We start from the raw sequence: 144179 nt of genomic DNA on the forward strand, positions 1-144179 counted from the left end.
GCTAAAGAAGTATTACGAAATGGTCTTACGAGGTTAAGATAACGAAACCGAGATCAGAAGAGCGTAATGTGGTTTCAAGAAACGAAAATCATCATTTGACGAAGTTTTGCACGTAAGATGCCTGTGACTCACTCTACACGTGATACATGAATACTTGTCCAAACGATGGTTTGACTGAGTTAAGAGTTCAGCTGTTTGTTCGGTCTACCTTACCTTTTTAGTCCAGCTGTGCTACACTGTTGGAGGACTTCTGTTGTCGCTGTACAATGCACGGACACCACACAGGAGATAACCTACCGTCAGGGCTACTGTTCAACACCAGGCAAACCTGTGAGCAGGCTTTAGTAAGCTCATTGTATTTGTACTTGGATGTTAACATAAACCGCTGTGCATGTGGTTCACGCTCTCCAAATACGAAGAGAGTTTCATAAGCAACCCAACATTTTTGCTTCTCAGCATACATGGTTTCAAAAAAAATTTGGGTATTGTTTGCAGCTTCCTTAAATATTCCCGCCCGATCTTATATGCCTCCAGGAACACCCTATAACCAGCAGCGCTATAACCTAAAAAGTGGCGTCTGCAACTGAGGTGCGTACCAGGCAAAGAATACTTATTCTATTTGTTTTGGAGCTAAACTAGACCATCACAAATATCTACATGTGTTTTCGGTCTACCGACACCGATCAGACGGTAAGAGTACGATAAGTCGCTGGAAGAAGCATCAGAACGGTTAAAGGAAATCTGATCTCCAGCCGCAAAACATCAGACGCCAGCAATCTTGCAACATGCACTCACACTTACTGGAGTATAGAGCCGGAAAACTTGTCCATCCGTTAGCGCATTCAAGGGTTTGTACCCGCTGAGTTCCTCTAAGTCCAACTGGAGAGCATAAACAAGAAAGAAGGAACTTCCGTGCCTAATTGTTTGCTCGTTATGACGCTGATGCTGACGATGTCTTGTCCAACATTGTTCCAGGCAATGAAACATGGATTCAGCGCTTTAAACCTGAAACAAAACGCCAATCAATGGAGTGATACAACACAATGTCTACTTCAGAGAATGAAGTTCGCAATTGTAGTCTCACCAAGCTACAGCCTTTGGACTGTGAACGTGTTAAAACGATCAACCCTGAAGTCGATTATGAGACTTTTAGGAAACTGAAGAATTTATTAACGCATGTCGATGGGCACGAAAATCCTAACACAATTCTTCTTCTCTACGGTAACGTAGGACCATATGACAGCCTGCACATCGAGAGCATATCATAAACATAAAAATGCGCCCCGTTTTACCTCATCCACGCGACAACCCGTATCTCGCACCTTCTGAGATGCATCGCTTTGTCCAACTTACGGATGGATTCCGCAACAGTCGTTACAGCAATGATGGTGAAGTTAACGTCGTAGCGAGCACTTGACTGATGCACGGTTCAAGTAGTTCATAGAACAGAGGCTACACTGAAAAACAAGTTTCTCTAGAAAAAAATTTGGGAATATTATGATGCCTTTAAAACATAAGTAAAATAAATCTGCTTTGTGATAGAAATGTACTGCGTTACTTACTGAATGATTCTCTTAGATGTTTCTGTAGATCTACTACTTCACAAATTTTCTCTTTACTGGCTACATCAAGCGATCATTTTGACGGTTTAATGTGAGAAATGTACACTCGAAGTTAGTAACATTGTAAACAAGTGTTAAATGGTGATTATTTCGAGATAATTTATGTGCAGTTCCTCTATTTAAGTACAGAAGCCACACCTTATAAGCCATCATCTGAAATTATAGAGCCAGCACCCCGATAATTTACCGCTTGGCATTCCTTTTGCTTCAGAGGAATGCAATTGCCTAAGAGTTCTTCCCCGATACTTTCCATCTCAAATAGGAAACCATTGACGAAACAATGCAATGGTCTGATAATGAAATAAGTTACAGTATCGCAGAACGTAATGGCGTTTATCCCATTATATTTACTGCATTACAGTATTAATTATTACAGTACTTTACAATACCTAACGTCGCACACATACTTCTCCTTCTTTAATTACAGTTCCTTACAACGCATTCATTATTTCTAATTATTCAAGAAGAGCATATTTTAATGTTGCAACATTTAGATACAATAATATAATTCGGATGCTGAAATGTGCCAGTATGTATGTCATGCAGTTATATTGGCCTAATTAGTTAGTAACACGTTCTATGGATCATTTTGCACGATAGATCGTAATGATGTGAAACGAGTCATTATACATTCACAGGGAAAATTAATTTGTACATATGGTTACATTCTGTAAATTTTTAATTCCTTTAGTTACAAAGAGAAAAAACTGTACAGGTGTGATTTAGTAATTCCTACCCACCAACTTTTACACATTACAATGATAGAAATTCTTGTACGGAATAGGAGTTGTCAAGGAGAAACTTTCTCAGTTTGTTATCAAATTTTACTTTGCTCTCTGACATTTTGTATCACTGGGTAAACGTTGAAAAATTCTTGTTGCGATATTGTGCATCCCTTTTGTGCTAAAGACAACCTTAATGTGGAGTAATGAATGTTATTTTTTCTTCTGTTATTGTAATTATGTATCTCATTGTTTCTCTTGAACTGTAGTGGATTATTTACAACAATTTTCAGGAGAAAATAAATATACTGTCAAGCAGTAGTCAGAATGCCCAACTCAGTAAACAGATGGCTACAAGATGATCGTGAGTGAGCACCACTTATTATTCTCACAGCACGTTTTTGATGGATGAAGACTTTTTTCCCCAAGATCTGCAATGATTCTAAGCTCAAGTGTGGCTGAACTAAGTTGTTTTAGGAGTTAAATTCTGATAAACAAGGAAACCTAAGAATTTTAAAGTTTCCACCCTATTTGCTGTTGCCTCACCATGTGTTACACTTGTATTGGTGTAGTACCTCTAAGTGTGCTGAAGTGAATATGTCGGCTCTTTTTAAAATTGAGGGTGAAACCAGTCGCAGAAAATCAGTCAATAACACTCTTAAGAACTTTACTTACCATTTCTTCTGTTTCGGCATGTATGCTTGGACTTATTACAATACTAGTGTCATTTGCAAAAAGAAATAATTCTGCTTGTAGTATACTAGACGGAAGATCATTTACATGTATCAGGAACAGTAGTGGATCTAAGATTGAACCTTGGAGAACCCCATACGTGATTTCTTCCCAGTCAGAATTATATATATTATATAAGAAAAGATAATATGTCGAAAAAGAAGTGGAATGGCACAGAAGTTCTGCCAGTTGGAGAGTGCCTAAAGGGCAAGTGTGACCATTCACCTATATGGAATGAAATGAGAGGACCATGCATGATATGTATCAAGATGGTATGGCTCTGACCACTATGGGACTTACCGGAGGTCATCAGTCCCCTAGAACTTACGACGACTTAAACCTAACTAACCTAAGGACATCACACACATCCATGCCCGAAGCAGGATTGGAACCTGCGACCGTAGCAGTCGCGCGGCTCCGGACTGAAGTGCCTAGAGCCGCTCGTCCACCAAGGACGGCTCAAGATGGTATCATATGTCTGGTATGTCACAAATCAAAACTGACAAACTGAGTTGTCTAAAAGCTTCAGTTGCTTTTTTCTATTTCATTGTAAAAATGAATTAATAATTTCGTGTTGTGTACTGTCAATGAACCACCTAACAATGCAGAAATGATATATATGTGGCGATTTGCTATTGTATGATAATAATCAGTCATTTACTTCATTATTTCGTGTTGTGTACTGTCAATGAACCAGCTAACTATGCAGAAATGATATTGTATGATAATAATCAGTCATTTACTTTATTATATATCCAATAATTACAAATAAACACATGTAAACTTAAGCTTGAGTTCACATAAGTGGCTATTCCATATTGGGGATGGTGGACAGCTTCGACCAGTGTATAACCAGGTATTCGTTCTCTACGCTGAAGACGTTGCTCATCTTTGGTATATGTTTCTTGAATGTTGACAACATTGTCATAATCATGCAGTTGTTTCTGTAGATACATTTGGCAGAGCTTATGCCTTCAGTATTAAGCTGCATAATACGAACTAGGTGTTTCTCCCCTCTAGTTGGGTGATCCTGAAAAGGGCGGTTATTAGTTGTGTTTCCAGACATATTGAATGTAACCTATGACACTGTTGCTCGTTTAGCGCCACCCGGGTGTAACGTGTAGAGTAATTTAGATTATAACCACGGACGTGAGCAACGATCGACCCCCAACGTAAGCTGGTATTAATATATTCATTCTTCAACACAGTTTTTCATACAATTGAGAATAAAATAGATTTTGCAACTACTGCCTATAAATTAAATTACACTACTGCCCATTAAAATAGCTACACCACGAAGGTGACGTGCTACAGAATCGAAATTCAACCGACAGCAAGAAGATTCTGTGATATGCAAATGGTTAGCTTTCCAGACCATTCACACAAGGTTGGCGCCGGTGGCGACCCGTACAACGTGCTGACATGAGGAAAGTTTCCAATCGATTTCTCATACACAAACAGCAGTTGGCCGGCGTTGCCAGGTGAAACGTTGTTGTGATGCCTCCCGTAAGGAGGAGAAATTCGAACCATCCCGTTTCCGACATTGATAAAGGTCGGATTGTAGCCTGTCGCGATTGCGGTTTATCGTATCGCGACATTGCTGCTCGCGTTGGTCGAGATCCGACGACTGTTAGCAGAATATGGAATCGGTGAGATCACGAGGGTAATACGAAACGCCGTGCTGGATTCCAACAGCCTCTTATCACTATCAGTCGAGATGACAGGCATCTTATCCGCATGGCTGTAACGGATCGTGGAGCCACGTCTCGACTCCTGAGTCAACAGATGGGGACGTTTGCAAAACAACAACCATCGGCACGAACAGTTCAACGGCGTTGGCAGCAGCATGGACTATCAGCTCGGAGACCATGGCTGCGGTTAGCCTTGACGATGCTGACAGGAACGACTGCGATGGTGTACTCAACGACGAACCTGGGTGCACGAAGGCTAAACGACATTTTTTCAGATGAATCGAGGTTCTGTTTACAGCATGATGATAGTCGCATCAGTTTTTGGCGACATTGCGGTGAACGCACATTGGAAGCGTGTATCCGTCATCGCCATACTGGCGTATCACCCGGCGTGATGATAGGGTGTGCCATTGGTTACACGTCTGGGTCACCTCTTGTTCGCATTAACGGCACTTTGAACAGTGGACGTTACATTGTAGATGTGTTACGACCCGTGGCTCTACCCTTCATTCGATCCCTGCAAAACCCTACATTTCAGCAGGATAATGCACGACCGCATGTTGCAGGTCCTGTACGGGCCTTTCTAGATGCAGAAAATGTTCGACGGCTGCCCTGGCTAGCACATTCTCCAGATCTTTCACCAGCTGAAAACGTCTGGTCAATGGTGGCCGAGCAACTGGCTCGTCACGATACGCCAGTCACAACTCTAGATGAACTGTGGTATCGTGTTGAAGCTGAATGGGCAGCTGTACCTGTAAACACCATCCAAACACTGTTTGACTCAATGCCCAGACGTATCAAGGCCGTTATTACGGCCAGAGGTGGTTGTTCTGGGTACTGATTCCTCAGGATCTATGCACCCAAACTGCGTGAAAATGTAATCACATGTCAGTTCTAGTACAATATATTTGTCCAATGAATAACCGTTTTGTCATCTTCATTTCTTCTTGGTGTAGCAATTTCAATGACCACTAGTGTACATAAAAATCTTAACATCATATCTTGCCCTCTAGTGTTTTATACTGTCTATTGTCCGGCGTGACATGCACGTCACGTTAAAATTTTGGGTAGGAGAGTGTTGTAAGAGCTACAATTGCACATGAAGTAGTGAAAAGAGGCAGGTACAAGAGGTTTTGGTGAAAGAAAAAGTTTTGAGACTATGAGGAATGGTGTCGTGCCTTATAGGGTCAAGTGCCGCCTGCAATGTTCCTCGGCGCTCACCGGGTAGCCACCTAAAGGCGAGCTAGCGATCAGTGTCGCGGCCCAGTGCAGACACGCGCTTGGCACGTGTCGCGCGCCCTGCGCACGTGCGTCCTGTTTACGCGGTGCGTCGGCGCCCGCTGTGCCGGAAGGCGACGCCCACGGACCGCGCCAGACACTCAGGCCAGCCAGCCAGCCAGCCAGCCAGACTACACACAGCTGCGGGCGTCCGCGGCCACTCCTCCGACCGGCGACGGCTGTCTCTCCGCGAGCTGGCTGCCGACGTCTGCTGAGTGTCCGTCCGTGGACGCAGAAAATCATAAAGTGGAACCGGTTTCCGGACACACTTCCTACATGTATGAACGACAAGCAGAGGATCCAAAAACACCGTAAAACAAAAATAAACAAAAAAAGGAAATGGCGCACCACGAAGGAATTAGTCGAATGGGACGGAAATAGATGTGATGTAAATATACACACAAATAAATTATCACAATCCAGAATGTGATTTTCACTCTGCAGCGGAGTGTGCGCTGATATGAAACTTCCTGGCAGATTAAAACTGTGTGCCGGACCGACACTCGAACTCGGGACCTTTGCATTTCGCGGGCAAGTGCTCTACCGACTGAGCTACCCAAGCAAGTAAAGCTGTAATGACGGGGCGTGAGTCGTGCTTGGGTGGCTCAGTTGGTACAGCACTTGCCCGCGAAAAGCAAAGGTCCCGAGTTCGAGTCTCGGACCGGCACACAGTTTTAATCTGCCAGGAAGTTTCAAATGATCACAATTTCTGAAAAATTGTATGATTTGTTCAAGGAAAATATCTTCACAGATTGAAAACTCAATAACGTGTTGGTCTGCCTCTGGCCCTTATGCAAGCAATTATTCGTATTCACAGTATTTGACAGATTTGTTGGATGTCCTCTTGAGCGATATCGTGCCAAATTGTGTTCAACTGGCTTGTCAGACCGTCCAGAGCTGGTTGGAGGGCCTGCCCATAATGCTCCAAACCTTCTCAATTGGGAGAGATCTGGCGCACTTGCAGGCCAAACTACGGTTTGGCAAGTACTAAGACAAGCAGTAGAAACTATGTGCAAGCGGGCATTATCTTGCTGAAATGTGAGCGCAGGAAGGCTTACCATGAACTTGCACGGGCCCCACACTCGTTCTAAACCTCAAGAAACTTCTGTTCAGCAAGTGAGTGCGTAGTTGGTGTTATAAGGGGTGTAGAGTATAACTGACCATACTTTCACGTTCGAGTTTTGCGATAATTTGGCCAGTCCGTCCTTCAACTGACTTAGAGAGCCGCCGTATAGGAATTATTCCTACACTATGTGATAAAAAGTATCCGGACACCCCCCCCCCCAAAAAAAACAAAACTTTTTCACATTAGGTACATTGTGCTGCCACCTACTTCCAGGTACTCCATATCAGCGACCTCAGTAGTCATTAGACATGGTTATACAGCTGAATGCGGCGCACTACGTTTAACATTCTTCATGGTGTCTGTTTGTTCTAAGTCGTGTCTCCCTTCCACTTTCGCGCAACGACGCTCTGAGCGTGTTTTTTAGGGAATTGACTAGTTTCAACCTGGGACCTGTTGCTGGTAAGGAGATGCCAGACCACACATGACATGTAGAGTTCAGAAGAGTTCAGTGAGACTAGCGACGATATAATCATATACTTACTGATTTCATCTTCAGCTCCACTGCACTCCCTGTAAAAGAATCTTAATACTAACTAAATTTAGTGGAAGGGGTTCAAGGCTTTCGTATTTTTAGTTATCTTGTAAAATAACATCGGAAAACAGTTAAGTTTACCACTGGAATTTTTATTCTACTCACAAAACATTGTTTATAAATTGTACTATTGATAAAAGGAAATATTTTAATACAGGATGATAAAAACCAACTGCGTTCAACAAAAATATGACCGAATATTCCCTGAACGGGTTTCCAATTTCTATAATGGATCGAAAGATGACCTATGCCTTATTACATCTATAATCTAGGTTTAAATTAAGTTTCATAAACGAAAAGCTATCAAAAATGGTCTACAGTGACCGTCAGTTATCTTTAATTACTTGTTTAACTTGTCGTAAATTACAGTGGCTAATGTGGCTTCTCAGTAATTATATAACAGAAAAATCATGCGTTTAATATTTTAACTTCAAGTAGCAAATGTGAATACCACGAAGTTTAATTTACCATCGACACTAGTATTACGTAAAAAGGAGATGTAACAGATGAGACTTCTGCAGTTCTGAGTGAAGCCTTATGTGCTCTTATGCGGCATCATGTGCGTTCATTACCTTGTCAGTGGTTAGGCAGCGTCAGGGGCTGCGGGCGGTGCAGCTCCACACACCTCACCGTCTCGGTAGCAACTCTCACGAACTTATCCTTACTACTGTTTACCGGAGTTGGTTTAAGAAAAAGATATCTGGCTGTGTTTTCAACTGACCAATCAGCGTCTCAATGTTAACCTTCAGCTCTGCCTACAAAAATTCTGTCTATCCAATGAGAAACATTATACTTTTCGTGGTGGGGCAATGTTTTTAATGTTTGCTATGTAACAGAGACGCGTATAGTCTCACGCTAAAACTTGCAGCTGGTGTGGCCCTTTCAGTGTTATCGTAAGATCTATACTGTTCTTCTGGAGGTCTGTATCTTATAACATGGGCTGGGGGATGGACCTCTTGGCGGTCGGCTGGAAATGTGGGTGTCCCATTGTCTCGCTCTTACTGTAGGGCCTTCTAGCCTACACGGCTCTGCTCTCGGCTTCTGTTCTCGTTTCTCCCCTCGGAACTGCATCTGTTTCACTGTGGGAAGGAATGACATGCATTTAGGCATTCTTGTGTTAGTCTGTGGTATTCCATTTGCTCACTTGTTGATCGTATTACTTTGGTTGATTTAATGTCAGGAATTATTCTTAGCTATGAGACATATTGCAGGATTTGCTATCAAGTCAGGGTTTTCATAGAAGGTGTTGGATTTGCCTGGCACCTTACATGCAGAACTCATGAACTTCGAACGTGGTCAGGTGTCACTTGTGTCATACGCCTGTACGCGAGATTTCCACACTCCTAAACATCCCAAGGTCCACTGTTTCCTATGTGATAGTGAAGTGGAAACGTTAAAGGACACGTATAGCACAAAAGTGTACAGGCCGACCTCGTCTGTTGTCTGAAAGAGACCGCCGACAATTTAAGTGTAATAGGCAGACATGTATCCAGACCATCACAAAGGAATTCCTAAGTGCACCAAGATCCACTGCAAGTACTAAGACAGTTTGGCCGGAGGTGAGAAAATTTGGATTCCATGGTCGAGTGGTTGCTCATAAGCCGCATAATACGCCGGTAAATGCCAAACGTTGCTGCGCTTGGTGTAAGCAGCGTAAATGTTGGACGATTGAGCAGAGGTAAAACGTTGTCTGGAGTGACAAAACACGGTAGACAATGTGGCGATCCGATGTCAGGGCGTGGGTACGCCTAATGCCCGGTGAACGTCATCTCCCAGTGTGTATAGTGCCGACATAAATTTTTGAGGGGGTGGTGTTATGGTGTGGTCGTATTTTTCATGGAGGGAGCTTGCACCCCTTGTTTTTCGTGGCACTGTCACAGCACAGGCCTACATACATATTTTAAGCACCTTCTTGCTTCCCATTGTTGAAGAGCAATTCGGGGATGGCGATTGCATCTTTCAACATGATAGAGCAGCTGTTCATAATGCACAGCCTGTGGCCGAGTGGTTACACGTCAATAAAATCCCTGTAATGGACTGGTCTGCACAGAGTTCTGACCTGAATCCCATAGAATACCTTGGGGTTGTTTTGGAACGCCGACGTCGTGCCAGTCCTCACCGACCAACATCGATACCTCTCCTCAGTGCAGCACTCCGTGAAGAATAGGCTGTCATTCCCCAGGAAACCGTCCAGCACCTAACTGAACATTTGCCTGCGAGAGTGGTTCAAATGGTTCAGATGTCTCTGAGCACTATGGGACATAACTTCTGAGGTCATCAGTCCCCTGGAACTTAGAACTACTTAAATCTACCTAACCTAAGGACATTACACACATCCATGCCCGAGGCAGGATTCGAACCTGCGACCGTAGCGGTCGCGCGGTTCCAGACTGTAGCGCCTAGGACCGCTCGGCCACTCCGGCCGGCAAGGTGATGGGTGCTGCTGTTCGGATAACCGAGTATCTTTAAAATCATTCCGTCAGCTTGAGAGGTGGCATGAGCCCCCTCTCATATTTCTATCTTACGATTCTCCTCTCTAGTTGCATGCGGTGGAGGGTTGCTTTTCCTTAACACGCGTACTTCCCACGCAGCGTCTCTCGTCACCCGGGTGGGCCGGTGACAGGCGGGCTCTGTGGAACAGGAGAGAGTTAAGCCGACGTGTGTGAGGCAGTCGAGTGAATGCTTTTCAGACGCCGACATTGTCAAGAGACACGCCCGCTGGGGTGTGAAGTAGCGGCTGGGCTAGAGGTTCCGTTACTTCAGAGAAACTTTGCGAAAACACTTTCTGGCGGGCTACCAGCGAGGCGTGGGAATGACTTGTGTACCCACGCAGTTGTGGCGGGAAAATTCCCGCACTTTCTGCAAAATCAGCACAGAAATTGGCGCCAAGAATCTCCATTGGTGGAATGGTAGTGCTCCGGCAATGGAGTGGAATTTCCGCTGGTTTTCGAGTTGCTGATTGGAACGTAACCACGGCCACTGTCGTGGGGGCGGGAATGTTCGGTGTTCGGCCTGTGCGGGTGCTCTGGGAAGTCGGCAGTCGCCTTTCGGTCGTGGACGTCGAAGCAGCCAGCCCTCGCCTGCGGTACGCCAGATCGTGTTCTGGGAGATAAGAAGACTGTTGGTAATGTACGTCCACAGCACCGGCAGATAGGGATTTTTCCTAGGTGATAATCAGAGCTCAGCAGAGCGCGCCTGTTCATCCTTTTCTAACTGTGTTCAGTTTCGAGTAACAGCAATTACTATTGGGTTAGCTGTGTGTCTCTCTTGAGATTTGAGTGGAAAGGAATTGGCTCCACATACCACTTCGTCTTAAACCTCAGGATCTAAGTTAGGGACAACTTCACCTTTATAGTGTTTGTATGAATCTCCAATTTTAGCCAATTTGATGATTTATAAATTTCCTGTGTTTCTTTTACTATTCTGTGTTTAAGCTTAATAAATCATATTGTTATTTTGAACAGAACTTTCATTCTGTTAATCGATAGAGCAACCCTATCATTCCTCACTATGCTAATGAAACCTTTGTTTATTTAACTTATGTATCAAATTAAATTATTGCAGGTGCCAAACTCTCTTCTACTCCACTAGCAGGGTTGATTAGAGTCAGTTCGCGTATTTTTTTTTATCCTTGTGCAACAGCAAAAGTCGGAGTTAGAATAGGGGGGGCTTAGAGCATGATTTACACATGTGGATTCTAGTAGAATTTAGTGATAAATACACTACTAGCCCCGGCACCTCGCATAAAATGGCGACCCTTGGCCTCGGATCTTTCCTGTGAATCTCTGATAAACAAACAGGATTCTTAGTAGGAACATTCAATTTTTTTTCTCTCTATTTTTTTTAATGATTAATACCCAAGTTTTTTTTGTTTTGGTAGTTCCGCGTTTAGTTTTAAGTAGCGGCGCATGACTACAGTTTTGTTTTCAGTGTATATATTTTTTGTTCATTGTTTTTTTGTGTTTCGCTGATGTGGTGTCTGTACCGCATCGCACTTTGTCGGATTTGTGTGCGGTTTCTGTACCACATCAAATTGTGTTTGTGATTACAGCGTTGGAACAGCGTTGTTGAAATTTTATGTTTATGTGTAAAAAAAAATATATGGAGTAGATTAATTTTATTGTGCATTTTAGATGAATTTGTTTTTATGAATGATAACGAGAAGTAAGGCACGACTATTATCGGGCGAAGCTAAAACAAAAGAGGATAGCACAATGGATAAGGGGCAGTTTACTGACGGGAATAGGTTCGGAGATGAGATGGGCACATTTTTAGCAGGACAGGACGCCAGGGGCATTGATGAGGAAGGTGATTTGGACGCGATCTCAGAGCAGCGTTGCGGCCGTGATTATGATAGTGAAGTAGAGGATGAAACAGAGACAGGCACACAGGTCGAGACGGTAGCAGAAGTTTATAGTCAAACGAACGAGTGCAGACAGAGGCCAGCTCGGTCACGTCAGAGCTCTAGCGCCCAGGTGTCCAGAGTTACATCGCCCATGTTTGAAGAGGATCAAGAAGATGACGTAAACCCAATACTGAGCTTCCTACGATCAATGAAAGAAGAAGAGGAGAAACAACGTAAGAAGGAGAAGGAAGAAGCTGACGAACAGCGTAAGAGGGAGAAGGAAGAAGAGGAGAAACAACGTAAGAAGGAGAAGGAAGAAGCTGACGAACAGCGTAAGAAGGAGAAGGAAGAAGAGGAGAAACAACGTAAGAAGGAGAAAGAAGAAGAGGAGAAACAACGTAAGAAGGAGAAGGAAGAAGCTGACGAACAGCGTAAGAGGGAGAAGGAAGAAGAGGAGAAACAACGTAAGAAGGAGAAGGAAGAAGCTGACGAACAGCGTAAGAAGGAGAAGGAAGAAGAGGAGAAACAACGTAAGAAGGAGAAAGAAGAAGAGGAGAAACAACGTAAGAAGGAGAAGGAAGAAGCTGACGAACAGCGTAAGAAGGAGAAGGAAGAAGAGGAGAAACAACGTAAGAAGGAGAAAGAAGAAGAGGAGAAACAACGTAAGAAGGAGAAGGAAGAAGCTGACGAACAGCGTAAGAAGGACACGGAGGCAATAATTTCGCATATAGGGGAAATTCGTGGGGAATTATTAACAATAAAGAAAGAATGTGGAGAAGCAAAACAAATGTCAATGGTAGCACAAAAAGTAGCAGGCCTAGCCAAAACTGCAGCAACAGGGGCAATGAAAATCGCAAGAGTAACTCTTAAATTCGCAGGGCGCTTGCGACGTGCGACACAAGTCCACTCGAAATCCCTAGCGGCCTTAAAGACTCAAGGTAATATTGCGGTTACGAACATCACGAAACGAATGAAAGAAGTAGAGAGTCGGATAGCAAAACTAGAGCGAAATGGGCACACGAGCACTGCGCGTTCGGATACCAATGATGGAGCACACAGGATTGTGTCTCCGAGGAAAAGCCCGCCGTGCTCTAGCCCAGTGACAGCGTGCGGAACAAACAATGCACACGCAGAAACAGCGAGTAATAGCTCCAATAATTGCAGCCCACTTAGAAGAGTGAATGCTGAATGCCACTTCCACTGTGATACAGACGTAGCACATCACAGTTATCAGCAAGATAGATCAGGACACTCCGCAGACGTGCAAGTATCGGAAACGTCTGACAACACCAGTGCGAGGATCGGACAGAATTTTGATCACAATCACTTCCTGTCGATACTCAAATTCCAGAAGTTCAAAGATAATGGAGGGTCGATGCATCCGAAGAGCTGGGTGATGCAGTTTACAAATTCATTACCGGCATCATGGCCAACCCAGGCAAAATTAGAATTCATGTGTGGACACATCGAAGGCCAAGCCGCGGAAAAGATGCGGGGTGTGGTAGTGACGTGTCGGACTTATCAGGAATTTGTTGGTGCATTCCTGCGGACCTACTGGTCAAAGGAAACGCAAGATAGGATTAAAGAGGAAATAATATTTTGTCCTGAACTGGAAGTGTCCGGGCATAGGAGCGCAACCAAATTTCTTGATGATTTACTCAAGAAGAATCAATTTTTAGATAGTCCATATAGTAACGGAGAAATCATTAAATTTTGCTTTTCCAAATTGCCAGTTAGGTACCAACAGACACTTGTCGGCAAGTGTGGAGCTGACATAGAAGCATTCAAGATTCTATTGCGCGAACTCGAAGTAGTCTTTGATAAACAAGACGCAAAGGACAGGAAGAAGGGGCAAAGTAACAAATACCACCGGCCAGGAACAGAAGACGACAGCAGATTGCATAATCGCACTGGTCAGTTAGGAAACCAGGGTTACGGAAGTCAAGGTTACGCTATTCAAGGTTATGGAAACCAAAGACACGGAAACCAGAACGTCAGGGAGCAGGGTCAATCTAGACAAGGAATCTGGGATAGAAGGAATAACGAACGGCAAAGCGACCGTAATTGGAGAGAGCGAAACCAAGGACAACGGTGGAACCAGGAGATTGAAACCAGACCCGCAAATCCTAATGCACGTCAGAGGAGGGGGAGCCTAACTAGGGATTGACGCCAGACTAGTGCGAACACAGGCCGCCGGAATTTCGCACGTAATCTCGGACCTGGCCAACTACGGATGATACATTACGAAGATTTATCAGAAATCCTGCTCGAGGAACATAAAGCAACTCCTCGACATGATCGGCAGCCTCTTATCACAGTAGCAATAGCTGAAAAGAGTCTGAATGCGATAATAGATAGTGGAAGCTACATAACAGCAATATCTGAGGCAGCATACAAGAGGTGCTCTCAGGAGATGGACTGGCCTGTCCTATCGGTTAAGAAAACCAAAATAAAAGGGGCATTAGCGGGTAAATGTACGGAGGTCACCCAACAAACAAGACTGGAATTCTCCTGCCAAGGACACAAAATAGAGTCTAACTTCTGGATCGTGCCAAATCTGGCGATCGACATGATAATAGGAACGGACTTCCTAAATGAACATGAAGCGATAGTTGATCTAGGACGAGGTGAAGTGGTTTTGAGGAAAGGGAATCCCGTCCACATTAAGTTCGACGATCAGCTGATCCCAGCTCAACTACCGTCTAACTGTGTTCGGATAAACTATGCGTGTCTGAAAGACAGAAAGGAAGAACAGGACGACGTTGCGGATAGGGGAGAGGACACGGATGAGAATGAAGTCGGAATAATGGGAGAAATAAAGGAGAAAATAGGAGAAAAAGTTGAAGCAATAAAGAATATAAGGGGCGAACACCGCAAAGAACTTCATAAATTACTAGTAGAACATGCGGAGGTCTTCCTTCCCAAGACAGGATCAATAAAGAACTTCCAATATGAATTTCGTGTACGTCCGCACAACCAGTTTCGTGTGCCACCCTATCCAATCCCCTTGGCATATCGACAGAAAGTAGCAGCTGAAATTACGCGAATGCTGAGTGAAGGAATAATAGAACCTACGGCTTCAGCCTATAATAACCCGTTAAGAGTAGTCGAGAAGGCAGATGGTAGTATTCGTTTAGTCTTGGACTCGCGACAAATTAATACCATAATAGAACCCGAAACAGACAGACCGGAACGATTAGAGGAACTCTTACAAAACTTCCATGGAATATCAATCTTCTCATCAGTTGATCTAAAATCGAGTTTCTGGCAGATCGAGCTCCATCCAAATTGCAGACAGTACACAGCCTTTTTAGCATTTGGAAGATGTTACCGGTTTCGTCGTCTACCATTTGGTTTGAACGTTTCATCTGCCGCATTCATTCGGGGGCTGGACGGCATACTAAGCGATAATTTGAAACGTCATGTCACCAGCTATGTGGACGATTTGCTGATCGCGGAGAAATCTTGGGGAGAGCACAATGCGGTCCTCGGTGAACTCCTAGCGACATTCAAGGAATACGGTGTGACTATCAATATCGAAAAATCGAATTTTGGGACGTCCTCTGTGAAATTTCTAGGACATATCATCACGGGTGAGGGCATTGCGCCAAATCCCGAAAAGATCGAAGCGATTGAAAAGTTTCCCATTCCTACGACAAAGAAGCAGTTAAGGGGGTTCTTGGGGATCATAAATTTTTACAACCGCTTTATACATGTCAAAACTCAGAGCAGTCCTCGGTTGCATCAACTTACAGGAAAGAAGATTCCTTGGGAATGGGATGAGGCGGCCGAATCCGAATGGAAAACATTAAAATTCGCATTATTACAAGCACCCATCCTATCACACCCTAATTTAGCTGAAGAGCTTTGCATAGTAACGGACAGTTCATACTCCGGTCTGGGTGTCATGGTGTTCCAAGACTATGTACATGAAGGAAACAGGGTGTGGAAGACAATTGCGTTTGCTAGCAGAGTACTAGCCAAGAGTGAGAGGAATTACTCAGTAACCGAGTTAGAGGCGCTGGCTATTGTATGGGCGTTTGAAAAATTCAGATACCTTCTGTTTGGTCGCAAGACGAGGGTCTACACAGACCACAAGGCACTCGAGTTCTTGATGACTGCAAAGCTTAATCACAGGCGGCTCATTAGGTGGGCATCGTATCTACAGCAGTACAATTTTTCGATAGAATATATCCCCGGCAGTCAGAACATCATTGCAGACGCCTTATCACGGTCACCGATCGGATTTGAGCACAACATGGAAGAAGATCTGGAGGAAAATCACTACTGCCTTTACTATATGCAGAAAGTAGCCTTTGAAAATTTTATTACCTGTAGTATGCAGGACATCAAGGAGGAGCAAGACAAGGACCCTGCCCTAGTGTTATTGAAACAGAAATGGATAGACAGAAGACACGCCACCATCAGGCAGTTCTACCTCTTGCGGAAAGGCATAATTTTCCACCGAAATTATACCAATGACACTGAATGGGGGGTATGCATCCCTGAACACCTAATAAACAAGGTTATATGGCATACTCACCTCAGCTATGGACACTTCGGACCACGCAAGTGCAATCTCAAGCTAAGGACCATGTGTTACTTTCGAAACATGGAGCGTCGAATTCGGAGGGTACTGTCGGTGTGTAAAGACTGCCAAAAGGCTAAGCACACTACTGTGAGCATGCAGGCACCATTATACCCAATCGTACCGACCAAATTAAGACAATTAGCAGCAACAGATTTGATGGGACCTTTGCCAAGAACAAGAAGAGGATATACTTACGTATTAGTGTTTGTTGAACTAACGTCCAAATACGTTACCTTTACGCCACTGAAGAGGGCGACAGGACAAACTGTATCACGAGCCCTCATCCGGGATTTCCTACCACAGGTTGGTCATGTGAGTAGAATCATTTCTGATAACGGGCCACAGTTTAAGTCAAAAACATGGAAGGAGATGTTGCGTCGATGTAAAATTGATCCCATTTTTATATCTTCACACCATCCGAGCTCGAATGCTGCAGAACGGGTTATCAAAGAACTCGGAAACTTGTGCCGGTTGTACTGTAACAAACAGCACACGACATGGGACGTTTTCCTTAAAGACTTCCAGGAGGTGATCAATGAGGCACCCCATGGGATAACAAAATTGGCACCCATTACAGTACTGAAAAACCGGATTCCTAAGGACTTGATAACCAAGGTCGTAAACTTCCCACCAAGGGCGCGAACGCAGCACCAAGCCATAGTGGATTTGGCTCTCAAGAGGATACGGGCTGCAGCAGAGGTCAGGAAGAGACGTGCCGACAGGGGAGCTCGTCTACGACACTTCCAAATTGGACAAAAGGTGCTCGTTAAGTCTTTCCGACTTTCGAACAAACAAAAAATGAAATGCCAAAAATTCTATTCTGTTTACAACGGCCCGTACCGTATAAGGAGAGCAGCTCACCACAATGCTTATGAATTGGAGACGCTGAAAGGAAAGAAGTCCATAGGACTCCACCACATATCTCACATAAAGGAGTTCGTAGAATAGTAGTAGTGTAAGAAATGTACATAGTAGAATAGGCAAATATATGAACCTTTGTTCGGGGAACAATAATCGTTACATTAATAGATTAAGATTGCTAAAGTATTAACACGCTGCGTTGTCTTGCATAAGAATTTACTGCTGCTATCCTCTTTTTGTTTATGTTTGCGATCTCCAATGTCGATGGAGTAGGAGACACTACCTTTTCATGAGCAATGTTTTTGTCCTTTCCTATCTGGTGTCCATGTTAAGGGATAAGGATGAGTGACGAGACGTCGCACAAACGGGCGCATACAAGAACGTGCTCTTAGAAGCGTTCTGAGAGGTCGTGATACGCTCCATAGCGGCCACAACCAGTTCGTGAGACGTTCATACCAATGCTTGCAGGCACGCGTCAGTGCACTGCACGATTGTGGTATATTGCGCGATTTCGAGGGTGAAGATGGGCAGTATAGTTTTTGCAGAGCTGCGCCGGTATCGTTGTCTTGCAAGTCGGGGTGAACCTGTGAGCATTTGACTCTAATGGTGCCCTAGACGAGAGAAATGAGGGCATAAAAGCCTACCATGCTAATGTGCTGGTTGGGGATTTAGCGTGCTGCTCGTTTTTGTCACAGATGAATCACCAAGGAATTGTACTTGGATATTCGTGACATACTGTGTAGCTGGCGTGTGTTGGGTGTCTGAATCCTCAACAGGAACCAGTCCTGGCTTGGTCATATTACATTGCTTCTGGAAAGGTGTACTTCGATCGCGAAAACCGCTTCACATAGAGAAGGAAGTTGCAACTATAAATTTATTGTCGTGTATAGCCATGGCTAACCCAGTCTCTGGAGTTTCAGTGAGGCGTAATGAAAACTCGGAGGTCATGTCGTACGGCGCGCACATCACTGTCGTCAATAGCGGCGAGCAGCAAGACATCTCAGCGTAACAGGAACTATGTAAGGGTATTGTATAAGGTAAATAAAATAAATAAATAAATAAATAAATAAATAAATAAAATAAAATAAATAAATAAATAAAGGGAAAGTACGATACTAGGATAAGTTAAACTGTAGGATTTAACAATAACTAGATTAATATTGTGGGGGTTTTCTACCACAAGTGTGGCGCGCGCCTGTTGAGTTGCTATTTTTCAGGTCACCAAACCACAGACCCGAGATGGAGGGACGACGGGCGAGCGAAAGTAGCGTAGTTGCATGTTCTTTATAGCACAGTAAAACTTAGACCTGCATAACAACATAATTTAATTAAAAGACGTAGAATGTAGATCGTTGGGATATGGTAGTTAATTCTTGAAGCATGTCTACTGTCGATCTATATAATTAATAGTAATATTAGTGCGGGCCCGCACATTTAGTTGTTCATCCATTACAAAGCATCAGTTATCACACACCATGTACTTACTGAGATCGGTCTCTACACGTATATCAAAATAAATTATTTCCATGTCTAGATTAGATGTTATAATGATTGCCATAGATTAATAACTATAAAAGTAAAATAAGAGTGTCTGAAATGACAGACCATCAATGTTTCATTAGGTAAATTTATTATAACATAGAAGGTCATGGGAAAAAGTTAGGCATAAGACTTTTGTAAGAATTGTACAGATGACGAGGAACGTGGCAATGCAGAGGCCAGCCAGCGCAAAAACAAGAGGTCTTCGGCTACCTGCTAGAGGGCGAGCGTCCCGTCCTACACGCTGACAGTCACCCGGCTGCCTACCTGAGGGATTACACGGGACCCTTGCCCCGCCACAAGCGAAAGTGGGGCTGGCCGTTGACCCTGACACGCGACAGCCTGCTAGCTCTCCGGACGCGGCAGCCGCTTGGAGGGATTCCCTGCGGCAGACCACGTTGTCGTGAGTACACGAAGAAGATCACATATCGTGTCAGAACCTGCGCCTCATGTGCCTCAGGACAGAAAGGGACGCTCTATACTCACCTGTTTGGGTTTTTACAACTCACTAGCATTGGCCGATCTGCATACACAAAGCAGTATCGTGCCACACTAACAAATGTATGGTCTCATGTCTTACTTCTCCTCTCTATTAGAGAGCAGTTTTTAACAATAGTCGCTCCTAGTTCGATCCTGTATGGATGACCTCACACACTTGTGGAGTCACTCCACGTGCCATCATCCCTCGTCGAACTGCAATATTGGGAAACATAAAGTTCTGTCCAGCGAGAGAAGAGACCTAGACTAGTGATGTATCCCAACGAGTAGACCTCAGAGACAATTAATCGACGTGAGGAGAGCCTATCACTGTGTCTTCCTACCATACGGCCGTGATCATATGCGTGGGTCTGACTACAATCTCAACAGCGTACTGCAGACACTCCAGAACTCCCTATTGCTGTTGCCACAACGTAGCAACTACAACCGACGTTTAGCCTTATGTGATGTCAGTACAGTGGAATCAGTGAAGTGCCACGGATATTTCTAACAATGTGATTTAGTGCCTCATTCTCAGCACAGTCGTGAACTTTGTGCAATGTGCACGCACAATTTGATGCCCCATGAACCTTGTTTTTTTTGTTTTTCTTAAATTTCTTTCTCTTATGTTGTTTCTGTAATGTATGTTATACCTTGTATGCGTTTGTGTTTTACACTGTAATTCTTATTACAGATTACTGTATTGTTCTCCACATCATGTTTTTTTTGTATTTTGTGTTTATTGTTGTGTGTATGCTAACAGTGTGCCTGAAGTCCCCATAAACTGAAGCAGATACCACCACTGTCATTGTGAATGGACCATCAGTTCAGGGAACATTTTGTAAAGGTTATTCTTGCTGCAGGGAGACAGAATGAATCGGAGGTTGTAACTAGATTCTGAAAACTCACAAAGAGATTGTTAACTTAAATATTATCATGTGTGAGTGAGGTCAGGTTAGTTTAATGATTAAAATTGTTGTAACATCTTGGGCATTTAATTGCGGAGCACTCCAACTCTGATTGTAAAGAATAAACTGCTCCATATTTGGCTCAGATGCCCGGGCCATGTTTAGAGCGTGAATGTCTGCGTGAATCGGTGTTTGGAAGGGGCTCCCTGGGTATGGATGTGTGATGTGAGTGTTAGTGTTCCATATTAAGAAGGTGAAGTTGGCTACATCATAAATAATCCTCCCTCTATGAGTTGCATTTTTCAGTTGCAATGATCTTTTTTATAGAGTGCGGTATGTGGAGTCACTTTGTAAGATTGTTCTTGGGCGATTGACTCACTACCTTGCTCCTAAGTGAGCCAACCGCTCACCAATTACAATCTAAAATGGCGTAGGGGCAATGAGAGGTGGCATGAGCCCCCTCTCATATTTCTATCTTACGATTCTCCTCTCTAGTTGCATGCGGTGGAGGGTTGCTTTTCCTTAACACGCGTACTTCCCACGCAGCGTCTCTCGTCACCCGGGTGGGCCGGTGACAGGCGGGCTCTGTGGAACAGGAGAGAGTTAAGCCGACGTGTGTGAGGCAGTCGAGTGAATGCTTTTCAGACGCCGACATTGTCAAGAGACACGCCCGCTGGGGTGTGAAGTAGCGGCTGGGCTAGAGGTTCCGTTACTTCAGAGAAACTTTGCGAAAACACTTTCTGGCGGGCTACCAGCGAGGCGTGGGAATGACTTGTGTACCCACGCAGTTGTGGCGGGAAAATTCCCGCACTTTCTGCAAAATCAGCACAGAAATTGGCGCCAAGAATCTCCATTGGTGGAATGGTAGTGCTCCGGCAATGGAGTGGAATTTCCGCTGGTTTTCGAGTTGCTGATTGGAACGTAACCACGGCCACTGTCGTGGGGGCGGGAATGTTCGGTGTTCGGCCTGTGCGGGTGCTCTGGGAAGTCGGCAGTCGCCTTTCGGTCGTGGACGTCGAAGCAGCCAGCCCTCGCCTGCGGTACGCCAGATCGTGTTCTGGGAGATAAGAAGACTGTTGGTAATGTACGTCCACAGCACCGGCAGATAGGGATTTTTCCTAGGTGATAATCAGAGCTCAGCAGAGCGCGCCTGTTCATCCTTTTCTAACTGTGTTCAGTTTCGAGTAACAGCAATTACTATTGGGTTAGCTGTGTGTCTCTCTTGAGATTTGAGTGGAAAGGAATTGGCTCCACATACCACTTCGTCTTAAACCTCAGGATCTAAGTTAGGGACAACTTCACCTTTATAGTGTTTGTATGAATCTCCAATTTTAGCCAATTTGATGATTTATAAATTTCCTGTGTTTCTTTTACTATTCTGTGTTTAAGCTTAATAAATCATATTGTTATTTTGAACAGAACTTTCATTCTGTTAATCGATAGAGCAACCCTATCATTCCTCACTATGCTAATGAAACCTTTGTTTATTTAACTTATGTATCAAATTAAATTATTGCAGGTGCCAAACTCTCTTCTACTCCACTAGCAGGGTTGATTAGAGTCAGTTCGCGTATTTTTTTTTATCCTTGTGCAACAGCAAAAGTCGGAGTTAGAATAGGGGGGGCTTAGAGCATGATTTACACATGTGGATTCTAGTAGAATTTAGTGATAAATACACTACTAGCCCCGGCACCTCGCAAGCTTCGTGTGTTTTCCTGTTCAATATTTTACTCGCCCAGCGCAAACGAAGAACTATTTATTCACCTCCTTAAGTTAGCCTGACACCCTACGTTCATACATTTTTCTTCTTTTCATTTTTCTTCTTTTACCTTAGGTATATGATTTACGATTACGTTAATAATTTTATTGTTAACAATAATTTTCTGCCTTTCAAACAACCCTTTATGCAATATTTCCATCTTTGAGAAGTTAAGCTTCAACGATACACTTGTATAGATACCGCTTGGATCTGTCATCGTATTTTAAAACTCTACTGCAGCCAAAGCAAATACACACATTAAAAAATGTTTTGATCACCCTGGTTCCCAGAAAGTCTACAATGACGTTGGTTGTGAATATTGTATCACAGACAGTCCTTTTAACTGTTCGGATATGTCACTAAACTTGACCAGTGATGTAAACAACCATGTATGAGCAGCGCCTATTAGACGGAGCGGGTCCGACAGCCGATCAGTTCCAGTCATTCCACCAGGAAGGAGGTACATGGCTCGTGTTGTCTAGTTCAACCTTACCTAGACGGTCAATACAGCGGTTAGATCGTGCCCACATTGTCACTTTGTGCAAGGAAGGGCTCTCAACAAGGCGTCTCAGAGTGAACCAAAGCGATGTTGTTCAGTCATGGAGGGGATACAGAGACATAAACTGTCGATGAAATGCCTCGCTCAGGCCGCCCAAGGGCGGTGGATGACCGCTACCTACAGATTATGGCTCGCAGGAACCCTGACAGCAACATCACCATGTTGAATGATGCTTTTCGTGCAGTCACATTATGTCGTGTTACGACCCAAACTGTGCGCAATAGGCTGCATGATGCGCAACTTCACTCACGACGTCCATGGCGAGGTCCATCTCTGCAACTACGACACCACGCAGCGCGGAACAGATGGGCCCAACAGCATGCCGAATCGACCGCTCGCGATTGGCATCACGTCCTCTTCACCGATAAGTGTCGCATATGCCTGTTGTTGTTGTGGTCTTCAGTCCTGAGACTGGTTTGATGAAGCTCTCCATGCTACTCTATCCTGTGCAAGCTTCTTCATCTCCCATTACAATCGGCGGAGACGTGTTTGGAGGAATTTCGTCAGGCTGTACGCCTTAGACACACTGTCCAGCTAGTGCAGCAAGGTGGAGGTTCCCCACTGTTTTAGGATGGCATTATTTGGGGCCGAAGTACGCCGCTTGTGGTCATGGAAGGTGCCGTAACGGCTGTACGATACGTCAGTGCCATCTTCCGACCGATAGTGTAACCATATCGGCGACATATTGGCGAGGCATTCGTCTTCATGGACGACAATTCGCGCACCCATCGTGCACTTCTTGTGAATGACTTCCTTCGGGATAACTACATCACTCGACTACAGTGGCCAGCATGTTCTCCAGACATCAAACGTATCGAACATGCCTGGGATGGATTGAAAAGGGCTGTTTAAGGACGACGTGACCCTCAACCACTCAGACGGATCTACGCCGAATCACCGTTGAGGAGTGGGACAATCTGGACCAACAGCGCCTTGATGAACTTGTGGATAGTATGCCACGACGAATATAGGCATGCAACAATGCAAGAGGAGGTGCTACTTGGTATTAGACGTACCGGTATGTACAGCAATCTGGACCACCATCTCTGAAGGTCTCGCTGTATGGTGGTATTACGCACAATGTGTGGTTTTCATGACCCATAAAAAGGACGAATATGATGTTTATCTCTATTCCAATGTTCTGTACCGATCCCGGAACTCTCGGAACCGAGGTGATGGAAGACTTTTTTGATGTGTGTAAAAACATCTCCATTGCATATCAAAGGGAGTTCGGAAGAGATTAACGTTGCTTGACAGTTTCTTAAACCGAAGCGATAAACCTAGTGATAATCGTAAGAGCAACCGCTATGGAAAACCACATACATCCCACTGGTAGAGTTTGTTATTTGTATTTTGTTCCTACAGAACACGACAGCATTTGCAATTATCCTGTCGTTCATTGCACGGTTGTTATGCGTAAACGCAACTTTTTCCTTGTAGTGTCATTTACACTCCTGGAAATGGAAAAAAGAACACATTGACACCGGTGTGTCAGACCCACCATACTTGCTCCGGACACTGCGAGAGGGCTGTACAAGCAATGATCACACGCACGGCACAGCGGACACACCAGGAACCGCGGTGTTGGCCGTCGAATGGCGCTAGCTGCGCAGCATTTGTGCACCGCCGCCGTCAGTGTCAGCCAGTTTGCCGTGGCATACGGAGCTCCATCGCAGTCTTTAACATTGGTAGCATGCCGCGACAGCGTGGACGTGAACCGTATGTGCAGTTGACGGACTTTGAGCGAGGGCGTATAGTGGGCATGCGGGAGGCCGGGTGGACGTACCGCCGAATTGCTCAACACGTGGGGCGTGAGGTCTCCACAGTACATCGATGTTGTCGCCAGTGGTCGGCGGAAGGTGCACGTGCCCGTCGACCTGGGACCGGACCGCAGCGACGCACGGATGCACGCCAAGACCGTAGGATCCTAAGCAGTGCCGTAGGGGACCGCACCGCCACTTCCCAGCAAATTAGGGACACTGTTGCTCCTGGGGTATCGTCGAGGACCATTCGCAACCGTCTCCATGAAGCTGGGCTACGGTCCCGCACACCGTTAGGCTGTTTTCCGCTCACGCCCCAACATCGTGCAGCCCGCCTCCAGTGGTGTCGCGACAGGCGTGAATGGAGGGACGAATGGAGACGTGTCGTCTTCAGCGATGAGAGTCGCTTCTGCCTTGGTGCCAATGATGGTCGTATGCGTGTTTGGCGCCGTGCAGGTGAGCGCCACAATCAGGACTGCATACGACCGAGGCACACAGGGCCAACACCCGGCATCATGGTGTGGGGAGCGATCTCCTACACTGGCCGTACACCACTGGTGATCGTCGAGGGGACACTGAATAGTGCACGGTACATCCAAACCGTCATCGAACCCATCGTTCTACCATTCCTAGACCGGCAAGGGAACTTGCTGTTCCAACAGGACAATGCACGTCCGCATGTATCCCGTGCCACCCAACGTGCTCTAGAAGGTGTAAGTCAACTACCCTGGCCAGCAAGATCTCCGGATCTGTCCCCCATTGAGCATGTTTGGGACTGGATGAAGCGTCGTCTCACGCGGTCTGCACGTCCAGCACGAACGCTGGTCCAACTGAGGCGCCAGGTGGAAATGGCATGGCAAGCGGTTCCACAGGACTACATCCAGCATCTCTACGATCGTCTCCATGGGAGAATAGCAGCCTGCATTGCTGCGAAAGGTGGATGTACACTGTACTAGTGCCGACATTGTGCATGCTCTGTTGCCTGTGTCTATGTGCCTGTGGTTGTGTCAGTGTGATCATGTGATGTATCTGACCCCAGGAATGTGTCAATAAAGTTTCCCCTTCCTGGGACAATGAATTCACGGTGTTCTTATTTCAATTTCCAGGAGTGTATTACTAAAAAATAAAGAATGTTGTTAAATTTTTTTCAACGAAATTGTTTTCTACACTTGAGAAATATACACAGTGAACTGTTAAACCATGAGGCAACCCAAAAGTACATTGCTCTGACGGAAGACCTAAAGCAAGCCCAACCGAAGTGCATTACTTGATGTTCAGATATTGGCGTTATTTTATCGATAATTCTAAGAAGCTGGGGAATTTATTCAGGAGTGATCCGCTTTCTTAACAACACTCACGTAACAAATATATGCGTCGCTTAATCATTATTTCGATTCCACACTCTGTCAAAGTGGGAACGATTGGTGTCGCTGTTAGCCACTATTGTCACTATTTAATATTACTGCAAACGCAGGAGAGGAAATCACGCTTTCAGATAATTGCCATGCTCACTAAACATGTCCTTCCGAGATAAAATACTCTGCTCCATAATATACCAAATATAGCACATGGATTTTTTCTGAACGTACTTATAGTGAAAGCAAACATTTTCAAAACACTCAAGCAAGATGATTTCTTCTTAAGAAGAATATAAGGTAAATATGCTACTTATTTCCATCCTAAAGAAACAATGAAGAAATAAAATATCACACAGAGTATCAAGGCTGCTCAAGATCTAGACCACTATCGTACGTCGTTCACTCTTTTGTCACCAGCTCATTGGGACATTGTTTTCCTGTGACTGGTGTGCGTTAAGTGTGGAGTTGGTTCATGTGTGGTCTTTCATAGCACTAATGATGGGACAGTACACAGATAGTAAACTTGTTCAGAGTACGATCGCCCGCAGCTCGTGGTCGTGTGGTAGCGTTCTCGCTTCCCACGCCCGGGTTCCCGGGTTCGATTCCCGGCGGGGTCAGGGATTTTCTCTGCCTCGTGATGGCTGGGTGTTGTGTGATGTCCTTAGGTTAGTTAGGTTTAAGTAGTTGTAAGTTCTAGGGGACTGATGACCATAGCTGTTAAGTCCCATAGTGCTCAGAGCCATTTGAACCAGAGTACGATCTCTTCCTTTTCAAAAGCGCCGAAGGCACTTCCAGCATTCACACTTCAGTTTAAGTGCGCAGCTTATCGCGTGTGGCGTGTTGCCAGATATGTAAGCTGTACGAATATCAGGCACAACTGTGCAGTTCAGACAGGCAATTTCCCTGCGCTAAAGATTCTTTTGCGACGATAAAGTTGCAGTTCACATTGATAATCATCACATTTGGCGCGGTCCTGTTACGGAAATAAAAAGGCACCCTTGACCTCTATGGAAGGCCACCGGAATCTTACTGAACGTTAGGACATACAATGCTCTTCATATTCCACTGTGATTAAACAGAAACGGCCGCGAACGATGGTTTAACAGAAAACCAAAATTCTGGAGCCAGACACTAATCGTCAAAGTCTAGAGAAGAAAAACAAAAGGTTTCTTTTCCCTTTTCGGAAAAAAAGTAGAGAAGCAACACAGGTGCAACAAACAATGGTTCTCGTTTCCCTGTCGCCCACGGCCGCTTTGTCGTCACAAACACCGCACAGAACGACAGTGCTAAGAGAACTGTGGGGAAGTTTGAATATAGCCTAGACAATTTCTGTTTAGATCACTGTAGAGGTTCTGATTCTGACAGATAACTGCAGTGTTAACACGAATGAGCCGAAGCCCTGTAATGTTACCAAGCAACGTGTGTGTAACAACAGAATACAGAGGTATCTCGATATCAGTCAGGTAATTGGACTGCAACATCTCAAGCCATGAGTACTAAGGACGCAGACTCATACACACACATATATATGTTGTCACACAGACACGGAAATAACGGATGTGTTGCCTTTAGAATACCTTTTCGTAGCGACTATACTCAACAGTTTTAAATCAGCAGCAAAGGAAAGAGATCGTCCAAATGAAAATTGTCATATTCTGAGATCAAGGACTGCTATGGTGCCGCAACAGACATGGCACAAAGTGTCTGTTCTTGTGCTCTACTGCGTCGGTCCAAAAGGTTTCGAAACTAAATTAATAACAAATAAATAAGAAAGTAGAGAAAATGTAATGTTGAGATGTTCTACGTACGGAATCCAGTGAAAAGGCCATAAATTCAAGTAAATACGTAGGTATAACAATTACTAACAATTTAAATTGGAAGGAACACATAGAAATGTTGTGGCGAATGCTAACCAAACACTGCGTTTTATTGGCATGACACTTAGAAATATTAACATATCTATTATGCAAACTCCCTATACTACGCTTGTCCATCCTCTTCTGGAATACTGCTGCACGGTGTGGGATCCTTACCAGATAGGAGTTACGGAGTACATCGAAAACCTTCGAAGAAGGGCAGCACGTTTTGAATATCGCGAAATGGGGAGAGAGTGTCACTGAAATGATACAGGAATTGGGATGGACATCATTAAAACAAAGACGTTCTTCGTTGCGGAGGAAACTTCTCACGAAATTGCCATTACTAACTTTCTCTTCCGAATGCGAAAATATTTTGTTGAGACCGACGTAGATGCGTAGATGAAGAGAAACGATCACCATGACAAAATAAGGGAAATCATAGCTCGTACGGAAAGATGCATGTGTTTTTTTTCCCGCGTGCTATACAAGATTGGAGTAATAGAGAATTGTGAAGGTGGTTCGATGATCCCTCCGCCAGGCAATTAAATGTGATTTGCAGAATATCCATGTAGATGTAGATGTACCTGAGTACCATGCACAGAGAATTCACACAACCATGTGAAACTGTCAGAAAAGTCCTTTGAGATGTTGTGCAACTCGTGCGTCACAGTGGCTTGAATGTGTGTTGTCGTTGAAACGTTGACCCCTTGTAAGTAGGCTGTTTAGGTTTTTATATTGGTAACGCCATCGCCACGTAGCGCTCTGTGTGAAAATCACTGGCTGTGCTGTGTGCAGTCTGTGGCTGGTTTGCATTGTTGTTGGCTATTGTAGTATTGGGCAGTTGGCTGTTAATAGCGCGTAGCGTTGCGCAGTTGGAGGTGAGCCGCCAGCAGTGGTGGATGTGGGGAGAGAGATGGCGGAGTTTTGAAATTTGTAAGACTGGTTGTCATGAACTGCTATATATATTATGACTTTTGAACACTAGTAAGGTAAATACATTGTTTCATATGAAACGTCCCCTTAGAAAAATTATACATTACTGTGTTTAAACTGACAAACAATATTTTTAGCGCAACGCAATCTGACTTTCAAAAATCACTACAAAAGAATGGCCCTGACTAACATTAACCTATACCTTTCACAAATCACTTACCTCACAAAAATCTTCGTTACTCAAGCTACAGCAATAAAGCGAGCGCCACTACTGCCAGCTAAATAAAATATTCAAACTACTGAAGGCACTAACTACTGATAGGCATAGTTAGGAAATGAAAGATTTTGATAGAGAACAAACAATGTATTTACCTTACTAGTGTTCAAAAGTCATAATATATATAGCAGTTCATGACAACCAGTCTTACAAATTTCAAAACTCCGCCATCTCTCTCCCCACATCCACCACTGCTGGCGGCTCACCTCCAACTGCGCAACGCTACGCGCTGTTAACATCCAACTGCCCAATACTACAATAGCCAACAACAATGCAAACCAGCCACAGACTGCACACAGCACAGCCAGTGATTTTCATACAGAGCGCTACGTGGCGGTGGCGTTACCAATATAAAAACCTAAACAGGCTACTTGCACCCTCATGTCGATTCCTGCATTTTATCGTTTTGTGGTAGGTTCGGATTGATAACATTAAGTCTCGTACACAGTGACGATTACTTTCCAGAAAAGAACTGTCTGCGGTTTGCATTTCAGTCAAATCCCGGCTGGCGTCCACGCATCATTGGGTTTTGTTTGGGAGACAAGGTGCGCGGGACAAACTTCGCACACAGTTTTCTCTTCTTCAGGATAATCTGGAAAATGTCTTCAACTCTTGTTTTAGAGATACTACTGTATTGCGATTTGTGACCCAACAACGTTGATACCCCATGGCGGGGCGTCCACTGCTTAACGCTGCCCGCTCGCAGCCGACTGATGCAGATCTGTTGTTCATGGTTCTACGTTCAAACTGCCACCGTTGTTACCGCACTGACGTCGCTTTTACGCCAGGAATAAGATCAGTAGAAGCCTTTTTTTGGTCAGACTGTGTATTTCGAGTGCTTTCTTCGAAGACAAGTGATGAAGCATTCCCTATCGATACCTGGTGCTTAGAAGAGCAACTTCACATATGTTTGCACAAATACATGGAACGCAAAACATGTTTCATGTGTATCCGTCCTCTCTCGTCGTAAAACGAAGGAGAGCAAGAACGAGCTTAGTAGGTCCTCCTTTCGAAAAGCAGCACTCTGCGTTCTACGAGGTTGTTTTGATAAGTCTGGACGTCGTGTGGCTGGAGCCTCCCATCGGGTAGACCTGTCGCCTGGTGCACGTCTTTTGAGTTGACGCCACTTCAAAAATGGTTCAAATGGCTCTGAGGTCTATGGGACTTAACATCTGTGGTCATCAGTTCCCTAGAACTTAGAACTACTTAAACCTAACTAACCTAAGGACATCACACACATCCATGCCCGAGGCAGGATTCGAACCTGCGACCGTAGCAGTCGCGCGGTTCCGGACTGAGCGCCTAGAACCGCGAGACCACCGCGGCCGCCGACGCCACTTCGGCGACTTGCGTGTCTAATAAGTCTGGTAAAAAAGCAAGACAAATGTATATTTCGTTCGCCTTGGTAGCTGTGCGGTGAGCTCGGCTGACTGGTGCGCGAATGGTCTGTGTTCGATTCCTGGCTGAGTCAAAGATTTTCTCGGCTCGGAGACTAGGTGTTTTGTCGTCCTGAAATGAATGGTTGCGTCCATAAAGCTAATAAATTGAAAAAAACGTGTTAGTTTCGTACACAACTCACCTTACTCCTCTGCATAGCCTCCATTGAGCGATATACGCTTGGTGGATGTAAACTTGGAACGGGAATCCTCCAGATTTTTCATTTTATTTTCCTCAGAAAAGTAATCGACTGCACCTATCACTGCCTCGTTTCATGAAAATTTATTCCTAACTATCCAAGGTTTCAAGTTATGGACCAGAGAGAAGTCACTTGTGGCTAGTTCTGGTGATTAGGTTGGATGAGGAATAATTCAGATCCCAGTTCACGTACTTTCGTTATTGTTACCCTGATGTGTGGGATGGTACACCATCCTGGTGAAAGAGCACTTTGTTGCGCTCAAAGCTTGGCCTTTTTACAGCCAGTGCAAGTTTCAAACAATCCAACAATGAAGCACAATTGAGGCCAGTTATGATTCTATCTTTTTCGTTAGTAATCTCTCAGGAATACTCCTTGGAAATAACAAAGAACAGTGGCTACCACCTTACCAGCGGAGAAAATGGTCTTTGCCTACTGCAGTGAACTTACACCTGCTGTTGTCTATTGTTTTGACTGCCGTTTTTATTCTGGTATGTAATAATGCATCAAGGTTTCATAACAGTCAGAAATCGGCGTAAAAAGTCTTGCGGATTGCCATCAAACATCGCCAGACATTGTGTTAAAATGATGTGCCGAATGCGCTTTTGGTCGACTGTGAGCACTTGCAGCACACACCACGCACACAGCTTGTTCATAGCCAAGTTTCCCTACATATTATCTACTCGCTCAGTTGAGATGTCTACAGACTCAGCAACTTCGCGAATTGTTATTCAGCTGTCTTGCATTACCATGCCACGAATTTTGGCTTCCTTCAATGGCTTCCTGTGTGGCGATCTTAACTGAACGGCTGGAGCGCGCTTCGTCTTCGGAGCTAGTGCGAACACGTTTAAATACTTTAATCCAAAAATAATTGGTACTCTATTATGGTGCAGAGTCCACATGAACTTCATCCAATTCTGCTTCGATTTGTGCGACAGTCCAACCCTTGAGATGGAAATGTTTAATAACAGCACAAAACTCAGTTTCTCCATTTTCAATTACAGTCGACACACTGACCATTTCAGATGCTGTCCACAGTGTACGTTTTCCATTGTTGAAATTGTTTACACAGTCGTTGAAGTAATCAAGCTTAGCAACTATGAAGGCGTAAAAAAGTTTCATTCTATCATGGAAATTTGCCAAACATATAAACCAACCCCTCTCTCGTCGGAAGACGAACGAGTGCAAGTGCGCATTTGGTAGGTCCTCCTTCCATAATGCACTGCTCTGGGATCTCCTGACGTAACTCTGGCCTATTTCTGCTGTGACACTGGGCAGCCTTCAGCTGTGTTTACACCTGCGGAGCGCCGTCAGCACGTAGTAGGTGCGCTGCAGACGGCGTCTGCGGCTGGCGGTGTCTGGTGTGCCGTGGATGTGTGGGGGCTGGGGGGGGGGGGGGCGTACCGGGGCGCGGCGCTGCGCTGAGTCAGCCGGCCCGCCCACGCCGCTGCGTCACGACGCACCAGACACTGTCAGCCGCGCCAGACACTCGCGGTCATTGAGGTCGTTATCACCTCCCACTCACTGGCTGGCGCTCTGCTAAGTACTCACGACAAAGAGAAAACAAAGCTGGGAAATTTGATTGTAGACACTAATTTATCAATTCCGCCGTAGCAGGTACCGAGCCCAGCTGAGAAAGGAGGAGGGGGAGGAGCAGCACCTCGTCTAATGCTTTGTTACATCAGTGACTGGGTCGCAAAAGGTCCCCTACCATAGAACAAACACAAAATACTACTTATTAAAGCAATATTATCAAATTATAATTTGTTTAAATGTCAGAAAGTCGTTTCAGAAAGTATTTATATGGAGTGTAGCCTTGTATGGAAGTGAAACGTGGACGATATATAGTTTGCACAAGAAGAGAATAGAATCTTTCGAGATGTGGTGCTACAGAAGAATGCTGAAGATTAGGTGGGTAGATCACATAACTAATGAGGAGGTATTAAATAGAATTGGGGAGAAGAGGAGGTTGTGGCACAACTTGACTATAAGAAGGGATCGGTTGGTAGGACATGTTCTGAGGCATCAAGGGATCACCAATTTAGTATTAGAGGGCAGCGTGGAGGGTAAAAATCGTAGAGGGAGCCCAAGAGATGAATACACTAATCAGATTGAGAAGGATGTAGGTTGCAGTAGGTACTGGCCGATGAAGAAGCTTGCACAGGATAGAGTAGCATGGAGAGCTGCATCAAACCAGTCTCTGGACTGAAGACCACAACAACAATGATGTGTTTGGTGAAACATAACAAATAAGAAAGTATTTAATGTAATAGTGTGACCTTCGTTTTCATAAAAGACGTACATTATCATAAATTACGTTGCCGTTTATCTAAGAGCAAACAACAAGTTTTCCGTTTTACAAGGCTTACAACTGAAGTTATGCTCACACTACATTTTTAGCGATTCTTTTTGTGCATTTGTTCCATGTTTGAGCACCTCTTCTGTCTACTCTGTGTCGGCACACGGAACATCATCTTGGTGATCTTCCAGTTTGCCCAGTCTCTAGCTATCAGCGGGTGACTCCACAATGTGCCATGACTTGCAGAAAGTTCTTCTCGAGGTGTGGGTTGCTGACTCTCTCCTCCATACAAGGATATATCATTTCATGTCCTAATTCCTTGAGGAAAATTCTGCTTTTATGAGATGTTCAGTTTAGATACTTGACATGATTCAGCGAAAATAAACCTGATTACTTATGTGTGCTGCATCCATTACATTTGTCCATAAGTCAAAGGCATCCTGACTGTCTCTTGCATGTGCGTGCCTTCTGGACAGGAGAATCAGTTCCTCACTAATTTCCATTATTGAATAAAAGTATCTCCAGCTTCTTTTTATGTCCTTCCTTCACTGTGCCACTGTGGTACAGGAAACTGAGCAGTATGACACTGTAGTTCTTCTTGGCCACATGACCTGAAATTGTCAAATTCTCTTCAAAACCAGACGACGAAAATAAAAATGCTGTAGACCAGGAAACCTCCGCTTCCGGTATAATTTATCTGTTATGTCTCGTGGTTTCCACTAGTGTAACCTTTTCCTGGAATAGTTCTTTAGATAACGAAATAGCTGTGAAAAAATTATATACTGAATACACTCTAAGACAGGAAACGTAAACGACGCACCACGAGGGAATTATCCGAATGGAACGGAAATCGGCAATTGGTTCAAATGGTTCAAATGGCTCTGAGCACTATGGGACGTAACAGCGGAAGTCATCAGTCCCCTAGAACTTTGAACTACTTAAATCTAGCTAACCTAAGGACATCACACACATCTATGTCCGAGGCAGGATTCGAACCTGCGATCGTAGCGGTCGCGCGATTCCAGAATGAAGCGCCTAGTACCGCTCGGCCACTCCGGCCCGCTCGGTAATTGTGATGTTCGTATAATACAAACAATCACATTTTCAGGAAAAGAACAACGGAGAAAAATGATTGGTTCACCTCAGGCCCTTATTCAAGCAATTATTCGGCTTGGCATTCATTGTTAGAGTTGTTTGATGTCCTCCTGAGTCATAACTCATACGGCCGGGAGAGCGGTGTGCTGACCACAACCCCTCCACGTCCGCACCCACTGACGCCTGTGGGCTGAGGATGACACGGCGGGCAGTCGGTACCTTTGGACTTTCATGGCCTTTTCTGGAGGAGAGTTGAGTCATAACCGACTTGTTGACACGGTACATCGTCAAAATCTTGAACTGGTTGGATGCCTTGCCCATAACGCTACGAACGTTCTCAGTTGAGACGATATCCGGCTACATTGCTAGCCAACGTAGGGTTTGGTAAGCAAGAAGACAAGCAGTAAAATTTCTCCCCGTGTGCCGTAGAGCATTTTCTTGCTCAAATGTAAGCCCAGGATGTCCTATACAGAAAAAACCTATGTACCACATTGGATATATGTGATTTTATTAAAAAATCAAAGCAGCGTTTGTTTTTCGTTGTAGATCCGATATGTCTCGGAGCCACGTTTCAATAGTTATTTATGTTTGAGCGACCGTTTTACCTTCGGCTTGTTGAAGACACTCTCAGGAACATTGTAAATAGCAGACCAAGAGGGGAGCATGTGACAGATATGAAATTCATTAGACATAATGATGATACATATGAGAGAGTCCTTCCATTCAAAATCTAGACATGTAAACAAATAGAGTGAGTACAGGTAGACAAACACAGTGCAACATCAGTAAGACGTTGGACCACATTTTGCTGCAATACATGCCGAACCACGGTCCGACGTGGAGTTAATTAGACGTCTGATGTTGTCCTGAGACTGACTGGTCACAAATATTGAACAGGTGCCTCCAAATCACGTGCAGAGTGATACGGTGGCATCTGGCGTTTCAGCTGGCCCTACACATGCTCTATAGCGGAGAAGTCCGGGAACAAGCCGGCAGTGGAAGAGGCGGGACATGACGCAAGAAGTCCTGAACAGCTCGATCTGCAACACCCTCCAGGACTCTGTTCGATGACACCAGACTATAACATGCACTTACTGTGAGGTTGCAGTGTCGTAGTGTCAGTGACTGATTTGTCACAGATATCAGATAGCGCTCAGAAGGCCTGTCTGTGCACCCATTGTTTTCACTCTGCAGGCAGTAACTGTTCTGAATTGAAAGGTGAAGAGCGTTAGCAACATTCATCCTAGGGCAGCACCATGCACCACCGGTAAGTATATTCTGCTGTTGCTCTGCTTCAACCGTTTAAAGGGGTCGAATTGCGGGCCAGTGGGAAACTGAACGGACGTTTTGGTGGGCATGCAGTGTGGTTGACGTATCGCTCCTTTCAACTTTGGTCTGTGGAACATTCCTGTTCCTGTAGACCTGCTTTTCGACGTCCGTATAGTACAGGCGCACGTCGAGATTGACACATCATGCGAGCAGCTGCGGCTGACCCAGCACAATCCAGAGACAATTGGGAACCGTCCATGCGTCTCGGGTAAGTCCATGACTGACACTACGACACTGCCAAGCATGTCTATTCTGGTATCGTGAAAGAGTTCCCTAGGAGTGGAATGATACACTAATGTCCTCAGTGATGAGAGTGTTCAGCCTGTACACAAATGATGGACGTACTCATGCTTGGAGTAGAATCAGTTGGTTGCTTATTCCAGAGTTCATTCGCAGACGACACGTGAGTCCCATTCCAAGCTCTAGGGTATGAGGGTATCAGTTACATACAACTCGCGGTCACGTTTGATGTTCCTGCTGAGTAAAATAAGTTCCCGTTACATTACACATTCTGTTATCCCGTGTTACTGACATTTCTTCGACAGAAGGTGATTTATTTTTTCACGTCCACATACGACGGCTCCGACACAACGTGCTGCCTCAGCAGATCTCTCGCCAATGGAACATGTGTGGAACACGATGAAGTGGCAACTTTTTCGTTCTCCTGCGCCTGCAAGAACCATTGACGAACTACAACAAAGGTGGCATCACTATTGTGTCATTCTATCGTAGGACGTCATTGGGCACCTTTATGACTGTTTGATTGCGAGAAGACACGAACGCGTTGCCACCAGAGGGTATACTGTGTGTGGTGATGTGACTATTTAGGCACACATTACTATGACTTTTGATCCTGAATTTTGTAATGTGTTGTCTCCAGACATTCATTTCTTACATATTCCGTCCTCACAATCGTATTCTGCACATCAAGACGTTTCATTCGAACCCCAACTCGATAAGGTAGAGTCAATTTTGTATGAAATCATGTAAGCGAGGCCGGCCAGAGTGGCCGAGCGGTTCTAGGCGCTAGTCAGGAACCGCGCGACCGCTACAGTCGCAGGTTCGAATCCTGCCTCGGGCATGGATGTGTGTGATGTGCTTAGGTTAGTTAGGTTTAAGTAGTTCTAGGTTCTAGGGGACTGATGACCTCAGAAGTTAAGTCCCATAGTGCTCAGAGCCATTTGAACCATCAGTGTCAACGGTGTGCCGCCACAAGTCTTTAAAACTGAATGAGAATGACAGAACACGGGGAAAGAATTCTCGATATCTATTATGCAGCCGCATAATCGGCAGGTCCTGTAACTTTGCTATGAAACGACATTATAACACCATCCAGAAGGAATTTAAAGCTTTATCTGCCAACGAAAGATCAAAATAAATACTACGAGCGCTAGACGGGATTCATTGTTCTGCACGTTAAGAAGCACTTTGTGCTAAATTTGTTGGCATGAGACATACGAAGAAAGTGGTGGAACGAACATTAAAATTACTCGAATCGCACACACAATTCCACAATCAGCTGTACCAAAATGGTTCAAATGGCTCTGAGCACTATGGGACTCAACTGCTGAGGTCATTAGTCCCCTAGAACTTAGAACTAGTTAAACCTAACCAACCTAAGGACATCACAAACATCCATGCCCGAGGCAGGATTCCAACCTGCGACCGTAGCGGTCTTGCGGTTCCAGACTGCAGCGCCTTTAACCGCACGGCCACTTCGGCCGGCTCAGCTGTACCAATTTTTGATGTAACTGAATGAATAGTACGAAGGCACTATACTGCAAAGTGCACTGGTTAAGTCGCGGCGGACGTCTGGAACGATTTGACGTTTTAAACCTCGCTATTGCTGAATTTATGAAGGAAAAAGGTGTGCCGGAACGAAAACTGGGACGTCTGGAAAGGATTGCAGACTTCGCATTGTAAGGCGGACTTGACTCCACACTGGTCACAGCAAGACACTGAAGAGTGAGAAACAACAATATCTGATTTGATTGGCACGTATTTAAAAAGAAAAGCGCCTCGTGGAAGGGAAGAATCCTCACAGGAAAGTACCATCAATTTCCCTTACCTCACTGGCATTGCAGAAAAAGCGAAGTTTGAAGAATTCATTGTGGCCTTCAAGGAATTACAAGGATAGTTTTTTAAACGCTTTGAGGACACTCCCACTCTTACAATTGTTTTTAAGCTGTTTCGGAGACAGTCTGGTGCTTCAGTTGAGAGCGGTCCTGTCTACCTGTAGATGCAACTAACCGATCTGCAGTGTAATTCTCATGTTAAAGACAAATTGTTTCATGTTAAAAAAATGGAAATGAACCTATGGCATCGTTGGCCGGGAGGCCCCAACCGGGGAAGTTATTTCAGTAGACTCCACAGCGGGCGACTTGCGCGCCGGTGATGAGGATGAAATGATGAGGAGGATAACACAACACCCAGTCCTCGAGCGGAGAAAATCTCTAACCCAGCCGGGAATCGAACCCGGGCCCGCTTGCGTGGGAAGCGAGCACGTTACTACCCAGCTAAGCAGGCGGACATTTTACGTTAAAGTTGCCCAAGACGTCTACGTTGTCTTTGGCAGGTACAGTTTCCACATATCCGTGAGGCGGCTCCAAAATCACGTGTAAGGTGTCTGTTCTTTTGGACACGCGCGAAAGAACAAATACCATACACAGGGTGAGTCACCTAACATTACCGCTGGATATATTTCCACATCAAATACTGACGAATCGATTCCACAGACCGAACGTGAGAAGGGGGGCTAGTGTAATTGGTTAAGACAAACAAACAAAAAATCCACGGAAGTATGTTTTTTAACACAAACCTACGTTTTTTTAAACGGAACCCCGTTAGTTTTGTTAGCACATCTGAACATATAAACAAATACGTAATCAGTGCCGTTTGTTGCACTGTAAAATGTTAGTTACATCCGGAGATATTGTAACCTAAAGTTGATGCTTGAGTACCACTCCTCCGCTGTTCGATCGTGTGTATCGGAGAGCACCGAATTACGGAGGGATCCAAAGGGAACGGTGATGGACCTTAGGTACAGAAGAGACTGGAACAGCACATTACGTCCACATGCTAACACCTTTTTATTGGTCTTTTTCACTGACGCACATGTACGTTACCATGAGGGGTGAGGTACACGTACACACGTGGTTTCCGTTTTCAATTACGGAGTGGAATAGAGTGTGTCCCGAGATGTCAGGCCAATAGATGTTCAATGTGGTGGCCATCATTTGCTGCACACAATTGCAATCTCTGGCGTAATGAATGTCTTACACGCCGTAGTACATCTGGTGTAATGTCGCCGCAGGCTGCCACAATACGTTGTTTCATATCCTCTGGGGTTGTAGCCACATTACGGTACACATTCTCCTTTAACGTACCCCACAGAAAGAAGTCCAGAGGTGTAAGATCAGGAGAACGGGCTGGCCAATTTATGCGTCCTTCACGTCCTATGAAACGCCAGTCGAACATCCTGTCAAGGGTCAGCCTAGTGTTAATTGCGGAATGTGCAGGTGCACCATCATGCTGATACCACATACGTCGACGCGTTTCCAGTGGGACATTTTCGAGCAACGTTGGCAGATCATTCTGTAGAAACGCGATGTATGTTGCATCTGTTTGGGCCCCTGCAATGAAGTGAGGACCAATGAGGTGGTCGCCAATGATTCCGCACCATACATTTACAGTCCACGGCCGCTTTCGCTCTACCTGTCTGAGCCAGCGAGGATTGTCCACCGACCTGTAATGCATGTTTCGTAGATTCACTGCCCCGTGGTTTGTGAAACCCGCTTCATCGGTAAACAGGTAGAACTGCAACGCATTCTCTGTTAATGCCCATTGACAGAATTGCACTCGATGATTAAAGTCATCACCATGTAATTGCTGATATAGCGACACATGAAACGGGTGAAAGCGGTAACGATGCAGTATGCGCATGACACTACTTTGACTCAGTCCACCGGCTCTCGCAATGTCCCGTGTACTCATGTGTGGGTTAATGGCAACAGCAGCTAACACACCAACTACACCCGCTTCTCCTGTGACGGACCTGTTACAGACCCGTTTGCGTGCTACGACCATACCTGTTGCATACAGTTGGCGGTAGATGTTTTGCAATGTGCGGCACGTTGGATGCTCTCTGTCCGGGTACCGTTCTGCATACACCATGCAGGCTTCAGCTGCATTTCGTCGACACTCGCCATAGATGACTATCTTCTTCACCTTCTCAGAGTTCGAATACACCATGGTCACAGTTCCTACAACACTACACTATCACAGACGTCTGGTAACACGGTGTACTACAGTTGGTCTGCGTGCGGAGACGAATGCAGAATAGCAATAGCAGCAAGGGCTACATGCGGACACTGCGACAGCTAGACCAAACCACAACAGTGCACTACAGCCACACTCGTAAACACGGTCGTCATCGTAAACATGTCCCTGCAGATGCTGCTCGCCGATCGTGGCCCGTGTTTGTTACAACACGCAACTGAACGTCGGAGCTTTCAAGCGTGAACTTTAGGTTACAATATCTCCGGATGTAATTAACATTTTACAATGCAACAAACGGCACTGATTACGTATTTGTTTATATGTTCAGATGTGTCAACAAAACTAACGTGGTTCCGTTTAAAAAAAACGTACGTTTGTGTTAAAAAACATACTTCCGTGCACTTTTGTATGGTTAGGTGACACACCCTGTGTATAAGTAAGGGAGGACTACTAGTTCACTTCACCGCTGATACACACCACGCTCTAATAGCCGAAATTTTTCGAGTAATGAGGATAGTGAGGAAAAGGCACTACATCTGTAGTGTGTAGACAATTTGAGAATTTGTGTCTAACGGGACGCGTGCCAAATTAGTCCATACAGCTGTAACGACTCCTGTGTGCAGACGGCGCAATGGTCAACGTGCCTTCCTCGTAAGCAGGAGACCTGTGTTCGAATCTCGGGCCAGCACAAAACTTTCCCCATTGATTTAAATCCATGTCCACGCACAACAAATGTCATTAATTCCTGTGTGGCTTGATTAGTTGAAATAGTCATCATATGTGTGTTACGTTATGACTATTGCAACGTGTCAACTAATCGTGGAGACATATTGTGAATTCTTTTTTTAGGTGTGGGTGGTACGACTGGACCTGTTAGGAGGATAATTGTCTTTGCTCTTCTGTCCTACAGCTCCTGTAAGCTACCGTCTGTAGTAAATGGATTCTCATGTTCGTGTGGTCCACGAAATTACCGGCCCCTTAAATTTATTGCCGCATATTAATAATTTCTAATGGAAGGTTTTGACCAATCAGTAAAAATTAGCACGCGACAAATAACGCAATATATCTTTTTTGAACGACTACAGAAGGTACCTATACAGGGCTTACTAGGCAATATATATAGCTTTTATTTTCTTAATTTCGTGACCCAGGATTCGACTGAGGTACTGATTTTGAGCTATTCTCTATTATGAGGTAGCAAATAATTAGCAAAAGTTATGGCTTAAAAGATATTTATTCAACATCAGTTGCGTTTAAACTACTGGACTTATTTCTGTTGCAATGAACATGATCACAATTGGTCTCGCTAGTTAACATCGTTCAGTTCCGCCACGTAATTATGGGATGGGAGACTGGAGCACAGACCTGGCTTCAACGTAGTTTTCTACAAACACACAATTACACCGAAACCCGTACTTATTGTATTAAATTGCTTTTGGGCACGTAAAATTAGCTGAGCTAAGACGCTAAAAGTTAACTAGGTCAGGGTGGAAGAGAATTTCAGAAGTCTTTGTGAAGTCAAAGGGCATTAAAATAAAATCCTTTGCTAAATGTACGAGCTTAAACCGTGTATATTCCGTAATGCACAACAGTGCCAACAAATCAAATAGTTATGGGAGAGCACACGAAACATTGTTACTTCACACGTGGCCAAGTTTCAGTGGGCAAAAAAAATACGGAAACACAAGATTACTCTTTCGCTGTTTACATTTGCGCAGCATCGTATGGTTATCCATCATTTACAATACGTTTTCAGTTCGAAACTATACAGAGTCAATATGGCGGTTGCTTCGAAACGTGGCGCGAAAACATGTCCACGAAGTAACACTTAGAAAATAAATAAAAATCCCCCAACATGTTACTAAAAATGTAAGAGCAGATTAAAACACATGTAATGAGTGGATTTCCGTTAATCGGAGAGCAATAATAATGACCGTGTACTTAAGGCCCATGATTACTAGCGTGATCAAAGTCCAAACGTTAAGTTCAACTGAAATGTGAATAAAATGGGAAAATAAACTCCCTTATGGGGGTTTAGTGGTTATCTTGCATCTGATTTGAACAGCTGGACTTCATTACTGAACAGATTTAACACAATCTAATACCTTTGTTACTTTACCAAATCGAGAGATGTGTCTCCACGTCTGTTCAGTGCCGGGTCCCAGGAGCAAGAGAAGACCGGACACCTCGCCTAACCAAACTTCGTCAAAGAGGTGGGGGTGCGGGGGGGGGGGGGGGGGAGGGGGAATTCGCCAACCTAACAGAGCCGAACCGCGAGACTTCGCGAGCTCTTTGACCTGACTTGCCCACCATCTTTGCTAAACTTGCTCACGTTGAGGGGGTTGGTACTATCCTACCACAGAACCATTCTACACACGCACAGCTACGACCTTTGACCAAGCTTTCTGCTACATCATTAACTATCTCAATCACAAAAACCAGGTCGCATAAAGGAATGGCAAATAGGAAATGTGGCACACATAAAAGGATTGACTGAATAAATAAATTAACACTTGGTCCACTCTTTTGTATGTTGCCCTAGTAATTACTTCCGCTGAATAAAAAACCACTCGCAATAGTTCTCTTGTGCCAGTGTATGCTCAAGAAACTATGGAACGGGACAAAGAGCCCCGTTTCACTATGGTTGGCTCAAACATTACGCTTGCGAAAATTAATAACTCCATCGCCCAACTTCGTTCTCTAACACAGCTATATTTAAGAAGTATGGGTAAAAGACAGTCTCTTGTAGCAGCCCGTGGTAGAAGCAGACTCGTTCAGAGGACAGAGTACATTGGAACCTTCACTGAAGAGCCTGCTTAATAGGGTGTTTGTTCGTTCTTGGAACGAAATGCACCACTGACTCTGCCCATCAGGGATCCGACAGTTCTTTCGTAGGATGAGGAAATATGTGGCATTAGATGTCTACACACAGGTCATGTAATTCACGCAAATAACGGACCGCTGATTTGCTTAGATGGTGAAGGCGCCCGATAGCGATCCTGATGGGTTCCATAGGATTTACATAAAGCGAATTTGGTCGCTGAGACATCACACTGATTTCACTGTAATGCTTCTCAAACCACTGTATCACGCTTTTGGCACCGAGAGACAGACAATTATCCTGCTGAAAGGTGATATCGCCAACGGGGAAGAAATCAAGCATGAAAGGGTGCAGGTAGTTCGCATCTGTCAGCGGCTCTTCGGTTAGTATCACAGGTCCCATGCAAGCGCAGGAGAATGTCTCAAATGACATAACACTGCTCCCCACCGTGGTGCGCCGCAGGTTTCGGACTGCCTCGAAGACAGCATCTGTGGAGACGACCATCGACCTAGCGTAGCAAAAATGGGATTCTCCCGATGAGCCGGCATGTTTCCATTTATCGACGATCGAATCCCTATTGTCCCGCGCCGATTGCAATCGTAACTGCCTACGTCTTTGGGTCGACATGTTGAAATGGTTCAAATGGCTCTAACCACTATGGGACTTAACATCTGAGGTCATCAGTCCCCTAGAACGTAGAACTACTTAAACCTAACTAACCTAAAGACATCACACACATCCATGCCCGAGGCAGGATTCGAACCTGCGACCGTAACGGTCGCGCAATTCCAGGCTAAAGTGCCTAGAACGGCTCGGTCACACCGGCCTGCGGTCGACATGTGTACACGTAGGAGTGGTCTGCTGCGGACCTCCATGTTCAACAATGAACGATGAACGGTGTGCTCCGAAACACTTGTGTGTGCAGCAGCATTGTGCTCTTTCGACATAGATGCCACAGATCACCATCTATACTACTTTACGGAGAAGACATGCCTTCGAAAACCACTTTCTGTGAAGAGTCGTGGACGTCCAATCATTTAGCGCCAAGTGGTTAAATTTACTGTCTTTCTACCTCTTTCCATTGATGCTCACGACAGTAGCACGTGAACATTCTACCAGCTTCGCCGTTTTCGAGATGCTCGTTCACAGGCTCTGCGTAATAATAATCTGTCTTTTGTCAAATTCTCTTGTTTCAATGTATTTCCCTATTTGCTGACCGTATCTTCGCTAGGATGATCATCCGTCTATGCCCGCTCCTCTTACTTTTGTTATCGCGTCACCTGTCCGTAACGCTACCAGGCGGCATCCAAAGTCGCTGTGGGAAGTGGTCATAATGTTTTGGCTGATCGGTGTATACTGGAAGTTCTACAGTCCGTTTAATATGATGCAGTGCACGCTTTTGTTCAGTAATTTTCCTAGTTTTAGCTGGTACATTGTAATTCTAATGTATTTTACTTCGGTACGGGATGGCATGGCCCTATGCTTAACTGCGCTTAGACTGTTGAGTGTGAGATGTCCATGTACTCCAAAATGTTCAAGGTACTTGGTGAACGAGTGCCCATTGAAACTTTGGTAAGGCGGTAATCCTTCTTCGAAAAATCGTTAGTCACGAATGAAGTGCATTTCACTATTGGCTTACTCTTCGTTGCTCTGTGTGTAATGGGAATTAGAATCTGTCAAGTGTCTGACAGAATACAGAGAAACGATCAGGGGCAGGGATGGCAGTGTGAACGATGTCATAATTACCTCTGTGTATCTATATCTCTAAATGAGGACTGATTAATTACACCTTGCGCTTGAATGCTGGTAACACAATTAACATATTAATAACACAGGAAATGAAAGCGCCAGGGAACAGGAAACAACATACGTATAAATAATGGCTTTATTTCATATTTTGATTTGGTATGCCAAAGCCGCGATTGGTATTTATTTCGGTTTCAGTTGGCGAAGTGATTACAACAACAAATATTTACTGCCAATATTTGTCACACATAAAAACGCAGGTGTGCACCCACTTAAGCAGCACTCAGCTCGTTCTGCGGAGCAATATCACTTACCAATGGATGAATCTTGAAAAACACGTAGAAGGCGGTTGTCGGTCGCCTAAGACAAAAAAAAAATGTTGCACCCCAAAAAATATACTCATGGTTTCAGAATCCCAAGTATCATTAAGTGCTTTGTGACAGCAATATCAGCTACACTTGAAAATATGCTGAAGCCGTTTCCTGTCATTGCACAGACTATCAGAAAAACATCAAAATATCAGCTATCTCTGTCCCAAGAAAGCAGCAATGAATAAAAAGTTACCGATTTTCAAGCAGCGTCAATTCGAATAAAATCCTCGAGCTTTCGATGACCATCTCCACCATCGTCGTCAGGAGTTCACTGACTGCCGGGGCTGCTACAGTTTCTCGTTTATATAGGCATGATGACATAGACCCAATGCAACGCGCGCGCATAAGTCGACCCGGGCAGCTAGCGGAGATATTGCCCGTGGCCAGGGGCAGGCTCCACGTTTGCCGCTCCCGCGTCGCGCGTCTTTGCTTTCTTTCGATGTCCAACGCCCGCCCCCATGCCCTGCTGAGTGTGCACCCCTGGTCTCTGTTGAAATTGTTGTTGTTTAAACGAATCACGGGTGCTTCCTTTATAACGGAGTCCCAATATGTAGATGCATGAGCCAACACTTTTGTATTTTTGAACTGTATTTTTATTTCCGTTTTCTAGGCAATGCTCCGCTATGGCCGACTTGTCAAGCTCCCTTTGTTTTATGTGTTTCTTGTGCTCAGTACAACGCTCCGCAACCGTGCGAATTGTTTGTCCGATATACATGCTGCCACATTCACAGGGTACACCATACACGCCGTACACTCGAAGAGCAATGTAATCTTTAATAGGGCGCAACATACCTCGTATCTTGGGGGTGGGACGGAACACTGGTCTTTCTGCAGCAGACTTTCTAACTTGCCGCTACTTGCTCCACAGTATGGCAGGAATGCATTCCGTTCGGCCTCTTCTACTGATTCACCAGGTGTCTTTCGTCGGCGGTCCTTGAAAACGTTTGCGATGTCTCTTTTGCTGTATCCATTTTCCCCGAAAACTCGTTCTAAGTTCTGCAATTCAGACTGTAGGTGGTCGTGAGAGATAATCTTGGCTCTATGAACCAATGTGTTCAGGACCGCTTTCTTATGTACAGGGTGGTGGAAACTATTGGCGTTCAAGCACCGATCAGTGTGAGTTGGTTTCCGGTACACTGAAGGACCAAGCTGGCCTCCTGCCTTCCGCTCAACCAAAACATCCAAGAATGGTAGCCCGCATCTCGTGGTCGTGCGGTAGCGTTCTCGCTTCCCACGCCCGGGTTCCCGGGTTCGATTCCCGGCGGGGTCAGAGATTTTCTCTGCCTCGTGATGGCTGGGTGTTGTGTGCTGTCCTTAGGTTAGTTAGGTTTAAGTGGTTCTAAGTTCTAGGGGACTGATGACCATAGATGTTAAGTCCCATAGTGCTCAGAGCCAAGAATGGTAGCTTGCCATGCTTTTCCATTTCGACAGTAAATTTAATGTTGGGATGGACAAAATTCATGTGATCGACGAACTGCTGTAGTGTATCTTCACCAGTTTCCTGTAGCAAGACATCGAAGACGTAAAACAAAACAAAGTGTCATTATCTGTATCACTGCTACAAGCAAGGGACACTTGATACTGACGGCAGTATGCAATGACACTAATAACTGAAACGGTTATCCTTCGTCGCAGAGGACACGCCAAAATCATTTACACTATCGAATAATTTCCGTCATCTCCTTAAGACAGTCAGTTATTTTGTTCAAGGCAATTACCGATTGATGAGGGTTTTGATATCTTTTAACAGTTTGGCATGACATGTTCACTGGGACATTTATACAAGAAATCCGTTGAGAATTAATTTTTAATTTTACCTGACTCACTATGGATACTTGATGAAGCTTTGTATGTGGATTACTTTTATTCTTTGTATAGTGTCTTAATAGTGCATTCTTGATGGGCTCCATCAAAACATTTAAAAACATGATATGCTATAACAAACAATTGACACGTTGTGTAGGGTCACCATAAGCATACTGTCAGGTTTCTAATACACAGTCTTATACATAACACGTAATGCCTGTGTTACTTCGCATTTTAGCATTGCCACCATCATTCATCGTCTTTTTCTGTTGTTTCTGTTAAATCCGTTTATGTTTGTTTGCTGGTATACGTAATTGTCTTTGTGTATTGCGCAGGAATTATATGTGTCAATATTGCGGAAAAACGTGTTAGAATCTAGAACTGAATAAAGTGCCGGGAACTAGCACTCCGGTGAGTCAAGGTTCTGATTTCGGTCACTGCATGCAAACATGGCTTCTTTTTCATTTCACTTGATTGCTGTAAATCATTTCACACAAAAAGTTTCTTAAAATCTGAGCAGGAAGTACAGTGATTGTTTTGTTTTCATTTATTTCTTGTGATTTACAATACACTTACATTCCAGTCGGCTCTACTTGTATGCCAGAAGAGGCATCCTTAGTATATATATTTCTTATCAGGTGCACATGCAAAATCACGTCTGGTACTGTCCCAGTAACGATTAATATCAAAATTTAAGCCACCGCGTGTAGCGAAGCTCAAATCCACACTCACGTTATGAGATACTTCTACTATCCTGATTCCTCGTAGGTCGTCCAGCAAGTAGTTATGTCAATCAACATGTGATAAGGAGAAGCGGTTTTTGAATCTCTCAAATGACTTTCGATAAGGACACTTTGATTCCTTTCCTTCAGCTCTCCAACCTGACGACAGTCTGGTCTTCAAACTTTGCTCTTATCTATTGCCTTTAACATCTCCAAAATTTGTTCTATCAGATGGATCCTTGTTTGTGGTAAAATATCTACAACGACCATATAGGTGGAACTTTGAATCCTGTAACTCAGAAATCAGTTGAATAACCCACCTCTCTATGTAAGCGGGAAAGAGGTACTTGATGTCCATACATAACTACCGAGATCGCAGAACCTTTTTCGTTTTATGTTGTTGTCTTTAGTTTTGGTTCGCTGCTTCTCTGTGCGCTAGTCTGTCCCATGTGAGACTCTCTGTCTACACATAACTTCTGCCACCTTAATCCGTTTGTAACTGCTTACTGTAGTCAAACCTTGAAACTTCCTGGCAGATTAAAACTGTGTGCCCGACCGAGACTCGAACTCGGGACCTTTGCCTTTCGCGGGCAAGTGCTCTACCATCTGAGCTACCGAAGCACGACTCACGCCCGGTCCTCACAGCTTTACTTCTGCCAGTACCTCGTCTCCTACCTTCCAAACTTTACAGAAGCTCTCCTGCGAACCTTGCAGAACTAGCTCTCCTGAAAGAAAGGAGAGCAGTTGCCCTCGAATGGCAAAGGTCCCGAGTTCGAGTCTTGATCCGGCACACAGTTTTAATCTGCCAGGAAGTTTCATATCAGCGCACACTCCGCTGCAGAGTGAAAATCTCATTCTGCAGTCAAACCTTGATTGACAACTATAATTTTTAGTCCCCCGTTCCTTTCACATACTTCCCTCCACTACAAAACTGCAGGGGAGTGTTTGATGTCCTGGAGGAGCACTTTTGGGGATCACATTCTGGCTTTGGGGTACAAAAAGGCCCCTGGCATGGGCCACGATTGACTGCCACATTCTCCAAATCTGAACACATGCAACTCCTTTTTCGTGGGGCTACATTAAAGACAAGGTGTTCAGCCATTTCTGAGCTGAAAATAACCATTCAGGAGATCGACAGCATCGATTTAACAACACATCAGTGGGTCTTGCAGAATTTCGCTATTCGACTGCGCCACATCATCGCCAATGACGGCAGACATATCGAACATGTTGTAACCTAAATCCGAATATCTGCAGTAACGTTTACGCGTTGACTAAAGTGCGTACATGCCGTATTTTGCAACTAATTTTCGTTTTTTTATATATAGTTCAATGATTGTCGCCCTGTACTTACATTTTTGTCATGTTATGTTTTATTTCACTAGGAACATATCAAAATCTGAAAATGCCTGCGAATTGCTCACACCACAGCAATTGTGCCCATCGCAGAGGTAGTTGCCCCGGATCGTGATTGCCTTAATCTCCGTCTCCTGTATTGGGAAAACGACGAGCGTAAAGACCGTTGGGTACAGTGTCTGGTCACCAGTTTCGGTGAGTACTGTACCTATGAGTGGAGTGTAGTGGACTGATACTATAGTTTGCTATTCTCGGATCTAATGTGTTCCTTAAACTGGTGGTGATTCGCTTATATCGGCCGTCACGATCTATTTTTAATGTTAGAGTACGCGATCTAGGTCCCAGGTTTTGAACAACATGACTGCTCAGTAGCCGAAGAATTACCGGCGTGGAGTATTTTCTGTGTATTAAGTGGCTTAAAACTGTTCCAGAAAATTGTAATTGCTCGAGATACGCTGCCAATAACGCAACCAGTGAAATAATACTAAGTGGGAGCTGTACGACAGCGAGGCGGTACAGGAGCGGCAGTCAAGGGACGTCCGATTGCTCCATTGGTCGCCTGAAAACATGATTTTGAAAATGTTGTTATAAACCTACCTCGCACTCTCTTGTCAAGAAAGATGTCTTGCACTGCCTATACGCGCCAGATTAGATTTACTTGATTGGAGTTTGAATTCAAGTATTACTGCAAGCTAGAGAATTACGGCTGGATATCCGTATAAGAATGATATGTCCCTACTGATATACAGTTCTTCACTTGGGATTGGTAGTGAACTTACTTGAGTGAATTTGTTAATGTGCTTGCTCGGTTGATTTTTATATTGAGAAGGAACATTAGTCATTGTGTGCAAAAATGTTGTTGTTGTTGTGGTGGTCCTCAGTCCTGAGACTGGTTTGATGCAGCTCTCCATGCTACTCTATCCTGTGCAAGCTTCTTCATCTCCCAGTACCTACTGCAACCTACATCCTTCTGAATCTGCTTAGTGTATTGATCTCTTGGTCTCCCTCTACGATTTTTACCCTCCACGCTGCCCTCCAATGCTAAATTTGTGATCCCTTGATGCCTCAAAACGTGTCTTACCAACCGATCCCTTCTTCTAGTCAAGTTGTGCCTCAAACTTCTCTTCTCCCCAATCCTATTCAATACCTTCTCATTAGTTACGTGATCTACCCACCTTATCTTCAGCATTCTTCTGTAGCACCACATTTCGAAAGCTGGAACATTAGTCATTGTGTGCAAAAATATGTAAGTTAAAGTGACAGACAATCTCTACATCTTCATCTACATAGATAATCCGCAAGCCACAGTAAGTGTATGGTGGAGGGTACCGTGTAACACTGCTTGTCATTTCCCCTCCTGTTCCACTCGCGAATACAGCGACGGAAAAAACGACTGTCTGTACGCCTCCGTATGAGCCCTAATTTCTCGTATCTTATGTTCGTGTTCCTTATGCCCGATGTATGCTGGCGGGAGCAGAACAGTTAGGCAGTCAGCTTTAAATGCCATTTCTCTAAATTTTCTCAATAGTGTTTCCCGAAAAGAAAGCCGCTTTCCCTGCAGGGATTCCCATTTAAGTTCCCGAAGCATCTCCGTAATACTTGTGTCTTCCTCAAACTTACAAGTAACAAATCTAGCAGCCCTCCTCTGAATTGCTTCGATGTCTTCCTTCAGTCCGACCAGGTAGGGATCCCAAACACTGAGCAGTACTCAATAACAGGTCGCTCCAGCATGCGATATGCGGTCCCCTTTACAGGTGAACCACTCTTTCCTAAAAGTTTCCCGACAAACCTAAGTCGACCATTCGCCTTCCCTAGCACAGCTCTCACATGCTCGTTCCATCTCATATCGCTTTGCAACGTTACGCCCGGATATTTAAAAGATTTGACTCCGTCAAGCTGGACACTAGTAATACCGTATTCAAAAATTACAGGGTTGTTCTTCCTACTCATCCACATTAATTTAATTTTTTTCACATTTTGGACAAGCTGCGATTCATCGCACCGACTGGAAGTTTTGTCTAAGTCGTCCTTTATCTTCCTACCGTCACTCAACTTCGACAACTTACCGTTCTTAACACCATGAGCAAGCAATCGCCACAGCGGTCCTATCACACTTGCTTCGGGAAAAACATTTCCTTGAAAGAGCTGTACATTTCGAGGACTAGGAAATTTTTAGCAGTCGCGATATTTCTGATTTCTCCCTTCATAAAATACGAAATCAGATAACTGGAAAGAGTAACCCGGGCTGGTTAACTGAAATAGTTATAAATTAATAGGGTACATAAACTATTAGGCCCATTTTGTGTAGCGTTCTCTTGGATCGATGACTGTAAGCAGGTGCCTCCAACATTATGCTACACACAATAATTCCATTCTGTACGTTTGGCATCCAGTTCAGCGCTGGTACGTACGAGCATGAGCAACGTTCACTTCAGAGAAGATGTTCAAAGCAACCAACTTGTGTTTGCAAACATTTCGCCACTTTCTAGATCTTAATCAACACACCTGCATCCACCATAGCCGAAGTGGCATGCTCGCGAGCTATTAGGTCGTGTACATCCATTGGTGGAGTACTATATCCTTCTTTCTTTTAGTGTCCCCACATATAAAAATCTAGAGAATTAATGTCCAGGGAACGTTGAGGCAAGAACTTTGAGACTACAACTAAGCTTTTAGCAAGACGGTTCACTGCCACACTTTGGAATGAATGTGCGTAACTATTGCATGGGGGCTTAATAAAAGTTGAATGCAAATAATTTTAATTTTTTGCTTCAGTAGCTGTCTGTCCGATTACGAAGTCTCGTAACGGTTGGTCCTGACTAGTATTATTACGCTATCTGACTGCATAGAACAACAACAAAGAATGAAATGAAAATTTTCATTAACACAATTAATTAATTAAGTCCCCAGCAACTATAAAACCTACGAAACCAAAGCACAAGTGTAACTGTTCTGCGTGTGGAAGTATGACTTAACGTACGCATCTGGCACGGTTCTTCTTCAATAACACAAGAAATTTTAAATATCATTTACACTGAATTAATTAAAGGAAATAGAAATACCATAATTACTCAAGAAAACCAGAATTGCACTCTAATCCAAGAACACAAGCCAGATGCTTTGTTGACTGAACCTGTAATGACGCATTATTTAAAACATGGAAATAATGAAAAATAAATCAAGTTTCGTTACCTTCATATATTGACCAAAATCACTCTAATCATTACAATATATCTCCACACCGATTCGCTATTACAACATCTCAACAAGAATTTTTCAGTATCACATCTCAGCAAGCACATCTCAACACGAACTGACTACTACGAGCTCTCCCCAAGCACTGCCCACTACGACATCTCAATAATCACTGTGCCAGTGGAGGCGGCGGAACAATGCTCTCTAGCGATCTCTGGCGCTGTGGCTCAGTGTAGCCACCTTTCACTATTTAAATGAAGCGTTTCCAGGGAACTGGAGTGACAAATCCAGTTCCCTGGAAACGCTTCATTTAAATAGTTACGCACATTCATTTCAAAGTGTGGCAGTGCACCATCTTGCTAAAAGCTTAGTTGTCGTTTCCCCACGTGGAACGTTTTCTAAAGTGACAAGTAAATAATTACGAAGAAACGTACGATACAGGTGCGCTTTCAACTCATCCGGCAATAGGTATGGTCCCAAAAGCACTCCTCCCACGATTCCAACCAACAGGTTAACGCCTGAATAGCACGTTCACCGGTGACATGAGGGTTGTATTTCGACCTGTAGTGGCTGCTGTGGACGTTGAAAAGATCTCCACGAGTAAAGCTAGATTCATTAGTCATATAACGTTATTCATGAAATGTTGAAAGGTGGCTACACTGAGCCACAGCGCCAGAGATCGCGCTAGAGAGTATTGTTCCGCCGCCTCCACTGGCAGTGATTATTGAGATGTCGTAGGGGGCAGTGCTTGTCGAGGACCCGTAGTAGTCAGTGTGTGTTGAGATGTGCTAGTGGGCAGTGTTTGTCGAGATGTTGTTCCATGTTTTATGCAGTTGTTTGATGGGCTAGACAGCAGATGGTTCGAATGGAAATACTGTAATGATCAGAGTGCTTTTCGTCAATATATATGAAGGTAAAATATTCAATGTTTTTTTTCATTATTTCAGTGTCTTAAATAATGCGTCATTACAGGTTCAGTCAACAAAGCATCTGGCTTGTGTTCTTGGATTAGAGTGTAATTCTGGTTCTCTTGAGTAATTATGGTATTTTTATTTTCTTTAATTAATTCAGTATAAATGATATTTAAAATTTCTTGTGTTATTGAAGAAGAACCGTGCCAGATGCGTACGTTGAGTCATACTTCCACACACAGAACAGTTACACTTGTGCTTTGGTTTCGTAGGTTTTATAGTTGCTGGGGACTTAATTAATTAATTGTGTTAATGAAAATTTCCATTTCATTCTTTGTTGTTGTTCTATGCAGTCAGATTGCGTAATAATACTAGTCAGGGCCAACCGTTTACGAGACTTCGTAATCGGACAGACAGCTACTAAATCAAAAAATTAAAATTATTTGCATTTTATTTTAATTAAGCCCCCATGCACGTGGCGACCCTGCCAGGATCGTCCCTTGGAATTCTTCTGATTGTAAAAATAGTAGACAGTAGTATTGTTGTAGTAATTTGTAGTTTAGTAATTGTAGTCTATTTTGCATGTGTAGATTTGGTAATTGTCATTCTTCTAATGGTATTTTTTTTCAGAATTTAATTTTGTTGTCTTGTATACGCGTTTGACAATTTAGTGCAATTATTTCAATTGTTCGATTAATCGTGTTTGAGGGAAACATTTCGTGTGAATGGTATTGTTGGAGATAAAGTGTCATTGTGTGTAATTGTCATATAGTGACGAGTTTTGTATGTTTTGTAAATGATTACGCGATCGATGAAACAGGCAAAAAAGATGAATAGTCAGAATAACGAAATTGTTGACATGGCGAACTCGCCAACAGAGGAAAACAGTATCATGAATAATGAAGTGGAAAACAATTTAATAAGTCGGGAAAATAGTCCGGAACAATTTCAAAATTTTTCTCAATCAGAAAATTCACAGAATCCGAGATTAACGGCAGAAGATTCTGAAATAGTATCGAACACAGATAGCTTTACAGCTATGACGAAGGAAACTGGTTTTGCGAGAAATGTTAGGGGCGAAAAGAATTTCGAACCAGATCATATGGAGCAGTTGATGGGTGCAATATTAGATTTGGGATCACAAATAGGAACAATTAGAACTGGTATGGGAACAATGGAAACACGGTTAGACTCACTGGGATCACAGATGGGAACTTTGGCGACACGATTAGAAACTGATATGGGAACAATGGAAACACGGTTAGACTCACTGGGATCACAGTTACGATCTGAATTAAAAACAATGGAAACACGGTTAGATTCGCGAATAGGGACATGTTTCAGAAACATGAAAGATGAGTTAAAGAAAGAAATTAGAGAAGAAGTACAACCGATTTTGAATTCTCACAATAATAGATTAATTGCAGTAGAGATTAGACAAAGGGAACAAGATAGAGAACAGGAAGAAAGAGATCGCATGATAGTACAAAAATTTTCTGAGTTAAATTTACAACGTTCACATGATAAGGAAGAAATATTTGAGAAAATCGAGGAATCCGTACCAAATGACAGATTAAATAACCTAACACAACAATATAGACAGTTAACTACCAAATGTGTCAATACTGAAACCCGAGTCGCGACACTTACGGAAGACGTAAATAAACAGAAAGAAAAAATAGGTGACTTATCGGAAAGAGTTGAGGAAATTTCAGATAAATTGATAAGTCTTAGTTTAAATGGGGATAGAGATTCAGATGACACAGCTCCATTACCATATGCAGAAACCGAAGAGTACCAGAACATAAATAAACATGTTGAAATTCAGGGAAAATTTAATGAACGTGTTAAAAGGGAAGTTGAGGCATTACGAAAGCAAGTCAAACAAATCGAAGGCGAAATAATAGGAAAAGACAGTAGAAGAAATTTAGAATCACAGATAGCAGAAGGGTTTGAAGAAAGTAATTTGTTTCATTTACGGGATGCAACAAGGGAGCGCTAGGCGCACGAACTTGACAATAATCGAAATTCAAACTGGGACAGACGCGGTAGGTATTTGTCGCCACGAGGCGAAAACTTTGACTATAAACACTTTTTGACTGTTCGGAAATTTAAGATCTTTCGTAATTCTAAGAATGAGATACATCCATGTTCATGGTTAGATCAATTTACGTACGCACTTCCGCCAAATTTGCCACTAAGTCACAAACTGAAATTTATGTGCAGCTATTAAAATCCTCAGGGGATTCACTACACTAAGTTAATATGTGCAGTAGCGTGCATAGGGCCCCGAGCTGTAGTGGTGCTATTTCCCTTTTAGTTTTCTGCACCGCTGCCTACTCTTATACTATTCTTTGCACCTATAAAAACAATTCTTCTACTATCCATCTATCTAGACAGTACGTAAAGAATAACTGGATTTGACTGTTTTACCCAAAAGTGACTTTGGAAATTACCGTTTGGACTTACTATATTTTCTGCAGCATTCATAGTTTAAACGAAATTTTACCTGTTTATCTTCGTGACAATATTACTTCATATGTTGACGATATTCTTATTGCTAAACGTTCTTGGAGTGAGCACAACAAAATTTTGGATTACTTATTACGTATTTTTGCACGAGTTGGCATTACAGTGAACTTAGAAAAATCTGAATTTGGTCGATCTCAGGTGAAATTTCTCGGTCACATTATTTCTACAGAAGGTATTCTTCCTGATCCAGAGAAACTAGATGCTATTCGTAATTATGCTGTTCCTACCACAAAACGTGATGTTCGTAGTTTCCTTGGTGTCTGTAATTTTCTTAGACGCTTGTTAGATTGGATGATTTGGTCACACCTCGTTTACACATTTCAGTTATGCACATTTTGGTCCCAGAAAATGCTTTCATAAATTACGAGAAAATTGCTACTTCAGTAATATGGAAAAACGTATTCGATCTGTTCTTGCCAAATGCAAATTATGTCAAAAGGCTAAGCCGCCAACTGTTTCGCACAGAGCACCGTTGTTTCCTATCATTCCAGCGAAATTAAAGGAGATGGCTGCAGTCGATTTGTTCGGTCCAGTGGTTCGTTCTACTAATGGTTTTGCGTACATTTTCGTAGCAGTGGAATTGACATCAAAATGTGTGTGTTTTGCACCTCTACGCAAGGCAACAGCTCGTTCAGTATCTAACGCTTTCATCAAACATTTTCTTAAAGAAGTTGGTCATGTTGATAAGGTTATATCAGATAATGGATCACAGTTTCGCTCTAAAATTTGGCTTCGTACTCTACGGCGTCGTAAGATTAAACCAATTTTCATTTCACTTTTTCACCCTCAATCTAACGCTTCAGAGAGATGGATGAAGGAAATCAATAAATTGTGTCGACTTTATTGTCATCAGAATCACAGAACTTGGGATCAGGATCTTCATATTTTTCAAAACATTCTGAATGAACTTCCTAATGACTCAACTTCTTTACCGCCTCTATTGATATTAAAAAATAAAGCACCGACAAATCGCATTTCTGAAATTGTTCCTTTTCCGCCTACACGGAAACTGCGGCATTCGGAAATTGTCAACCTGGCTCTACGAAATATTGCATCTGCGGCTGCTAGAAGAGAGAAATCAGCTAAACGTCCTGGTCGTTTAAAAACTTTTTCAGTTGGTCAAAAGGTATTAATTCTCACCGTTTGTCTCATAAAGGAAAAGGCTTGTGTCACAAATTTTTTCTGCTTTATAACGGTCCATATAGAATTCGCAAAATTATTCATAACACTGTCGAAGTAGAAACTCTTAAATCTCGACGCTCTAAAGGAATACATCATATATCAAACGTTAAAATTTTGTGGAATGACATACTTTAGAGAAACTAACAGCTACATGTAAACATGCGGAGAATACAAGGATACCGCGCTGTGTTTTGGCGGCGGCACATAATCAAAGCAACAGTCAGACTGCGCGCCGCACAAGGCAGTCGTTGACCGCAAACAATCACTTCCTACGTCACGCGCCTACAGCTGATCGAGCGCTCAGTGCGAATGCACTGACAGACGTAAACAAATACAGTCTAATTTCTCGGATTAAATTCAGTATAAAGCTATGGTGGCTTTATAAATTATGTTATTAACGTTCAGTATTTTTCAGGATATGGTTGTATAAAATATTTAAGACCTTCAGGTAACTTCTGTGCGTGTCCGACGCTAAGACGACTTGCTATGGAGAAAATTTCAGGAAGAATGTAATTTCGAAAAAAAAGTAATAAACTAAAAAAGGTAACTGTTAATTGGGTTTATTTTTCAGGTAACATATTTCCACTTAGGTACGTACTTTAGACGTAATATGATGCTCGCCATTACGTGATTCATACTTTGTGCTAATTTCATGTTCTATGAATTTACTTGTGAAGCGACGTGCTTGTGTACATTTGCTAATTTTGACAATTATTGATTAATGAACAGTGTTATTACTTATGTATATTATGCATCGCTTGGCTGCTATGCCTTTTCACTGATGTCATATTTTTTTATATTATGTGCCTGCTGTGCTTATTTATTTAAATTGTAATTGTCAACTGATTAATTGTGCTGACTGTGGTTATGTATGTAAGTTATACTTTGTGATTTATCTGCTTGCGCCTTCATGTTTACTTATTAAGGTCACATATGAACATTTATTTGCTTATGTTGATATGATGATAATGACCTGTTTATTATGTAAGATACATATTTGCTGCTTTGCGTATGGATTGCATATTAACACATTTCCTTTTGTTGTCATAACTACTCTTCAATTTGGTACACTCCTGGAAATTGAAATAAGAACACCGTGAATTCATTGTCCCAGGAAGGGGAAACTTTATTGACACATTCCTGGGGTCAGATAGATCACATGATCACACTGACAGAACCACAGGCACATAGACACAGGCAACAGAGCATGCACAATGTCGGCACTAGTACAGTGTATATCCACCTTTCGCAGCAATGCAGGCTGCTATTCTCCCATGGAGACGATCGTAGAGATGCTGGATGTAGTCCTGTGGAACGGCTTGGCATGCCATTTCCACCTGGCGCCTCAGTTGGACCAGCGTTCGTACTGGACGTGCAGACCGCGTGAGACGACGCTTCATCCAGTCCCAAACATGCTCAATGGGGGACAGATCCGGAGATCTTGCTGGCCAGGGTAGTTGACTTACACCTTCTAGAGCACGTTGGGTGGCACGGGATACATGCATTGTCCTGTTGGAACAGCAAGTTCCCTTGCCGGTCTAGGAATGGTAGAACGATGGGTTCGATGACGGTTTGGATGTACCGTGCACTATTCAGTGTCCCCTCGACGATCACCAGTGGTGTACGGCCAGTGTAGGAGATCGCTCCCCACACCATGATGCCGGGTGTTGGCCCTGTGTGCCTCGGTCGTATGCAGTCCTGATTGTGGCGCTCACCTGCACGGCGCCAAACACGCATACGACCATCATTGGCACCAAGGCAGAAGCGACTCTCATCGCTGAAGACGACACGTCTCCATTCGTCCCTCCATTCACGCCTGTCGCGACACCACTGGAGGCGGGCTGCACGATGTTGGGGCGTGAGCGGAAGACGGCCTAACGGTGTGCGGGACCGTAGCGCAGCTTCATGGAGACGGTTGCGAATGGTCCTCGCCGATACCCCAGGAGCAACAGTGTCCCTAATTTGCTGGGAAGTGGCGGTGCGGTCCCCTACGGCACTGCGTAGGATCCTACGGTCTTGACGTGCATCCGTGCGTCGCTGCGGTCCGGTCCCACGTCGACGGGCACGTGCACCTTCCGCCGACCACTGGCGACAACATCGATGTACTGTGGAGACCTCACGCCCCACGTGTTGAGCAATTCGGCGGAACGTCCACCCGGCCTCCCGCATGCCCACTATACGCCCTCGCTCAAAGTCCGTCAACTGCACATACGGTTCACGTCCACGCTGTCGCGGCATGCTACCAGTGTTAAAGACTGCGATGGAGCTCCGTATGCCACGGCAAACTGGCTGACACTGACGGCGGCGGTGCGCAAATGCTGCGCAGCTAGCGCCATTCGACGGCCAACACCGCGGTTCCTGGTGTGTCCGCTGTGCCGTGCGTGTGATCATTGCTTGTACAGCCCTCTCGCAGTGTCCGGAGCAAGTATGGTGGGTCGGACACACCGGTGTCAATGTGTTCTTTTTTCCATTTCCAGGAGTGTATACAGAATACTGATATACGGTGTACAAACATGGAGTTTAGGTCACACCATGGTGTTAATTATAGATTGTTTGCTTGACGGAGACTGGTAATAGGGATTGTGCTGCATCCACTTGTTGACATTCTGTTCTCTACTGGTATATTGTCGCGCTATTGCATGTTTTGCTTACGCTCAGTGCCTTATATTTTTAAGATAAGAAAATGAACTGCTATAATTCTACGAACGACATTGGTACAAGAAACTGCATAGAAGTCACATGAGCTGGAGGTTTTATGGAAGCTGTATAAATTTATGCTAATAGGAAGGAAGCTAACGACATGACATACCAACACTAGGTTAGACCATTGACAGTTATTACACTGCATTTTTCGTGAGTAATTGAAATAGGAAGGGACACTTGACACAAGAAATACTCCACATGTTTGCTTCTGTTTGCCATGATTCTTGAAGTGGTGTACACACTGAAATATTACGATCATTAACACTCCGTAATCGTACTTAATTGCTGAAAGTTCTTCGAACTAAAGGCTGTTAGAGGTCATGTATGCATTTCTTTTATTTAATAATGGACAAGGAACCAAAATGTATCTTATAATTTATAATGAGTAGAAAATTTGGGTCAGATGGATTACACAGAGGTTGTGTGTGGACACTGTGTCTTGGGATTGTATGGGATGATGAATTGAAGTTGCACTAGGATTTTGTCTGTACTTGTTCGAGGAGACTGACTAGAGGAAAGAGTTGTTATGGAAGTGAAATGATATTGGTGCTGAGGTTTATATGTATCGACGTATTGAAGAGGTATTATTGAAGTATTAAGAGTAAGTGATGATTATTGGAGTTTTAGTGGACAAGAGGTAAGGTAAATGATATTGATAACGTTTATATGTATCGACGAAAGAGGTATTATTGAAGTAATGAGATTATGTGATGCTGAGGATTATTGGAGTTCTGGTGGATAAGAGGTGAAGTAAGTGAGGAGCATATTTTTTTTTTTTTTTGTCTATATGGAACAAGGAGGATGAAGATGGCAGACTAGAACACTCAAGTAGAAAGAAGATTGTCTACACACACACTTTGTTAAATCACTAAGCAGTATATACTTTTTTTTTGAAGAGAGGAAGTAATTGCATATCTTTGCTCACTGACAGTTGTTCAGCAACCGTACAATTTGATCTGGCTTGGCAAACATTGGTCTTGACATGATGACTATGACGTTGACTAACTATTATTGACTGTTATACATTGCTGCCACTACTACTTGATACACATGATGAACATAAAATTTTGACAGAATTGCATTTACACAGTTAACACTATGCAATTACACAGTAGCACTAATGTGGATGAAAGATGAGTGAGTGTGTTTTGTGTGTTTTCCTTTTATAATCCCAGAGAAGTGATCCCAACCTATCTCCTAAATATTATTTTACTTGTTTGTTGTGGCTTGCACTGACACCCATAAATATTATAGGTTTACTGCTATTTGGGTATTGTAATAGTTAATATGACAATTATCTGATATCATTTGTGTGTTTATTATTATTTGTATGATGAACTGTCTAATTAGTGATAGTGAATATTATGGACTGTTACCTGCACTTATTCAACATGGTGGATGCCACCTGGACATGTTTAATTTCTGCTGATGAACTGTGTGATTAGTAATAGTGAATATTATGGACTGTTATTTGTACTTTTTCTACATGATTGGTGCCACTTGAAAATGTTTAATTTATGCTAATGAACTCTGATGATCTATCTAATTAGTGATAGTGAATATTATGGACTGTTACTTGCACTTTTTCTACATGATTGGTGCCACTAGGACATGTTTAATTTCTGCTGATGAACAGTGTGATTAGTGATAGTGAATTTTATGGACTGCGGTCAGCACCTGGTCAACATTACTGGGTGCCACTGATGGAACTGCTTCTACTGAAATGAAGTCACTTGTTGGTGTCTGCACCTACTCAACATTGCTGGGTGCAACTGATGGGACTGCTTCTAGTGAAGATGTCACTTGTTGGTATTTGCACCTGTTGACCGTTGTTGGGTGCTACTGCTGGAACTGTCAACTACTTGTTTCTTGGGCTATGGAAAGCGTTTATGTGAATATTTGTATAAACTGATTTTTTGTGTATTACATGACTACAAAATAATCCGCCTGCAGAACATAGTTACTCAGAACTACCATTAATTTCTAGATTCTATTAGCTTATCTCATGCGTTTGCAACATGTACATTAATTAAGAAGTATGTAAAGTAGATAATTGTTAAGATTTGTCCTGTTATAATATAAGGTTCTTCAACAGGTCGTTTTCCAATTCATGTTAATAAGCATACAACAACTGTTGTGAAAAGTTATGAGACTCTTACCTGCACATATTCGTCATTGCTGACGCTATTGATTGAACTGTTTAACCACATAATACTTGTGTAAACTATTATGTAAAGTCACATGTATGAAAGAATTTGTATTGCTTACTGTATTTTATATATTAGGTTATTGAAAGGTCAGTTCAAAGCCAAAATTTTATCTAGTTATATGATATTTACGCATTAATATTAGCTTTTATTTTTGTCTGTATTTTTTTGACGAATTTGGTGGTATTTTCACCACCAATGCTGGCAAAAATACCATCAAATTCTAGCCCGTGGAGGAAGGGCATATGAAAGGTGGCTACACTGAGCCACAGCGCCAGAGATCGCGCTAGAGAGTATTGTTCCGCCGCCTCCACTGGCAGTGATTATTGAGATGTCGTAGTGGGCAGTGCTTGTCGAGGACTCGTAGTAGTCAGTGTGTGTTGAGATGTGCTAGTGGGCAGTGTTTGTCGAGATGTTGTTCCATGTTTTATGCAGTTGTTTGATGGGCTAGACAGCAGATGGTTCGAATGGAAATACTGTAATGATCAGAGTGCTTTTCGTCAATATATATGAAGGTAAAATATTCAATGTTTTTTTTTCATTATTTCAGTGTCTTAAATAATGCGTCATTACAGGTTCAGTCAACAAAGCATCTGGCTTGTGTTCTTGGATTAGAGTGTAATTCTGGTTCTCTTGAGTAATTATGGTATTTTTATTTTCTTTAATTAATTCAGTATAAATGATATTTAAAATTTCTTGTGTTATTGAAGAAGAACCGTGCCAGATGCGTACGTTGAGTCATACTTCCACACACAGAACAGTTACACTTGTGCTTTGGTTTCGTAGGTTTTATAGTTGCTGGGGACTTAATTAATTAATTGTGTTAATGAAAATTTCCATTTCATTCTTTGTTGTTGTTCTATGCAGTCAGATTGCGTAATAATACTAGTCAGGACCAACCGTGTTCGAGACTTCGTAATCGGACAGACAGCTACTAAATCAAAAAATTAAAATTATTTGCATTTTATTTTAATTAAGCCCCCATGCAATGTTAGTTATCTTCCACATGGTGCAAAAGCTATTCACAAAAATGTACACGTCGATTGCCGTCTCATTGTTGTTGATGTTGTTAATGTGTAATGATATGGATGTAGTTCTTCATTGAGCAGCACCTCAACAACCAGTCTGTGAAATATCTGGAACTACCTTGCAATATCAGGGCTACTTCACCAAGTTGATTGGAAAATGGTTTCCAGAATCACTCTTTTTATTTGTGGAGTACGTCTAGTACTAATACGACCTCTGTCCATTACTTGCGTACGAAGATCATAGGTTTTCCGAAGGTATTGCCCAGGCGACGAACAATTTCTGATCGGGATGGCACCTTCTGGGGGTATCGTGCAGTATCTGCACGAGAAAAGCTGTTTTACCATCGAATGCATACAGCACCAAAACAATATCGACGTATTCATCGTTTGTGTACTTCATCGAGGAGCCACATTACATGAACTTGGCAGGACCAATTGTGATTGGGCACTGCGCGGTTAGTAGACTCATACATGCAGTTTAATGGATCCCACTGTCATATGGTAGGCTATCGAGACGTGAGAAAATGATGTCCTGCTTATAATCGATGAGAACTAGGGAACACGTACGTCAAAAAAAAAAAAAAAAAAAGTTATATGGTGGATGTGGATTTGATGGCCCAGTAGTCTACTCAGCGAACTACGACGGCTGGTATGATGTTACGGGATGATATACTTCTCTCTGCACATTGTGATGGGCTGCGCGATGTTATAGTGTCGCCAGCTCCTCGTTTTCGTACATGTCTTTTCACGCAGGCCCGATATCATTCTCCTAGATAAGCTTTTGTCTTTAACCTGGACGAGGAATCGCTTGTCCACTTCCAAATGTAACATTCCTTCTTCACCGTGTATATTACAAGCACGCTTCAGTTACCTCCGTTTTAAGTTAGACTTGGCGATCGAAAGGAGCGAAGATAAGCAAAGAAAGGAAGGAGGTCTTCAATTAGACTTCTAAATCTTTCCTACAGTGTCTCCTAGCCAACAGTGCTGAACCCAAATACTTTTTCCTTTATCTATTAATTCTGTTTATTCCTGATTCCAACCCATTCAAGTAGTGGCTACATTCATGAATTAGTCCTACGGACTCATTAATCTCACTTTTTCTTTCTTTCTTTCTTTTACGCGGACATCAACGGTTATGAACGGTACTCTCATTTATACAGTACGTAATGGGCCTCTTCTGGTGTCCTCTGGACAATTATATACCTTCGCAAAATGCAAATACAAACATGAGAAAATTTATTTGGATGTTTCTGTCTTTTATTTCATCTGAGCAGTTTTACGTCAGAAAACGAGTAACAGAGAGCAATAAAAAAACTGGGAACCGCGCGGTGTATATGTGCTGGGGTGGACGGACATTTGTGTGGGAGAGCTGACTTTAATTGGGAAGCAAATAAACGATAGCACTGCTAACTATCGTTCCCTGCCGCTTTTAGCGCGACGGAGGGTAGCAGTCGGCGAACTGCAGGAGCGCTGTCGGTTACTGATGACAGGCGATATATTTCAAATGTGTAAATGTCGTTCGCGCGGACGCTTAACGAGCACCTGACATCGCGTGGACGTACAAATTGCTTGCGAGGCCTTGGACCGCCTCTGACAAAACGAGTGCCAAGGCCCCCTGAATTAACCGCAGCGTCGCTTTTAAAATACAGTATATCGATAGGGCTCCGGCAGATAAATCGACTGGTGTCAGTAGCGACGCGCCGGGCGGCATTAACATTTTCATTACCCGTGACTACAGGCCGGGCCGGAAATGGCCAGATAAAACACATGACGCGGAACAAAATGGCCGTCATTACTGCGCACGATCTCTCACGCTTCTCCCACGCCTCCCACCCCCCCCCTTTCCTTCCTCGTTGTAAGCTAACTTGTGGCAAGTGTCGAGCTGTCAGATCGGTATGCTCGGAAAGGCTGTTCGCAAAGTAGGTTACAGCCTCGAGCCAGAGAGTCGGTGGAGGTCACAAAGACAAACAATAATAATAATCAACAATGGTTCCGTGGTGCTCACAGTGACCGTAGGCTATAAGGAAGGAGAGACAGCAATCATTCGCAATCCCATTAGTTTTTATTACTCCTGCCTATCTACATTTCGGCTGTAAACAACCATCTTCAGTGCTAAAATACAAGGAAAATGACAGAATCAGAATTAATTTACTTCACATTGAACAACAAGTGAAACACCATGTTATCTGAGAGTAACTATCCGTTGTGGTCAACATACCAGTTGAGTTGCAATCAACAAATTCGAGGCAGTACATGTCACCATACGATCTTACTTGTGTATGGGTGAAAGGAGACAGAGGCTGTTGTTTACAGCAAGTACAAACGCCTTAACTTGCTTCATATAATGCACGTATAACCCTTTATGTTACGAATGAATAAACAGAGTTTCTTTTCAATACAGTAGTTAAAATCCCTTTTCTTAATATCTAAAATCGAGAAACATATATGCATATCACTTTGAAATATTCAAAAAACGCCATCTTACAATGTGCTTGCTCATATTAGTGACGAAGTGGTCTATTAAAAGCTATGAAAAGGGTTATTAATAGGTTTATACTGTAGTATCCTGCCCACTCGTCTAATACAGGGTGCATGGGAAGCTATTTCTCGGATTGATAGACAACAATTTTTTTCTTTATTGTATTTCAGTTCCCCATCCGGGGAGGGCTGGCAGCAGCATAGGCGCTTCTCTTCAGCCGAAAGACATTAACTACATAACAGAAGACATTCAACACAACATAAAGAATAAAATATGGCGGTACATAGATATAAAAAGGGGGGAACGTAATGGAAGAGAGCATACAAAAGGGGTGACCGTAAAATGGAGATAAAAATCTGAAGAAGTATTTTACACAAAAAAAACACACACTGTAAGGATTGAAAGAAAACAAGACGAAGTACGGCCGGAGCATAAAAGCTGCGATGGGCGGCGATCACAAAACAATCACGGACAGCAACACTACGTATAAGTCAAGCACACGATCAAAAACCACAGCACTAGACGTCACTGTATAATGGCACCGAACACAACACTGAGGCCGGCCGTGGTGGCCTAGCGGTTCTAGGCGCTTCGTCCGGAACTGCACTGCTGCTACGGTCGCAGGTTCGAATCCTGCCTCGGGCATGGATGTGTGTGATGTTCATAGGTTAGTTAGGTTTAAGTAGTTCTAAGTTCTAGGGGGTGATGACCTCAGAAGTTAAGTTCCATAGTGCTCAGAGCCATTTGAACCATTTTTTGATTCTGACTCGTAACTGTGTGCCTCTCTTCCTTAATGATAACAACAACTAGTTCCTTTTACCACCTCCGGTTCATATGATACACCTGCTCAATAGTTCAAAGAAAACTAGAGTCTTTTCTGCAATAGGTACCCACTGAAACAATTACAATTGGATGTAACTTCAATCTTGGCAAAAACACATGTCCAAAGTAGGTGGTAGGCATAAAACGTCGTCTGATATAGTGCTGAATGCTTTCTCAGAATTTTTTTTTTTCAATAATAAGCTAAGGAGCCCAATCGAAGGGTAAATGTTTGCGGAAACATTGTTGACTTCTTAGCAACAAATAATCCTGACCAGATATGGAATATCATGACGGATACAAAGATCAGTGACTACAAGATTGTTGTAGAGACACTGAACCCGTCAAAATTAAAGGCCAGTAGGCTTGTATCTATTTAAAAAAGCAGATAAAATTTCGCTGGATGCCCTTCTAAAAGACAGTCTCCTCTCCTTCCGACCTGACTATGTAGGCGTAGACCAGATGTGGTTCGAATTCAAAGAAATAGCATCGACAGCATTTGAGAGATATACATCAAATAAAGTAATAGGAGATGATATTGATCCCCCATGGTACACAAAATCGGACAGAAAACTGTTGCAGAAGCAGCAGAAAAAGCATGCCAGATTCAAAAGAACGCCAAATCTCCAAAATTGGAGCAGTTTTACAGCAGTCCGATATTTAGCGCAAACATCAATACGAGATGTTCTTAATTGTTTTCACAACGGAACTCTGCTTCGAAATCTGGCAAAAAACCAATCGAGATTCTGGTTATATCTAGAGTCCACCAACAGCAAGACACAATCAATACCTTCATCGCGTGATAACAACGGTGATATCACAGATGACAGAGCCACTAAAGCGGACTAAATAATCACGAAACTTCCTGGCAGATTAAAACTGTGTGCCCGACCGAGACTCGAACTCGGGACCTTTGCCTTTCGCGGGCAAGTGCTCTACCACTGAGCTACCGAAGCACGACTCACGCCCGGTACCCACAGCTTTACTTCTGCCAGTATCTCGTCTCCTACCTTCCAAACTTTACAGAAGCTCTCCTGCGAACCTTGCAGAACTAGCACTCCTGAAGGAAAGGATATGCGGAGACATGGCTTAGCCACAGCCTGGGGGATGTTTCCAGAATGAGATTTTCACTCTGCAGCTGAGTGTGCGCTGATATGAAACTTTCTGGCACATTAAAACTGTGTGCCCGACCGAGACTCGAACTCGGGACCTTTGCCTTTCGCGGGCAAGTGCTCTACCACTGAACTACCGAAGCACGACTCACGCCTGGTACCCACAGCTGTACTTCTGCCAGTAACTCGTTTCCTACCTTCCAAACTTTACAGAAGCTCTCCTGCGAACCTTGCAGAACTAGCACTCCTGAAATAAAGCTGTGGGTACCGGGCGTGAGTCGTGCTTCGGTAGCTCAGTGGTAGAGCACTTGCCCGCGAAAGGCTAAGGTCCCGAGTTCGAGTCTCGGTCGGGCACACAGTTTTAATCTGCCAGGAAGTTTCATATCAGCGCACACTGCGCTGCAGAGTGAAAATCTCATTCTAAATAATCACGGTTTTCCGAAACTCCATGAAAGAAGACGAAGTAAATATTCCAGAATTTGAATATAGAACAACCGACAACATAAGTAACTTAGAAATAGATCATCTCGGTGTAGTCAAGCAGGTTTAATTACTTAATAAAGGCATCCGGTCCAGATGCATACCAGACAGTCTCCTTTCACGGTATGCTAACAAAATGGTTCCGTACTTACCAATCGTATACATCCGTGCAGTCTTACTGAAAAATTTCACAAGTCAGACCAATACCCAAGAAAGAAAATAGGAGTAATCCACCGAATTACAGATTCAGGTTACTAACGTCGATTTGCAATAGGATTTTGGAACATATACTGTGTCGAACATTATGAGTTACCTCGAAGAAAAGATTTAATAACAAACAGTCAACACGGATTCGGAAAATATCGTTCTTGTGAAATACAACTAGCTCTTTATTCTACGGAAGTACTGAGTACTATCGACACGGAAAGTCAAATTGATTCCATTGTTTTATATTTCCAGAATGCTTTTGAAGCCGTTCCTCACAAGCGACTTCTAGCAAACTGTGTGCCTACGGAGTATCGTTTGAGTTTTGCGACTGGATTTATGAGTTCGTATCAGAAAGATAACAGTTCGTAGAGACTGACGGAAAGTCATCGAGTAAAACGGAAGTAATTCCTGGCGCTCCCAGAGGAAGTATTATAGTCTCTCTCCTGCTCCTGATCTACATAAATGACACATGAGACAATCGGAGCAGCCCTCTTAGATTGTCTGCAGAAGATTCTGTCACTTACCGTCTTCGAAAGTCATCAGATGATCAAAACCAATTGCAAAAAGATTTAGGCACGATATCCGTATGGTTTGAAAGATGGCAATGGACTCTAAATAATGAAAAGTGTGATGTAATCCACATGAGTACTAAAATGAATCCGCTAAATCTCAGTTACACGATAAATCATACAACTCTTAAGGCTCTAAATTAAATATTTAGGGACTATAATTACAAATAACTTAAATTGCAACGATAACATACATAATGTTGTGGGGAAGGCGAACCAAAGTCTGCGATTTGTTGGTGGCAGAACACTTAATAAGTGTAACATGTCAACTAAAGGGATTGCCTACACAACGCTTGTCCGCACTCTTCTGTGGTATTGCTGTGTAGTGTGCGCTCCGCATCAGATGGGACTGACGGAGAAAATCGAAGAAGCTCCAAGATGGGCAGCTCGCTTTGTATTATCGTGAAATATGGGAGAGTGCCACGAATGTGATACGTGAATTGGGGCGGCAATCATTAAAACAAAGACGTTTTCGATTGCTCCAGGCTCTTCTCGTAAAACTTCAGTCACCAACTTCCTCCTCCGATTTCGAAAACATTTTGATGGTATTCCCCTGCACAGGGAGAAGTGATCTTCATAATAAAAAGAAATCAGATCTCAAACGGGAAAATTTAACTCCTCGTTTCTCCTGCACTCCGTTCGAGAGTGCAACGGTACAAAAATAGCTTGAAGATGGTTCGATGGACCCCCTGCTAGGCACTAAACCGTGAATATCAGAATAATGATGCAGAAGTCGATAGATACAAGTTTAAGTTTAAAACGATAACAAATAAAACGTCCTCAAGACGTTGTACATCTCAATGTCCATATTTTTATCGCTCAATCGTCATGTCTTATAGACATAATGTCGAGATTCCTTCAGTGTCTTGTAGAGCGACTTGGTTTACACCTGGTTGTTATTTTAAAATAGTGCTTCATTCAGCTCTACTAGTTAGTTTAAAATGATGTTTAAATTCAAATTCTTAACAGATGCAGGTACTTGTACACATGTGGCTGGGCAGCAAACATCTATGCGTATCAACATATACATGATTATTCCGCAATTCACAGTTAAGGATTTGGCAGCGGGTGTTATTACGTGCAGTAGGGCCCCTACCATTAAAGACTGTAATCGACCGATTGACTTCCGATTAAGATTACAGGAGTTATACATCTATTGACCACTTGGACAAAAAATAGACATTTATTCTAACAAACAACTCCCTGAATAACTGAATTTATCACACTAGTGATAAGGGTAAAATGAATTTAGTACAGGAATAAAGTAACCATAAACGAGTTGAAACAGTCCACTTCCAACAAATACTGAGTTTCAAAAAGGAATGTTTGAATGACAGTATAACCGAATCCATTGAAATAACAATCAATTATTTACCCAAGACCCAAATTAATTACAGTTTAAATAAATTAGAAAAGCTGAGTAGAGAAACAAAATCAAAAAAGAAGTCGGTGATAGCAGCTTTAGCAAAATCTGTATTTATATCAATTACTGTGATCAAAACGACTGTAGTTCCCTTGTGTAGACCAAGGAACTCAGTCGTTTCATTCTTCGGTAACACGTATCTTGGTATTTGAATGTCAGTTAACTTCAGCATATATACACTCCTGGAAATTGAAATAAGAACACCGTGAATTCATTGTCCCAGGAAGGGGAAACTTGATTGACACATTCCTGGGGTCAGATACATCACATGATCACACTGACAGAACCACAGGCACATAGACACAGGCAACAGAGCATGCACAATGTCGGCACTAGTACAGTGTATATCCACCTTTCGCAGCAATGCAGGCTGCTATTCTCCCATGGAGACGATCGTAGAGATGCTGGATGTCGTCCTGTGGAACTGCTTGCCATGCCATTTCCACCTGGCGCCTCAGTTGGACCAGCGTGAGACGACGCTTCATCCAGTCCCAAACATGCTCAATGGGGGACAGATCCGGAGATCTTGCTGGCCAGGGTAGTTGACTTACACCTTCTAGAGCACGTTGGGTGGCACGGGATACATGCGGACGTGCATTGTCCTGTTGGAACAGCAAGTTCCCTTGCCGGTCTAGGAATGGTAGAACGATGGGTTCGATGACGGTTTGGATGTACCGTGCACTATTCAGTGTCCCCTCGACGATCACCAGTGGTGTACGGCCAGTGTAGGAGATCGCTCCCCACACCATGATGCCGGGTGTTGGCCCTGTGTGCCTCGGTCGTATGCAGTCCTGATTGTGGCGCTCACCTGCACAGCGCCAAACACGCATACGACCATCATTGGCACCAAGGCAGAAGCGACTCTCATCGCTGAAGACGACACGTCTCCATTCGTCCCTCCATTCACGCCTGTCGCGACACCACTGGCGGCGGGCTGCACGATGTTGGGGCGTGAGCGGAAGACGGCCTAACGGTGTGCGGGACCGTAGCCCAGCTTCATGGAGACGGTTGCGAATGGTCCTCGCCGATACCCCAGGAGCAACAGTGTCCCTAATTTGCTGGGAAGTGGCGGTGCGGTCCCCTACGGCACTGCGTAGGATCCTACGGTCTTGGCGTGCATCCGTGCGTCGCTGCGGTCCGGTCCCAGGTCGACGGGCACGTGCACCTTCCGCCGACCACTGGCGACAACATCGATGTACTGTGGAGACCTCACGCCCCACGTGTTGAGCAATTCGGCGGTACGTCCACCCGGCCTCCCGCATGCCCACTATACGCCTTCGCTCAAAGTCCGTCAACTGCACATACGGTTCACGTCCACGCTGTCGCGGCATGCTACCAGTGTTAAAGACTGCGATGGAGCTCCGTATGCCACGGCAAACTGGCTGACACTGACGGCGGCGGTGCACAAATGCTGCGCAGCTAGCGCAATTCGACGGCCAACACCGCGGTTCCTGATGTGTCCGCTGTGCCGTGCGTGTGATCATTGCTTGTACAGCCCTCTCGCAGTGTCCGGAGCAAGTATGGTGGGTCTGACACACCGGTGTCAATGTGTTCTTTTTTCCATTTCCAGGAGTGTAGATACAAGGGCAGGCTACTCTGAAACAGTTCTGTATCACCAACAGGCAACAAACTTTTCCTACGCACTTATTCTCTTAGCAAATGTATGGTACTGCTATTGCCACTTCCAGTCGGACACCACGATTAATCGCAATGCATAAAAACATCCAGGCAACCAGCTGTCCGCCTCGTCATACAGCAGCAGAACGAAATCTTTATCGTATAAAGCAACATAACACACTGTGGACAGCCAAGGTAATGTGTTCAGTTCACACGGCTTGGCGGTGCATTGTTTATGGATAGCTGTGGGATTTAGCAGGAAGATGTTGCAGTACCTGTTCAGGTGAGAATGGTAGCTAGCACAGTCGCATACGCAACGAACGTACGATACCTTCAGTGTGTCTGGCACAGCAGGAACACTGACACACTATAACAGGTTCGAATGTCTGAAGTCTACTCGGACGAGACAACGCACGATCACTGCTGTAGGTTCGGCGACCCCACAAATACACCAAAATTTCGACTTGCGGGCACGCTTTTGACTTCGGCCATCACCGTGCTGTCTGCTCGCTTCACTGCCCTATCTCCCTGCCTGGTGTCACTGGGCGCTGCCAGATAAACACTGACCCAAGCAGAATGTTCCTGCACACAAGGCAGCGGAAAGTATGACAAACCTAAAAAGCTATGCCAGACAGTGCCACATTCCCGCACAGTGCACAGACCTTCTTTGATACATGTTCTCTACCGTTTCCGTCTGGAATATACCAAACGGGAAAAATTAACACCAGAATCATTCCGTGCCTGCCTTTATTTCTCTTACTTTATCAGAATGGCCATATCTATTTACACGTGCATAATCATAACATTTTCGCTTTCAGAGAGACAGTTTCATGAAAGGACCTCTCTTAACACATTCGTGACACTCGATTCCCTATTGCTTGGTAATAGTCCGCAGCAAGTGGTTTAGTGGCTAGCGTTGCTGCCTATGGATCAAGAGGTACCGGGTGCGATTCCCGGCTGGGTTGGGGGTTTTCCATATCCGGGGACTGGGTGTTTGTTTTGTCCTCATCATTTCATCATGATTCGTGAAAATAGCTCCGTTGGAGGGTGTAAAGACTGGGAACTTTTATGGGCGCTGATGACAGAGCAGTTGAGCGCCCCACAAACCAAACATCATCTTCGTCATCATCGTGGTAATACACGCCAAACGAACAGAGTCAGTGGTTAGCACACTGGAATAGCATTCGAGGGGTCATTTAGATATTTCGTGATTCCCATAAATGGCTCCAGACAAATGCCGGGACGCCCCCAGGAACCATGGACCTTGCCATTGGTGGGGAGGCTTGCGTGCCTCAGCGATACAGATAGCCGTACCGTACGTGCAACCACAACGGAGGGGTATCTGTTGAGAGGCAAGGCAAACGTGTGGTTCCTGAAGAGGGGCAGCAGCCTTTTCAGTAGTTGCAAGGGCAACAATCTGGATGATTGACTGATCTGGCCTTGTAACACTAACCAAAACGGCCTTGCTGTGCTGGTACTGCGAACGGCTGAAAGCAAGGGGAAACTAGGGCCGTAATTTTTCCCGAGGGAATGCAGCTCTACTGTATGGTTAAATGATGATGGCGTCCTCTTGGGTAAAATATTCCGGAGGTAAACTAGTCCCCCATTCGGATCTCCGGGCGGGGACTACTCAACAGGACGTCGTTATCAGGAGAAAGAAAACTGGCGTTCTACGTATCGGAGCGTGGAATGTCAGATACCTTAATCGGGTAGGTAGTTTAGAAAATTTAAAAAGGGAAATGGATAGGTTAAAGCTAGATATAGTTGGAGTTAGTGAAGTTCGGTGGCAGGAGGAACAAGACTTCTGGTCAGGTGACTACAGGGTTATAAACACAAAATCAAATAGGGGTAATGCAGGAGTAGGTTTAATAATGAATGGGAAAATAGGAATGCGGGTAAGCTACTACAAACTGCATAGTGAACGCATTATTGTGGCAAAGATAGATACGAAGCCCATGCCTACTACAGTAGTACAAGTTTATATGGCAACTAGTTCTGCAGATGACGAAGAAATTGAAGAAATGTATGATGAAGTAAAAGAAATTATTCAGATAGTGAAGGGTGACGAAAATTTAATAGACATGGGTGACTAAAATTCGGTAGTAGGAAAAGGGAGAGAAGGAAATTTAGTAGGTGAATATGGATTCGGGCTAAGAAATGAAAGAGGAAGCCGCCTCGTAGAATTTTGCACAGAGCATAAGTTAATCATAGTTAACACTTGGTTCAAGAATCATAAAAGAAGGTTGTATACATGGAAGGATCCTGGAGATACTAAAAGGTATCAGATAGATTATATAATGGTAAGACAGAGATTTAGGAACCAGGTTTTAAATTGTAAGACATTTCCAGGAGCAGATGTGGTCTCTGACCACAATCTATTGGTTATGATCTGTAGATTAAAACTGAAGAAACTGCTAAAAGGTGGGAATTTAAGGAGATGGGACCCGGATAAACTGACTAAACCAGAGGTTGTACAGAGTTTCAGGGAGAGCATAAGGGAACAACTGACACGAATGGGGGAAAGAAATAAAGTAGAAAAAGAATGGGTAGCTCTGAGGGATGAAGTAGTGAAGGCAGCAGAGGATGAAGTAGGTAAAAAAACGAGGGCTAGAAGAAATCCTGGGGTAACAGAAGAAATATTGAATTTAATTGATGAAAGGAGAAAATTCAGAAATGCATTAAATGAAGCAGGCAAAAAGGAATATAAACGTCTCAAAAATGATATCGACAGGGATGGCTAGAGGACAAATGTAAGGATGTAGAGGCTTATCTCACTAGGGGCAAAGTAGATACTGCCTACAGGAAAATTAAAGAGATCTTTGGAGAAATGAGAGCCACTTGAATGGATATCAAGAGCTCAGATGGAAACCCAGTTCTAAGCAAAGAAGGGAAAGCAGAAAGGTGGAAGGAGTATATAGAGGGTCAATACAAGGGCGATGTACTTGAGGACAATATTATGGAAATGGAAGAGGATGCTGATGAAGATGAAATGGGAGATAGGAAACTGCGTGAAGAGTTTGACAGAGCACTGATAGACCTGAGTCGAAACAAGGCCCCGGGAGTAGACAACATTCCATTAGAACTACTGACGGCCTTGGGAAAGCCAGTCCTGACAAAACTCTACCATCTTGTGAGCAAGATGTATAGAACAGGCGAAAAACCCTCAGACTTCAAGAAGAATATAATAATTCCAATCCCAAAGAAAGCAGGTGTTGACAGATGTGAAAATTACCGAACCATCAGTTTAATAAGTCACACCTGCAAAATACTAACGCGAATTCTTTACAGACGAATGGAAAAACTAGTAGAAGCCGACCTCGGGGAAGATCAGTTTGGATTCCGTAGAAATGTTGGAACACGTGAGGCAATACTTACCCCACGACTTATCTTAGAAGAAAGATTAAGGAAAGGCACACCTACGTTTCTAGCATTTGTAGACTTAGAGAAAGCTTTCGACAATGTTGATTGGAATACTCTCTTTCAAATTCTGAAGATGGCAGGGGTAAAACACAGGGAGCAAAAGGCTATTTACAATTTGTAGAGAAACCAAATGGCAGTTACAAGAGTCGAGGGGTAGAAAGGGAAGCAGTGGTTGGAAAGGGAGTGAGACAGGTTTGTAGCCTATCCCCGATGTTATTCAATCTGTATATTGAACAAGCAGTAAAGGAAACAAAAGAAAAATTCGGAGTAGGTATTAAAATTCATGGAGAAGAAATAAAAACTTTGAGGTTCGCCAATGACATTGTAATTCTGTCAGAGACAGCAAAGGACTTGGAAGAGCAGTTGAACGAAATGGACAGTGTCTTGAAAGGATGGTATAAGATGAACATCAACAAAAGCAAAACGAGGATAAAGGAATGTAGTCGAATGCTGAGGGAATTAGATTAGGAAACAAGACACTTAAAGTAGTAAAGGAGTTTTGCTATTTAGGGAGTAAAATAACTGACGATGGTCGAAGTAGAGAGGATAGAAACTGTAGAGTGGCAATGGCAAGGAAAGCCTTTCTGAAGGAGAGAAATTTGTTAACATCGAGTATAGATTTGTCAGGAAGTCGTTTCTGAAAGTATTTGTATGGAGTGTAGCCATGTATGGAAGTGAAACATGGACGATAAATAGTTTGGACAAGAAGAGAATAGAAGCTTTTGAAATGTGGTGCTACAGAAGAATGATGAAGATTAGATGGGTAGATCACATAACTAATGAGGAAGTTTGAATAGGATTGGGGAGAAGAGAAGTTTGTGGCACAACTTGACTAGAAGAAGGGATCGGTTGGTTGGACATGTTCTGAGGCATCAAGGGATCACCAGTTTAGTATTGGAGGGCAGCATGGAGGGTAGAAATCGTAGAGGGAGACCAAGAGATGAATACACTAAGCAGATTCAGAAGGATGTAGGTTGCGGAAGGTACTGGGAGATGAAGAAGCTTGCACGGGATAGAGTAGCATGGAGAGCTGCATCAAACCAGTCTCAGGACAGAAGACCACAACAACAACAACAACAACAACAACAACAACAACAACAACAAATGCCGGGACGGTTCCCTTGAAAAGGTCGCGGCCTATTTTCTTCCCCATCATTTCGCAATCCGAGTTTGTGCTTCGTCTCCAATGGCCTCGCTGTCGACGGGACGTTAAATTTTATTTTAGTTTTTCGTATTATCCACAAAATGAACGGCGATCCTTTCAACTTTTGGATGTCCTCCTACAATCCTAGGTAGTAAGGAGCTTATATGCACACCAGTACTCCACAAAAGGACAGACAGACATAATGAAGGTAGTCACTATAGAACATTTGTTGCACATTCTAAGTGTTATTCCAATAAAATGCACTCTTTGGTTCGCAATTCTCACAATATTGTTTTCGTCTTTTCTGAATACCCGTTCCGTGCTCGTGTACGTTGAAGGCCGAGCTATGTACAAGGTGTGAGAATTCTATTTTATAAGTTTGTTACTTACGGGGATGACTAGCGGCCATCTTTTAGGCGTTTCAGAATGAGCTACGCCCGAAGCTAGCTATTCGTCTTTAACAAAATACTATTTTTAAATAATAGTTTGATGAAAACGATATCGATGTTTAAATGCTTTGGGACTGTGGTGGCCACCCAAAAGTAGTTAACCTTCAGTGGTATTGAAATAAAGGAAGTAAAGGAAAGCATCCGGTACATATCCAACAACAATTTGTCGTTTAAATGCTGTAAAGTATTAAGGTTCACTTATTATAAATTTAACACAGCAAAAATTTAAATAAATTAGCTACTTCTTTATCCAAGCTGTCAGCAGAGACATATTCTACTGCTTGTACACCAGCATCTATCAGGAATTCGGTTTGCCTAACACCTTAAGAGGAGAAGTCCATTTGATGGACCTCAGATCCTTGAAATTAAATAATTATATACCTTATATGAGGAGTGACTATAAGGCAAGAATTTTGTTTTGAAATTCGGAATTTTCAGCTTCTTGTGTGATGTGTCCTTGAAGATCTGTGTAGCGGAAAACAGACCCACAATCTGAACCCTAAATGACGACGCACAGTCTATTTAGAATATATGATTGTCGAAATCAGTTTTTTTGTAAGAAGATTACATTGTTAGCTATATATACATAAAGGTTAAATTCTTACTGCTTGCATATTCTAACAAAATATACGGTTTATGCATTGCGCGAAGGAAATTAAAGTTAACATAATAAAAGAGCAACTCTATCTTCCTGACAAAACAGAATGTTGTTTTTTAAGTATAAAATTGTATTTCTTGCTTACTGTATCCATGTTTTGATTCAATATTATCTTCCTACGCAGCTGGGTCCCAAAAAGTGTTCCGTTTAGTGTACGATAATAATAGGACTGTCCAAAAAGAAGGTACAGATTTCAAACATTTATTGCTGCGAAAATACAAAAGATAGAATCACAATTAGAATGTTCCTGGAAAGAGAAAAATTCAGATTTGTATGCATTCAGTATGAGCACCATGTGTTACACGACAGATATCAGAACGATGGCTCATTTCCTACCCCATACGAAGCAGCTGGTCTCTCATAATCGAATTTACAGCTTCAACAATGCGTTGTCGCAGACTTTCAAGAATGTCAGGAACAGGAGGGATAAACGTCACCATCTACATCAACATCATACCGCACAAACCACGTAATGGTATGTGGCGTGGGGTACTTTCGGTACCACTAACTGATCCCTCCAACCCTGTTCTACTCGCGAACAGTGCGTCGGAAGAATGATTGTCTGTAAGCCTATGCATTGGCTCTAATTTCTCAAATTTTCTCCTCGTCGTCAATACGCGAGATGTGTGTGGGGGGAAGTAATATGGTGTCAGACTGCTTCTGAAAAGCACTGTCCCGAAATTTCAATAGTAAATCTCACCGTGATGCACAACGCCTATCTTATAAAGTCAGCCAGTGGAGTTTGTTTAGCATCTCCGTAACGCTCTCTCGCCAGATAAACGATTGCGTGACGAAACGCTCCGCTATTAGTTGGATCTTCTCTGTCTCCTCTATCAGACCTACATGACAGGGATCCCACATAGATGAACAACACTCAAGATGAAACGTCCCCTTAGAAAAATTGTACAAAATTGTACTGACCCACAATATTTTTAGCGCAACGCAATCTGACTTTCAAAAATCACTACAAAAGAATGGCCCTGACTAACATTAACCTATACCTTTCACAAATCACTTACCTCACAAAAATCTTCGTTACTCAAGCTACAGCAATACAGCAAGCGCCACTACTACCAGCTAAATAAAAGATTCAAACTACCGAAGGCACTAACTACTGATATGCACAGTTAGCAAATGAAAGATTTTGTAGAGAACAAACAATGTATTTACCTTACTAGTGTTCAAAAGTCATAATATATATAGCAGTTTATGACAACCAGTCTTACAAATTTCAAAACTCCGCCATCTCTCTCCCCACATCCACCACTGCTGGCGGCTCACCTCCAACTGCGCAACGCTACGCGCTGTTAACAGACAACTGCCCAACACTACAATAGCCAACAACAATGCAAACCAGCCACAGACTGCACACAGCACAGCCAGTGATTTTCATACAGAGCGCTACGTGGCGTTACCAATAAGAAAATCTAAACAGCCTACTTACATAGCCCCCATGCTCCCCACAAAAAATTTTACAAATTGTTTTGGGCACTGGCCAGTACATATTTGTTAAAATGTTTTCACAATTACAATAACAAAGAAATCAAATGCACACACTTATTGATAGAATGTTGGTCAAAAGCTAAAATTTTCTCACAGTTCATAAAGACAGTCCTGATCGTTCATTACAATAAAATAGCAGTATTTTTCTCAAAGACTGAGCAGTAAAAGAAAATGCACACTGAAGTAGTGGATTTCCATACAGTCTTGAAGAAGCAGTGTTGTCCTTCCAACGGAAAGACAGTGCTGACTCTTGACATGCAGACAGGTAATGGTCCACAACAGAGCAAACCCACAGCAGAGTCATTCGACGTTTTGAAGAATATTGGTTGGTAGGTCATCATAGAACAGACCCACTGTAGTCCTGGTAGAGATTACGGTATTGGTGGGCCACCAGAGGTGCAGACCCACTGCAGTCTTTGCAGAAATAATGGTACTGGTGAGTCAGCAAAGGTGTAGACCCACTGTAGTCCTTGTAGAAATAATTGTACTGGTGGGTCATCAAAGATGCAGACCCATTGTAGTCCTTGTAGAGATGGCCAGCAGCCATCTGTTGTGACTGTTCAGGTGCACAATCACCATTGAAGTGTCTTGCGGATAATATAGCAAGTCTATAACCACCACTTGTACCACTTGTAAACTCACAAATTTTTTGGAATTGTCCTTAGAAGCAGCAATGCTGTTATCCAGTCCCTTGCTGAATTATTAACACACGTGCAAACACTAACAGTCCCTACTTCTCTCATATTGTCCATATACTATGACCAACAGAAACGTGTGTAGTGAAATGTAACTTACAAGTTAATAATATGATGAACTGGTGTCAATTACAATTTTATAACATAAGAATACAATTACAAAGGTACAAAATAAATCATTAAAGAACATAACAATACAGATAACATTTGTAGTGCAGGCTTTACAAAAGAATCGAAATAACATAGACATCAGTGTTACAGGAATTATGACATAAGTAAATACATAAGAGATCAGAATAATTATTGAAACATCAACTTCACACATGAGCATTAAAACAAAACAGAATAAATAATGTCTAAACATCTTTACAAAGTAAATAACATAGTATTTGAAAAATTCTAGAACATAAATCTTATTAGCTAAACATTTAAAGACAGGAAAAAGACAAATACACAAGGGTACATAAACACATGGTGGAATAATACAAAAGGAAAAACAGGGTTCGTTTTCAGTGTGACATTTGGTACTGCAGTCCAAACCAAAACTTTGTTCTGTAGATCTTTCCCCTTATTTCAACATTTGTTTCCACCAAAAAAGTCGTATCCAAGCATGCTTTCTGTATTCTGTTCACATCCTCTTTCAATGTTCTTTTCTGGGCAAACCATTTTCTTATAGCTACCCAATGCATTTCTTCCAATTCATCATAGTTAGTTTCTTATATAGTCTATCCCCTCTTAAGCTAACTTAAATCTACTGAGCTCAGATATATATACCAAGGGACGAGGCAGTGCAGCAGCGTGTAACAAATTAACACAAACAACAATGACAAAAATTCAAATTGGCAAAGCAAGCAGCATAAATTAGCAAAGTAAATGCAATATTACAACTAATATAAGGCAATGCGCAGCAAACAAGAAAAATAAATCCGTAGTAAAACTGGTTTAACAGAGTAATACAAAGTCAAATTCAGTAACATTATGCCTGGCAAACAGCATAGCAAATGCAATAACTTATATCTAAACATGACAAAGCTCAAGCAGGAAAAAATATTACAGTAAAAATGGCCATGTTAAATACCTATGTCACATCTTAACACTAGAGTGATGCATCACAAGAACTTACACTAGCAGATAAGTTACCAAATCGTGAAAAAAATTATTTATGCAATCCCTGTGAAGGGAAATGTCTATTTATGTGCCCTCGTTTTCTTGGAAGTTGATCACAAATTTCTTATTGACTGGATCTGTAGGCATAAAATAACTATATTAGTACATCTATTAAATTTTATTTTAACCAATGCTGCAGTGCAGCTAGAAACTAGAAATTAAACAAAATGAGCAACCTCTAAACTGCAAAGACAATAGATGTAAAATGTTTCTCATCATTTCTTTAGGCATTTTAGTAAATAACATAAATTAAGAGCTCCACAGTGTAATCATATGTTTTCGAGTTTGAGCGTGTCGCATTTGCGATGCTTTCGACAAAGAAATGTCAATAGCGAGGATAATGGCCTCTTTTGTTTTTCTCCACCTAATGGCTTTCTTTTGTCAGACGACTATCTCTCAGCTGGGCACCCAAAACGCATTACATCAAGGTCACTTACCTTTCTTACTGAAATATTTACGACAGCAGTTTCCGCTACAGTGACAGTCTCATATAAAAATATTTTCACAGGTTCAGAATTTGCGTTACAAATGTGTAGAAAGAAAATCCTGTAAATATAACAGTGTCCAAAAAATTTTCGCCAGCATTGTGATACATTCACGCATACACACACATTTCATAACTCTTACAGTACGATTCTTGGTTTCCAACATCCTTTCCATAAATCAGAGTCCCTAACCACTACTCCTTACTCCTTACCTTATTACATATGTACATATTCGTCGACACGTCAATCTTGCAGCGACACTTCAATATTTCATCATAATAAATACATAGCATAATCAAATTCCTCATATAGCATCAGCTTATTGATCATAAACATACCTCAACAGCATAATTCGCATTGTCGTCATAATAATAAATTATAACAGATCAATCACTTCTCAAAATTGTCGTAGCTTTCTGGATATTTTAAAACCTAAAAAAAATTCTCTGCTCATTTCAAAAGTGTCATCTACCTCAAACGTACTTTACAAATCATGATCCCATACCAAATACAACATTCAAAGCTCTCATAGTATCACAATGGTTCTGAAAAAAAAAATATGAACAGTTCACAAAGTACAGACAAAATACAGTTTCATAAGTGTGAAGTTATCGAACTGTGTAATTGTGTAAACATGTGTCACTGATGTAGTAAAAAAAATGTTTATCTCTCAGTTAAATGATCAGATAGCTGTGTAATTTATGTGTTAGAGGAATATGGTACCGATGTTGTATAAGCAAATACCATATTAGCTAGGGCTCCTTGTGCTTGCCAGACAAATAGTACAAAAAGTAAGCGTGTACCCCCCTCAGGTGTTACAGATTACAGCAATGGAATGAAATGTATCACGGAAAACTTCCTTTGTAATTCAAAAATCTTTAAAAATAAACGTTTTAAGTATAAAATTAATCACTCAAATACGTGTACTGTAGAGCTAAACTGTGCGTCTTGTTGCAACATAATCCCTGTGGAAGTGTCGTAGTTATCGTCCTCCGAAAGCTAAGTTCTGCAGAAGTCAATATACTTACCTCATGATAAACAAAAGTGAAACGCTTTGCGTATAGATATCGTAGTTATTACGCTTATTGGCGTGATGAAGAATGTACTGTGCTGTAACATTTTGTTGTGCTATAGAAAAGACTGTCTCATTGTAGCTATACCACAAAAGTTACTACTAAAACATGTTTTACTTTCCAGAATAATACAGAAAAACTGTGCAGATATAAAACAGAAACACCGCAAAAGCAACATTGTAAATTGTCACTCATTAGTAGCGTCGTGATATACACTCCTGGAAATGGAAAAAAGAACACATTGACACCGGTGTGTCAGACCCACCATACTTGCTCCGGACACTGCGAGAGGGCTGTACAAGCAATGATCACACGCACGGCACAGCGGACACACCAGGAACCGCGGTGTTGGCCGTCGAATGGCGCTAGCTGCGCAGCATTTGTGCACCGCCGCCGTCAGTGTCACACAGTTTGCCGTGGCATACGCAGCTTCATCGCAGTCTTTAACACTGGTAGCGTGCCGCGACAGCGTGGACGTGAACCGTATGTGCAGTTGACGGACTTTGAGCGAGGGCGTATGGTGGGCATGCGGGAGGCCGGATGGACGTACCGCCGAATTGCTCAACACGTGGGGCGTGAGGTGTCCACAGTACATCGATGTTGTCGCCAGTGGTCGGCGGAAGGTGCACGTGCCCGTCGACCTGGGACCGGACCGCAGCGACGCACGGATGCACGCCAAGACCGTAGGATCCTACGCAGTGCCGTAGGGGACCGCACCGCCACTTCCCAGCAAATTAGGGACACTGTTGCTCCTGGGGTATCGGCGAGGACAATTCGCAACCGTCTCCATGAAGCTGGGCTACGGTCCCGCACACCGTTAGGCCGTCTTCCGCTCACGCCCCAACATCGTGCAGCTCGCCTCCAGTGGTGTCGCGACAGGCGTGAATGGAGGGACGAATGGAGACGTGTCGTCTTCAGCGATGAGAGTCGCTTCTGCCTTGGTGCCAATGATGGTCGTATGCGTGTTTGGCGCCGTGCAGGTGAGCGCCACAATCAGGACTGCATACGACCGAGGCACACAGGGCCAACACCCGGCATCATGGTGTGGGGAGCGATCTCCTACACTGGCCGTACACCACTGGTGATCGTCGAGGGGACACTGAATAGAGCACGGTACATCCAAACCGTCATCGAACCCATCGTTCTACCATTCCTAGACCGGCAAGGGAACTTGCTGTTCCAACAGGACAATGCACGTCCGCATGTATCCCGTGCCACCCAACGTGCTCTAGAAGGTGTAAGTCAACTACCCTGGCCAGCAAGATCTCCGGATCTGTGCCCCATTGAGCATGTTTGGGACTGGATGAAGCGTTGTCTCACGCGGTCTGCACGTCCAGCACGAACGCTGGTCCAACTGAGGCGCCAGGTGGAAATGGCATGGCAAGCCGTTCCACAGGACTACATCCAGCATCTCTACGATCGTCTCCATGGGAGAATAGCAGCCTGCATTGCTGCGAAAGGTGGATATACACTGTACTAGTGCCGACATTGTGCATGCTCTGTTGCCTGTGTCTATGTGCCTGTGGTTCTGTCAGTGTGATCATGTGATGTATCTGACCCCAGGAATGTGTCAATAAAGTTTCCCCTTCCTGGGACAATGAATTCACGGTGTTCTTATTTCAATTTCCAGGAGTGTATGTAAGTAGGCTGTTTAGATTTTCTTATTGGTAACGCCACGTAGTGCTCTGTATGAGAGTTGCTGGCTGTGCTGTGTGCAATCTGTGGCTGGTTTGCATTGTTGTCTGCCATTGTAGTGTTGGGCAGCTGGATGTTAACAGCGCGTAGCGTTGCGCAGTTGGAGGTGAGCTGCCAGCAGTGGTGGATGTGGGGAGAGATATGGCGGAGTTTTGAAATTTGTAAGACTGGTTGTCATGAACTGCTATAAATATTATGACTTTTGAACACTAGTAAGGTAAACACATTGTTTGTTCTCTATCAACATCTTTCATTTGCTAACTATGCATATCAGTAGTTAGTGCCTTCGGTAGTTTGAATCTTTTATTTAGCTGGCAGTAGTGGCGCTCGCTATATTGCTGTAGCTTGAGTAACGAAGATTTTTGTGAGGTAAGTGATTTGTGAAAGGTATAGGTTAATGTTAGTCAGGGCCATTCTTTTGTAGGGATTTTTGAAAGTCAGATTGCGTTGCGCTAAAAATATTGTGTCAGTACAATTTTGTACAATTTTTCTAAGGGGACGTTTCATACGTAAGTTTTGTTGCTGCCAGCGGTATGAGTCATTGCCTATTGTCTCTTTGTTGGCGCGTGTCGTTATTGGGGCTTGGAGACATAACTTCTACAAATTCACCTTGTCGAGAGGGCCCTGCCCTGTTGAAATCGCGCCAGTTCTGATGCAATTCAGGTATATCGTTACGATCATATCGTCTGTCGTCATGTCGGTAGTTCCTGTAGTTTCTTTCTTGTCGGTTAAGTGGTGGAGAATTCCTCCCTGAATCGTAACTGCATCTAAAGTTCTTCTGTCTCCCATAATAATAATTGTTTTGGTTCCCATATTGTCTGTTTCTCTTATTGTCGCTGTGGTAGTCATTACCGCGGAGAGGTGATCTTTCCCTGTAATTATTACTACTCTGCAAACGGTTGTCATACGGGTGGTGTCTGCTTTGGTCACGATTTGTGTTGTGAGAATAGCCTTGTCGCGTCCAGTTATTATTTCTGTCATCGAGGAATTGTGACGGATGTGACCTGTAATTGTTGTGCTCCTGTTTTCGCGTTCCGCGATTGTCAGTGTCAATTTCCAGTTCTTGTAAGAGCCCCTGAAAAGCTTCAGTGTCGTTTTTGCAACGTCCTGCCAAAATAATATGTCGTAAATGTTCAGGTAATTTGATTAAGCAAATGCGGATGAGTTGTGAGGGGCTGTATGGGTTTGACAGGTACTGATTCTTGTGTAACATGTCTTCAAAATATTTCACAAGACTGGAGAATTCAGATTGTTCGAAATGTTTCATCATTATGATGCCATGTTTTACTCGGTCTTGTGTGGCTTGAGACCAATATGCTGAGAGGAAGGCATGGTAAAATTCTCCCTCACTGTGGCAATCGTGAATGACCGATCGCATTCTCACAGCTGGTTCATTCTCTAAGTAGCCACACATAAATTCTAATCTGTGCTCTAACGACCAGTTGGGAGGAAAACAATGAGAGAATTGATGGAGCCATGCTTGTGGATGAATGTCGTTGCCAGAATTCTTAAATGTTTGGAATTTACGTGTAGTAATGAACAGCTTATAGTCAAAATCATCATGTCGGCGAGTCACATGTCGGTCATTGTTACGTCGTTTCGGCGGTTCCATCTCAAAATTCGGTGTGCCTTGCAAATTTCTTTCTTAATTTCCGAAGTGTCCTGTGTTATTATTTTGTGGTTCATCCGTATTTCTAAGTCCCTCTTCCCGTGTTGGAGCGCGAGTGTCCTCTGAAATATGTAATTTTTGTATTACTTGGGCCAACTGATCTTGTACTTCCCGGATTTCTCTTTTGTGTTGCGTATTAATTTGATTCTGATTTTGTTTGAATTTCGTAATTTTGTTCATACTCTTCTGCGTCAGTGATGGCTACAGGTCTTGTGTGATTCAGATCATCATCTACCTTTGTAGATAAGTTAGTGAACTGATCTGAAAGTTCGGCTACTTTATCCGTTAGTGAAATTATTTCCTCTGTGTGTTTTTTCTGAACCAAGTTTCAGAGTGTCCATTTGTGTTGAAATCGTATCTACTGTGTCCTTTAAGTTTTCCTGAGTTTTTGTAAGTTGCATAACCGAATCGGTAGATGCAACTGAGTCAATTTTAGCTTGCAAGGTGTCGTGATTTTCATGAACAATAGTTTGCAGTTCTTTTATGGCTGCTTCGAGATTCTGTAATGCATCTTCATGACGCGAAAAAATAGGTGGGAAATGCTCACAAATTTGTGTTTTTTACATCATTACAGACTTTTTGACATTTCGATTCGATTTTATGTAACTCAGTAGTTAAATCTTCACGTGTTTGTTCAAGTGTGGTGTCTAACTTTTGAAGATTTTGTTCCATTGCGTCTAACTGTTGCTGTGTTTGTCTCTGGTGTTGTTCCATTGTGTCTAACTTTTGAAGCTTTTTCTGTGTTTGTCTCTGATTTTGTTTCATTTGTTGCATTAGCTGTAATAACAATGCATTAGTGTCTGGATTTTGTTCTTCTACGCTGTTCGGCAGTGCATTTGCACCGGCAACATTCACATTTTGATAAGCAGAAAATGTGTCTTGACTTATTTGAGAAAACGGTGAGGACCCAAAACCTGAATCTACAGTATTTGCAAAATTGTGTCCTTTCATTTCGGATTCCTGAGGCGAGCTGTTGCCGAGCGATCGATCGATAATGCTTCCCTGTTCACTAATTGTTTCACTGCCTCCGCCATTGTTTGCCGCCCGCTCCATTTCCCTATGCACAATTACCAAATTACTATGTTGAACATTAGTTAATTCATTACACGGTGGCGCTAACACACTACTTTCGTCTTCACTGTCATTTCTCAGTTTACTTTGGAGCCTAGTATTACGTTTTTCACACTCCATTATTGTCACAATATTTCACACGACAACACAGAAAAACACAATTTGAAGAGCAGAAATAGGGGAACACATTAACATAGCACTGAAAATATTATCTAGTTAATTGCAAGCGCAGATGCGAAATACTTGCTGCAAATCTACATGCATGCGACAACTGTTTTACTGTACAACAATGAAAAACTACAACTACAAAGGAAAGTCTCTCTATAATTACGCGCTAGCAATAAACAAAAGCTACACTAATTACAAAGAAAAATCAGTAGATTGCAGTGAGGTATCCTCGGCTAAGGGTCGACATATGAAACGTCCCCTTTTGAAAAATTATACGCGACTGTGCTTAAACTGACACAATAGTTTTAGCGCAACGCAATCTGACTTTCAAAAATCCCTACAAAAGAATGGCCCTGACTAACATTAACCTATACCTTTCACAAATCACTTACCTCACAAAAATCTTCGTTACTCAAGCTACAGCAATACAGCAAGCGCCACTACTGCCAGCTAAATAAAAGATTCAAACTACCGAAGGCACTAACTACTGATATGCATAGTTAGCAAATGAAAGATTTTGATAGAGAACAAACAATGTATTTACCTTACTAGTGTTCAAAAGTCATAATATATATAGCAGTTCATGACAACCAGTCTTACAAATTTCAAAACTCCGCCATCTCTCTCCCCACATCCACCACTGCTGGCGGCTCACCTCCAACTGCGCAACGCTACGCGCTGTTAACATCCAGCTGCCCAACACTACAATGGCAGACAACAATGCAAACCAGCCACAGACTACACACAGCACAGCCAGCAACTCTCATACAGAGCACTACGTGGCGTTACCGATAAGAAAACCTAAACAGCCTACTTACAAAGAACTGGGCGAACAAGCGCCTTATAAGCCACTGCTTTCGTGGATGAGTTACTTTTCCTTAATATTCTTCCGATGAATCTGAGTCTGGTATCTGCTTTTCCCACTATCTGTTTTATGTGGTCATTCCACTTAAGGTCGCTCTGGATAATTACGCCTAGATATTTTATGGCAGACGCTGTCTCCAGCTGGTTTTCATCATTAGTGTAGCTGTACAGTAGTGGATTTCTTTTCCTGTGCATGGACAATATTTTACACTTATTTACGTTCAGGGTCAACTGTCAGAGCCTGCACCATTCATCAATTCTCTGCTGGTAGTTCTGCAAATTCTTACCTTCTTCTGGCGTTACTACTTTGGTATAAACAACTGCATCATCTGCAAATAGCCTTAAAGAGCATCCGAAGCTTTCTACGAGATCATTTATGTACATTGTAAACAGCAACGGTACTATCACACTTCCCTATGGTACTCAGGATATTCCACTTACATCTGTTGATTTGGCTTTGTTAAGAGTGAGGTGTTGAGCTGTATCTGCAAGGAAGTCTTGAATCCAATCGCAACTCTGCTCCGATTATTCGTAAGCTCGTATTACTTTCATTAAACGGAAATTCGGGACGGTGTCAAATGCCATACTGAAATCAAGAAACACGGCATCAACCTGAGCGCCGTTTTCCACTGCGCTGTGGATCTCATGGCGGAACAGAGTGAGCTGAGTCTCGCAGGATGTTTGCGAAATTCATGTTGATTTTTGTAGAGGAGATGTTCATTTTCTAGTAACCTCATAATTATTGAGCATAAAAACGCGGTCTGCCATGTAACCCGATAGATAAAAGTAACAAGGTGTGAGGTCTGGATACCTTGGAGGCCAATGGCGATGATTCTCATCCTCTGCTCCTCCTCTTCCAATCAAACCACCTGAAATGGTGACATTCAGGTAACGTCGGAGGTGCTTAGAGAAACTGTCTGTTCCTAACAGTACTTTAAATCAGTTTGAAGACAATATATGAACGCGAAGGAGAGGTACAAATCCAGTACAAAACCTTGTGGGACTCCACACATTATTTTGCCCCATAATAAATTTGTCCGCAACTCGTGGTCTCGCGGTAGAGTTCTCCCTTCCCTAGCACGGGGTCACGGTTCGATTCCCTGCCCCGTGATAACTAGGTGTTGTGTCGTCTTTCTCATCATCATTCATCCCCATTACGGTCGGAGGAAAGCAATGGCAGCCGGCCGAAGTGGCCGTGCGGTTAAAGGCGCTGCAGTCTGGAACCGCAGGACCGCTACGGTCGCAGGTTCGAATTCTGCCTCGGGCATGGATGTTTGTGATGTCCTTAGGTTAGTTAGGTTTAACTAGTTCTAAGTTCTAGGGGACTAATGACCTCAGCAGTTGAGTCCCATATTGCTCAGAGCCATTTGAACCATTTTTGAAAGCAATGGCAAACCACCTCCACTAGGACCTTATCTAGTACGGCGGTGCGGGTCTCCCGCATCGTTTCCGTACGCTCTGTCAAGGAGTATGGGACTTCATCATCATACAGGGTGTTTCAAAAATGACCGGCATATTTGAGACGGCAATAAAAACTAAACGAGCAGCGATAGAAATACACCGTTTGTTGCAATATGCTTGGGACAACAGTACATTTTCAGGCGGACAAACTTTCGAAATTACGGTAGTTACAATTTTCAACAACAGATGGCGCTGCAAGTGATGTGAAAGATATAGAAGACAACGCAGTCTGTGGGTGCGCCATTCTGTACGTCGTCTTTCTGCTGTAAGCGTGTGCTGTTCACAACGTGCAAGTGTGCTGTAGACAACATGGTTAATTCCTTAGAACAGAGGATTTTTCTGGTGATGGAATCCCACCGCCTAGAACACAGTGTTGTTGCAACAAGACGAAGTTTTCAACGGAGGTTTAATGTAACCAAAGGACCGAAAAGCGATACAATAAAGGATCTGTTTGAAAAATTTCAACGGACTGGGAACGTGACGGATGAACGTGCTGGAAAGGTAGGGCGACCGCGTACGGCAACCACAGAGGGCAACGCGCAGCTAGTGCAGCAGGTGATCCAACAGCGGCCTCGGGTTTCCGTTCGCCGTGTTGCAGCTGCGGTCCAAATAACGCCAACGTCCACGTATCGTCTCATGCGCCAGAGTTTACACCTCTATCCATACAAAATTCAAACGCGGCAACCCCTCAGCGCCGCTACCATTGCTGCACGAGAGACATTCGCTAACGGTATAGTGCACAGGATTGATGACGGCGATATGCATGTGGGCAGCATTTGGTTTACTGACGAAGCTTATTTTTACCTGGACGGCTTCGTCTATAAACAGAACTGGCGCATATGGGGAACCGAAAAGCCCCATGTTGCAGTCCCATCGTCCCTGCACCCTCAAAAAGTACTGGTCTGGGCCGCCATTTCTTCCAAAGGAATCATTGGCCCATTTTTCAGATCCGAAACGATTACTGCATCACGCTATCTGGACATTCTTCGTGAATTTGTGGCGGTACAAACTGCCTTAGACGACACTGCGAACACCTCGTGGTTTATGCAAGATGGTGCCCGGCCACATCGCACGGCCGACGTCTTTAATTTCCTGAATGAATATTTCGATGATCGTGTGATTGCTTTGGGCTATCCGAAACATACAGGAGGCGGCGTGGATTGGCCTCCCTATTCGCCAGACATGAACCCCTGTGACTTCTTTCTGTGGGGACACTTGAAAGACCAGGTGTACCGCCAGAATCCAGAAACAATTGAACAGCTGAAGCAGTACATCTCATCTGCATGTGAAGCCATTCCGCCAGACACGTTGTCAAAGGTTTCGGATAATTTCATTCAGAGACTACGCCATATTATTGCTACGCATGGTGGATATGTGGAAAATATCGTACTATAGAGTTTCCCAGACCGCAGCGCCATCTGTTGTTGAAAATTGTCTGCCTGAAAAAGTACTGTTGTCCCAAGCATATTGCAACAAACGGTGTATTTCTATCGCTGCTCGTTTAGTTTTTATTGCCGTTTCAAATATACCGGTCATTTTTGAAACACCCTGTAACAATAAATTTAGTTTATTCCGCCTGTCATTCCACTGTTATTGTGACTCCCCGCTTTCTCTTAGGCACGTAAGACTCAGTGAAGAAGAGATGCTACAATACTATTGCATTTTTGTTCCAGAAGTAGTACTTTATGCTCTGCTGACTCAAAGGCTTTGGCAACGTAACGGAATATAAAAGGAATATTTTTACTGAAACTTCCTGGCAGATTAAAACTGTGTGCCCGACCGAGACTCGAACTCGGGACCTTTGTTTTTCGCGGGCAAGTGCTCTACCAACTGAGCTACCGAAGCACGACTCACGCCCGCTACTCACAGCTCTACTTCTGCCAGTACGTCTCCTACCTACCAAACTTTACAGTAGAGCTGTGAGTACCGGCCGTGAGTCGTGCTTCGGTAGCTCACTTGGTAGAGCACTTGCCCGCGAAAGGCAAAGGTCCCAGTTCGAGTCTCGGTCGGACACACAGTTTTAATCTGCCAGGAAGTTTCATACCAGCGCAAACTCCGCTGCAGAGTGAAAATCTCTTTCTGGAATATTTTTACTGTTTGTCTCTGGCAGGATTTCACTTGTGAAGTGTAATATTAATTCGACATAAAGGAAACTAAATTGCTCTTATTACTAAAGAATTAATGATCCAGTCACGTTAATGCGACTACTCGCTACGTTCGACGCCAACGCTCAATAACCACTCACAGACGACGAGCGGCAGCGCAATCAGTGCCTGGAGATGCAGATACAGCGCAATAGTTGTTGTAATGCGAAAACCGAGCAGTTTATCTGACATCCAAAAGTGCACGATCATTGGCTTTCGGGAAAAGAGCAAAAGCATTTCCAAAAACGTCTAAGTCTGTAAACTTTTCTCGTGACGCCATGGTTATAACAGAGCTATCTAAAACCGGCGGCGAGGTCACTGTGGTGCACCACGAGTCATACCCAATGTGATCAAAAGTATCCGGTCACACCCAAAACCATACGTTTTTCATATTAGGAGCATTTTGCTGCCGTCTACTGCCAGGGACTACATATCACCGACCTCAGTAGTCATTATACACCGTGAGAGAGCAGAATATGGCGCTCCGTGGAACTCACGGACATCGAACGTGGTTAGGTGATTGGGTGTCACTTCTACCATACGTGTGTACGCGAGATTTCCACATTCGTAAACATCCCTAGGTCCACTGTTTCCGATATGATAGTGAAGTGGAAACGTAAAGGGACACGTATAGCACAAAAACGTACAGGACAACCTTGTCTGTTGACTGACAGATACTGCCGACAGTTGAAGAGGTTCTTCATGTGTAGTAGGCAGACATCTATTCATACCATCACACAGAAATTTCAAACTGCATCAAGATCCTCTGCAAGTACTATGACAATCAGGCGGGAGGTGAGAGAACTTGGATTTAATGGTCGAGCTGTTGCCACACATCACGCTGGTAAATGCAAAACGACGACTCGCTTTGTGTAAGGAGTGTAAACATTGGATGACTAAACAATGGGAAAACGTTATGTGGAGTGACGAATCACGGTACACAATGTGGCGATCCGATAGCAGGGTGTGGGTATGCGAATTCCTGGTGAACGTCATCTGTCAGCGTGTGTAGAGCCAACAGTAAAATTCGGAGGCGGTGGTGTTATGGTGTGGTCGTGTTTTTCAAGGAGGGGGCTTGCACCCCTTATTGTTTTTCGTGGCACTATCACAGTACAGGCCTATATTGATGTTTTAAGCACCTTCTTGCTTACTACTGTTGAAGAACAATTCAGGTATGGCGATTGCATCTTTCAACACGACTGAGCACCATTTCATAATGCACCGCCTGTGGCGGAGTGGTTGCATGACAATAACATACCTGTGATGGACTGACCTACACAGTCCTGACCTGAATCCCTTGCGATGTTTAGGAACGCCGACTTCGTGCTAGGCCTCACCGACCGACATCGATATCTCTTCGCAGCGCAGCACTCCGTGAAGAATGGACTGCCATTCCCCAAGAAACCTTCCAGCACTTGACTCAACGTATGCCTGCGAGAGGGGAAGCTGTCATCAGGGCTAAGGGTGGACCAACATCGTATTGAATTCCAGCATTATCGATGGAGGGCGCCACGAACTTGGAAGTCATTTTGAGCCGTTTGTACGGATACTTTTGATCACAGAGTGTTCATGGTAGGTGTAAACTACGGTTGTTGAGATGTGTTCGGCGAAAAGACGTGCGGCTTTGAGTAATTTACTGCCGAGATGGGCCAAGGTGCTACTAACAGTGCTATTCAGTGTCTGTCCAGCAACACTGCCGCGTTTGGGTCTCTATAGCATGTTCCTAATTGATGTACCGATGCTGACTGTTTCTCAACGGGGACGAGTTTGGACACCAATACCTTAACAGGATATCCACTTAGTGGTGACAGAACGCCTTCTCAGATGACTCGCGTTTTATGTGCTGTCAGACGTTGACGAGTAGGGTGTCAAATGTCTGAAAGCAATCACCCTACAATCAGGAGGGAGAGTTGTGGACTGTGGAATGTTTCTGCGGTTTTACCTTGGTAAACTTGTCAATCTGGAGGGCACAAGGGCTCAATACAGATAGGAATCTACCCTTGGGGACCACGTCCACCCCTAAATGCAATTTGATATACCTCGGCGCGGTGATATCTATTAGGAGGGCAATGCAACGTGTCAAACAGTTCGCAGTGTTCGTGGCACGGTTCGAACAGCACAAGTATGAGTTTACCGTACTAACCTAGCTACTCACCGGATGAAAACCCATCGAGAATTTGTCGGACCATCTCAGTCTGGCTGTTAGCGCCATAAGCCATCTCCAGTGCTGACCGCAGCACTGGCGACGGTACGGCTCCACATCTCGTCAGTACCTTCCAGAACATCACTGACAAGTGCACTGTCCAGTCACAGTAACGTGACTGAACAGTGTATTAGTCGTGGTGAGTGAGAGAGCTACGGTCGCAAGTTCGAACCCTGCCTCGGGCATGGATGTGTGTGATGTCCTTACGTTAGTTAGGTTTAAGTACTTCTAAGTCTAATTCCCATAGTGATTAGAGCCATTTGAACAATTTGTATTAGAGTGCGACCGTGTATCTTCCTCACGATGTGACAAGATTCGTAACAAAATCTATCAACAGTACAAGAGGAGCTTTTCTCAAAGACGCCTTTCGACTTGGGTCTTAAAATATTTTTGAGATCTTCACGTTCGGTATCACATGACACTTTCTTGTTTAGGGGGCAGTGAGGGTATCTGGATTATTATAGCTCTGCAGCACACTTGCTGGAAATCTAAGATTAATTTGTGTCCCTAGTTCGGGATGGGCCAATTCATATATATATATATATATATATATATATATATATATATATATATATATATATATATATATATATATATATATATATAGTGTACCGATATTTATGGACGATATCGATATTCTCGATCTGAGAATATCGATATTTCGACATGCTCGTCGATATTTTCAACATTTACATGGACTTAAAGAAAATTGATCGAAGTCACAAAAATGATTAATAAATATCTGAAAGTTGACAAATACATTATTATTTCCCACATTAACCAATAAAAGGCACACAATGTACTGTAAAATCACTTGTTTACAAAAAAATAATTAATGAAACTAATAATCATCACAGATAAACATTAATGGGCCTCTTTCTTTAATATGTTTCCCTGTCAGTCTGCTTCTGTTATCTAGCACAAGCAAGTTTAGAAAGAAAATTACTCTTTTGGACGAAACGGAAGACACTTCGCATATTAACTACACTCCTGGAAATTGAAATAAGAACACCGTGAATTCATTGTCCCAGGAAGGGGAAACTTTATTGACACATTCCTGGGGTCAGATACATCACATGATCACACTGACTGAACCACAGGCACATAGACACAGGCAACAGAGCATGCACAATGTCGGCACTAGTACAGTGTATATCCACCTTTCGCAGCAATGCAGGCTGCTATTCTCCCATGGAGACGATCGTAGAGATGCTGGATGTAGTCCTGTGGAACGGCTTGCCATGCCATTTCCACCTGGCGCCTCAGTTGGACCAGCGTTCGTGCTGGACGTGCAGACCGCGTGAGACGACGCTTCATCCAGTCCCAAACATGCTCAATGGGGGACAGATCCGGAGATCTTGCTGGCCAGGGTAGTTGACTTACACCTTCTAGAGCACGTTGGGTGGCACGGGATACATGCGGACGTGCATTGTCCTGATGGAACAGCAAGTTCCCTTGCCGGTCTAGGAATGGTAGAACGATGGGTTCGATGACGGTTTGGATGTACCGTGCACTATTCAGTGTTCCCTCGACGATCACCAGTGGTGTACGGCCAGTGTAGGAGATCGCTCCCCACACCATGATGCCAGGTGTTGGCCCTGTGTGCCTCAGTCGTATGCAGTCCTGATTGTGGCGCTCACCTGCACGGCGCCAAACACGCATACGACCATCATTGGCACCAAGGCAGAAGCGACTCTCATCGCTGAAGACGACACGTCTCCATTCGTCCCTCCATTCACGCCTGTCGCGACACCACTGGAGGCGGGCTGCACGATGTTGGGGCGTGAGCGGAAGACGGCCTAACGGTGTGCGGGACCGTAGCCCAGCTTCATGGAGACGGTTGCGAATGGTCCTCGCCGATACCCCAGGAGCAACAGTGTCCCTAATTTGCTGGGAAGTGGCGGTGCGGTCCCCTACGGCACTGCGTAGGATCCTACGGTCTTGGCGTGCATCCGTGCGTCGCTGCGGTCCGGTCCCAGGTCGACGGGCACGTGCACCTTCCGCCGACCACTGGCGACAACATCGATGTACTGTGGAGACCTCACGCCCCACGTGTTGAGCAATTCGGCGGTACGTCCACCCGGCCTCCCGCATGCCCACTATACGCCCTCGCTCAAAGTCCGTCAACTGCACATACGGTTCACGTCCACGCTGTCGCGGCATGCTACCAGTGTTAAAGACTGCGATGGAGCTCCGTATGCCACGGCAAACTGTGTGACACTGACGGCGGCGGTGCACAAATGCCGCGCAGCTAGCGCCATTCGACGGCCAACACCGCGGTTCCTGGTGTGTCCGCTGTGCCGTGCGTGTGATCATTGCTTGTACAGCCCTCTCGCAGTGTCCGGAGCAAGTATGGTGGGTCTGACACACCGGTGTCAATGTGTTCTTTTTTCCATTTCCAGGAGTGTAGTTTTGACCAGTTTCTGACAAATCTGGTGCGAAATGACGACTAAACATTTCAGACAAAAGAGTTAATTTTCCATTATATACCAGTGTAGTATTGTGCGTGATTTGTGGGCTGAGTGTGCTTCACTTCTACAGTGCGTCTGCCTTTTCTTGATCCAAGCACTCAAGATGTAAGAGAATCGGACATTCCGTCTCATAGTTGTGAGCAGGAAGTGATAATATCTACCATACTCATGTAGTGCTGTCACGTCACCAAATGTGTGCATTTAGCATCTTATACCTCTCTGCAATGGTAGATTTGACACACGGAAGTAACAAGCTTTCATGAATACGCGGTATAGCTGCATTCATATTCAAAGCTGGCGCTCATTTGTAGTACTGAATATGAAATAAAATTAATCTCATTGTAAGACTGTTAGATTGCAAAGACTGGTAATAGTTGGAATGGGCAAGACCTTGGCTGATGAGAACTATAGTGACTATCAGTCAAGAGAAGACAAACAATAAAAATATCGCTTCCGATATTCTGTATCAAACAAGGATTAATGGATACATCTATAATTTAAATTTCGCCTACATATACCGGTGTCGTTTTGGATATACGTGATATTTTCATATATAGATGTATTTTGCGCATCCCTACCTCTATTTGAGTGTAGACGTGTATTAACGAGATTCCAAAAAATATCACGAACTATTCCAATGTTTTCCTTCTCAGACAAAGATTAGTGATGTCAAACAGTAAGTATGCCCTGGACAACGAGTAAGTAAATAGATTCCCTAATATTTTCACATATGAGATGATGTGAGATTAAGATGAAGTGGCTGAGCAGGAAGTGCCGTAAACCGAATCAGATGTCTAGAAAGGCTTCCGATTGCAAGCAACATAGACGGAAGAGAGATCAACGAGTGACGATTTAGCGAACTGGGCAGTGTCTGTGCTAAGGAAGTCGGGCACTAGCATGTGGAAAGCCACAGGGACATCAAACTGGAAAGTCTTAGAACCAGATAGCTTTTACTAATGTGCTACGTGTATCCACAATAATTGTAATAAGTGATAAGCGTATCCACAATGACTACACATTCTCTGTCCTATGGTGGAAAACCATTGCCTACAATTAGCAAGAGGCGGTATCACAACCAGAAGCACATTTACCGAAACGTCTCGAAATTCACCTCCCTTCTCTCAGCTCCTGAGCTATCGTGTGAACAAGATGGCATAAAAAGGTGATGTAAATGGAATTGAGACAAGATTTCGAAGAGGAATTGTTGCTTATCGAAAAAGAAAAAAAGGAAAAATGGGAATGAGGTAGTGCAAAATTGTTATGGAAGGAATATGGGATTCCCCTACCACCTATCTATAGCAAAACCAGTTCAGACGCTCTGACGGTCATGAAAAGGAGATGTGCCGGACACCTTCGAAAATAAGACGGGGAGTGTGTCCTTAAAGACATAATGAACAGCACCGCAGTTTATTATTATGGACTAACATACGAGGCTATATAGTAATCGCTCACTGCAACCACTCACACGTACACCATCATTTTGTACCTTGGGTAAACACTATAACAGGATCTTAGAGGAATGATGTTTAACATTCAAAATTAATTTCTTAAGGAGAAAAAAGATCTTATTACATAGGATTATAAAGTAATAAAAGCCCATCAAGGGCCGACTTCTTCAAGCTGATTAGCGGAACTATGAAGCTCGAATATTCCTATCAACCCGTTTATTTTGCACTCTTATTTCCATCAACGACAGGGACTTAGTTTCGACGCTGCGGCAGCCCGAGTTAATCCTTTGCTGCCGGCTACACTTCAGAGGTCTTAAGATGCTACAGGTATTGGCTCTAAGCTGTCACGTTAGAGTCCAAGCAGTTCTTTCTCGCAGGAGACGACGTAATCGTTTTTCTCGGAAGTTTTATTTCCTTATCGGAGTCTGACATGAAAATGCTTCAAGAGCTCATTTTACGCTTACTGTTTTGGTACAAGAAAAAGGTATGCAAAAAAAGCTCAGAGAGGGCACACGATGTTTTATTGTACTATTTTCATCCCTTTATTTTACTTATTCGTTCATGTTTTATGCGCAACTGGCAGGCTTCAGACCTTTCGACATTTTCATGCTGCTTTTTTTTCACCCGCTTATTCGGTTAGCCCAGGTATGGTTTCTAATGTATTTCTACGATATGCATGAGTTTAGTTGATTGCCAGACTACATAGTCTCACTGTTTTTTAATTATTCACCGGTGCCTCAATAGAGTGTATCACACGTCTCTGACGACACATTTTCCTGAATTTCAACCATGTAAGCATCGGCTTTAGTTTGTTACACTCCTGTATGCTCTACAACAACCAATATTATTTACTATGTGAGAGGTTGGACTAATGTCTCCTGTTGTTACGTTGCGTAACTGTGTAGTGCTTGTGTTTGAACCTATGATACGTTGTAAACTACCTCATATTTGGTATTTTATCCGTCCTCAATAAATGTAGACATATTCAGGGTCGTCCAATGATCGTGACAGGGCCAAATATCTGACGAAACAAGAGTCAAACGAAAAAATCTACAAAGAACGAAACTTGTCCAGCATAAAGGAGGAAACAATATGGCGCTATTGTTGGCCCGCTAGATAGCGATGCCATAGGTCAAACGGATATCAACTGCATTTTTAAAAATAGGAACCCCCATTTTTATTACATATTCGTGTAGTGCGTGAAGAGATATGAATGTTTTAGTTGAACCACTTTTTTCGCTTTGTGATAGATGGTGCTGTAATAGTCACAAACATATGGCTCACAATTTTAGACGTACAGTTAGTAACAGGTAGGTTTCTAAATTGAAATACAGAACGTGTGAACATTTTATTTTGGTTGTTTCAATGTGATACATGTACGTTTGTGAACTTATCATTTCTGAGAACGCATGCTGTTACCACATTAATGCAATAAATGCTCAAAATCATGTCCGTCAACCTCAATGCATTTGGCAATACGTGTAACGACATTCCTCTCAACAGCGAGTAGTTCGATTTCCGTAATGTTCGCACATGCATTGACAATGCGCGTACGCATGTTGTCAGGCGTTGTCGGTGGATCACGATGGCAAATATCCTTCAACTTCCCCACAGAAAGAAATCCGGGGACGTCAAAAAAATGGCTCTGAGCACTATGGGACTCAACTGCTGTGGTCATTAGTCCCCTAGAACTTAGAACTACTTAAACCTAACTAACCTACGGACATCACACACATCCATGCCCGAGGCAGGATTCGAACCTGCGACCGTAGCAGTCGCACGGTTCCGGACTGCGCGCCTAGAACCGCGAGACCACCGCGGCCGGCGGGGACGTGATCCGGCGAACGTGCGGGCCATGGTATGGTGCTTCGACGGCCAATCCACCTGTCATGAAATATGCTATTCAATACCGCTCCAACAGCACGCGAGCTATGTGCCGGACATCCATCATGTTGGAAGTACATCGCCATCTGTCATGCAGTAAAACATCTCGTAGTAACATCGGTAGAACATTAAGTAGGAAATCAGCATGCATTGCACCATTTAGATTGCCATCGATAAAATGGGGGCCAATTATCCTTCCTCCTATAATGCCGCACCATACATTAACCCGCCAAGGTCGCTGATGTTCCACTTGTCGCAGCCATCGTGGATTTTCCGTTGCCCAATAATGCTTATTATGCCGGTTTACTTTACCGCTGTTGATGAATGACGCTTCATCGCTAAATAGAACACGTGCAAAACATGTCATCGTCCCGTAATTTCTCTTGTGCCCAGTGGCAGAACTGTACACGACGTTCAAACTCGTCGCCATGCAATTGCTGGTGCACAGAAATATGGTGCGGGTGCAATCGATATTGATGTATCATTCTCAAGGCCGACGTTTCGGAGATTCCCGATTCTTGTGCAATTTGTCTCCTACTGACGTGCGGATTAGCCGTGACAGCAGCTAAAACAGCTACTTGGGTATCATCATTTGTTGCAGGTCGTGGTTGACGTTGCACATGTGGCTGAACACTTCCTGTTTCCTTAAATAACGTAACTATCCGGCGATCGGTCTGGACACTTGGATGATGTCGTCCAAGATACCGAGCAGCATACATAGCAGACGCCCGTTGGGCATTTTGATCACAATAGCCATACGTGAACAAGATATCGACATTTTCCGCAATTGGTAAAAGGTCCATTTTAACACGGGTAATGTATAACGAAGCAAATACCGTCCGCACAAGCGGAATGTTACGTGATACCACGTACTTATACTTTTTTGACTATTACAGCGCCATCTATCACAAAGCGAAAAAAGTGGTCCAACTAAAACATGTTTCTTTACGTACTACATAAATATGTAATAAAAATGGGGGTTCCTATTTTAAAAAAGTTGTTGATATCCGTTTGACCTATGGTAGCGCCATCTAGCGGGCCAACCATAGCGCCATCTGGTTTCCCTTTTCAAGCTAGACGTGTTTCGTTCTTTGTAGTTTTTTCGTTTGATGCTTAATTCGTGAGATATTTGGCCAGGTCACTATCAATGGACCACCCTGTATAATGAAATAATGAGCCAGTTGCTTAAAAGAAATTTACTTTCTCCTTCAGAAGGTTCTACCTGTCGCCAATAATGTTGAAATCTAGATTTGCTCTACTAAAACTGCGCATTTCGCGATCGTTTGCTGTTGTTTTCTCCATTCTCTAGAAACAAGGACATTAGTTCTCTTTCACTGCTTTAATCATCAGAGAAACGCAAGGTTATTCGAAGTTACAGGTTGAAGGCACCTCGTTCTTGTACTGTCCTTATCCCCCCTCCCCTTTCTGCCAATAAGAAAAGAGCAACAGTAGCGGTCAAGTTCGAATAGGACACGCGCTATGGGGATCCCTTACAAACTTAATTGTGTGCATAAACTGTTAACCTACAGATTTTGATGAATGAGTTACGTTTTTACATCTCGAAGATACCGTAGGCCTTAGAATTTGACACAAATTTCAACTTGATGCGTCTACCCGTTAGTGAGAAAAAGGAGTCTTAACAATCTGCCGCATCTTTTGATGGCGTTTACTTAGAGGCTTAAATTTTTAACATTACGAAGGAACCGTACACCTTAGTATTTGAGATAAAGTTCAACTTGATACCTCCACCCGTTCCTGGGAAAAAAGGGCTCTTAACAGACGACGGACATAGAGACATAAGGACATCAAAGTGAACCTACACGTGCAAGGACTCCGTTTTTATCGTTTGAGACACGGAACCGTAAATAGGGTCGATATTATAAGGATGGCAAAGACTCGACGTAACCTTAGCTAATGTTTATCATTAGCTATGCAGTACTTCATAGACAGTTTCGCTTGAAAAATATTCTTCGTTTCGCTTGGAAAATATTCTTCCAACTAATCATATAATTTCGCAGACAACAGTATCATGATTATTAATCAGCCAGGTTATATAGTGTCGAACACCTTTCAGAAGTCTAGGAAACGTAATCTCTTGTTCACCTTCGCCTACCATTTGCAAGACAACGTTTGTGAGATAATCAGGCTAATTCTGTATGAGAAAGCTTATATTCTTATTCTATAGGAATTAGACGGACGTTAGGGTCATTGATCAATGATTCTGGTCAACCACGCTTTCGCCCTTTTTATAAACAACGGTGACTTGCGCACTTAATCAGTCAGGCGCAACTATTCTCATACGAGAGATTGAGTGATTATTGATAGAGAAGGGGCTAATTACGCTGCCTATTCGACCTAAAATGTATTAATTGTTGTAGTTAGTGTTAACCGATGTACGTGAATGATGATGATGATGATAATAATAATAATGATGATAATGGCAGGTAAATTCAGGTCCGTACAGATGGAACAAATGATTTCTGAGGATGAAACAAGATCAGGTATAAGTATATTATTTTGAAAGAGAGAGGAATAAATGAGTTCTTTATGAATAGTGAAGGTCGAAAGGAAACCACATCCGCCACTCATAGAACTACTGAAAAAGCATGAGGAGGTACCCAAACTACGGTATTTCATCTAGGAAAGGACAGCAGCGTTAGTTAATGAAATTCGCAAATCATTGAAAGGTCATTAAAATTCATGATAACACAATATGACCAAGGAAACTAAGCAAGTTTCTTTCCTCATAGACGTAGCTATAACCGACATGTATAATTCGCTAGTCACCGGCAAAGAAAATAGTCTAATACAGCGATATTGATACTTACCGTCCCATCGGTAATGTAGAACATCAGCAGACTCCATTCTTATCTCTGTTAGTAACTGCAGGATGCAAATATGCTGGAAGAATACGGCTAACATACTAATAACCAGTTTATTTTACTGCTTGTAGGGGTCCTGTTTTTGGGGTAAGTTTCTATGGGACCAAACTGCTGAGGTCATCGGTCCCTAGGCTTACACACTACTTAATCTAACTTACGCTAAGGACAACACACGCACTCATGCCGGACGGAGGACTCAAACCTCCGACGGGACTTCACAATATTGAAATGTTATAAAATATATTAATACAACTTACAGAATCGGTACAAGTGTCATTTTCTAACAAACGTCCTCAAGTTTCCAGAATGACCTCAAGTTTGATTAATGTAGTGCGTTAGTACCCCATTCCGCCATCTGTAGTGCGAGAGTAGTGCACGGCTGAAATGGTTGCTTTCAGCGGAAACCGTGGCAAGACGCCCCAGACCACGCGGCTATCCCGCGCGGCCTGTAGGTGTCCAACCAGCATCAATTTTCTGAATGCTACGTGGTTGCACAGCCCGTTTAATTGTTTTATATTGGTCCATTTCCATATGTATTTACGATCAGCCACTGGACGACACATCGAAAACTGGATCTGTTCACACCAGCTTTCCCATACTTTCTTCATGAAAAGCTCAATATGGGATAAATGGATATGAACAACTTACCCTTTCATTTTGGGTCTAGTAGCTGATCCAAAACCCGTTGTAAAATGGCCTCACAGTTGAAGTTGCAGAAACACAAATAAATGGTGTGCAAACAAGAATTCATTTTCGTAGTCTGTTCTTGAAACCGTTACTGTCACTTCCATGTCGATATAGTTCAGCGAATAAAAAGATGACAATAGAAATAATCATTGAAATCATGATTATAATAACTCCAATAACCTCTATATTTCTCAAAACATGTTCGTAACACTGCACATATGTAGTCATGGTATGGGAAATGAATCGACACAGATAATGACTGCTTATTCTTTAGAGGGCTTAATGAATAAAAAGGAGATGTCAGAGTATTCACACTGCAATCAGTTGAAAAAATGATAAGCATTAACTATAAAGGTATATATGTAATTTCTCTTACAGTTTACATCCCTTTCAAAAAAGGCCGGCCATGGCGTGCCAAACTTCACACGTGCAGCGTATGAGCCGCAGGCAAGCTTAGGCCCCGCCTGTCACTCGGCTTTTCTCGGTGCTTCTCGGAAACATACGGAACAAAGCGACGTTTCATTTAGCGCTGAGGTGCGGCAGTTTTCGGTCGGCACAACTCTCTGAGTTCGTCAGGATAGCTCTGGCAGCACTGTTTGACCTTTGCTTTTTGTTCACGGTATGAAGGACGTTCAAAGGTTCAATGGCTATTGGCACAAAAAGAAGCAACCTAGCAAAATGAATGGGAACGACAAAAGAGAGGTATGAGAATTCTCAGTTGCCGTAAGTGGCAGGTACTTAAGATTAGCTATGAAACGACATTACAATACCATCCAAAAAGAATTTAACGGTATGGAGTACGTGAAAAATTGGTGGTACGGACAATACAATTTCTGAAGTCACATGCATTATTACATTCTCAGTTGCGTTTCAGTGGAACAGAACGAACATTATGGATACTTCATGTGTTACTGCAAAGTATGTTGGTTCAGCCAAGTGGCCTGTCTGGAACGATTGTTCGATTTAAAACTCGCTTTTCTTGAATTTATAAAAGGCTAAATAGTGCAAGAACGAACATCAGAACATCTAGAACAGAGTGTAGACTTCACATTTTAAGTGGACTTGGCTGCACGATGCCTACAGTAAGACACTCTAAGTTAACTTCCTTCTGATGCACCGAGCGAGGTGGCGCAATGGTTGACACACTGGACTCGGATTTGGGAGGACGATGGTTCAAACCCGCGTCCGCCCTCCCTGATTTAGGTTTTTCATGATTTCCCTAAATCACTCAAGGCAAATTCTGGGATGGTTCCTTTTCCACCCTTGAGACAGTCCGAGCTTGTGCTCTCTCTCTCATGAACTCGATGTCGATGGGAAGTTAAACCCAATCTTACTTTCTTCTTCTTTCTGATTTGGTGATGATGCATCTAAAAAGAAAATCGCGTTGCAGAAGGGACACATTCTGACGAAGACAGTTGCAGCTCTATCGGCTCATTGGCTTTAAGGAAAAGGCGAGGTTTGAAGATTCATCGTGGTCTTGAAAAAACTACTAGGATAGTCTTATATTCTGACGATGTGAACTTTTAATCTGTTTCCTAGATGTTTTGTTTACCTTTTCAGTGGAAAGCACCACATGCATGCGCAGATGTGACTGATTGACCTGCAATGTAATGCCAGATTTAATGATGTGCAGATGTAACTGATTGACGTGCACTGTAATGACAGATTTAATGATAAATATATTTTCGCTAAAAGTGTCCAGGGTATCTACATTGCATTCCTCAGGTAGACTTCCAAGTCTCCATAATGAGGTTGCAAAAATGTTACAATATTTCGATCGACGTATTTGTGTGAAAGAGCTTTTTTACGATCATGAAACTAAATACTTCAGGATTACATGACAACCTAAGTGCGAAACTCTGTAAAATTGTCTGCGTGTGTCCATATGCCAAACGTGTGTACCAGATAAAACTTACATTATGTTTTCAGCTTTCCAAAAATAATTAAAAAATACTGAAAATGTGTTAAGATTGTAATCTATATTATTGAGAAATGTTAAGTATAATAGCAAGTAGTATGCAGCCAGAATGCACTGCCATTTAAATGTAGCGCTTTCGCAGTTTTCCCCCTTTCCCCCTCCTTGCGCTCAGATAGCGTGGCGTGGTGGTGGGGAAATGTAAAGCTAGGCTGAGCGTTTTGGCACTCGAGCCCAGATACGGCCTGTGACCCGAAATTTGGCCACGCCTGCTTTAAGAGAATTTGGGTTGCTGAACACTAATATGTTCCATATCTGTAGTTATGTGGCTGCATCTCTCGATTTATCCAATGCCCTTGCACCCAACATCCTAACCTACTACTGACTGGAGATGCGACAGAAACGTGTATTGGATGCATGCAACCATAGCGCATAATTTAAACACTACTTTACAATTGCTGCATTGGTCACTTAATAAAAGGTCGTTGGCTGGTGGATGAATGACTTTTGGGATAACCAATCATCAAATATCAGGTACATCGAGTTATGCAGATGAACTTACGTTGTGTGATATATACATAACTGCCTGTTATCTTAAAAATTCAGTTCACATGCACAGCTCGACTACTCTGATATCTGATGATGGGTTATCCATAAATTCATAACATGAAAGCCATTCATTCGCCAACTGACGACGTTTTGTTAATTGATGTATTCTGAATTTTTGCAGTAACGTTCCAACTGCCTGTTACTGACACGCAATAAATAACGTACATAATCATCATCAAATGTACTAATTTTCACTGGAAAAAAACATGTATGTGGTCTTGTGAAATGTGTTGACTGATGTTGCTATAAACACAAGAATAGAAAGCAGTGCATTGAATGGGAAATGCCTGAACTGTTACTCTGTATGTGTTACTCCATCGGAATACAAGCAGTTCCGAACTTATAAGCTATAGATAGATATTTTGTTCAGCTATAAACAAAAGCATTAAAGAAAATGCAATACGACAGACAATGCATAAACCCCTGCGAAATTTAACTCTTTGTTAACTTCCGCCGTCCAGAGTGGCCGAGCGGTTCTAGGCGCTTCAGTCTGGAACTGCGTGACCGAGCGGTTCTAGGCGCTTCAGTCTGGAACTGCGTGACCGAGCGGTTCTAGGCGCTTCAGTCTGGAACTGCGTGACCAGTACGGTCGCAGGTTCGAATCCTGCCTCTGGCATGGAAGTGTGATGTCCTTAGGTTAGTTGGGTTTAGGTAGTTCTAAGTTATAGGGGACTGATGACCTCAGCAGTTAAGTCCCATAGTGCTCAGAGCCATTTTTTTTTGTTCAGGAATCGACCTGAAATTCTCTGATATTTCACATCAGTATGAAAAAAAGAATAAGTAAATAAAAAATTTAAAAAAATTCGGTGTAATGAACGGAAATTAATAATCTGAAATTTAGATGGGGTCGTTTGCATGATGTTACCTCATTTTGACCTATACCTACCATAGTTAAGAGGTAGCAGAAATTGTCTGATCTCATTTGGACAGGGTCTACAATGGAGCAGTCGATGGTAGCTCTTTTAATATTAAAAGCATTGACCATCCTTAAAGTGGACGAGGTGACTTGAGTGAACCCTCGAAGGCTAAGTGCATCGTTAGGTGAACGCCGCTGGCAGCTGGGACAGCCGAATGTGCCGCTAACGTAAGCTCCACATTTACGACATAATTAGCTCTGCTTTTGCGCATCTTAGGTGAATAACGTCTCATAAAGTAAAGTAACATAAGAAGTGAATTTGTTTGGTGTTGCCACAATATGTTTTCATTTGTGACAACTTACGCAGACTTAGTGTCAGTCAATGGGTAAAGGCTATGCCAGGTGAGACGCCATTACTAAAATCCATTTCATTAAGTTGGACGCTTTGACTATTCTATTGTTTACAGCCTCACTGTCGCAATTTTTACCGTCGCTGGTGGCCACGTGGTTGCGATGATAATATTTTGTACTTTTATGTCTGGAGCAAATCGGATTATTAAGTTCCAGCAATTCCTAAACTAACCTGGGGTTGTGGTAGGAAATGCTGCGTGGCAAGTAGCAACAGTCATTTGCCGCAAAGTGTAGTAGAGTTGTGGCAGCTTAGCAGCGTAAATTCCTGTGTGAGTAACTTTGTTCTTGACTATCAGTATGGTGGGCTCTCGAGGAAGAAGATACGATGTCGTGACCTCCTTGAAATCTGATCAAAGCATTTGTAGCTTTGCACAATTGCTATAACGAATGTACACCTACAAAACTGGAGGACACTGGGTCTCGACAGTATATAAGGGAGGGCTATTCGGAAAGTAAGGAACGATAGTTTGGTAAATGGAAACCACAGTGAAAATCAAAACTGTTTTATTTGCAACAGTTAGCTACAACGTCCAGCCACTTATCTCCATAGTCGCCGATCCGACTTAGACGTTTGTCGTAGCGTTGTACCAACTTTCCAATACGTTCGTTATAGAAGGCAGCCGCCAGCGCTTTCCGCCAACAGCTCGTTGTCTGTGGCAAAATGTTTGTCTTCATAGACAGCGGCTCAAGGGAGCAGAGATGAAACTCACAGACAATTAAGGCCTGTATTGTGGGTAATCAAACATATCCAACTGAAAACGATGCAGGAGTATCTTCATTGTCCGTGCATAAGTCACTGAGAACTGTCTTGAAGAATAAAAAGCACGACAGTTATGTAATGTGGGCTGCATAGCTTCGGGCAAAATTTCTCACCAGGCCCTCGTACTATTGTTCTAGGTATCCTTATGTGCTCCCTGTGTGCTCAGAACTAAAATGAACGACACAGTGAACATTCGCGCGCCGGAGATCATCGCCATCAGTGTCTCATGTGTGTGCCTTCGTTTGTGGCCACTGTTCCCGTGTACCGTCGCCATCATCCTTGTTATGTGCGCCGTGTCAACTAGTGTCAGTGATGTTTTCTCGACCAGCGTGAACGGCTCCATGTTTTTTGTTTTTTAGTGTCTACATTGTTTTGCCCGCCGTTTTGATTGTATTCTCTGTGCCCCCTCTCTGTATTACTTATTGTAAAACTCAAGGCTGAAGAGCGGCGTACTCTGCGGCTGACAGCCCGCCTTGTGTAAGGTGATAAAAATCACAATAAAGAACTCAACAGGAACTCGCGGAACAATTGGATGTGACGCAGAAAGGCGTTTCTCTTCGCTTAAAAGCTGTAGGAAAGCTGCAGAAATGGAGAAAATGGTTTCCGCATGAACTGAATGAAGGGCAACAAGCAAATCGAAGGACCACTTGTCAAATGCTGCTCTCCAGATACAAAAGAAAGTCGTTTCTCCATCGAATAGTGATAGGTGTTGACAAATGGACATATTTTGAGAATCCTAGGCGTCGTAAACCATGGGTGAATCCAGACCAACCATCGACATCCACGACAATACCAAATCGCTTTGGAAAGATGACAGAGCTCTGTGTTTGGTGGCATCAGAAGGCTGTCATCTATAATGAGCTCCTAAAACCTGGGCCAGCCTTATGGCCGAGAGGTTCTAGGCGCTTCAATCCGGAACAGCGCGACTGGTACGATGGCAGGTTCGAATCCTGCCTCGCGAGTGGATTTGTGTGATGTCCTTAAGTTAGTTAGGTTTAAGTAGTTCTAGGGACTGATGACCTCAGATGTTAAGTCCCATAGTGCTCAGAGTCATTTGAACCTAAAACCTGGTGAAACAAATAACACTAGTCGCTACCAATAGCAAATGATTGATTTAAATCGAGCATTCCGGGAAAAACCACCGGAGTATTGGAAAAGGCAACGCAGTCATATTTCAAAATGATGACGCCCCATCACACACAGCAAAACGGGCCAGGAAAACGATCGAGGCGTTCAGCTGGGAAATACTAGGGTATGTGGCTTATTCTCCAGACTTGGCCCTGTCCAATTATCATCTATTTGCAACACAGGGACACCGTCTCGCTGAACAAAGCTTCGATTCGTTTTAAAATGTACGAACACGGTTCGCAGGCTGGTTCACAACAAATAAGAACTGTTTCTTTGGAGTGGCATTCATAGGGTACCGGAGAGGTGGGAGAACTGTAGAAATAACAATGGAGATTATTTTCAATAAAATATTGTTTGTCAGTTTCAAACAACAGACGTTTAATTATTGTAACCAAATTCCGGTTTCATACCTCTACATCTGGTATATTGTACGCATAACACCTCCAGATGTAATTATTGGTCATATTTTATATGCAGATAGTTTTGGTGTCTGAAGATGGTATAAAATAACATCCAATTCGATTTGCAGGGTGTTCCCGTCAGAGCATGCAAAAACGTGACAGGACGTAGGGAATGCTCTACAGAGCAATTTGAAGTACGGAGCCTGGAGCAAGATAAGCTAGCTTAAGGAAATATGGGAGTAAACTTGTAAACTTGTCTACCGCTTTCTCTAGCATTACGGTTTTCCAACAGATTTACAACTAACATGCGTACAAGTTTACGAAAACTGTGCAGTTTATTACATATACATTCTCTGTGTCCTGCAATGAAACAAGGTGGAAGAGCGTATTACCAGAAAGTTATGATGCAGGTTTTGTCTAGTTTCCTTGTCCATAATGTGGCTCCATTGTATCGTATTTACATTGTCCCATCACAGAGCGTGCTATGAATCAACTACAGACCCATTCATTACTCAATGTTATTCAGAGACGTACAGCACAATAAAATGGAGCAGTATCGCTACAGTATTTCCTGGTCGCTGAATTTGAAGGAGAGGTGCTATTCCATGTCCTGCGACATCACCTGACCAGAATACCCTTGACTGTTTCGTATGGGGATACCTAAGGTCACTTGTGTATGAGACCCCAGTGGATACGGAGATGGAATTAGATGCCAGAATTGTAGCCGCCTGTGATGTTATTCGAAACGCACTAAGGATATTTGTCAGGGTGCTTACATTGAGGTTGATGGCCGTCAGTTTCATCAAATTTGTAAGATACTGTACAAATGTTATGTTCATTGTGTCGATGATAGTATTTTCATTTAACCGGAACTAATGTAAATAAAAAAATACACAGTGATGCCATTTTATTCCTATTACCTCCTTAAGCTGGCTTTTCCGATCCCAGGTTCCGTACTTCAATTTGTTCAGTGGAGCGTCCTCTATGTACTGTTAAACCTTTGCACTCTCTTACGGAAACACCGTGAATAAATACTACTGAAGGAGTCAACACTACCGCATAAAAAATGTTCCCCATCGTCTTTAATATGAAAGGTGGGTTATGTTATAAGAAAAACTGTAAATGGTTGCTTATACTTATGTTTGTCAAGTTATTTCGCGATAATGTATGATACACAAAGCCAAGAGAGGAGGAGGATGAAGGGGAGTGGGAGAGCGAGAGGGGAGAGCAGAGATGCCACAGGCAGGGGAGATAGGGGGAGGGAGGAAGGGGGAGGGGAAGCCCGGGGAAAGAGGGGTGGAAGGAGGGGACAGGGGAAAAGGAAAGAGAAAGGAAGGGAAGAGAAGGGAGGGAGGGTGCCTAAAGGAAAGGACACCGGAAGTGGGGGGTGGGGCAGGGTCAAAGTTGATAGGAGGGGTAGATGGAGGGGAGGAGGACATCATCAGTGAGGGGGAGCTGACGGAAGCCACCTTGGGAGAGGGTAAGGAGGGTGGAGAGATGGAGACCGGGTGGGACGTGGGAATACAGGCGCGGCAGTGGGCGGGGGTGGGAGAGGATCGGGGAGACTAGTGGGTGAGGAGGATCGAGTTTACAGGAGGTGTACAGGATCCGTATCCTTTGAAGGAAAAGGAGGAGGTGGGGGAAGGGGATGAGATCGTACAGGATCCGTGTGGGGGAGGGGAGACGGATGCGATAGGCGAGGCGGAGAGCATGGCGTTCAAGCATTTGGAGGGATTTATAAAAGGTAGGGGGGGGGGGGGCGGAGATCCAATCCCGGATGGGCGTAACAAAGGATAGGGTGGATGAGGGATTTATAGGTGTGGAGGATGGTGGAGGGGTCCAGACCCCACGTACGGCCGGAGAGGAGCTTGAGGAGACTGAGTCGGGAGCATGCCTTGGCTTGGACTGTCCGGAGGTGGGGAGTCCAGGAGAGGTGACGGTCGAGGGTGACGCCAAGGTACTTAAGGGTGGGAGCGAGGGCAATAGGACGGCCATAGATGGTGATACAGAAACCAAGGAGGCGGATGGAAGGGGTGGTTTTGCCTACAATGATCGCCTGGGTTTTGGAGGGATTGACCTTGAGCAACCACTGGTTGCACCAAGCGGTGAACCGGTCAAGATGGGATTGGAGAAGGTGTTGGGAGCGCTGGAGGGTGGGGGCAAGGGCAAGGAAGGCGGTGTCATCGGCAAACTGGAGAAGGTGGACGGGGGGTGACGGCGGCGGCATGTCCGCCGTGTACAAAAGGTACAGAAGGGGGGAGAGGACGGAGCCATGGGGCAAACCGGCGGAGGGGACAAAGGTGTAGGAATCTGTGGTATGGATGGTGACATAGGAAGGACGGCGGGAGAGAAAGGAGCCAATCAGACGGACGTAATTAATGGGAAGGGCGAAGGTTTGGAGCTTGAAGAGGAGACTGGAATGCCAGACGCGGTCATAAGCACGTTCGAGGTCCAGGGAGAGGAAGATTGCGGAGCGACGGGAATTAAGCTGTTCGGAAAGGCGATGGGTGAGGTGAAGGAGAAGGTCGTTGGGAAGAGAAGGACGGCCGAAAGCCACACTGCGTAACGGGAAGGAGGCGGTGCTGGTGGAGATGCTGGTGGATGCGTCGGGTGAGGATAGATTCCAGGACCTTGCTGAAGACCGAGGTAAGGCTGATGGGACGGTAGGAGGAGACGGCGGACGGCGGTTTGCCAGGTTTAAGGAACATGAGGATATGGCAGTGGTGACCAATGGCAACTCCGCCACACGCAATTGGGAGGGGATTATCGGAGCGGTGGAGGAGATAGGGTGAAGTGTGGATGGAGTGGTTGGGTTGGAGGGAGGTTTCATTGAGGAGGAAGGCATCCACACGGTGGGTGGCAAGGGTGTGCAGGAAGAGGTTCTTGTTGGCGGGAAGGGAGCGGATATTGTTGAAAAGGATACGTTGCTGTCGCGCCATGACAGGGATTTAGACGAGGGTGTCAAGACGGTAGAAGGTGAAATGGGCCTGGTTGTTGGAGTAGGTGGTGTACATTTTGAGTTGGAAAATGGAACGGGTGGCGAGGGATATCTGTTGGAGGGTATGGGGGCGCTGAAAGTGATGAACATTCTGAAGCTTGATGGTGAGGAACCTGATGATGTCCTCAGCGGGGGGGGGGGGGACGAAGGGAATTGCCAGGAGGGGTGGGGGCGCCCAGCGGACAGACAGGGATGGTGAGTTCAGGAGTGGTCGGAGGGGGTCGGGCTTTACACTTTTGGGAGTAGGTGGGATGGGGGAGATTGAAAGTATTGCAGGAGGGAGGGGATTGAAGGTTAGGGCACTGCTGGAGGAAGTGCGCTTGCCTACAATGCGGGCAGGTGGGGGCCGCGCGGCACTCAGCTGTTGAGTGCGCATTATAGCGCAGACACCTCTGGCAGCGCAGGGATTGAGGAGGGGAACAGGAGGGGGCGTCCTCGGAGAAAACCCGCATAAGGCATTGAGTTGAGTTGAAAATGCGGCAGACCGCCCGCACCTCCAGCGTGGGATGCGCCTTGAGCTCCGCCAACACCTCCTCCTCCGTGATCGACGGACTGAGCCGTGTGATCACGGCGGTGAGGGTTAACGGGCGACGCGAGGGTTGGGGTTGGTGGGTAGGAGATGGAGAAGGAGCAGGGGTGAGGGAGGCGTTGGGGCCAAAACGGGTGATGGGGAGGCGGGAGAGGATGTCAGTAAGGAGGGTTGAGCTGGGGGAGGAGATGAGAACGGAATCCCATCTGGGAGTGAGGAGAGAGATGGGGGCACCAGGGAAGTGTTTGCGGCACCAGGGAAGTGTTGGCGGAGGAGGAGGGAGAGATTCCGGCCCTCGATAAGGGAAGGATCGGGACGGGAGAGGAGGTATTTGTATAAAGAGGGGAGGAGGAGGAGGAGGAGGAGGAGGAGGAGGAGAAGGAGGCGGAGGGAGCAGGGCCAGGTGGGGAGACATCCATGGCACCCTGGGGGGGGGGGAGGAGGACGGGGCGGGGCCTGTTTGGGAGCGGAGGAGGTGGTGGTGCCACTAGGGCGTTTAACGGCGGCAGAAGGGCGGGTGGTGATATGAGGGATGGGAGCAATAGGGAGGTGGTGGGAAGGGACAGGTCCCGGCGTGGACGCAGCAGTCGGCGCCAGAGATGGTGACGGTGAAGGGGACGGCAACGGTGACGGTGCCGGCGGTGATGGCGAAGGCGATGGGGAGAGTTGGGCGTGGACTGTGGCCCGACGAGCCACCACCCTAGCTGGAGCTGCAGTGACAGGCTGGGGGAGTGGGGGGAAAGGATCAGAGAGCGAGGAGCGGGAGGAAGAAGCTGGAGAGAGGGCGACAAAGAGCGAGGGCGAAGGGAGAGAGAGAAGAGGTGGGATGGAGAGAGGGGGGTGTGACTGGGTACACCATGTTATGGTGGTGGCGGCGGAGGGGGAAGTATAAACGATGGCTGTGGTGGTAGTGGTGGTGGGGGCGGACATGACAGGGAGAAAAAACGCACAGAACGAAAAAGGACAAAAACTGGGGACAGATGATCACAGATGAAGACGAAGACGGAGGAAGACGAAGACGGACGAAGACCAGAATCCCACGCTGCTGGCGCTGACTCGACGACGGGTGGCAGGAATGCTGCTGCTGCTGCTGCTGCCGCCGCGGACGGGGCCGGGGCCGCTGCCGCCGTCGCCGCTGCTGCTGGAAGGCCTGCTGGATCGACCACTGCTGCTGCTAGAGGGCTGGCTGGCTGCTGCTGCTGCTGCTGCTGGCTGGCTGCTGCTGCTGCTGCTGCTGTCGGTTGGACCGCTGCTGCTGTCGGTTGGACCGCTGCTGCTGGCCGAGAGCGCTGCTGCTGCTACTGCCGCTGCTGGACCGCTGGCAGGCTGGCTGGCTGGTACCTGAAAAACCTAGCACTTCGATTAGTGCTGTAATGGCACAATCCAAGGGCGGTAACCTTGCGGAGTACCGCCGTATATGTTCGGTAGTTTCCCGCGTCAACACTTTTGAATTGTTTGAACCAATGTTTTCCCAAGAGCATGTGTTTTCCGAAAGTTTCGACAAGTATTCTATGCGATTCTGCAGCAGTTTTCTTCAAATGATAACATAAAACCAATGCTGTCGTCAAATCGTAGTTCGTAGGCAGAAAGGTCGACATGTTAACGGGTTTGAAGCAGATACCGATGTATGGAACTTGAGTCACTGTGTGTTGCCATTCGTCGTCAGCCGTAACAGGAAGCAGATGGCGCTGCAGACGCGGTATCACGGGCTCTACACTGACGGCTAGCACCATCCACTAGGAAATTGCGGTTTCATACTTCTGCACTTGGTATAGATAGAGAAACATCTATTGCCCGTGGTCTATCGGAAGATGTATGAATGGAAGAAGGGAAAATGTCTGAAGTTTTTTTGTGTGTACGTATGTGAGTGTGTTTGAGTGTGTGTGTGTGAGTGCGTGTGTGTGAAGGTCTGAGTTGTATGCGTTACAAGAGGGAATATAGCCAAAAAGAGACAGTGCGACCTTTTGGGGTTTTCAATTTGTACTGTAGAATTAACAGATAAACTTCGTCCGTTAATCCAGTTATCGGGGGATTTTCAGAAGGGGACAGCAATTATCGCACTGCAATTCCGAATCCGTGCGGATTTTCTTTTTCTTGCTCAGTGGAAGTGATGTGTCGGTGGGCGGCGGAGTATCGGCGTTTGACGTGGAAGATTACTTTTTGCCCCTACCGATATTTACAAAGTTACGTCGCGCGCCATTACGCACTCATCCATCACGTGCGGGCGTCGCCGGCGGCGGCCGAGGCGGCGTCGGTGGCCGCGGCGGTCAATGGTCAGCCGGAGGCTCTCCCGGTGATTAAAACCGCGTCGCGACGCCACGCTGGGGACCGGCCAGCGCGCTCATTCCGCACCGGCTCGAAATCTCGTGTATTTAACGATGGAGGCGCCGCAGGTGCTTCTCAGGGGTGTCGTATTTGACGACCGTGGTGTCTTCTACATCTACATTTATACTCCGCAAGCCACCCAACGGTGTGTGGCGGAGGGCACTTGACGTGCCACTGTCATTACTCCCTTTCCTGTTCCAGTCGCGTATGGTTCGCGGGAAGAACGATTGCCGGAAAGCCTCCGTGCGCTCTCGAATCTCTCTAATTTTACATTCGTAACCTCCTCGGGAGGTATAAGTAGGGGGAAGCAATATATTCGATACCTCATCCAGAAACGCACCCTCTCGAAACCTGGACAGCAAGCTACACCGCGATGCAGAGCGCATCTGTTGCAGAGCCTGCCACTGGAGCTTGCTAAACATCTCCGTAACGCTATCACGGTTACCAAATAACCCTGTGACGAAACGCGCCGCTCTTCTTTGGATCTTCTCTATCTCCTCTGTCAACCCGATCTGGTACGCCCTCCCACACTGATGAACAATACACAAGTATAGGTCGAACGAGTGTTTTGTAAGCCACCTCCTTTGTTGATGGACTACATTTTCTAAGGCCTCTCCCAATGAGTCTCAACCTGGTAACCGCCTCACCAACAATTAATTTTATATGATCATTCCACTTCAAATCGTTCCGCACGCATACTCCCAGATATTTTACAGAAGTAACTGCTACCAGTGTTTGTTCCGCTATCATATAATCATACAATAAAGGATCCTTCTTTCTATGTATTCGCAATACGTTACATTTGTCTATGTTAAGGGTCAGTTGCCGCTCCCTGCACCAAGTGCCTATCCGCTGCAGATCTTCCTGCATTTCGCTACAATTTTCTAATGCTTCAACTTCTCCGTGTACTACAGCATCACCCGCGAAAAGCCGCATGGAACTTCCGACACTATCTACCGTGCAAAGAGGTGGCGTTAGGGTTGTGGCTTTTCGGTTGACGTTTAGTATATCCCTGAGATGCTGCGAGATCTGGACTCTCTGACCTATACAGTGAGCAGATTGCTCCCTACGAAATCATGGGAATGAGAAAGCAAAGTCGCACTGCTCGATCACTCCTAATTAAGAGAGACATTGTTGGACAGGAAAACTCACAGGTAACAATGGGCGACAAGAAACACACTACATACGTAACATAGGTGGAATGGCGTATTTATAACGAGGAACGGTAGAGATTTCACTACATGGGAAAGAACGATAAGAGACATAAATGACGTTCATGTTTGACACAGTTTAGATCCTCAACACAAAGGTCTGCATCGGATTGTCAGTAAGGAATACGCCCTACACGGAGGCTATTGCACAGTTTGCACCTGTTATTCATATTGAGTTCCAAATTGCTGAGTAATCGTTGGGGGATATTATCCCACTCCTCTCTTACGGTGGTTTTTGGTTCTTGCACAGTTCGCCGAAGTAGTGTTCGTTGAGAAACACATCTGCCATGAGAATCCCAGGCCTTAGGGCTTTAGGTCTGGGAAGGACGCAGACCCTTCCATACGTGTCTTCACATTTCAGTTTGTCCGACACCTCAGTGGTCCCGTGTGGGCGCGAATATATATATATATATATATATATATATATATATATATATATATATATATATATATATATAGGGTGTTTCAAAAATGACCGGTATATTTGAAACGGCAATAAAAACTAAACGAGCAGCGATAGAAATACACCGTTTGTTGCAATATGCTTGGGACAACAGTACATTTTCAGGCAGACAAACTTTCGAAATTACAGTAGTTACAATTTTCAACAACAGATGGCGCTGCGGTCTGGGAAACTCTATAGTACGATATTTTCCACATATCCACCATGCGTAGCAATAATATGGCGTAGTCTCTGAATGAAATTACCTGAAACCTTTGAAAACGTGTCTGGCGGAATGGCTTCACATGCAGATGAGATGTACTGCTTCAGGTGTTCAATTGTTTCTGGATTCTGGCACCCCTAAACAGACGGACCCGATCCAGAATAACCTCTTTTAAATACTGATGTGCTGTAACGGTACCTTGCGCAAAGATATACTGCCGTATTAGGCTATTGTGCAGGAAGTTCAGGCCAGCCCATGACGTTTATGAACATTTTGTTGTGTGTAACGTGTTCCCCTCTCTCCCCACACCAAACGGTCCCCAGAATCACTTGCCACAGCGAAGCGGGATTCGTTGGAGGACATCCCTCCGGACCATGAGGCTCCGTACATCAATGAACTCTTTCTAGACTATGGGTTGGTTAAAGTGGGAAGCATTTACGAGTCTTCTGAGCATACAAACTAGCCTCATTTAATCTGTGAGAGATACATGCACTGGTACCTGCTGCGATGTCTGCAACAACCTGCCTAGGAGTAGGATGTCTATAGATTTTCGCCACTAGAGCTACGTATCGATCCCTTTGCGGTGTGGTGGTTTGTATATGGTCACCGGCATGCTTTTTCCATAGCATTTCCACCGTAAGGGGTCGTTTTCAGTCGCGAGATGACACTCATGGACACACCCATTACTGTTGTCATTGTGACACACTGACTTCGACCCGTTCACCTACTCGTCCACGATCGAAAGCACTAAAAAATATTTTGCAGGAAGATTTCAGTTCCACACGGAATGTCGCACTAATCGGTTCGACTACAACCTTCATCAAACACAGTACTGCATAAACTGTCGCATGCGTACAGTGTGTCCGTGCACAGGCTTTGCTCCAGTTAACGATTCCCGCCCTCTACATTATTTACTATCATTGGTCGGATGTTCTGTAGCAATTGTCGGTTGTTCTGTAGCTATTGGCAGTTATTTCTTAGCAAATGTCAGTTGTTCCTTAGAAGCTGTCAAGCAGTTTTTCTAGATATCCGAATTAAATAGGTGTGAACGAATTAAAGCAGAAATATGGGTACCACAACTCACATAGATACATTGATAAAGATTAACGTAAGGCTACTAAACGAAACTGAAGGTTACTACAACAATCCCATTTATTACCGGCTACATTAATTTTATTCTAGCCTCTGAATTATCACTACAAACAGTTACAAAAGGGGAACAAGGGTGCAAAAAGTTTTAAGAAAGAACTTACCAATGGCGGTTCGATTTAAGATACAAAACGATGGAAAAACTGTGACCAAGAAAACGCCAACCATTGCCGACTAAATTGATAGCCTAAAGAAAATATCCAGAAAAGTACGTACGAGCACCACCTGTCTCGCCTAAGCACACCTTGAGTAGAGCTCCCTGGCTGTATGGATTAATTCAGCAAAACGCATCTATGATGTGGAACAAATAATTTACCAGTCTCCTCGTCACGACGTACTCGAACGCTACCTATGCTTAACACTGCTGATTCTCAGGTGGAAAGGATGTCTGCAGTAGTGGCTGAGAATTCTACGTTCAGTCCTGGCATCTGCGATCACTTCTAAGGCACAGACATCATCTTATGCACTATTAATGTATATTCCGCTCCCCCTGTGCGTCTAGAATAAAGAGGTGTATTATATCGCGCACTGAGATTGCCTTCTTCTCCTCTCACTCAAAAAATCTAGCGGTATCTACCAGTGCACTAATCTCCATAGAAACTTGCAGTATACTTTCTGAGTTCTGACCAAGGAAAAATTTATAGCAATTGCAACAATTTCCCCTGTCATAACGGTACTGCCCTGGTTAACCAATAACGGCCTTGCTGCCGTGATAACACCCCCTTTCCCATTAGGTCACCGAAGTGATGCGATGTCGGACTTGGTCAGTACTTGGATGGGTCGCCGTCCTGGTCTGCCGGGTACTGTTGGCAAATGGAGTGCACTCAGCCCTCGAAAAGCCAGTTGAGGAGCTGCTTGATTGAGAAGTAGCAGCACCGTTTACGAAATCTGACAACGGCTAGGAGAGTGGTTTGCTGACCACATGCCCATCAATATCCACATATAGTGATGTCTAAGTGCTTAGGATGACACGGTGACTGATTGGTATCCTTCTAGACCTGTTGAGACGGTGGTTTCTTTTTATCGTTAATCAATCTTTGGATTGGGCCGTTGATAGAAAGTCTCTCGCAATATACTGGAAGCTAAGGGGTACTAGTGCAGATATTTTTGTTGCTGATTGAGGCCAGTGTAGTGAACAATATTACATCAGTATTTACCTCATTTGTAGACTAATAATTACAGATATTAGGAGTAGTACATTTTTCGATGATTAGTACCTTCAAGTATGTGTGGCAAGGGTAAGACATTAATGCTTATTTTCCTGTGGGCAGCAGGTCAAATGTTGAAGTTCAGACAAACATTGCTTAACTGACTCTCATAGACTGTTAGGTGCAGAGAAAAAATTACACTGAAGTGGGTTCATATTAAGGTATCAGTGATCATTATATCTACACCCACACATCCAACAGCCTGTATGTGTTTCTGCATTTCATCCAAGAGACACAACTCCCACGTGCTTGACACCACTACACCTGCGGCCTCCAGCCCCTAACAGCTACGTCCCACAGTGTGTCGTGTTTTTCTCTTCCCTTCTTGGATCTTATATTTTCTAAATGTCTTTCTTTAAGCTCCTCGCACACTGAAAGTTTACAACATGCTGTGCACTATTGGTCTGGTCTGCTGCCCCCACAGAGACTAACAAGTGTCCTCACACCTTTCGAAATACTGTGCACGGTTTCCAGCTAGTTCATGATGAAGTGCTAGCTTTCAACAGAAGCATTTTTATGGTCGGCCCCTGTACTCTGCTTGGAGTTCATGTGTGTTCACACAGCTGGGTACCTATCCCCAGTTGCTGAAAAGCACTAAAAGTACTCATCACCATACAGAGTTAGAGGAAACAGTACTACTTATATTTGCAATCATTGGTGTTGGACTTAGCTTCTATGTAGCGTTAATAATTTTAATGGATTGGATATCAATATCTAAGTAGTGGTTTACTAATAAGGCTATGAAGCAGATTTGGAAAACCTATCCTGTAACAGTGTGAAACTCGAGTTTGTAACAGTACAAAAAACTGAACACCCTCAGAAGACTTCACGCCAGTGCCACCGAACACCGCCTTTTGCCTTGGCAAAGGCCGCAGATTGAAGTAAACGCAATACAAAAGTTTCTTCAGGAGTGCCATGTCATGCTGAAGCCTCTTACTGGCCATTAGGTCTCGTAAAGCCACCGTTCACCGTTTCAGCTGATGTTCCAGTGCCAGACATTTTCTGGATTTAAGATACGAAGATCTCTAGGGAGATATGAGTTGCAACAGGATGCCTCAGTGTTTGCCAGACCAGTTATATGTGCAGCACTGTTAATAGAATTGGAAGACACAGCAAACTCATCATGAAGACATGTAAGAAAGGACAACGCTGTCACCGAAGAAGTTCAAATGAAGAGCTTGGTTTATAAACTGCCTATTGGCTTCTGTCTCGGGTTCTTCGGCCGACGTTCATCTAATGATTTTTCTGACGTTTCGCCAGCACGAGTGGCTGGCATTGTCAAAGCTTCACCCTCCATTGCCGGTGGTGAACTGTAGCCGAGCTCGCGGGCGCATACTATATGTACCTGGCGTTTATGAACATTTTGTTGTGTGCGCCAGGTACATATAGTCTGCGCCCGCGAGCTCGGCTCCAGTTCACCACCGGCAATGGAGGGTGAAGCTTTGACAATGCCAGCCACTCGTGCTGGCGAAACGTCAGAAAAATCATTAGATGAACGTCGGCCGAAGAACCCGAGACAGAAGCCAATAGGCAGTTTGTCAACAAGTGGCCACGAAAGCCTCAACAATTTTGTAGCTTGGTTTATGTTCACTGCTAATTTTAGAGCTACTCGTAACAAACGGCAACTTTCAGCGTTTACAATTTCCCTCGTTTCCTAACTCGCTACCGCGCTGCTGTTGCTCTGTGCCCAGTAATTACATCTGAAGCGAAGACAGTCTTTGGCCAGTCGTGAAGTCTGGGTCTCGTTCTTTGGCGAGCAGAGTTTAAGGCAATGAATGCTCAACGTGTAATCGGGCTGGTAACGCTTGGACGGGACAAAGGTAGACGAGAGAGAAAAACAATTGCTTGCGGTTCCTGCTCGGCGCTGGAAGCATGGCTCTGTGTCTGAGCAACCCTGGGCCAACACGTTCTTGCTGGAGGAGGCTGAAGTGCAAACTTTCCGTGGGGTCGCTATTTGCGTACCTTTGTTACGACCTACGATACATGGTGAAGTGAAGCCCAGCATTGCACAACTGTGCATATTAATTGTGTGATGAGGTACTACGAGTGGTAGAATTACAACCTGCCCACACTTACCGGTGTACAGCGATTTAAATGATATGTGTTATCCAATGATTCATATTTAATAAGAACTGCATCGATTCGGAAAAAATGCAAACTGGAAGAATTCAGTCACGATTATAACCGAACGGCATGGGACAGTTTCTACTGCGTACGAAAACAATCGAAGAACAAATATTGTAGAAAATGAATTTTGATTCAATGTAGTTGGCTACATATTTGAATATGTAACTTAAGTGGTATGGAATTCGGATTTACAGATCAATCCCAGCTCATAAGAGAGCAGTAGTTAAAACTTGTTAATGACTGTCTTGCAATTGGAATCGCCTAATAATTACAAGTGGGTAGAAACGCAGAATCGGGTAAAAAATGCAGATGGGACAGTTTAAATATTTAATCCATGCATGACAACAAGATTTTAATCTAATTACAAATGTACTGTAGTGTAACTGTTATAATATACACTTCTGGCCATTAAAATAGCTACACCATGAAGAAATGCAGATGATAAACAGGTCTTCATTGGACAAATATAGTATACTAGAACTGACATGTGATTACAATTTCACGCAATTTGGGTGCTTAGATCCTGAGAAATCAGTATCCAGAACAACCACCTCTGGCCGTAATAACGGCCTTGATACGCCTGGGCATTGAGTCACACAGAGCTTGGATACCGTGTACAAGTACAGTTACCATAGTTCATCAAGAGTAGTGAGTGGCGTATTGTGACGAGCCAGTTGCTCGGCCACCATTGACCATACGTTTTCAGCTGGTGAGAGATCTGGAGAATGTACTGGCCAGGGCAGCAGTCGTACATTTTCGGTATCCAGAAAGGCCTGTACAGGACCTGCAACATCCGGTCGTGCATTATCCTGCTGAAATGTAGGGTTCGCAGGGATCGAATAAAGGGTACAGCTACGGTCGTAACACATCTGAAATGTAACGTCCACTGTTCAAAGTGCCGTCAATGCGAACAAGAGGTGTCCGAGACATGTAACCAATGGCACCCCATAACATCACTCCGGGTGATACGCCAGTATGGCGATGACGAATACACGCTTCCAATGTGCGTTCACCGCGATGTCGCCAAACACGGATGCGACCATCATGATGCTGTAAAAAGTACATGGATTTATCCGAAAAAATGACATTTTTCCATTCGTACACCCAGGTTCGTCGTTGAGTACACCATCGTAGGCGCTCCTGTCTGTGATGCAGCGTCAAGGGTAACCGCAGCCATGGTCTCCGAGCTGATAGTTCATGCTGCTGCAAACGTCGTCAAACTGTTCGTGCAGGTGGTTGTTGTCTTGCAAACGTCTCCATCTGTTGACTCAGGGATAGAGACGTGGCTGCACGATCCGTTACAGCCATGCGGATATGATGCCTGTCATCTCGACTGCTATTGATACGAGGCTGTTAGGGTCCAGCACGGCGTTCCGTATTACCCTCCTGAACCCACCGATTCCATATTCTGCTAACTCATTGGATCTCGACTAACGCGAGCAGCAATGTCGCGATACGATAAACCGCAATCGCGATAGTCTACAATTCGACCTTTATCAAAGTCGGAAACGTGATGGTACGCATTTCTCCTCCTTACACGAGGCATCACAACAACGTTTCACCAGGCAACGCCGGTCAACTGCTGTTTGTGTATGAGAAATCGGTTTGAAGCTTTCCTCATGTCAGCACGTTGTAGGTGTCGCCATCGGCGCCAACCTTGTGTGAATGCTCTGAATAGCTAATCATTTGCGTATCACAGCATCTTCTTTCTGTCAGTTAAATTTCACGTCTGTAGCACGTCATCTTCGTGGTGTAGCAATGTTCATGGCCAGTAGTGTAGTATGTTGTCCTCGAGGGTGAGTGTTTACCAGAGACATTCAAAAATGTTCAAATGTGTGTGAACTCTTATTGGACTTACACACAACCTAACGGAAATTATCCTAAGGACAAACACACACACCCATGTCCGAGGGAGAACTCTAACCTCCGTCGGGACCAGCCGCACAGTTCATGACCGCAGCGCCTAAGACCGCTCGGCTAATCCGCGCGGCTACCAGAGACATTCATCAGTACAATGGTATCCTGAAGAGTCCCCCAGGGAAGTTTGATAGGACCGATGTTATTTTCTACATACATAAATGATCTGGCGGGCAGGGTTAGCAGAAGCTTGCAGCTGTTTGCTGATGTTGCTACGGATTACGGTGTCGTTGTTGAGCGACTGTAGCAGGATGCAAGGTGACTTAGACAAAATTTCTTATTGGTGTGATAAATGACCGCTGGCTCTAAACGTAGAAAAAATGTAAATTAATGCAGGTGAGTACTGGTAGTGCGCTGCTTGACACAAGTCGCATCGATTCAGAATCTGGCCTTAACGCTGTAAAGCAATATGCAATTGAATGAGTGTGTTGTGGCAGACTTCGATTTACTGAGAGAATTTCAGGTAAGTGTGGTTCATCTGTAAAGGAGACTGAGTACAGGACACTACTGCGATCCATTGTTTAGCACTGCTCGAGAATTTGGGATCCCCACCAGGTCGGATTAAAGGAAGACACCGAAGTAATTCGGGGGCGGGCTGCCAGATTTGTTACTGCTGAGCTTGAACAAGACAAAAGTATTACAGACATATCTCGGGGACTCAAATGGGCATCACTGGAGTGAAGGTGACGTTCTTTTCGACAAGCACTATTGAGAAAATTTAGAAAATCAGCGGTTGAGGCTGACTGCAGAACGATTCTACTGCTGCCAACATACATTTCGCATAAGTATTACAAATGTAAGATTAGAGAGAATAGGGCTTGTACGGAGGCATATAGACAGTCGCTTTTCCCTCGCTCTATTTGCGACTGGAAAGAAGAGAAAATAGCTTGTACTGGTACAGGTAAACCTGCGCCACGCACCGGTTGGTGGCTTCAGAGATCGTATGTAGATGTAGATGACACAAAAGCCAGTAATAATTACTGGTTAGCCGGCCGGAGTGGCCGAGCGGTTCTAGGCGCTACAGTCTGGAACTGCGCGAACGCTACGGTCGCAGGTTCGAATCCTGCCTCGGGCATGGATGTGTGTGATGTCCTTAGGTTGGTTAGGCTTAAGTAGTTCTAAGTTCTAGGGGACTGATGACCACAGCAGTTAAGTCCCATAGTGCTCAGAGCCATTTAAACCATTTTTTTAAATTACTGACTAACAACATATCGCGCGGCGTGTACTGATTGACGCCATTCAGTACGCTATCTGTCGTCAGTTATTGTGAAACATACACACGACTAATTAAAATTTGGTACTAAATTTTGTTTCAGAAAAAATTGGTGATTATTTCGTTAACTAACAACAAACATCTTTGGAGAGCCAATGTTACGAAGAGTCCATGAAGCATTCGAATACCCACAACAAATATTATAGAAGCCGCTTTAGTCAAAGTGGCTTATGCACTTTATTTCGTCTATTTTTTTTTTAAAAAAGTTATTCATAGAATGCAGTAGAAGCACTACAATGCACAAAGAATTTCAATTACTAATGTGTCTAGTTTCATGAGCTATCAAGTTAAGTGCAAATGTAATTACATTTCTGTTCGTGGATCTCTCGATAGTAATGATGAAAGAATAGGAGCCTACTGATGGTTAATGAATTGGGATAATCAGTAACTTCCACAACGTTGATTGTCCAACTAAAGAAACGCTATAATGTTCAAAGCGCTGGTACTACTACACTGGCAAGCCGTGTACATAAGTAAAAAGTTAAGTGGCTTGATAGTACTCTGTGGCGAGCTGCAGGTGATGCGACGTAATGCGTTTTGTCAGGACCATTACTGGCAGCTGGCTCTTCTTTAACACCGAGCAACTTTTAATACTTTTGGCCACACAGTATTCTGGCCACACAGTGTTGTTCAATTAGCAGTTCTTTTTATATGCTTTGTGTAGTGCCCGGGTGTATGCTTACTTACTCATTCAACGCATCGAAACGCTTAAAACTCCATTTCGAGAAGAATCTTCACTATTCCCTTGAGTAAAGCCTCTTTTGGTCCATATTTCACCACAGAAGACAACCATCTCTCTGCTACTGACTGCGTACAATAAGCTGAAAGATATTACTGTCTACTTTTGGCACAGATTTTTTGATTATACACAATACGAAGTTTGCCTTTGCCAGCGTTTCTGCTACAAACTTTTCACGATACAATTTTCCAACAGTATTTTTATAATTATTTTACAGTTTTTAAATAGTGAACTCTGACATTACTAATAAAGTACAAATGTACATACACAGGAAATAATTTTAAAATTACAGAATTTGTTAACTGATAGACTATGAGGCACCGCCTTGCAGTGTTATAAGATTTACCATTCTTTGTGCTGCGAGACCGTCTCGACTCACGCGGGCCAAAAATAGGTGTCACACTAATACATCAGAATTGTTGGCAAGCTAAGTAAATCTCATTCTCATTCATTTAAGCATTCTTGATATTTTCGTAGGGTTCCTGAACAATTTGTGGGTAAATTCTGTACTATGTGATGGCATAATATCTCACGCAGTTCATTTATGATTAAATTATTCTTTCTTGTGCTGTGGGTTGTCTTGAATTGAGTTGTAACAGACTCTCCGAATTTGCTTACACTTCCTTGACACTGTTAAACTGATAGTTGAAACGTAACGGTTCTATGTAACATGCCATGAGTTCACGAACTTTGCAGTTAAGCTGCAGTAGCTGTTCAGCTATGATCATTTCGTTCCAACACATTTGTTCATTCATACAAGCTGCTTTCACTTTCAGCATTTATTTATTCAACAGAACGATTGGCTGAAGCTTCTCTGTCTACTATTTCAAGTTCCTGGAGGTAAGTTACTTCGAAATATTCATAGCAGCCGATGATATTTCAGGGTCCTTCCATTATTTATACTAGAACACACAATTTCTGGCTTTACGTGGAGAAGCGGTAAAATATCAGACCAAGCCGCACATCCTCATAGCAAGTGGATTTATCAATAATGTGACGCATTTATACATTTCTTATGTCAGGTCATAAACTTTCTGACATGGAATTTCATCATTTAAGTTCATTTAAATATTCATTCACGCTCATAGATCACCGAGTTGCACTTCCCCTTCTCAATGTATTCTTAAAATATGGTCAGATAGACTTTAATAAAATTTAGGGCGCCTGAAACCTTCATGCTGTAAGAGGACGTTTGAAACAGGGCAGCTTCTGTAGACATTTTTTCATGTATTCAGAATTTATTAACACAGGGGAGCTTATAACTTGAATGAGGTACGTAAGCTGCCTCCAAAACATGGCAGAACAAAGTTCGTCCGAAATATATATTCCACACAGTGTAAGCTAACAACTCGCTGTCCCCCCCCTCCCCCCCCCCCCCCGCCGGTTCTCTCGATGCCTTGCATCATCAGGGCACAGGCTACATCGCTAGTCGTCGTACCATACACGCATCAGTTAGCTACCTGCTGGTTTCAGTGCTGTTCAGCTACACAGCACGATTCAGCTGGCCCTACCGATATCACTTCGAGCAGCCCCTCATGGCAGACAAATGTTGTTGGCCAGTTCACTCTGGAGACGTGAAGTATGTTGTCAAAATGTCACAGAATGACTTAGACCTGATGTTCAAGTTACGTTTATCAAACTTCTTTAGCACATTAAAGCGGCAAGCCTTACATTAATCTTTACATTGGCTTACATACTGGGAAATTGTTACTTCCACACTTCCCATTCTGATGCCTCCTGTTAATTTTATTATTTCCGGTGGTGAAACACACACTATGGGGAAACGTTTCTGAACCAGTTACGAAACATCAAGTAATATAAACGGAATATACTTAAAGAGACATCCAAAATATACATGACTATACCACTAATTATACGAAGAAAGGTGGGCGACATGTGGATTAATATGGCAAAAGTAAAACATATCTTGGTCCAAGTATACCGTGTAATTCACTGATTCCGTTTGCCAACATTCCCCATAGGTCTGAGAGGGAACTTACATCGATTACATGGCTGTCGCTCGTCGGGATGAGGTTCCTGGTACAGGCGTAGTGTGGATTGCATAAAACAACATCGGTAGGGGCAGCCGAGTCACCCTGTATGACAGCTATGAGCAATAACGTTTTCCGAGGTACCAGATTCCAGTTGTCCACGGCACGCAGTTCCCTTGTTCGGTATCTGGTTGAGATGGCGCTGCATTCTCTGAGAGAAACCGATCCTCACTGACAGGGCTTGACTCTCGTCACAAGTCCATATGGACTACGATGTTTTTACGAACACTTATTTAAGCTGTGTTACGTGGCTGCAGATGGTCCACCATACCTTGTAGACACAACGGACATGGCTTGTTGGTATTATAATAAAATTGTGCAACTTTATTTGGTGTGTGGCCATGACCAAGTCCCAATACGACAGCACCTTTATGCGATACCGTCACGTCTCCACCTCACTGCAGTGATTCCATAGATAGAGTGGAACATTCACGTCACTTCACCGCCATTTCTTACGTCAGCATGGAGTGCCACATTATCACTTGGCAGCAAATCTGCACCATCTTTAATACTCCGTACGACCAAGATGCTCTTTTAACGGGGAAACTAATTTTTAGTACTATGAGCTTAGCAGTTATAGCAGCACAATCTGGTGAACTATACACAACTGCCCATCCTCTCGTCGCTTGCAAAAAAATTCTTTAAATAGAAATTTACGCAATCAGGACTCGTATCTCCTACTCGATGACTTGCCTCTTACGACAAGAGACAAAATCGAGACACTTCGGGTAAAAACCACACTTCTCGATTCAGGTACAGTCAACTCTGTTTTATTTGGTCCACTGAAGTCTGTTGCCGCTTTCTGCAACAGCCCACTGTAAGGTCCCCAGCTCCCATTGTCCACTACATGCAGTTCCCTTCGCAGCTATCGCTCGGATGCTTGCTGAGATACATTTGCTCACATAAAGCATGTAAGTTATTCACTCTAAAAGTGTAAAAAACGATTTCTCCTTTTGTATTTTTCTATGTATCACAATTCGCCGAACGAGGCGGCCGAGCAAGCCCATCAGTTGCAAACCACAAACGACCCCCATCGCTGGTCCTTAAATGAAGCGGTGTACAAGTCTGTTACGTTATGAACACGTGCCGAAATCGATGTTCATGAGACTTTGATCGACTGTGATATCGATGCATATTGTTCTTTAATGGTTAGAAAGTGAAATGTATTATTTAATTTGCTGTATATACAAGACTGCTATCATGCAGTTGGGATGATTTCTTGCATTTTCGCTTTGTTACGTTGTACTTTAAATTATAATTAAATATTACTGAAAATACAATTGTAACTTCTTTCACTAGAAATGAATATCATATTTTGAGCATGTTCACAGCGCAGACTGGAACTTAAAAAATAATCGGATCGAACGTATTTTAAAAGTAAAGGAGTGCTTTTTCTGTTATGCATATTTTTTCCGTGAAATGGACGTCGTCAGAGATAGCACAAAAAGTGTACCGACAGATAAGAAATTCTAAAAAATAATTAACTGGAACTGAAATTTTCAATTTACTAATGTAACGGAAAATGAACTAAAATATTGAAGCGGATTTTGGGTTCAGCGGAGTTGTTCTGGGGCTTATGCGAGAGTGGGCTTTTAGTAAATACCTTCTTTATCAAACAACACATTACAACATCGGACCGCAAGATAAAATCAAACCCTTGGCTCTCAGTAGTACAGGCAAATAAGAGATATCTGCTGGTACCAAAGATAAAACACTATTTTGCTCGTACAGAAATATTTTAATTCTTAACTCAAACGTGCAACAATAACAAAATAACATTCCTGTCCCAGATAAACTATGCAAGTGGTCTCCCGCTGAAAATCACAACTTGTTATGGCCATGATTAGCAATACAAGAAGGAACACTGGACAACTGACGCTAACAACCAACTTACTGAGATAGCTATAAGCCTTCAAAATCTGCCAGCCTACCTCTAAAGGACAATTACACATAACTAGTTACTACAGCGACCACAAGGAAAACAGCAAAATACACGATAACTAATCAGTGGCATACAATCATGGAACCATTGTCAAGCTGTGTATATCATTTTATAACGAAAATATTACACACTCGTGCGACGCGCACTTTAATTTACTTAACAATATTCTTCACTGCATCGCCGTGCTTCTGTACACCAGAGGTGTGGTTCCTTTGTACGACCTATTGTTTCTTCTTGGTGCAGAATATTAGCAGATGTTGTCAGAAGCCAGCTGGAGGCTGTCTACATGAACTAGTAGTGGTGCCCGTTTTGCAGTCCAGTGTTAGGATGTCGAAATTTTTTTCCGAACGAATTAGACAGCTTTGGGACATTTATTGGTTATAGGGCAGTGATGATTTAAGCCCTCTGTTCAGGTGAAAGAGATGCTGGCGTTCCTTAATCAGACTTGTGTTAGTGTGTATCAATACCGAAAATTAATCCTACTCACGGAGCAGTGCACCTCACGCATTTCTTTCGCGTGTCACACAACACGAAGCAGTTAGTAAGATCTCGCACGGGGCTACAAAGAAAGGAACGTTATAATCTGAGGTAGACACAACATACGACTGTGGCACTTGGAAATCCTAAAATCTTCTACAGTTCCTAAACTTAAGTAATTTTCAAGCGAAGCCTTTTCTCACAGAGCAGCGTTTCGTCCTAGGAAACATGCTTATTGACACAAATAATTCCATATGCCTCCTTCCAACCGACCGAATATTATCCGCTTTCAACTGAATTTTCCAGATGAACAACAACCACCAAAACCTGCTCACACTTTCTCCATAAGGCTCAATAAACTCAGATATGAAATTTATTCCTTGAAATCTTAACACACTTCCTATTATCCTGTCTCGTCTTCTTATCAGTTTTCTTCCATGGCTTCGTTTCTTCGCCGATTCTATACAGAAGTTGTTAATTCTTTACCTTACCAGTCCGACCAATTTTCAGCATCCTTCTATACAACTACATCTCAAACCCTTAAGTTATTTTCATTTTCGGTGTTCCCGCAGACCAAGATTTACTGCCAGACAGTGCTATGCACCAAACACACATTCTCAGAAATTGCTTTCTCAAATGAAGGCCTTGACATTAGTTGAATTGCTCCCGCCAGAGATGCCCTCCTTGCGTGTGCAAGACCCTTTTTAAGTCCTCCTTCCTTCGTCCGTCATGTGAAATGTTACTTCTGAAATTGCAAAATTCCTTAATTTCACCTACTTCATGGTCCACAACTATGATGTTAAGTTTACCGTTAAATCTCGTTTCTGCTAATCCTAGTTTCGTCTTTCTTCAATCTACTCTCAATCTACTCTCAATCCACATTTTGTACTCATTTTATTGTTCATTACATTCAACGAATTCCTTAAATATCCTTCATCTTTAGTGATAACAGTAATGTCACCAGCGAACTTTATGACTGACATCCTTTCACCCTGTATTTTATTTAATCCTACTGTTGAATCTTTCTTTCATTTCTGCCTTTGCTTCCTTCTACGTATATATTGAAGAGTTAGGACAAAAGATGTAGATGTAGATCTCTGCCTTACATCCATTTCAATATGATCACTTCGTTCTTGGTGTTCCATTTTTATTGTTTCCTTCTGTTCTTTACATAGTGTATTTTATCCGTCTTTCCCTATGTCTTACGCCTGTTCTTCTCACTATTTTGAACAGCCTGCATGCTTCTGTATTGTCGAACGCTTTTTATAGGTCGGCGAATTCCTTGAATTCCTATTTTATGAAGTGCTTCCACTATCAATCTAAGCGTCAGAACTGCCTATGTATTGCACTTATCTTTCCGGAAGCCAAAATGATATTTACTTGACATACCCTCAATTTTCCTTTCCGTTCTTCCATATATTACTTGCCACGAACTTGAATGCATGAGCAGTTACGTCGATTGTGCGAGGTGCTTGCACTTTTCTGTCCCTACTCTTCAGTAACGTGTGGATGATATTTTTCCCGAAGTATTATGATGTCTCCAGGCTCATAGATTCTACACTGCAACTAGAAATTTCGCACGTTGCCTCTTTCCCTAATTATTTAAGAACATCCGGAAGAACACTATCTATACCAACTGTCTTATTTAATCGCAAATCTTATAAAGCTCTCTTGAACTGTGAGTAATACTAGATTCCCTATGTCTTCAGTATCGACTCTCATTTCTTCGGCAATCACATCCTCAAGTCCTCCCTCTCGCAGAGCCCTTCAGTGTCCTCTTTCCACATACACCCCTGGAAATTGAAATAAGAACACCGTGAATTCATTGTCCCAGGAAGGGGAAACTTTATTGACACATTCCTGGGGTCAGATACATCACATGATCACACTGACAGAACCACAGGCACATAGACACAGGCAACAGAGCATGCACAATGTCGGCACTAGTACAGTGTATATCCACCTTTCGCAGCACTGCAGGCTGCTATTCTCCCATGGAGACGATCGTAGAGATGCTGGATGTAGGCCTGTGGAACGGCTTGCCATGCCATTTCCACCTGGCGCCTCAGTTGGACCAGCGTTCGTGCTGGACGTGCAGACCGCGTGAGACGACGCTTCATCCAGTCCCAAACATAATCAATGGGGGACAGATCCGGAGATCTTGCTGGCCAGGGTAGTTGACTGACACCTTCTAGAGCACGTTGGGTGGCACGGGATACATGCGGACGTGCATTCTCCTGTTGGAACAGCAAGTTCCCTTGCCGGTCTAGGAATGGTAGAACGATGGGTTCGATGACGGTTTGGATGTACCGTGCACTATTCAGTGTCCCCTCGACGATCACCAGTGGTGTACGGCCAGTGTAGGAGATCGCTCCCCACACCATGATGCCGGGTGTTGGCCCTGTGTGCCTCGGTCGTATGCAGTCCTGATTGTGGCGCTCACCTGCACGGCGCCAAACACGCATACGACCATCATTGGCACCAAGGCAGAAGCGACTCTCATCGCTGAAGACGAGACGTCTCCATTCGTCCCTCCATTCACGCCTGTCGCGACACCACTGGAGGCGGGCTGCACGATGTTGGGGCGTGAGCGGAAGACGGCCTAACGGTGTGCGGGACCGTAGCCCAGCTTCATGGAGACGGTTGCGAATGGTCCTCGCCGATACCCCAGGAGCAACAGTGTCCCTAATTTGCTGGGAAGTGGCGGTGCGGTCCCCTACGGCACTGCGTAGGATCCTACGGTCTTGGCGTGCATCCGTGCGTCGCTGCGGTCCAGTCCCAGGTCGATGGGCACGTGCACCTTCCACCGACCACTGGCGACAACATCGATGTACTGTGGAGACCTCACGCCCCACGTTTTGAGCAATTCGGCGGTACGTCCACCCGGCCTCTCGCATGCCCACTATACGCCCTCGCTCAAAGTCCGTCAACTGCACATACGGTTCACGTCCACGCTGTCGCGGCATGCTAGCAGTGTTAAAGACTGCGATGGAGCTCCGTATGCCACGGCAAACTGGCTGACACTGACGGCGGCGGTGCACAAATGCTGCGCAGCTAGCGCCATTCGACGGCCGACACCGCGGTTCCTGGTGTGTCCGCTGTGCCGTGCGTGTGATCATTGCTTGTACAGCCCTCTCGCAGTGTCCGGAGCAAGTATGGTGGGTCTGACACACCGGTGTCAATGTGTTCGTTTTTCCATTTCCAGGAGTGTATTTGTCCCTCTTCTACACTTACAAGTGATTTCCTGTCAGACTAACGTTGACATCGAGTGAGGTGCCGCAGTGGTTAGCACGCTGGACTCGCATTGAGGAGGACGACGGTTCAAATTCATCTCCCTCCCGCACACATACGTTTCTCACGATTTCTCTAAATCGCTCCAGCCAAATGCTGGAATGTTTCTTTCGGAAGGACACTGGCGTTTTCGTTCCGCATCTTACAACCACTCCGAGCTAGTTGTACGTTTCTAATGACTTCGACGTCGACTGGACGTTCAATCTTAATATTCAGTACGTAATGTTGTCGTCGTTCTTTTACCTATACCGAAAGTTGTTTTGACTTTTCTATACGTCTCTTTCCACCTGTTCACTGTCTACAGTGGAATTCTTATTGCACTCTTAACGTCGCCTCCCTTGTTTTCGATTTTACCTAAGACTGATTTACAAAATGGTGAGTCTATCCTCTCGACGACCTTTTCTCTTTCGTATTCCATATTTTTTTCTGCACTCATTTCGCCTTAACTTTCCTGCACTTCCTGTTTATTCCATTTCTAAGTGATTTATATTTCTGCACTCATTCCTTCCATCCTTGAACGATAAACAGATTTCATCTGTTAACGAAGGCTGCTTCATCCCTACCTTCCTTACTACTATGTTTATTTGTCCAACATCTGTGTGTGCCCTTTTCAGAAAAGTCAACTATTCTTAAGCTGAACTGCCTACTCTAGTGTCTGCGAGCTACATTCCAAAGATATTCGGGCTGAAATGCGGTTCCTCTTCGTCGAAACGTCTTGGCTCACACTCGTCTAGGGATTCAACCGCATGTGTCGTATTACACGCACCAAATTAGACACTTGTCACCCTCTGGTTAAATTGTCTGTCTGATGGCAAGTTTGCCAAATTGTATGAAACTAAGTTAATGTAACATATAATAACAGTAATAATAATATCGGGAACTAAATTAACGACCGATAAATGATGTTGGCCACACAGTTGCGATTTGGTTAAATTAATGTTTATTCAGAAAGAAAACTAACAGCGAAAGTGGTATTTTAAATTATTTTTACACTCCAGCGCATACCCGTTTGGCACAGTTCGAACATTCACAGTCTCATCACAAAACCCAAGTCCAGTACTCCACCTCGATATTTACACGAAAGGTTAGAGTTCACTCCAGGCGCTCGGCTGCTCACCGCTCAGAGACTAAGTCCAGCGATACCACACAAAGCGAAATTTTCTAAGTCGTTTCACTTCCTAGCTGCCAAACGACTGGCTGTCCGCTTTCGCGAACTGTACATTTTGGTGTCTTCCACCGAACTCTCCGCTATCGCGTCTGCACCAGCGCAGTTCCTCTGTCCGTCTCAGGCCGCTTTTCCCGCGCGCCGAATTTCGGTTAACTGACTTAGGCAGTTCCCTTTTCTGAAGCCGTCCATCTGATTGGCTATAGCTTATTCTATATTCTTTTACATTTTAACATATTTAAATAATCAAAACTTGACCACGTTTTTAAAAAATTAATACTAATATCCATTACATAATAAAGTTAAATTCTTTTCCATAAAACCGATAACATTTCCTTCTTAGCTTTGAACGTCACGGCTAGCAGCCTTGCACCAATGTGCTTTCTGATAAAAAAATAAAGAACAAACGTAAAAATTATGCACTATACTTTACCACAGATATTTTATTACCTAATGATTCAGTAAGGCGTCATGCTGTCATCGTTCAATGTGTGTTGTGTGGAGGAAATGATGACTTGATTCTTAACTCAAAATAGTGATAATTCAAATTTACTATATCTTTTAAACAAATAAAGTTACAGAATTGATATTTAGATCGTCACTTTAATGATGCCTTCCATCCTTAAGATCGACCAAAGCTTTCAGACTTCAGTATTCAGGACTTTGTTACAAAACTTGTTAATTTCATTTTCACAATAAATCCTATACTATTATAGATATGATCAATACGTTTTATAGAGATAACCATGAAAATATATGAAGGTTGGTAGATTAAAACTGCTTTGGCTTCATTCCCTGCATTACTAGAGAATTAAATAGTTTTCATAAGTGTTTCTCTTTATGGCCGAACTTAGGTCCGCCATATTTAACACTGCTACGTCTCTCTGGCCACAAACGGCCTCTACAGGGTTTCTCTATGACGTAGGTTGTCGCCTGTCTCACTTGCACACTACAGCGCTTCGGCCTCAATAGACAATAGACGCCTGTGAGTTTCCCCATCTCGAGGTGAAACTGCGCTCTTTGTTGCACACGGTCCTGGACGACAGAGTTCATTTCACAATTCCTGTAGGCTGACTATTTCGGCCATATACTTTCATGAGAGCGCAATGCTCGTTGACTTACACACCTCCATTTCATAAGATGTTGGCGTGCCATATATGTTATGAAAAAACACCCAAATTATAAGACACAAATTCATAATTTAATAACAAATGTCCTAAGCGTCAGATCAATAGTTTAATTATTTGTAGTGGTGATGATGCAGCATGCTTTAAATTTAAAGAAACTTACATCTAACATAAATTATAATTTGCGGCATATTAATTAGATGCCAAATAAAACTATACATTTATAAAAATCGACTGTCTGTTGAAATACCGCAGAAATATCAGGGCCACTGCGTTCACTTTCACAGAACCTTTTTGCCACAACGAAATCTCCAGCGGCGCTCCACAGATTCGGAGCCAAGTATCCTGCCGAAATTGTGTGTGGCTTTTCATTCCATCGCCAACGTTTTTCGGGAACAAATCAGTTGAAATTCGAATCTGCATTGTACGCTTCCCCCAGTGGAATCGAAACAAACAGATCTAAACAACACGGTAAACAATTCTTTTACAACGTTTGCAACGTGCTTTCAAATACTTCAATGGTTCTGACAAGTTATTCAATTCCCACTAAAGACATGCATCTCGTGACAGATTCCCTGTCGACTTTTTCGACAAATTAATGCTTTCTTTTAATTTAAACAACTCCCTTACACTCAAAAGTAACAACAATTACGAACAAATCTCACCTCTCATTTACCTCTGTGTGACCGAGCGAGGTGGCGCAGTGGTTAGCACACTGGACTCGCATTCGGGAGGACGACAGTTCAATCCCGTCTCCGGCCATCCTGATTTAGGTTTTCCGTGATTTCCCTAAATCGTTTCAGGCAAATGCCTGGATGGTTCCTTCGAAAGGGCAGGGCCGATTTCCTTCCCCATCCTTCCCTAACCCGAGCTTGCGCTCCGTCTCTAATGACCTCGTTATCGACGGGACGTTAAACACTACCCACCACCACCTTTTAACTCTGTGGAGTGAAGCTGCATACGCAAATACAGGGTGTTTCAAAAATGACCGGTATATTTGAAACGGCAATAAAAACTAAACGAGCAGCGATAGAAATACACCGTTTGTTGCAAAATGCTTGGGACAACAGTACATTTTCAGGCAGACAAACTTTCGAAATTACAGTAGTTACAATTTTCAACAACAGATGGCGCTGCAAGTGATGTGAAAGATATAGAAGACAACGCAGTCTGTGGGTGCGCCATTCTGTACGTCGTCTTTCTGCTGTAAGCGTGTGCTGTTCACAACGTGCACGTGTGCTGTAGACAACATGGTTTATTCCTTAGAACAGAGGATTTTTCTGGTGTTGGAATTCCACCTCCTAGAACACAGTGTTGTTGCAACAAGACGAAGTTTTCAACGGAGGTTTAATGTAACCAAAGGACCGAAAAGCGATACAATAAAGGATCTGTTTGAAAAATTTCAACGGACTGGGAACGTGACGGATGAACGTGCTGGAAAGGTAGGGCGACCGCGTACGGCTACCACAGAGGGCAACGCGCAGCTAGTGCAGCAGGTGATCCAACAGCGGCCTCGGTTTTCCGTTCGCCGTGTTGCAGCTGCGGTCCAAATGACGCCAACGTCCACGTATCGTCTCATGCGCCAGAGTTTACACCTCTATCCATACAAAATTCAAACGCGGCAACCCCCTCAGCGCCGCTACCATTGCTGCACGAGAGACATTCGCTAACGATATAGTGCACAGGATTGATGACGGCGATATGCATGTGGGCAGCATTTGGTTTACTGACGAAGCTTATTTTTACCTGGACGGCTTCGTCAATAAACAGAACTGGCGCATATGGGGAACCGAAAAGCCCCATGTTGCAGTCCCATCGTCCCTGCATCCTCAAAAAGTACTGGTCTGGGCCGCCATGTCTTCCAAAGGAATCATTGGCCCATTTTTCAGATGCGAAACGATTACTGCATCACGCTATCTGGACATTCTTCGTGAATTTGTGGCGGTACAAACTGCCTTAGACGACACTGCGAACGCCTCGTGGTTTATGCAAGATGGTGCCCGGCCACATCGCACGGCCGACGTCTTTAATTTCCTGAATGAATATTTCGATGATCGTGTGATTGCTTTGGGCTATCCGAAACATACAGGAGGCGGCGTGGATTGGCCTCCCTATTCGCCAGACATGAACCCCTGTGACTTCTTTCTGTGGGGACACTTGAAAGACCAGGTGTACCGCCAGAATCCAGAAACAATTGAACAGCTGAAGCAGTACATCTCATCTGCATGTGAAGCCATTCCGCCAGACACATTGTCAAAGGTTTCGGGTAATTTCATTCAGAGACTACGCCATATTATTGCTACGCATGGTGGATATGTGGAAAATATCGTACTATAGAGTTTCCCAGACCGCAGCGCCATCTGTTGTTGAAAATTGTAACTACTGTAATTTCGAAAGTTTGTCTGGCTCAAAATGTACTGTTGTCCCAAGCATATTGCAACAAACGGTGTATTTCTATCGCTGCTCGTTTAGTTTTTATTGCCGTTTCAAATATACCGGTCATTTTTGAAACACCCTGTAGATACTCGATACAGCAATAAATTATTCCCCCAAAATATTCTCAGATAAGTAGATAAACATAGATCTGTCTTCCTAGGTAAGTGTTATTAATTTTCATTTTCCAAATTTCTCTGACCTCCCACCCAAATTGGCGTGACCATAACTTATAATTTGGAAATTACAAGAAACATAAAACCATCCAAACGACTTAAGCCTAACACATGCATACACATAAATAAATCCCTTACATATATCCCCAAAAACGTAATTTATACACATACTGTGCAGTGATTTTCGACTAGATACCGTTCACCAAATCGAGTTCTCCAACCTCCTCATACCCAAATGCACCTCTAAACTATCTCTTCACAACTTCACAGTCCTTGCGCCAAAAAAAGAACCCTTGTGTGACAAGACCAAAAACAAACTACAATAAATCGTGAAATAATGTAAACAAAGAGAGACTTTTCATATTAGCGCACACTCCGCTGCAGAGTGAAAATCTCGTTCTGAAAGAGACACTTATTTCTTAGTCTACCTTCGCCTTCTCTTCCATTCTAGAGTAAACATATCCTGTTCTATCCACCCCTCAATTTGGTACTCATCCCAAAATAATTTATTAATTGTTTCTTTCACCCCGATTTCATTTTTTCTCCATTCTAGACCTCTCGCTATCTTACAGATCTCTCGAGTCCACAAATGAGGCAATAACGATCGTAATGTTCTACCATAAGATCGCCAATCAGTTACAGTAAAATCACATTCCTCCTTAAGATACAGTTCTGTCCAGATTTCACTGTCTATGTTAGAATCAAACTCCCCTTTTATCCCTTGAAATTATCGACATTAGTAGTTGAAATATCATTATCATGAAATAAAGTATTACTTCTTACTTCCACGTCATTACAAACACCTTCACAAACAGCACTTTCAACAGTTGATGATACATCCTGCAACTCGCTACATAAAACCTCTATTACCTCCGTCGACAAATCACCAATATAAGAACCATTCATAGTTTCACGCCGTTGTTGTTGTTGTTGTTGTTGTTGTTGTTGTCTTCAGTCCTGGGACTGGTTTGATGCAGCTCTCCATGCTACTCTATCCTGTGCAAGATTCTTCATCTCCCAGTAAGTACTGCAACCTACATCTTTCTGAATCTGCTTACTGTATTCATCTCTTGGTCTCCCTCTACGACTTTTACCTTCCACGCTGCCCTCCAATACTAAATTGGTGATCCCTTGATGCCTCAGAACATGTCCTACCAACCGATCCCTTCTTCTAATCATGTTTTGCCACAAACGTCTCTTCTCCCCAATCCTATTCAATACCTCCTCATTAGTTATATGATCTACCCATCTAATCTACAGCATCCTTCTGTAGCACCACATTTCAAAAGCTTCTATACTCTTCTTGTCCAAACTATTTATCGTCCATGTTTCACTTCCATACATGGCTACACTTCATACAAATACTTTCAGAAACGACTTCCTGATACTTAAATCTATACTCGATGTTAGCAAATTTCTCTTCTTCAGAAACGCTTTCCTTGTCATTCTGAGTCTACGTTTTGTATCCTCTCTACTTCGACCATCATCAGTTATTTTGCTCCCCAAATAGCAAAACTCATTTACTACTTTAAGTGTCTCCTTTCCTAATCTAATTCCCTCAGCATCACCCGACTTAATTCGACTACATTCCATTATCCTCGTTTTGCTTTTGTTGATGTTCATCTTATATCCTCCTTTCAAGACACTATCCATTCCGTTCAGCTGCTCTTCAAAGTCATTTGCTGTCTCTGACAGAATTACAATAACATCGGCGAACCTCAAGGTTTTTATTTCTTCCCCATGGATTTTAATACCTACTCCGAACTTTTCTTCTGTTTCCTTCACTACTTGCTTAATATCCAGATTGAATAACATCGGGGAGAGGCTACAACCCTGTCTCACTCCCTTCCCAACCACTGCTTCCCTTTTATGACCCTCGACTCTTATAACTGCTTTCTGGTTTCAGTACAAATTGTAAATAGCCTTTCGCTCCCTGTATTTTACCCCTGCCACCTTCTGCATTTGAGAGTATTCCAGTCAACATTGTCAAAAGCTTTCTCTAAGTCTACAAATGCTAGAAACGTAGGTTTGCCTTTCCTTAATCTCTCTTCTAAGATAAGTCGTAGGGTCAGTATTGCCTCACGTGTTCCAATATTTCTACGGAATCCAAACTGATCTTCCACCAGGGTCGGCTTCTACTAGTTTTCCCATTCGTCTGTAAACAATTCGCGTTAGTATTTTGCAGCCGTGAGTTATTAAACTGATATTTCGGTAGTTTTCGCATCTGTCAACACCTGCTTTCTTTGGGATTGGAATTATTATATTCTTCTTGAAGTCTGAGAGTATTTCGCCTGTCTCATATATCTTGCTTATCAGATGGTAGAGTTTTGTCAGGACTGGCTCTCCCAAGGCTGTCAGTAGTTCTAATGGTATGTTGTCTACTCCCGGGGCCTTGTTTCGACTCAGGTCTTTCAGTTGTCTGTCAAACTCTTCACGCAATATCACATCTCCCCTTTCATCTTCATCTACATCCTCTTCCATTTCCATAATATTGTTCTCAAGTACATCTCCCTTGTATAGACTCTCTATTTACTTCTTCCACCTTTCTGCTTTCCCTTCTTTGCTTAGAACTGGGTTTCCATCTGAGCTCTTGATATTCATACAAGAGGTTCTCTTTCCTCCAAAGGTCTCTTTAATTTTCCTGTAGGCAGTATCTATCTTACCCATGGTGAGATAAGCCTCTACATCTTTACATTTATCCTCTAGCCATCTCTGCTTAGCCATTTTGCACTTTCTGTCGATCTCATTTTTGAAACGCTTGTATTCCTTCTTGCCTCCTTCAGTTACTGCAGTTTTATAGTTTCTCCTTTCATAAATTAAGTTCAATATTTCTTCTGTTACCCAAGGATTTCTAGTAGCCCTTGTCTTTTTACCTACTTTATTCTCTGCTGCCTTCAGTATTTCATCCCTCAAAGCTACCCATTCTTCTTCTGCTGTATTTCTTTCCCCCATTCGTGTCAGTTGTTCCCTTACGCTCTCCCAGTTTATCCAAGTCTCATCTCCTTAAATTCCCACCTTTTTTCAGTTTCTTCAGTTTTAATCTACAGTTCATAACCAATAGATTATGGTCAGAGTCCACATCTGCCCCTGGAAATGTCTTACAATTTAAAACCTGATTCCTCAATCTCTGTCTTACCATTATATAATCTATCTGAAACCTGTTAGTATCTCCAGGCTTCTTCCATGTATACAACCATCTTTTATGATTCTTGAACCAAGTGTTAGCTATGATTAAGTTATGCTCTGTGCAAAATTCTACCAGGTGGCTTCCTCTTTCATTTCTTCCCCCCAGTCCATATTCACCTACTACGTTTCCTTCTCTCCCTTTTACTACTACCGAATTCCAGTCACCCATGACTATTAAATTTTCGTCTCTCTTCACTACCTGAATAATTTCTTTTATCTCATCATGCGTTTCTTCAATTTCTTCATCATCTGCAGAGCTAGTTGGCATACAAACTTGTACTACTGTAGTAGGCGTGGGCTTCGTATCTATCTTGGCAACAATAATGCGTTCACTATGCTGTTTGTAGTAGCTAACCCGCACTCCTATTTTTTTATTCATTATTAAACCTACTCCTGCATTACACCTGTTTGATATTGGTTTTATATCCCTGTATTCACCTGACCAAAGGTCTTGTTCCTCCTGTCAACAAACTTCACTAATTCCCACTATATCTAACTTCAACCTATCCATTTTCGTTTTTAAATTTTCTAACCTACCTGCCCGATTAAGGGATCTGACACTCCACGCTCCGATCCGTAGAACGCCAGTTTTCTTTCTCCTGATACCGACATCCTCTTGAGTAGTCCCCGCCCGGTGATCCGAATGGGGGACCATTTTACCTACGGAATATTTTACCCAAGAGGACGCCATCATTTATCCATACAGTAAAGCTGCATGCCCTCGGGAAAAATCACGCCTGTAGTTTCCCCTTGCTTTCAGCCGTTCGCAGTACCAGCACGGCAAGGCCTTTTTGGTTAGTGTTACAAGGCCATATCAGTCAATCATCCAGACTGTTGCCCCTGCAACTGCTGAAAAGGCTGCTTCCCCTCTTCAGGAACCACGCCGTTATCTCGCATAAATTGTAGCTATAGTGTCGTGCAATTTCAGAATCAACAGTACCATTAAATTCCACTTGAGCATAATATCTTTTCCTCTCCTACACACTCCTGCGCCACATTAATTGCAGATCGCAGATAAAATTCAGATCCACAGTCATTCTCAAAAAAACATTCAAGATCCACAGACCCATAGAGACTTTCTGGTTCACCTCCTTTACTAGAAAGATACTCACAGATTCCTTCGGGAGGACGACGGTTCAATCCCGCGTCCGGCCATCCTGATTTAGGTTTTCCGTGATTTCCCTAATTCACTCCAGGCAAATGCCGGGATGGTTCCTCTGAAAGGGCACGGCCGACTTCCTTCCCCATCCTTCCCTAATCCGATGAGACCGATGACCACGCTGTCTGGTCTCCTTCCCCAAAACCAACCAACCAACCAACCAGATTCCTTCCTCTGATGTATCAGTACCAGCAGCTTCATCTTTCCTTACTTCAGCACATACATCACCACCTTCCTTCAAAAATAATTCACCAATATCCGCCGATACACACACAAATGAATCAACAGCTGACGAGGCTAATGCTACGCTGCCTTTATTAACCTCTTCAACAACTTTCACCATCACAATATCATCTGGAACATCACCCTCATCACTATAGTCGTTACCGCTGGTTAGTACCTCTTTAGAATTTTCTGTACCACCTAATACCACCAAATTCAGGTCCTCTTCAGCCTCCTTCTGGCACATAGAATCTGTCTTCGTATTAAAATTCTCACACTCTTTCGTGTCACATTCATAAAACAAATCATTTAGCACTAAATCGTCGTCGCCTTTATCGTTATCTTTCATTATCTTAGGATTACGACTTTTACGTACGATCTGATTTACCTATTTGATTCTTATCTCTTACTAATTTCAATATTCTGGCGCCTTTCTGCCTATTTATTGACACCTATCACATTTCCGTTTACTGGCATCCTATTCATCGCCGGTTTATTTTGCTATCTCCGGACCTGAGATGCGGCGAAACTTCGTTTCCCGATCTCCCATTACGCTGGTTCTTTTCGCCAGGTGCTGGTCCCTCAAATCTACGTTCATGGTGTCGGTTCCTGCCAAGAAAGTACCCGTTCCCATAACCCCTTCGATATTTAGCATTGGATGTTCCTGCTACCGTTTCCCTTATCAAAACTGCTGCTTGCGTTCCGTTGATAACCTCCCGTATGGCTTTCATAGTAATCACTCGGACTGTAGTTATGATTTGCACTCGAAAAACTATTTGCCTGCTTACTTGGCGGTTTAAATTTCAACGCCCGTTCTAATTTTTCTACAAAGTCCAAAAATTCCAAAAATTCACATGCATTAATCGCGCAAGTTCACGATTACAAGATTCTCGCATCGACTCCTTCCCGTATTTAGAAGTTGGCCCGTTTAGAAACTCATTTTGGAGTCAAATTTGCTTCGCTTTAGTCCAGAACTTGTGCAGGAAACTGCTTTCAAATATTTCGTAGGTGGTGAACGTATGACTGTGTATATTTGCCCACAATTCCGGCTCACCTTCCCGTTATAAAACCATCCCTGCATACAGCTAGAAGATTTGCTGGGTAATATTTCCCGTCGTCTCCAAAACATTTGACCGATCCTGAGTTCATGCACGGAACACTGATCGCTGTAGAGGTTTGACGTGCAGCTAAAGAATTCAGTTCGCTTTTTATTTAATTGATTTGCTTTTTAACTTCACTATTTTCAATTTTAATCCCAGATTCTACTTGTTCCTTTATTTTATTGACGTCTTTCTCCCCTTTATCTATTCGAATGGATAAGCTGCTAATAGCCTCTATCGTCTCAGACATTAGAGCATCTTGCCTACACATACAGTTTCTTACATTGCCTCCCAGATCTGCCTGCAACTTCTCTACCTTATCACCGAAATTTTTTTGCGCTTGATCTGCCTTAGAGTCAAGTACCAAAACATCATCAGAAATTTAGCCCATTTCTTCCCGAATGGTTTTTAATTTTCCGTCTATCAATTCTTCCATTCCACTAACCATTTTACCTACTTCGTCTTTCACAACAAAACCTATGTAGGATTGAACCGAATCAATTTTTAAATTTGTCAATCATATCGTTTTTGACAGAATCAATTTTGGATCCCATATCGGTTTCACCAGAATCACTTTTGGATCCCAATCCTCTTATCATCTGCATTATTTGCGACATCATGTCTCCCTTAGATTCATCTCCCTCGCTTGATTTCGGACTACCTGCCCTACTTAATTCACCGCCGATCACGCTCTCCCACTTCGACTTTGGGCTAACTGGCTCGCTAGTGTTTTCGGCCCACACAAACTGGCTGACTGCTTAACATTAGCGACGTCTATTATTGGAGAGTGAATTACAAAATCATACATAATCAGCGCAGGTACCTAGCTTTGTCGTGCTGGATCCTTCTGCCATGGTATTGCTGCCGATGTTGCAGTTTAAGCCGACGCTGAAGATCTCGTAGCCTCTGCTGTGGTACTGCAACCGCCGCTGCGAGATAAATTGCTGTTGAAGATGCCGCTGCTGGCTGGAACTACGTGCTTTCGATGACGCCTCTTCTTCCGCGTTACATTTTTTATCACACCCCTAACCATTGCTAAAACTCGGTGCACACAACGGTTGCAAAATTCGTAGCTCAGAGCCCCCACGCAAACTGCCTAAACTACCACAGACTTGCGACCTAGGTCACAGAATGTCGTTAAATGTTAGAATTACAACTGTAATTTCACAACTATTAAAGAAACCTAATATTCAGTCCTGAGCCAATCTCACATATAACTTTTGCGAGAGGTTCTGCCTTTCGAAGTTCAGATAATACCTCTGGAAACACTTTGCAGAATTCAAATCCAAAACTAAATTTTCCAGAGTTCATATTCTGCAACTAACACTTTCCAAAACCCAATCCTGTTCCAACACTTTGCAGTATTCTTATCTCTCAACTAACACTTTCCAAATTCCTATCCCAGACGAGACCCCAATTGCGAGCTAACATCCAGAGATTTTCGGGCACAGATGCGGTTCGTCTTCGTCGAAATATCACTAAACTTTACAACAAATATTCTATTACCTAATGATTCAATAAGGTGTCATGCTGTCATCG

The sequence above is a fragment of the Schistocerca nitens genome, chromosome 6 (genome assembly GCF_023898315.1).
Source record: "Schistocerca nitens isolate TAMUIC-IGC-003100 chromosome 6, iqSchNite1.1, whole genome shotgun sequence".
NCBI classification, from domain to species: domain Eukaryota; kingdom Metazoa; phylum Arthropoda; class Insecta; order Orthoptera; family Acrididae; genus Schistocerca; species Schistocerca nitens.